We start from the raw sequence: 139,379 nt of genomic DNA, 5'->3' as shown, positions 1-139,379 counted from the left end.
TAGACTTGAGCTCCTAGTCTGGCTGCATAGCAGCCATGTCTTCACCTTTGTGCCTTAACCTGGACCACTGAACGGACCTTAGTAGAGACCTTTGCTTTGGGAGAGTGACATTCTATTTTGCATGCATAAAGATAAAATGAAAGCTTATCAATTATACTGGGCTGAATGATGTCTCCCCACTCCTAATTTCATGTCCATCTAGAAATTGTGATTGTGACCTTAGTTGGAAATAGGATCTTTGCAGATGTAGTCAAGTTAAGGAGAGGTCATACTGGATTGGGGTGGGCCTAAGCCCAGTGACTGGTGTCCCTGCACGGTGAGGGGAACTTGGACATGGAGAAGTACACACAAAGGGAATAGAGCCATATGAAGACGGAAATGGACACTGCAGTGCTGAGTCTAGAAGCCAAAGAAGGCCAAGGAGTGGCAGAAATCACCAGATGCTGGGAAGAGGCAAGAAAGGTTCTTTCTTTGTTACAGCAGCTCTAGCACATGAGTGCTCGGACTTAGGAATCCTGGGAAGCTGGCAGGCAGACACCAAAACCTTCTCCTTGCCTCAATGCTATCATTCGAGGCAGAGGGTCTCCTCAGCTTCCTGGGTGAAGGTCGCTGCTACCAGGGTGGATTTACCGGGTCTGTTGTCACCTGGCCTTTGCAAAGTGCCCACGTTTGTTTCCAGATCGTGTTGAACCGGGATTGTGGTAACCAAGTAGAGTTCATTATTGCAAACCCTTGTCAGAACAAGGTAAAGGGGCACAGGTGTGGTGAGGGATCACCGCCCCCCCCACCCCCGTCTCCAGTTTAGGGAGCCTAGTCTGTCTTAGTCTGGTGCTAACTTCAGGTTGGGGGACCTTCCCTTTCCTGGCTTCCTGGGCTTCCAGGGCCCCCAGAGCTTGTGGACACCCTGCATGTCCCTGAGCAGCAGCCAGGGGCTTCACGGGCGAGGGGCGAGGTTCCAGCTCAACAGGCGCCTGCTCCCTGCCCGGCCTCCCCCCACCCCCATGCTGCAGCAGGCGGGGCCTCGGCTCCTCCCGTGGCAGGATACCTACGCCATCTGCGTGGCTAGCAGACGCAGCATGTTCCAGGCCACCCGCCTATTCTAGAGCACTTTCGGGGATAGGGTCCAAGGTCCAAGTCCATGGCCACAGCCCCTTCTCCCAGTTCCCGCCCCCATTTCCTCTGTCCGCCTTTCTTTGGGCCCACCCCACAAGGGTCTGCACCCTCCAGCTCTCTGGCAATACGCCTCGAGAGCAGACAGGAAGGACCCTGACCTCGAGTCACTAAGAAAGACCTATTGACCCACTCTCCAGGCCAGGAGAAGTCCACTTCTGTGGAAGAGAAAGGCCCACGCTGCCCTCTTCGAGGGAGAAGTAAAAACACTTTCTATTCCTTCATGTGATGCTGAGAAGCATTTCTTGCTGAGGAAACGAAAAACAAAAACCAAACACAAGGAGTTCCCAGGGGCCGGCAGGACTCTGCTCCGCACTGGCAGCAGGCTGCCTGTGTGCCCCGGTGGCGGCCCAGCACAGAGGCCTCCTTCTGCACGTGGGGAAGTTTGGGCCCAGAAGGGGGAAGTGACTCGTCCAAGGCCACGCAGCTGACTGGTGCCAGAGGCCAGACCAGGAGCCGAGTCTCCTGATTCCAAGGCCACTTGGGGCTAACCTGGGGGTGTGAGGGCTCCAGAGGCAGGGGTCCTTAGGAAGGTCTCCCAGCATCACACAGCACACCTGTTGCTTCCAGTGGTGAGGAAGGCACTTCTGACCCCGGCCCCCTGTCGATTCCCTGGTCCAGAATGATCACGCTAGCGCCCGTTTGCACAGCGCTTTGTGACACTTTCTCACACCTGTCATCTCGTCATCTGGTGTGAGCCTGGGTTGCCTGTGAAGGTGGCAGGACTGGGAGTGCTGGGCCCCACTTTACAGATAACGACACCGGAGTTCGAGAGGTTGAGGGACTCACACAGGGTCACACATCAACTGCAGAAGGGGAATGAGAACCTAGATCTTCCCATTCGAAATTCTGGGGGAGCCTGACTGCAAGTGAGCCAGCTGGCACTGCCTGTCTCCCCTCTTCTGCTCTGCTCCCCGGGGAATGTCAGGGCCCTTCTTCTTATGCCTGCCTTCCTCCTTCTCCTTTTCCATATTCATGACATCATTCCCTCCTCCACTCCTCCCTGTCCCCTCTTCCTGGTCCTTTGCCCTTCAGGCTCTGCACTCCCACTGCCTGATGCAGGCCTGGCTCCTGAGGTAGGTGCTGGGTTGTTCGCACACATTAATCTGGGGCTTTGACTGCAAGCAAATTCCTGCAGTGGGGTAGGCTGGGGAAGGGCTCTTGAATGGGGCTCTGGACGCCCCCGGGGTTTGGGCACTTAGTTGCTTCTCCACTGCCCACCTGGACACTCTCCATGGGTGGATCTCAGTTTTTCCTTTTGCAGAATGGAGATGGCCACTCCCTACTCCTTTAGTATGCAGACTGCCAAAAAGGGGTTAAAAAATATAGCTGAGCCTAATCCTGATAGAGGCCTGGTCTGCTCATTTGCATATAAGCATCTCCTCCACCCCAGCCTGGCAATTTGCATCTCATTATCCAGGTATGTCCTTGGTGAGTTCCCCTAGGCTGCTCCTTCCCTGGTTCAGCTTTATCTCCTCTTTGGCCCTAAGCCTTTCTGCTGCCCTCCTGGCCCAGGGGTCTCTTAGCCTTACCTGCCTCTGCAATCCCAGCCGCAGGCTGTTTCCTAGGGCTTAGCTTCCCCTCTGCAGAGCATCTCCAGGCCCAGTTAGGGAAATGATGGGAGGCTGAACCAGGGCTGGTGTGTGTGTGTGTGTGTGTGTGTGTGTGTGTGTGTGTGTGTGTTTAGTGGGAGGGGCTGGGATGGCAGGAGGGGTGGCTCCCCAGCCCGTGTGTACAGGAAAGGTCCAGAATGTGTTTGCATGCACACACATACACCCTCATATACACATACACACTCACACCCCTGCACATACTCATGCACACATACATACTCATCATGTGTTTTATACATTCTCCTTGACCCCCCTGTTCCTTTGCTCCCACCCAAGGTCAATCTTGTGCAACTTCTTGTTTGCTTTAAGACAGCGCTTGATGTGCACTTTATGTGATGCTCGCAGGTAAATGGTGGCGGGGAGGGAAGAAAGGCAGAGACAGGCTTTGTGTTTTATCTGCCCCATGCCCTCTGCCCCCCAGAGTAGCCCTGCCCTTCCTGGCACTGGTGTCTTCTGGGGAAGTCAGCCCTACAGCCTGGGCAGGAATCATGGTGGCCAACTGCAAATAGAGGGGAACAGAGGGCCCTAGGGAATGAGCGACTGCCTGGAAGAGCCGGGAGAAGTTCTGTTCCCGGTCCAGACTCCTGCTCAAGGGCCTCCCTGACTGGCTGCATCAGAGAAGGCTCTGCCACGGTGCACAGATGAGGAGAGGAGACATGAGCAGGTGCTCAGTGATTACAGAGAGGTGGTGTGTGCTGGGGCAGCAGCATTGGGCGGTGGCGGGCAGTGACACCGAGTTCCATTCATTCACCCTGTGATTGCTTATAGAGCACCTACTAGGGCAGGGCCTCATGCCACGTTCATCTGTGGAAGTAGCCATGAACAAAGACTTGTGATCACTTCAGGGAGCACACAGCCTGGGGGTGACTTGGACATGTACGCAGGGTCAAGTCAGACACAGAGGGAGGGAGCAGTGCAGACCCTGGCGAGGTCGGGGTGCCCGGATATGGGCCAAACACCAGTCTAGATTTCACCAAGAAGATAGTTTTAGATAATATTGACATTTATTTATTTCTTTTTAAATATATTTTATTGGTTATGCTATCACAGTTGTCCATTTTTCTCCCCTTTATTCCCCTCTGCCCTACACACCCCTCCCACCTGCATTCCTCCCCTTTAGTTCATGTCCATGGGTCATATATATAAGTTCTTCAGCTTCTCCATTTCCCATACTGTTCTTAACCTCCCCCTGTCTATTTTCTACCTGCCATTTATGCTTCTTATTCCCTGTACTTTTTCCCCATTCTCTTCCCTCCCCCTCCCCACTGATAACCCTCCAAGTGATCTTCATTTCTGTGGTTCTGTTCCTGTTTTACTTGTTTGCTTAGTTTGTTTTTGTTTTAGATTTGGTTTTGTTAGTTGTGAGTTTGTTGTCATTTTACTGTTCATAGTTTTTTGATCTTCATCTTTTTCTTAGATAAGTCCCTTTAACATTTCATAGAATAATGGCTTGGTGATGATGAACTCCTTTAACTTGAACTTATCGGAGAAGCACTTTATCTGCTCTCCCATTCTAAATGGTAGCTTTGCTGGATAGAGTAATCTTGGGTGTAGGTCCTTGCTTTTCATTACTTGGAATACTTCTTTCCAGCCCCTTCTTGCCTGTAAGGTCTCTTTTGAGAAATCAGCTAATGGTCTTATGGGAACTCCTTTGTAGGTAAATGTCTCCTTTTCTTTTGCTGCTTTTAAGATTCTCTCCTTATCTTTAAACTTGGGTAATGTAGTTAGGATGTGCCTTGGTGTGTGCTTCCTTGGGTTAAACTTCTTTGGGACTCTCTGAGCTTCCTAGACTTCCTAGAAGTCTATTTCCTTAGCCAGATTGGGGAAGTTCTCCTTCATTATTTTTTCAAATAAGTTTTGAATTTCTTGCTCTTCTTCTGGCACCCCTATGATTTGGATATTGGAACATTTAAAGTTGTCTTGGAGGTTCCTAAGCCTCTCCTCATTTTTTAAAATGCTTGTTTCTTCATTCTGTTCTGATTGAATATGTCTTTCTTCCTTCTGCTCCAAACTGTTGATTTGAGTTCCAGTTTCCTTCCTGTTACTGTTGGTTCTCTGTGCATTTCCTTTATTTCACTTTGCATAGCCTTTACTTGTTCCTCTATTTTGTGACCATATTCAAGCATTTCTGTGAGCATCCTAATTACCAGTGTTTTGAACTCTGCATCTGATAGATTGGCTATCTTGTCACCGCTTAGTTCTATTTTTGGAGCTTTGATCTGTTCTTTCATTTGGGCCATATTTCCTTGCCTTGGCTTGCCTGTTACATTGTAAGGGGTGGAGCCTTAGGTATTTGCCAGGGCGGGGCAACCCACATTGCTGTGTCATAGCTCTGTACATGGGGTCCGAGTGGGAACAGTGGTGTTTGTTCAGCTCTCAGCCGGCTTTCAGTCACTTCCCCACCTACCCACAGGCAAATTGGGCCCCTCTGGTGCTGATTCCAGGATGGGTGGGTTTGTATACATTCTCAGGCCCTGTGGGTCTTGGCAATGAACTGTCCTGTGAGGCTGGGAGTTTCTCCCGCTGCTGCAATCCCATAGGTTTTTTCAGTCAGAGGTGTTGATGCTTTATTTCCCCCCTCTGGAACCTTGGGTTGCGATCAGTCTCGATACCCAGTTGTTCCTCCTTGTTTATCCTCACACAAATGTGGGGCCACCTGCTCAGCCAGCCACTGTCTTGCCATAAACCTCTTTATTATCTTACCGGTCTGGATAAATGTTTCTTCTTTAACTCCTTGGTTGTAGGACTTCCATACAGTTCGATTTTCTGTCAGTTCTGGTTATTTTTTGTTTGTAAATTTGTTGTTGTCCTTCTTGTGGTTGTGCAGGGAGGCAAAGTACATCTACCTACACCTCCATCTTGGCCGGAAGTAAGACAGACGTTTAAATCAGTGGACTTTGAGTAAAGTAGATTACTTTTTGCTGTGTGGTGGGCCTCATCGAATCAGTTGAAGGCCTCAAGAGAAAACAGACAGAGGTCCCTCGGAAAAGAGGAAGTTTATCCAGTAGGTAGCCTTCCAATTCAAGCTGCAATATCCACTCCTCCCTGGGTCCCCAACCCTCTGGCCCACCACACAGATTCTGGACCTGCCAGCCTCCACCACTCCATGAGCCAGTTCCTGTCTCTCTGGAGAGCACTGACGGATACAGGTTCCTATGGCAGTGCATGAGAAGGGACTGGGGGCATGGATGCCTGCCTGGAGGAGATAGGCTGGGCCGTGACACATCTTCAGCTAAGAGGGAAGGAGGTCTGAGGCAAGTGCACCGAGAGGGAAGGGGTGGTGTGGCTGGAATCATGGGAACCACGGGAACAGCCTTGACCTCTCTAACTTCAGTGTCCTCCGTCATGCAATGGTGGTGAGGTAGCCCCAGCAACCTCCTTCAGAGAGCATTGGGGGAAAGCAAATGTGATGCTGAAGGTGACCAGAAGGGTGGACAGTGAGGAGCTGAGGGTGTGCAGCTGCCTGAGGTTTTGGCAGGGCAGTGTGGAAGCAGCTGTCAGGAGGAGGCCCGGAACACACCATGCAGCAAAGCCTGGCTGAAGTGGCAAGAGGAGGCTCTTCCCTGATTTGCTGCATGGACCCTCCAGGCCTCAGTGTTCCCATCTGTCAAATGGGAATGAAGAACCCCTTAGGTTTGTCTTGAGAATCAAAGGAGAGAATGTGCTGACTGCAAATAGGTTGAAGATGAATAAAGTGCTGGGATGCAACTTGTGATGCTGTGTGATTACTGTCAGGGGTTAAGGGTAGAAGGGAAGGGAGCAGGCCAAGCCAGGGCTGGGCCAGGCGAGGGAGGCCTCCAGGATCTGATATTCCAGAAGGCTCTGACTGTGCAGTGTGTTGCTCTGTAGGGGCCTTGTTCAACTCTCCCTTGGGCAGGCCCTGGAGGTGAGAACCAGAGAGACAGGACAAGGAAGGGGTGGGGGGGGAGAGAGAGAGAGAGAGTCATTGATGTGAGGGAGAAACATAGATCGGTTTCTCATACATGCTCCGACTGGGGATTAAACCTACAACCTGGGTATGTGCCCTGACTGGGAACTGAACCCACAATCTTTCAGTCTATGGACAACACTCCAACCAACTGAGCCACACAGGCCAGGGTGGTGGCCAGGTTGAGTTTCCTGCAGGGAAAGCTGTGGCCGAGGTGACAGAGCCACACTGTCTGGGTGGGGCAAGGTCTCTCCTGCAGCATCAGCACCCCCTGGAGACTTGTCAGAGCTACAAATTCTTGCCCCACCCGGACCCCCTGAACCAGGGGGCCCAGAAAGCTGCACTTTAACCACCCTTCCAGAGCACTCTGTGGCCAGCAGCGTGTGAGGCCCACCGTGCCGTGGCCTGGACACTTGGGAAGGGCAGGAGGAGCCTTGTGGGCTGACTAGACAATTCACCCGCATAGAAACAACTCTCTCCTTCTCAGCTTCCTCCTCCACCATATGTTCCCCTCCTTCTCTGTCTCTGCTTTGGCTTGCCTTGGGGAATGGAAGCGTATTTCTAACACCTTTAAAAAAAGACTAACACGTATCTGAACCTTAGACAAGTAAGCTCAGCTGAGTCAGACACAGAGGAGGGGGGCAGTGCAGGCCCTGGTGGGTCAGGGTGCCCCGGTATAGGCCCAACACCAGCCTGGGTTTCACCAAGAGAGGAGGGGTACAAAGACTATGAGTGAGAGAAATGTAAATTTAAACACTCTTAAGGAGAAAAAAAGCCAAAATATGTGTGTGTGTATATGGAGAGAAAAAAAATGGTGCTCATCAGAATGGCAGAGACAGAAAAGTGGACCAGACAGAACTGGTGAGGGTGTGCGAAGCAGAGACCCCTCCTGAATCTCAGGTGAGCACGGGAGCTGTGTACTTATTTTGGAAAACAATCTGGAAAGTTCAGTGCTATTTATTTTCTTTAATTATTTTTATTGAACACGCCCCCCTGTAGTGCTTACCGAGTTTTAGGCACTGTTCTGGGCCGTTCACAAACGCCAGCTCACGTCATGACTAGCTTGTCTCACTGAGTACGTGTTGGTCTCACGGGCCAGCGACCCCACCACGAGGGCAGGCTCTGGAGAGAGTCCTCCGCTGCAGAGAAAGGGACATGGAGAGAGTGTGTTGGGTGTGGCAGAGGGCAGCCGAGGCCCCCTGGTGTCTGTCGGCAGCGGATGGACGAGAGGACAGCAGTGGGTGGGTCCTGAGGGGTCCTGCGAAGTGTCAGGGTCATCAGATACGGCAGCAGACAGATCCCAAACAAGCGTGTTGGCTGGAAACAGTAGAGTGTAGAGTAACGTTCATAACACAATACCATTAATGAAAATTCAAAACACATACTCACAACAATGCTCTATAATTCACAGGCACACGCGCGTACTTACAGGCTGCAGCAGACATTTCAGAGCGGGCCCCTGCGCGGTGGAGGCGGAATCGAAGTGCGCTCTGTGGAGGAGGGAGAGGAAAGCTGGACACAATTTTTATGACGAGCTGTGTGCTGAGGGGCGGCGAGCGGGGCTGTCCGAGCGGCACTCACAGGTCAGGGGAATACAGCGGCCTTTAAAGCCGAAGGAAAGCAGGCCTGAGGGCGGTGGCTGATCACGCAGGGCCTCGTGGGGGCCTGGCCAGAGTCTGGCTCTAAAATCAGTCACCTAATCTCTGTAAAATGGGAATAATAATAATAAAGGTAGTTATGATAGTCATATCACATGTCCTAAAGTGACTGGTCCATTAAAGGCATTCAGCAGTGCCCTGACTGGTGGGGCTCAGCGGGCTGGGCGTCATCCTGCAAAACAAAAGGTCGCCGGTCGCCGGGTGGATTCCTGGTCAGGGCACATGTCCGGGTGGAGGGCCAGGTCTCCAGCTGGGGTGTGCAAGAGGCAACCAATCAATGTTTCTCTTGCACATGGATGTTTCTCTCCCTCTCTTTCTCCTTCCCTTCCCCTCTCTCTAAAAATAAATAATAAAATCTAAAAAAAGAGTGGTATAATGAACCTTCCTTCCCTCACATCCAGCAGTTGTTAGCACGTGAGCAATCAGGGGCTTACTGGTAGAAGGGACTGCAGACAAGAATAACAACACCACCTTGCATTTGTATAGAATATTAGTAAGTCCTTTACACAAACACCTTCTACACACAGCATTTCATTCAGTTTGCACAACAACCACCAAGCCGACATTGCTATTCCCATTTCAGATGTGGAAACACTGAGGCTTAGTGCAGTGAAAAGACTTGTCGAGACCACTCAGCCCCGGGCATCCTGGCCCCCAGCCCAGCCCCCTTTGTTTGCCCCATGAGTGGAAGCACTGTGCACAGGGGTTGTGTGTCCCACCCCTGCCACCCATGTAGTGGGGTGGGGGGGGGTGGGTCTTGAGTGAGTCCCCCCACCTCTAAGCTTTGCCTCTAGCTGGTCCTCCAGCGGCCCCTCCTCCGCCTGGGGAGTTCCTTGCATCCACCCTGCCCTGCCCCGCCTGTCTTGGACTTCAGTGCCATCGCTCCCCAGTGTGTCCTACTTAAGGGGAAGTGGAGCAGTTTGACACAACCCAGAAAGCAGAGACAGGCAGCCCACGTTTTACCCTGCAGTCCCCCCTCCAGGGCCCAGTGCTGGCTCCCGGCTGCTGGTGGGAGAGCAGAGTCCCCAGGCGGTAGCAGTGGTGTGGGCTGGGAGAGAGGCCCCCGACCCTCTCTGGATTCTCCCTGGAGCTCCTGTGGCTGCCTGGGTGGGGGTAGAGGCTGGGAGACCCTTGAGGGGTGGGCAGAGAACAGGGAGGATTCTGCAGCTCCCTTAGGGGACACTCAGCTCCCTGTCAGCTCGAGACTAGGTTCCAGGAACAGATTCTGTCTTTTTTTAACCACCTTTCCCCCTGTGGTGACCCACTTTCATGGCTGAGGCCCCAAGGCACTCCGGCCACTTCTCAGTTGTTTTTCTGAAGGACAGGCTCCTTAGCCAGTCCTTGCTCCTATTTGTGGCTGGGAGGCTGGAGGCCAGGACACCAGCGTCTCCTGGGTAGTGAGGCCCCCCCCAGAGGCTTAGGGCCCTAGAACAAGTGCCTCAGGTTCTCCTCCTCCTGTCTGGGGCCTGGCTGGGTCTCTGAGACACATCAGAACCCCTGCTCCTGTGTTCTCAGTCCCTGGGGCCTTAGGTCAATGGGGCCTTAGGTAAGTGACTGTGAGTGGGACAGGGAGTGAGGGTCAAGGAGATGATGGTGGCAGCCAGAGACACACGGTCCAAGGGTTATTGTACATCTACATGTTGCCCCTCCCTAAACACCCAGCTCTGGGCGTGGGGGGCGGTGCTCAAGGAGCTGCAGGGGTAAGCAGGGGCTCTTTGGGTGGGCGGAGGTGGGAGTGTGCTCGTGGGAGCAGAGGCAGAGCACCCCTGTTCTGTGACTGGTGTGGACTGGGGGCACTGGCACTCAGCAGCAACAGGTCCACGGTACCGCCCTCAGGGACTTACAACACAGTTGTACACATGTGTGCGAATGCACTCGTGCACACAGGCATGCCCACACTGTCACACACATACACACACATGGAAGCCATGAAGATCAATTCAGCACGGGGCTCTGCAGCTGGAGCTGAGGTGTCCCAAGGAGAGATTAGTCCAGCTGGAACAAATGAAGAAGGTTTGGCGCTGGGAGTAGTTAGTGTTTGTATTTTGTCCTCTGTGCGGAGGGACGTGTAGGGCCTACATCCCAGATAGGGAGCAGCCTGAACAAAGGGTGGACACTCCCATGAGCCTTGTTGGCTCGGAGGATCCGTAAAAAGACCCATCTTCCCTGGATGGCAGTGTCCCCCACAGTCCTTTCCAGAGGGCACCTCTTGAGTGCCTAGAGGGGGTGGCGAAAGCAGGCAGAAGGGCCTGTTTCCAGACACAGGGAGCCTGGGAGACTCTGCGTTGTGAGAGTCATGGCACTGTGGTTGGTCCAGGAATGGGAGCTGGGTCCGAATTATCCAGTCAAGCCCAGAGGTGGTAGCAGGTGTGGGAGGGAGGCCTGGGCACTGTGGAGGCTTCTGTGGGACCAGCAGGGCCTCCGTCCTCTGGGTGCTGTGACCCCAAAACACCTCTCTCCCGCTTCCGCCCCTGCCCCATGCATGTTGGCTCCTTGTCTTTCTCCTCAGAAAAGGGACAGTGATGGCCACATCACGTTAGGTTGTTGCAGAGAGAAATGAGGAGGGCATCTCACACCCTGACGCAGGCCAGGCCTTCTGTGGGCACCTGGTGACGAAAGCGCTCCCGTTCCGGGTACCTCCTGTCATCACTGAGCCAACGCCTTTGCTTCCCTGAAGTTCAGATGGGGCCTCTGAGCAATGATCCACTCTGGGCACATCGGCAGCGTGTAGCCTCGACTGGGCATGCAGTAAGGCATCACGGTCGCCCCGCAGCAGCAGGGCCTGTGGCTTATTTGTTCTCTTAACCCCAGTGCCTAGCGCCTGCCTGGCAAGAGAGGCTCAGCACTGCTTCTGAGTGAATGAGTGAAAATGTGTAAGTGCTGTGTAAATTGGTCAGAACTTACAAATTTACTTCACACGCTTCTCCAGGGAGCAAGCCTTAGGCAAACACATAACGAAGCTGCAGAGCCTGACTTCTCGGCCACGGTCAGACGGGACCCTGGCCTGCAGGGTGGCCTGGGGTGAGGTGGGACCGTGCCTGCCAACACCCTCTCCTCTGTAGCCCCTCTGCCAGCCCACTGCCCAGGCTCCCCGGCACCACACAGGGCAGCCAGTAGCAGCAGTACCACCATCCTGCTTTCACGGGGAATTGGCACTTCCCTCCATTTAATTGCTTGGTCCTGATTATAAGATCAATCATTGTAAAGCACTCAAACTTCAAACAGGAAGGAGATATTTAACGTTTTTAACCTTGTTGGTGAAAAACTCCTTCTGCCCATCCCCACGCCCTGTGCGAGAGTGGGGGTGTGTCCTCACAGGCCCTCTTCTGGTGCAACCACTAACTGGCTTGTTTCCGGTGGAAGAGCACAGCCTGCAACTTCCTTCTGTCCCCCAACAGGGCACTGCGGGCCTTGCGGGCTGCTCTGTAGGCGGCCCCGCATTCTTTTCAGTGGCCACCTAATATTCCGTGCTGTGCGGCAGGTACCACCTACCCAACCGACCCTCCGCAGCCGGATCTCTGATTGTCCTAAACGGAAACCGCATTTTGGGGGAGGCCCGAGAGGTGAGCCCGATGCTGCGAGGATGAAGGCATAATGCCTCCAGGGTTTCAGGCGTGATGGCTCTCTTCCTTCATCCATCTCTTCCTCCTGGTACCTTTATGAGGGGGCAAAACCATCTATTCCCCCACCCCCTTCCTGTCCCCAGCTCCTCTCCTGGCGGGGGGGCATCACCGCAGGGCCCAGGCACACCCCACTCACTCTCCTCTTTTCACAGTTTGGGGCTGCCTGTCTTCCCTCACCTGGGTCTGGCTGTCCACCTGTCTGCTCAGCTTGGGGTTCAACTGTGAAGGGTCCTGATACTGACCCGGGGGTGGGGGGAGGGTGCTGGGTCATGCCGAATAGTGAGACTGGGCAAGATGGGGGAGGTGTGGGAGGTGACCGGGTTGCAGGAGTGACAGGCCCTAGATGGGCAGGTCATCCCCTCCTGGGAGAGGGACAGCCAGGGAGGTCAGAGGCTGCTGTTGGTTGTGACATTTGGGGGACTTTGGACGATGTGAATGAGTCTTCTGGTTACTATGAATATTCATCAGGACCTCTCCCTTCTGAGCCCTGGTAACTCCTACTGGCTTGCTAATGACCCTGACAGGCAAAGAGGGGATGTAGTCCTTCTTCCCCCTACCTTCCTCCAGCCCCTAGCCTTTCCCGCCCCTCCTGACCTGGGCAGCATGGCAGATGTGGGGCCAGGGAGTAAGGCCCCGGGCTCTGTGTTTGCCCCCAATTTGCAGGTTTTGGTCTGACCTGTCTGGGCCTTGGATTTCTCCCTGTCCCCCTCTTCTGTGAAAACTGTGAGCAAGGCCGTCTCTGACCGCAGCCGCCTCTAGGAAAGAGCCTGGGGCAGAAGCATGGGAGACTCACAGGGAGCTGGATGGAATCCTAGGCACTGTTTAAACAGGTGGGGAAACTCAGGCCAAAACTATAAATGGCTTGCCCAGGTCATGATGGCACTTAAGTGACGAAACCCGAGTTAAGCCCAGGCAGTCCTGCGGCTTAACCAGGAGTCTTGACACCTTACCTGCCTGCTCAGCCCCAAAGCCAGAGGGGTTCATTTGTGAGACCCCACAACCAGTGGATGCCATCTTGGAATCTTTATGTACCTAGGCCTCATCCACTTCTTCCAGGAAGGCTGCCTGGTATGCCCCAGCCCAGGGCACCTCTGCTTCCTGGACCCCTTGCCACCCTACCCGGCTAAAACCCTCACTCCACGCTTGGACAGATGTGCTGGCCAGACTGTGCATCTTTTCAGGGCATTTGGTTGCTGAACTTTGGATGGGGCTAGGCATTACACACTCAGAGATGCAGGGGGACCTCCCTCCCGAATCAGATCAGGGCTTGAGGCCTGGTTACTACGACCGTCTTATAGGGACCCACCGCTGGGAGAATGGGTGAAATCATGACTGTCCAGGTTAGGGCCTGGACACATGTGTGGATTAAGTCACGGCATGAGACGGAGAAGATAGGAATCGCAGGGGTCATCTCTAGGCCAGGGGATTTAACAACTTTTTACAAATACCAAAACTTTTTTCTAAGTGCAGTCTTACCTGAAGCCTTACAAATAAGAGACGAGAGCAGGGCTGCTGAGGTGCTGGATGAGAGGCCCAGGTCCCACGGCTAACCCCTCTTTTGTCTCCTCAGCAGCAACCTCTGAGCTCAGTCATTACACAAATGAAGAGACTGAGGCCCAAAGAGGGACAGGATTTGCTGGAAGTCGCACAGCTCTGTAGTAGCAGGAACAGAAATAGGAACTGTGTTTCAGGTGCCCCTGGGGGGCCTGCCTACCAGACCCTAAGTTTTTGAGGTGGCCCTTGGGTAAAGTCTGGGTCAGCCAGGCAAGGGGGTCTGCACTCCTCGCTATGCACCCTTGACCGCCAGGGCCTTCTGGATACAGTGGGCTGCCACTTCTGTCTCCGTCGACGTTGCTCAGGTGTGTGAGCAGAGCAGAGCAGAGCAGAGTGGAGAAGCCGGTCTGGGAGACAGTGCTGGCCTCTGGGTCTCATTTAGTTCAGGCTCAGGAATGTGGAGAGGGGGCACAGTACTGCTGGCTCTCCTCACTGAGGAAGGGGAAGGCCTGAGCACGGTCATGGAGCTGGGACCCAACCCTGCGCCCTTGTAGCCTTGGATGCGACCAATGGTGCAGCTGGAGAATGGCTGCCATCTCAGGCTGCCCGCATCAGCTGCCCCCAGGCTCCTGTGAGCGCTGACAGGCCCCGTGGCCCCACCCTGCTGTCCACGCTGCTCCCTCCCAGACTGGGACCCTTCCCTGTTGTCCTCCTTCCTTCCAGGATTTTTGGGGAATTCCATTTGAAACTTCTTCAAGGGGCCTTTGGGCACTTGATACAAATGAGTAAATAGGAAGATGTGCAACTGCCACAAAGGAGGGAGGACAAATGTCTCTCAGGGAGGGCTTCACTTCAGCTGTGCCTCTGGGGCTTGCTGAGCCCAGGGGCAGCCAGGGGCAGGTCCGCCTGGCTGGTGGGTCCAGGAGCTCTGCTTGTGCGCCTGCTTCCTGGGTTCCACTCAGTGCCTCAGCTTCCCGCAGGAACGCAGGTGGCCTTCTCACCTGCCTTCCCAGCCTTGTGAAGATGCTGAAGGCTGACATGCTATTTGTAATCATATCATGGAGTCCCAAAGGGAGCACAACAAACGTGTTTGGACCTACTGCCTGGACTCCCTGAAGCAAAGGGCAGAGTATAACTACAAGCCAAAGTGGGGGTGTCCCAACCCCAGGAGGAGCTGCCCGGATCCTGACCTAGGGTGGTGTGGAGAGGCTGCCCCAGCCAGGGGTGCAGCAGCCTCTGGAAGTGGAGGCAGGCAGAATAGATGGAGAGTCTTCCCAAGCAGACCACGATACGGGCCACACCTGGTAGCCTAAGTGGGCAGTGCTGCCAAACCCCGCTTGGCAGAGAGAGGAGTGGTCCCTATCAGTGCCCTGGGCCTTGGTGGTCAGTGGCCCCTGCGGCCCAGTGACTTTCTTGCAGCATACCTTTCCACGGTCCTCTCACTGAGTGTCTCTGAGCTCAGGCTCCTGTGCACCAGGACATGGCATTAAATGTCACCCGATGCTTGTAACTCACTACACACCTATATGACGTCATTTTGTTTCTATAGAAACTGAGTGCCTGGGACCACCTAGCTATGTGACATTGCCTGTTGTTTTCTCTCTCTGAGCCTCTGTTTATTCATCTGCAAAATGGGCAGGAGTGATGAGAGGTGGGGCCTCATTATCTCTAAGGATTTCCCAGTTCCATGCTAATGTTTCAAGTCTAAGAACCCTCACCACTTGCTGAGGTGCCCTGTCCTGCTCTGGTGGTACAGCAACTCCCCGCACACCAGATTCCAAGGCAGCCCGCCATCTCCTTTCCTCTAAGACTCTGCTGAGTTGGTGCCGGTGGCTGATCGTGATCCCTGCAGTGATGCCCCCCCACAGTTCTGTATGGCCCTTCCAGGTCACTTCCATCCTCACAGGTGGAGATGCCATGCTCTTCCATCACCCATCCATCCACTCACCCACCCACTTACCCATCCATCCACACATTCATCTACCCACCTATCTATTTGTCCGTTCATCCACCCACTCATCCATCCATCCAGCCACTCATCCATCCACCCACCCACCCATGTATCCATCCACCGTAAAAATGATTATTTGGAGAGCCCATTATGAACAAAGTGCTTTTCTAGGTGCTAGACATACAGAAATAAGGATACATAGCCCTTACATCCAGGAACTTACACAGCAGTTTGAATAGGTAATATATAGAAACTATAATACAAAGCAAAGCAGGATTTGGGAGTTAGCCCTAGATTTGATTTCTGCCTCCATCACTCACTCAATAGTTTTCTGTGTGATCTTGGGAGAGTTACTTAATTTTTCTGAATCTAGTTCTTCATTTGTAAAGTGGAGATAAGAATTCTAGGTCTGTTGAAGGTACAGACCAATCTCAACAGATGATACTCTTCTCTCTCCATGAAAGAGGTACCAAAAAAAAAAAAAAGGTTGCATGGCAACCCAGGACAGGGAGAGCTTCCTGAAGCCCCGCAGCCTCAAGGAAGGCCTCTCAGAATAACAGACATCTGGGAGGGGCACCAAAGCGAAGGGGGTTCCCATGTGACCCAAATGGTGTCGCCACACAGCGAGGAGTGAGCTTGCTCAGGGCTATGTGGGGAACACCAGTGGGAGGACCGAGCAGCACATGTGGGAGCCAGGTGGGAGAGATGTTGACTGCTAGGCCCAGGAGGGAGCACTGGTTTTGGAGTCCTCGGAGGGGTTTTCGGCAGCAGAGGAGACAGGGCCCCTTGGTCCCTAGGACAGAGCTAGGCCAGGAGCTTCCTCTGGGAGCCACAAATCAGGACCTGATGATGAGATTGTCATGGGAGGACCCCACCCAGTGTCGAAACTAGCTGAGTGACCTTGGGTGAGTCTCTTCACCTAGCTGGTCCTGATGGCTAAAGGCAGGGGCTTGGATGAAGTCATTCCTCCAGCTTTGAACTCCTTCACTGGCATCTTTTATTTAGACTCTTTCTTGCCGGTGTTTTCGGACTTTCCCCACATCCCTCTGGCTCTCCGCCCCTGTGTGCCTGAGTGGAGGGGCGGAGGGGTCACACCTCCTTCCTGGTGCTTCGCTGTGAGGAAACTACTGCCTGTGACGGTGACCCAGCTCCTGCTGCTGTCTCTGAACTGAAATGAGCACTGCCTCTCCCTCCCCCTGGGGACTGAGGAGGTGCTGGGTGGGGCCCTCACAGACCTCTATAGCCATCTGGTTGGCTCAGGGAATGCCCTGCAATGAGGCAGCTGGAGGGTGGTACCAGCTTGAAGACCCTCTGGACCCAGACAGGAGAGAGGAACTCGTTCCCGAGTGGGAGCGGTTGGTGGGTGTTTCCTGTCAGAAGCAAAGGCCCCTGCTCCTGGGGGAGGGTGGGCTGGCCTGGCAGCAGAGCCTTTGAGCTGATGTCTGGGACTGGAAAACTGCCATCGCTGCAGGGGTGGGAGGCATAGACAAGTGATGTGTACCCAGATGTCTTTTCTCCCCACCTGGACAGAGCAGGTCATGTAGCCAGAGCTAGCTTGATGTGTAAGTGTGGGAGCAATCTGCCCACGATGGGTTATTAAAAGTTACAGGGAACCCTTCCTGCCCCCCAACATCTCCCCTATTTTACCTCAAGTCCCCTATTAAAACGAACCACTCCTGGAAGAGGCCATACCTTAAAATGACATCAGTCCATACTCCCATGGGGATTTACTGGCAGTCAGCTGAGAGTTGGAGAGGTCCCAGGAGAAGGGAACCTGGATGAGGAGCGGTGAAAAAGACGGGATTGACCACACGCCATTCCCACAGCCACCAGGAACCCTCTGGGTCCAGCCAGCCTGGGGAGGCAACTAACTCGGAACTGACTCCCCTGGTGTGGGAGCAAGGGGCCATGAAGCCAGACATGTTGACCTGGATCTCGGCTAACTCTTTGCTCTCTAGCTGGGTTGCTTGAAGCAGGTAGCCTATCCTCTCCAACCCCAGTGTCTTTCTGTCAGATGCTATGTTGTGAGGAGTGAATGAGAAAACCCGGGCATTTAGGAGAGTGGCCATCACACCGTGAGTGCACAAACGCAAGAGGAATCCTGTCTCAGCCTCAGGGGTGGCCCTGGGCCCAGCCTGCATGAGGCTCCTGTTTCCTGTCTACTTATCCCTCCACTGCCCATCAGTCTATCTTTCTTACTAAGCTTCTTTTTATTGGTCCCTGTTCTTCCCTTCCATCTCCCAGCTCATCTCTCTATCTCTGGCTGCCATCATGTCCACCTCTCTTGTTCTTATCTCCTGATCTCTGTCTCCATCCCTGCCCAGGCCCTCCACCCCGATCCTCCCTCCTGATCTGGCTATCGCTTTGCCATCTGTTTGGCAGTCTCGAAAACCCTCAGTGTCTCCCGCCCATTGCGATCCCCCCTTCACCATGGCCCTACCCCAGGACTTCCCTGGCTGAGTGCCCCCACCCCATCTCCCTCTCCCTGCTCACCCTCCCAACCCATCGGGAGCCCTTTCAGAGTCTCTTCCCGGCACCCGGCACCCCATGCAGGGTGGGGTAGGGACACAGAGTGGAGCAATGCAGGCAGATGAGGGTAGAATGCAGTCTCCCCGGCGAGGGCCGGCCTGCTAATTCCCCCGCTCAGGGTGGAGGATGCAGAGGCCTCATTCAATTATGTCACATCCACTCAGCCGCTCCACCCCGATGATACAGAGCAGGCCACTTGCCCTTCCCAGCCAGGGCCTAATGGAGAGATATCTCCTTCGCCTGGCTGACCACAGGGTCCTCCTGAAACGGGGATGGGCCCTGCCTGTCTGGCCCGGGGGTTCTCAGCCTGCTGTGATTCGCTGTTCACCATAATTACACCCAACAGTTGGCCTCTGGAGTTTGTTTCTCTCACCTTAATGGCTGTGGAATTGGATCTCAGTGCCTCTCATTCCATTATTGTCCCTCCCAGCATCCCCGCCCCCTCTACTTGGCCTCAGCCAGCAGGAGCCAGGCCATCCCTGCCTCTCTGGTGAGGCGTGAGGCCCTGGAGGGAGCAGACCAGGGAGGGTCACAGATCTGGATCCGGGCCAGGCTGCTTCTCCAGTCTGACGGACGGGTACTGTGCTGGGGTTTGCTCCAGGCACGGGTCTCCATTGACAAAGGCGACACCAGGTGCTGGGAGAGTCCAGGAGAAGCCCCAGATCCAGTCCCTTTCCATACAAAGCTGGGCCCGAGGAGGGAGAGCAAAAGCCTGAAATAATGAAGGGCAGTGCCGGCCAGAAATAGAACTGCATTCAGAGAAGGGAAGATCAAATAACTGGAGATCAAACATTTACCGGGAATTTACTGGGTGGCAGGTTCTTCCATGTGCGCTGTGTCATTTCCTTCTCACCAGTCTCTGTGGAAGCATCTGTCTCCACTTTCAGGTGGGGAAGCTGAGGCCCAGAGACATGGAGAGGCTTGTCTGACTTGTAGCACCTGGTCCATGCCAGAGCCAGGGCTCGGGCCTTGGGGTCAAGTCCTTCCTTTCCTGCTGGCACTCAGTGGGTGGCTGGGCAAGGCTCTGAGGAGGGACCCAGTGGGCAGAAGGAAGGAGGAGGGTCACTTTGGTGGGGGGGACAGCTTGAGCAGATTTCAGTGGTGTGATCTCTGTGGGCACCGAGGGGGGAAGGAGAGGACTGCTACAGGGGGGTACTGTGAGGAACAAGGGTATGGGCTTGGTGAGTGGGATGGGGGCCTTGAATAACGCAGGGCAGCCTGGGACTGGGAGTTTGCTAGGGTGTCACCTTCAAGAGAATGACCAGCAGAGCACTGCAGTGGAGCGAATCGTGTCCCCACAAGTGGTATGTCCACGTCCTCATCGCGCTCCCCCACACATGTCTGGGAATTCGACCTTATTTGGAAATAGGGTCTTTGCAGATGCAATTAAGGGTTCAAAATAAGGTCATCAGGGATTCAGGATGGGCCCCATGTCCAACAATTGGTGTTCTTTCAAGAGAAAGACACAGGGATGAGACAAGGGAAGGCCATGAGAAGACAGAGGCAGGGACTGGATGGACGCTGCCACAGCCGAGGACTGCCGGGGCCCCCAGAAGCTGGGGGAGGGGAGGCAGGATTGTCCGCTGGGGCCTTGGGAGGGTGCATGGCCCTGCTAACACCTTGATTTTGTGCTCCTGGCCTCCAGACTGTGAGACAGTAAGTTTCTTTAGTTTTCTTCCACCCAGCTTGGTGTGATTTGTTACAGCAGCCACAGGAAACGAATACAGCCAGGAGTCCATCTGTCCAGCACGGGAGAGTGACGGGCAGTGAGGGCTGTTTCCCCAAGGGATTCTCCAAGGGACCCTCCCAGGGACCCCTGAATCCTAGCAGGAGCCCCTCACATGCCCCACACGCGGCTCATGGCGGCAGGACTGACCAGAGATGAGACTGCAGTCTCTGGCCTCTTATCTTTGTACAGGAGAATGCGCTGAGTCAGAGAACGAGGGGCCCCAGGTGTGGGGAGGGGCGCTTCAGGGAAGCAGTTTTAGACCAAACAGGAAGCAGGCCCTACTTCCCAGGCATGGGCGATGAGTATGATGGCTCTGTGAGGTGAGGTGTGAGGTGGTGTTAAAGGGAATGAGGGCTCTTTAGGATGAGAGTGTGGGGAAACGACACCCCCCAACCCCCACCAGAAGTCACCCCTGGAGGCCCTTTCTGAGCTGCTCCCGCCAGCGGGGATCCGCAGCGTTTCCTCTCCCACAGCAGGTTCTGGGTCCTGATTCTGAGTCAGTCCAGTGCAGCTGGCCTGGGAGAACTGTTTTTTTGTTTGTTTGTTTGTTTGTTTGTTTTTAATTTTCCAGCCCCACTCCCTCCCAGGGCCCCTGACTGATGCATGGGACCGTGTCTGCCAAACTGCTCTCCCCAGTGGCTGGGGACCCCCTTCCTTGAAGTGTCAGGGCAGCATTCAACACGATGGGCTGGAGTCACACTTCCCGAGGAGTTTGTGACAAATGGAGACATCCCATGGGGATTGATGTGGAGAGCGAGGCCTGGGGTATGTCTGAGAGTTAAGGGGATACATCTGAAAGTGCCACTTTTTAACACAGGAATTATATTGGATAGGAACACAGAGACTAAGGGCTTGAGCCACCCTTGGAAGTGCCTCCTTCCAGAGGCTGGCGAGTGGACACCTGTCCCCAGGAGAGCAGGTGGATGAGGCCACAGGGCCATCTGTTTGACCACAGGCCTCAGCACCAGGAAGGGCCCTCTCCTTCCTCCCTGCTGACGGCCCCTCTCTGTGGCTGTGGTTTTTCCTCTGTGAAGGGTGAAGTGTTTTCCAGCAGCCCTCCACCAGAGTCAGTCTCCTGCACCACAGTCTTCTCCCTGCCCCTCCCTGCCCCCCCCTCCACCCCACCCCCTGCTGCCAGTCAGTCATAGTGAGGCTCAGACCACTGTCAGGCCTAGACCATCTCCGACCTGCTTCCAGTTAATTTTTCAGGCAATACTCTCACTGAGAGCTGCCTCTGTTTCTCTGTCTATAAAATGGGGACATTTATATAACTTTGTGTGTGCAGGACTAAAGCAGAAAGGGTCTCCCTATGTCTCTCTGTCATTCCCCCTCTGGAGCTCCTTTTTTTTAAAAATTTTTATTTTATTTTATTTTTTTTTTGAGAGAGAGACAGGGGAAGTGAGGGAGAGAGAGGGAGAGAAGCATCTATGTGAAGGAGAAACATCCATTGCCTCAGTTGCCTCCTGTATGCACCCAAACTGGGATGGGGCTATGTGCCCAGCTATGTGCCCTGACTGGGAATTGAACCAGTGACCTTTCACTTTTGGAATGACACCCAACCAACTGAACCACAGCAATCAGGGCTGAAGCTCCATCTTCCTAAGGGGCCCCTTCTTTCCTCCTCAGCTGGGTGGGTGCACACCAGACGCATGCATGGGTGCATGGGTGTGCATATGTGCACCATGCTAAGCTCGTCCTGTCTGCTGGTGGGCCCCTTTGCAAGGTCACTGTCCCTCCAGTTGCAGCATGCCTTATCAAGCTTTCAGAGCAAAGAAGCTCCAGCAAGGGTTTCTGGGCTGCGTCGAGCCAGCACATCTGTCAGGCCCCCACCAGGCCCACATTATGCCCAGTGTCTTACAGCAACCTCTTACAGAGCAGTGCTGCTGGAAGGGCCAGGACCAGCCCGGGGGTTCTGGTGAGGGTGCTGCGGCGGAAAGGGGTGCAGCTGTCCAAGATCACACAGCTAAAGCTTGGCAGACCTGGAGCAGGGCCCTGGACCTATCCATACCTGCGCAGGTCCTATTTTGATGTCCCTCAGACAGGCTTGTGAAATGACATGTTTTACATGTATTTAGGGTGGGGTGGTTGGAATTGGAGCTGCCCAAGAGGAGGGGCTCCTATTCCCTGTCCATTCAGTGGAAGTGAGGATCAAGGTATCAAAGGAGCCATGTATAAAGACCCAAGTTATTGGCACCATCTTACTTCTTTTTAAAAAGATTTTATTTATTTTTAGAGAGAAGAGGAGAAAGAGAGGGAGAGAAGCATCAATGTGTGGTTGCCTCTCACGCACCTTCTACTGGGGACCTACCTTGCAACTTGGGCATGTGCTCTGACTGGGAATTGAACTGGCAACCGTTTGGTGTGCAGACTGGCACTCGATCCATTGATCCACACCAGAGTGGCTCAACTTACTTCTTTCTTCCTTATCCCACTAATGTTTTGTTTCCTTCACAGGTTCCTGCCCAGATGGCCTGCCCGTTATGCAGCCTGGTGGCACGAGAGCCCAGGCCCTCAACCCCTCCCAGTGCTCTTCCCTATGCCCCAGCTTCTTACTCAGGGCATGGTACTCTTTGCACCCCAGGGACTCCTGTATGCAGACAGGCTCAGTGACTCTGTGCTCACTCCAAGTTCCCTTCCTAGTCCCTGTTACGCCCATCTTTCCTCTTCTTCTGGCTGCTTCTCTCCAACTCCTCTTCTCTGACACCTACCTCTTAGAGCTCTCTGGACTAGAACCTTCTGTCATGTGTTTTTCTGATTTGTAAGGCTCACTCCTCAGACCTACCCTTTCCTGAATGAGGACAGCCACATCCATATTGAAGTCCCTGCCACATCACCTGTCCCTCTGTGCAGGTTCTCTGGTGCCATCTCCTCCCGCCCCCACACCTGCCCTCAGGAGGGATGTGTGGGTGTGAGGGGTCGCTGCACTTCCGACCAGTGTGTCTGCTGGCCGGCTGCTTTCTCCTGAGAGACACGATTCTTTGGCTTAAATGCAAACACCCCTGGGAGTGGCCACCCAAGAAGCCATTGCCAGTGTTGGAGCCTTGAAGGATGGGAAGGGCTTTATCAGCAAAAGGAGAGGGTGTCAGAATTTCACTGTGAGCTCAGGTCCAGTAACAAGAACATGAGCATGGGGTTTGGGAAATCTGTGGCAAGTTCTGATTGTCCCTCACAGGGGTTAGCAAACCTTTTCTGTAAAGGGCTGGATAGTACATTGTCTACTGACAGTAAGCGTCTGTGTTTAATAGTTGTGGTGGACCACATGGTCTCTGCTGCAACTGTAGCCATAGGTGACATAATGGGCCGAGTTGTGCCCCCCCAATCCATATGCTGAAGCCCTAACCCCCAGGACCCCGGAGTGGGACTGTATTTGGACATAGGGTCTTTGAAGAGGTGATCAAGGTAAGTGAGGTCACTAGGCTGGGGCCTGCCCCAATATGAAGAGTGTCCTATATAAAGAGGAGATCAAGGCACGAACACAGAGGTGAGGATGCAGGGGGAAGATCACTCTCCATGAGCCAAGGGGAGAAGCCTCAGGAGAAACCAAACCTGCTGACACCTTAGTCTTGGACTTCCAGTGTCCAGAACTCTCTGTCAGTAGATGACTGCTGTTAAAGCACCCCCCCCCTGCAGTCTGCTGTTAAGGCCCCCCAGTCTGTGATATGTAGTTATGCCAGCCCCGGCGAACTGACACAGGCAGCATGTAAACAAGCAAATGTGTCTGTGTGCCTATAAAGTTTTATTTATGAACATTAAAATTTGAATTTGTATTATTTTCACATGTCACAAAATATTATGCTTTTGATTTTTTTCTTCCTCATTTGAAAATGTGAAAACGACTCTTAAATTGTGGGTTCTACAAAAACAGGTGGCAAGCTGCCTCGGCTGCGGGCTGTAGCTGGCCAAGCGCTGGCTAAGCTCCGGGTGCCGCAGTGGTGAAGGGGAGGGGAGCTGGGGCTGGGAGGGTAAACCCAGTCTGTGCTGGTGGGCTGGACACAGTGGAAGACAGGGCCATGCAACATTTTAAAGCTGGGCAGTGACATGCATCAAACTGGATTTTCAAGGCAAGATTCATTGCCTTTGATGTGGGAGAAGGTAGAAGCTTACTAATTCTGCCTTCCTGTGGAAGCCAGAGCTTCCAGAAGTGTTATTGTGCTTGAGATTTCTGTCTCTTCTCTTCCCCCTGGAATAATTAGCCATCACACGGTGAGAATCTTGCCTCCAGGAACTGCTACCCGTCTTTTGCAAGCTGTCTTCCCCTTTAGAGCCTCTGGTCGTAGGACAATAACCACCCTTCTTCTGACTGTCTGGAAATCCGGCTTCCAGGAGTCTATGCACACGTTCCTCTGCATCCTTGTTCTCTTTCTGGGCCGTTCTGAACTCCCGGGCAGCATGTTCACTTTCTTCGAAGTTCCTGTCCATGTTCGCGTGGTTTCTCTCATTTCCCGTGCTCAGTATTTTCTTCCTGGTGGATCAGAATGAAGCTCCTGCCTTCGTTATGTTCTAAACCTCCCAGGGTGAAATTGTGAACAAGGTGATTCAAGAGGTTATGAAATGCTCTTTTTTTAAGGTTTACTTTATTGATTATGCTGTTACAGTTGTCACAAATTTTCCTCCTTTGCCCCTCTCTGCCCAGTATCCCCCTTCCCAGTATCCCCCAGCAACCCCCATGTCCATGGGTTATGCATATAAATTCTTAGGCTTCTGCATTTCCTACACTGTTCTTAACAGCCCCCTGTCTATTTTGTTCCTACCAATTATGCTTCTTATTCTCTCTGAGGAATTTTCCCTCATTTCCCCCCTTCCACCTCCCCACTGATAACCCTCCATTTCTGTGATTCTGTTCCTGTTCTAGTTGTTTGCTTTTTTTTTCAGACTCTTTATAGTTGTGAATTTTTTTGCCTTTTTAATGTTCATTGTTTTGATCTTCTTCTTAAATAAGTCTCTTTAATTCATAGAATAATGGCTTGGTGATGATGAACTCCTTTAGCTTTACCTTGTCTGGGAAGCACTTTATTTGCCCTTTTATTATGAATGATAGCTTTGCTGGTTAGAGTAATCTTGGATGTAGGTCCTTGCTTTTCATGACTTGGAATACTTCTTGCCAGTACCTTCTTGCCTGTAAAGTTTCTTTTGAGAAATCAGCTGACAGTCTTATGGGAACTCTTTCATAGGTAACTGTCTCTTTTCATTTTGCTGCTTTTAAGATTCTCTCTTTATCTTCAACCATTGGCATTTTAATTATGATGTGTCTTGGTGTGGTCCTCTTTGGGTCCAACTTGTTTGGGACTCTCTGTGCTTACTGGACTTGTATGTCTATTTCCTTCACCAAATTAAGGAAGCTTTCCTTCATTATTTTTTCAAATAAGTTTTGAATTTCTTGCTCTTCCTCTTCTCCTTCTGGCACCCCTCTGATTCAGATGTTGGTATGTTTAAAGTTATCCCAGAGGTTCCTAAGCCTATCCTCATTTTTTTTTTAATTCTTTTTTTTCTTTCTGTTCTAGTTGAATGTTTATTTCTTCCTTATGTTCCACATAGTTTACTTGAATCCCACCTTCTTTTCCTTCACTGTTGGTTCCCTGTGGATTTTTCTTCTTTTATGTTGTTGCCATACTCAGTGAGTTCTGTGAGCATCCTGATCACCAGTGTTTTGAACTCTGCATCTGATAGGTTGGTTATCTCCATTTTGTTTTGTTCTTTTTCTGAGGTTTTGTTCTGTTCTTTCATCTGGGCCATATTTCTTTGTCTCCTCAATTTAGCAGTCTCCCTGTGTTCATTTTTGTGTATTAGGTGGAGCTACTTTTACTCCTTGTCTTAGTAGTGTGGCCTATGTAGAAAAGGCACCTGTAAATTGTAGGGGGTGGAGACTTAAGTAGTTGCCAGAGTGGGGCAACCTGCTTTACCTAAAGCTTACAGTTTGGTGTGAAGGGAAGGCTGGGAAGGGAACAGCAGCACTGTGTGACTTCCGGAGGCTTGCCTGGCATCTGCACCATTTCTAGTCACTTCACCCCCTTCCTGTATGAGACTGGTGTCCTTCCAGCTGCTGCCCTAGTGGTGAAACCCAGAGTGGTTGGGTTTGCATATGTTCTAAGTCCATGTGGGTCCTTTAAGTGGCGAAACTCCAACAGTTTCTTCTGCCGCCCCAACCCCCAGTGGATTTTACAGCCAGAGGTAATGGGGATTCATCTTCCTGGTGCTGGAGCCCTCGTCTATGCAGTCTGGCCTGGGGCTGGGATCGCTTGCTCCCAAGGTATCCCTCTGGATTTTTATTACCACTCATAAATGTGGGCACATCCGATCCACCGCCACCACCTCCTGTCCATGCCACACCTCCTCTCAGCCTTGTCTCCTCAACAGCACCCTTCCCACCCATCAGGAGGAATGTGGATTCTTTACATCTTTGGTTTTGGGACTTCCATACAGCTCAATTTTCTGATGGTTCTGGGAGTTTTTTGTTTTGAGATCTGGTTTTAATTCTTTCTACAGTTGCAGAAGGAGGCAAAGCATGTCTACCTACATGTCCAGCTTGACCAGAAGTGTGGAATGCTCTGTTTTTAGCAGAGTGAGGTTATGTGTGTTTGAGTCATTGCTAATATAGATTGACACCATGCCGAGTTTATGATCTGTGTTTGGGAAGCAACATTTGTTCTGATATTGCAAAGCTATAGAAGAAGAGAGCAGCATCCAGGGCCCAGGGACACCCCCCTGCACCCCAAACCAGGCCTGTGGCACCATTTGGTACTGATCTGGTCCTGAAAGGTAGGTTGTAGGGAGAGACAGGTTGTGACCCTCCCAACATCACACAGGGAAGATGATCTGGCTCAGAAAGGAGGCAGCCTGCTCAGGGCTATGCAGCCAGTCCCGGCAAAGTCAGAAAGCAACACAGTCTGAGTGTGCTGTGTGCTCCCCATTCGCCAGCACACCTAGACCCCCTGCGGGCCTACAGGATTCCAGGTCCAGAGGCAGTGCAGACCCACCTCTCAGCAATAGGCATTCCCACCCATCTTTTCTGCCCCACTTTGCTGACCCTCCTCTCTAGACAGAAGGGCTTTCTTACGACTTCCTGTTCTCATCCTGTTTCTAGACTTTCGCTTCTGGTTGAAATGCTTTCTTCTTCCTCCCATCCTTCTATCACATCAGCATTTAAGGCCCAGCCCAGCCCTGGCTCCTCCACGAAGGCCTGCCTGCCTGCCTGGCTCCCCTTCCTCCGACTCCAGAGCTCCTGGGGTCTGGAGCCCTTGCTGTCACTAATACATATCATCTCGTTATGTCTAGTGCAGATACTCAGCACCTCATAGTTCCCTTGTTTCTGTCAAAAGATCAAGGGCAGGAGTTGAGTCTTACAGGTCTCTGTATCCTCATCACATTTAGTGGGACCTAGATGTGGACGCTACTCAGTGAGTTCTGGGGGCAGCCAGGAAAGAAGGAAGGAGGGGGGAAAGTGGAAGGGAGAGAGGGAAAAGGAGGAGTGAGGAAAGGAGGGAAGGAGGGAGGAACAGAAGGAGGGAGGGGGAGAAGGAAGAAGGCTCAGCGTTAAAAGCAAAAGTGCTGTCTCTGGGGAAGGAAATGAGTGGGGAATTGGGGGTGGGGTGTGGGCGGGCAGCCAGGGGCACGTTGGCTCTACATGGCATGGAACTAGGAAGGACCAGCTCTACTCGGGCAGTGACAGCATCTGAGGGAGTGTGTGGGGCGAAGGGAGGGCCGGAGCGGGAGGTGCCCTTCCTGCCTTCACGGCCTCTGTTGTGTTTCTCTGGGTGGTGAGTGGAGCTGGGCCGGGGTACAGGGAGAGGTGCAGGAGGTGGGTGTTGATGCTTTTGGTGACAGGAGATAAGGGAACCCATCCTAAAGAGTGTCTCTTTTTCTAGAAAGGTAGCAGTTCAGCTTTTGACTTCACTGCCTTGGGCATTTAATTAAACATCAAATGTAATTTAGGAAGGGAGTGCTGGTGGGTGTATGAACATGAGGTCCGCAAAGCCTCATCTTGGTGGGTCTCCTTGGTAGGTACCGAACTGGGGGCTTAACTGATGACTCTTTATTTGAATGCCACAGGAGAAAACATCTGATTTCCCTTCTCCCCTGGTTCCTGGTCTTGAAATAACAGTTGGAAGAGTAAAACAAGACAAAACAAATCCTTTGCGCATGTGTTATGTACAGAGAAAGAAGCAGACTTGGGACCTGGGTGATTGGAGGCCTACAGGAATATGTGTATTTGATCAACAGTTTCTCTTTCCCAAGTCTGTTTGAGGGCTAGCTATCGACCAGTGCTCTGCTCAGTGCTCAGCGGACCAGGGCCTTGATAAGGCTGTTCCTTCCCTGCCCATGTTGTGGGAGGAAAGAGGAAGAAGCCCCAACACCTGTCCCGGTGGCTGACTGCAGTCAGTCCCCAGGATTGCTGTAGGAAGGGACTCTAAGTTATACACTGTCCTTGTGCAGCTGAGGATGCTGAGGCCCAGAGAGGGAAGAGACACAGCCACAGACCGTGGTGGCAGAGCCAGAAACATGCCCAAGGCCTCTATGAATGGCTTCAGCCATCGGTCGAAGCTGTGTGCACCATGTGAAAATACTGGGGGTAACTCTGTTTCAATTCCATTCAATAAGTGTTAAATGGCTCTTGTACCACAGGCTGCAGATGGCTCAGAATCGTACTGAACACGGTTCATGGATCACCTATGTCTGTCACGGGGGGTAGGCCTTCCTTTATATGATCCAAGCAGTTTTTTCCTAAAACACGTATATGATCGCCTTCCTCCCTTGTTTGGAGCTCTGTAAAGCTTTCTTTTGACCTCCATCGCATGACAAAGAGGGCCTATGATATTCATTCCTAGCCTCCCCTGGCAGTCCCTTTCCCTCTGGTGGCTAAAGCACACTCCACTCTGCAGACACTGAACGTCCCCTGGCCTTGGGAATGACTCACTGCACAAGGGTCCCTCTGCCTGGAGTCTCAACACACTTGGCCTGGTTAGGATGGCGTTGGGCTGCAAACAGAGGACATTGGAGTCAATGGGGCTGAAGTCTATGGGCCTTATATTTCCCACATGACGAGATGCCACTCAGCAATGCTGTGAGAATTCCAAGTTCCTTCTCTGTTTCCACTCTGCCATCTTTAGCCTGCTGGCCTTATGTCCTGCTGAGCACTGACAGCCCCCAGATGGCTACAGTGACTTCAGGTATCACGTTTGCATTCGGGGTGAGAGGCAAGATGGGGACAGCAGCAAACCCACTTGTTCTCTTAGGAAACTAATTGCAGCTCCAGAACCTTCCCCAGCAGAACTCCTCCCCCTTCTCATTGGTCAGGATGGGGCTATGTGACCACTGCTCTGTAGGAGTGAGGGGAAGACCGAGAAGGCTGTGGCCAGAGGGATGAGGATTTCACGAGTGGCTAAGGGAATGGCTTGAAAACTCCCCGAGTTCCTTGGCTCAGGGTCTCCTTCCAGGGTGAGCCACACCAGCACGCTGTCTGTCATCGCTGTATTTGTCCAGAGATCAGCGCGGGGCTCACTTTAGAGCAGACCCCAGACGTTCTGTGGGCTGAGTAACTGGGTGGCTGGGGAGGAAAGAAAGGTATATACACAGAGTCGAGCACAGTTTAGGAACAAGGCAAAGTGACTCACACAATGTGGTGGCAGAGACACTCACAGAGCCCCAGATTTTTATGGGCTTCTCCGAAGTTCTCACCCTCCTTGCAGTCCGTGGGGGCCACGTGACAAGTCTTGTCCAATGGCTGGGAGGGGAAGCGACACGTCGCTCTCTGCGGCCCTCTAACTCTCTCCCCTGCCACAGACACCTGGAGCCCCTGTGTTGCCACAGCAGGCTGTGGAGTGATGAAAGCAGCCTGGATCTCTGGGCTCCTGCGTGGAGCCGACCCAGAGTGGACCTCATGTGAGTGGGAAAGGAACCGTGCTAAGCCACGGAGACGTTCTTTTTTGTTATCCCGAGTGATCCGGCCTCAGCTGTGCCGTCCATCTGCTGGCACGTGTGAACTCCTCCTATTGGGTTCTGGGTTCTGGGGAGAGAGCTCCTCGTCTCATCGCCTGTGCCAGGTGCTGGGCGGGTCTGACGGCCCTCGGCCAGCTCGTGCTTTCTGTCTCAGGCAGAGGAGGCTGCACCTCGCCCCGGTAGCCTCTCCCCAGCCTCGCTCCCGGTAGATTCCTCTGTGGGAGACGCTGGACGGATTACACGTTAGTGGCCCTACTGGGGATGGAAGGCAGTAATGTCCAATATTTTTAAAAAATTAATCCTCACCTGAGGATGTTTATTGATTTTACAGCAAGGAAGGGAGAGAGAGAGAAACATAGATCAGCTGCCTCCCATACACACCCCTCCCGGGGATCAGACCTGAAACCCGGGGGCGTGCCCTGACCGGGGATCTAACCTTCCGGTGAACAGGACAGCACTCCCACCGGCTGAGGCACCTGGCCGAGGCAAATAGCCAGTATTTTAAAAAAAGTTCTGACTGACACAGTGGGAAATATATTTTACATGCATCATTATGTAACATATATGTTTGTATGTGCGTCAGCATGCAGGGATCTATGCTGACCACTGGCAACATGTTCTGATACTTTGTATTCTATTCAGTTTCCTTAAAGAATAGTCACTTTGGCCCACTGAACTGGTGTCCATGACCCTCTAATGATACACAGTCTGCAGTTTGGAAGAAAAATCGAGTCTAGGCTGTCGTAGAGACTGGGCAGCTAGAAAATGGTGGTGAACTCTGTAGGCTGTGGATGGTCTGGGAGGGCTCCCTGTAAGAAAAGGCCCCTGGCCAGGGTCCTGAAGGACCAGGAAGGGAAGTCATGCTAGGAGAGAAGACCTTGGAGGTCTTGGAGGATGGCCTTGGAGGATAAGCCTCGATGTCTGGGGAATGGTGGCACCTACCTGCGGGGGAGTACACACAGGTAGTGGGGAGTGTGGAAACAGGTAGGGGTCATATCCAAAGTAGCTAATTCCTGAAATAGCAGGAAGAACATAGGCTGTGACCAATCAGAACAGGCATCAGCTGTGACCACCCCCACCCCCACCCAGAGCACTGGTACCAGTGTAAGCCCGAATGTCTTTCTGGAAGCAGGGTAGGCAAGGAAATGGGTTAGTTGTGAATAGGGTGGGGTGCGGGTCGAGCTGGGTAAGATGGAGTTGGATCCCAGAAGCCCCAGCAGGATAGAAAAGCATCTCTGCCTCATGCTCCTTCTAAAAGAGCAGTCGTATCGTCTTTGCGCATGATTCCAGACTCCTCAGGATTCCGAACCTCTCATTCCCAGGTGGTGATCCTGTTGGCTGGAGCCTGGGAGAGATGAAGGACCCAGCAAAGGTTGGGGCAGGCCCCACGTCAGAACCCCCGTGTGTGCTGGGGCAGACAGGCAGGCAGCGCTGGACTGGGGGCTCAGGGAGGCATTGGGAACCCGGCTGAAGACACAGCGACAAGCTGCCTTTACCACGAGTTCCCAGACCTAATAGGAAGTGTAACAGCGTGTGCCCCGCTGACCTCGAATTCTACTGTGAGCCTGTGATGAGGAGCAGTTAGAAATCACCTGGAATGAAAAACTGTTTTATGAGCATAAGTACCACTTTGGGGAAGTAAAGAAAGCGTTTTCCTCCCAACTTGCCAGAGATGGAAAATTTTTTGTTTAAATAACACAAATGTAATAGAACTGTCCAAAGTACATGATTTTGGCAGTGAAATTTGTGAGACCTAACTTGTGGTTCTCTCAGTTTTATAACACTGTAAAAATAATACATTTTTCATCAAGACAGAAATAAAAACAACAATAAAAATCGAGCATTTATTGTGTGCTGATTATGGACCAACAGGTACTTTGCATCTTATTTAATTCTCACAAACAACCTGTGCAGTGCATGCTGTTATCATCCTCATTTTGCAAAGAAAAACGGTGAGAAAGTTGGTGTAGCTCAGCCGACAAATGATGGGGGTGGGGGATTGCTCCACCTCACTGAGGGAGCTCAGAAGGCAGCCTCGGCACACCTTTCAGCCGTGCTGTGCCCAAGTCCACCAAGGCCAGGCACTAAGGAACCTGTGGGCCAGCCCCCCACCCCACCTTCTCTGAGGGCTGGCCAGCCCTCGAGGCGATCCAGGGGTGGGGGGCGGAGAACGGGGAGGGGGAGCTAGGCTGAGAATCTGCATCACTTCCCTCTGCCAGGGAAGGCATGTAGGTCTTTGCAGGTCCTCCTTGGGACTCCATCCATTCCAGGGTCCTCCCTGCCTTCCCAGATCCTCCCCCTCGAAGGCCTGCCTCAGGCACACCTTTCCCATGAACCCCATCTGCATCCCTTCGACTCAGGTGCATCTTTTCTTCTTGGCGCCGTGTTCGTGATGCTTGGCCGCCTGTGGTCCCTACTGTGAAGGGCATGCTGAGTCGATGTTACCGGTGGAGACCCGTAGCTGCTAGGACCTCTCCTGCTGGGACACACTTCCGTGTCCACCAACCCACGTGGACGTGCTTCCGCAGCCTCTGATGGACGTTGATGAGACAGGCTGGTGTAACGAGCTCGAATCTCACCCACCACGTTCTCTCTGTCTGCCCCTGGGCAAATCGCTCCGTTTTCTCAGGCTGAAAACGGGGTGGGGATAATGATACCTCAGATTGGATGTAATTTATGTAAAGCATTTGCACAGTGCCTGGCTTCACTACATGGCCCCAGGGTAGTGGAACAAACCAGGAGTCGGGAGAACCGAGTGTGTATCCTGGCTCTGTGATTGGCTGAACTTGAGTGAGTTACTTTTCCTTTCAGAGCCTGGGTTTCTCATTGGTGGCATTAGCAGCTCTGGGCAGTATCTGAGGTCTCCCCCGGTTCTGAGTTGTCTCTGACCCAGTCCCCGGGCTCCCCTACCCCCAAGGCCTGGATGAAGAGGCTCAGTAGGACTCACCTGGCTCCCAAGAGCTGCATTTCGAAGGTGCCTGCTTTTCCCAGGGACCTGGTCGGCCTCTTATTTGCAAGTGAGGAAAGTTGGGCCCTTGGCCGTCTGGGGCCTGGCTTGGAGAGGCCAGAGGGGCAGGAAGGAAAGAGAAGGGATACGGTGAACTAGGAGGCAAAGCCCTGTTGTCATCTCAGAAGTGACAGATTAAGGACGGGGGTCTGTCCTGCTGATCTCAATGTTAATTACTATAATTCTGAGAAGACTTAAGTCAAAGCCTTAGAAGTCCTCCACAGAAAACTACTTGTGCAGCGTCCGCAGCCAGGGACGTCAGCAGACTGGCTGTCGACGCCCCGTCCACTTCCCACACGGGGAGGGCGTGTTGACACATGGAGGTCCGTTGTGGCACGGGTCGCAGCCCACCGAGCCCTTTCCCACACGCCTGGCGCCCCTTTCCCTGGGGTCACATGGTGACTCAGCCACAGTCACAGTTACAAAGACAGGATGACAGCTGTTGCCTACAGGGGGGACAGTGTGGTGGGGAGAGGGGGCAGAGCTGAAGAGAAGAGATTGGGAAGAGTCAGAGACGATGACTTCGAGCGTCTCTGTGCTGGGTGGCGTGTCCATGTTACAGACACGGCAGGTCTTCTGAGGGCAGTGTGGGGGTGCCCTGCATGTGTGAGCGTGCACGTGTGCCTGTGCGCGTTTGTGTGCACGAGTGCATGTTTGTGCATGCGTGGGATCCTGACAGTGAGTGAGAGGGGAGGACACAGGTGGCAGGGCTTGGAGAAGTCTGGCTTCCGTGTACAAATCTTCCTCATTCATCAGCGATCTGGCCTGGTACCTTACTGGTTCTGGAAATGATTATGTAGTCATTTCAGTGTTGATGCTTGGCAACCATTCCAAACCAGACGACTGAAATTGATGATTTGTGAGTTCTTAGAAAAGAAAGGTGATTGCTAGAAGCCAGCATGAGTTAACTGTGGACAAAGTCTACCAACCTACCTTCTGTTTGCTTTTGCCAGGTGTTAGACTGACATTCAGTGCAAACGGGGTTTCTCTGTGTGGCCAGGGGTTGCAGGTAGGTGGGTGAGGAGTTGACCTGCTCCCAATATCGCCCATGTGCACGTGGAATTGAGGCATTATGGGATGGTCTTGTGGTCTGTCCTCTCCTTATTTCTATATTTTTATCCTGGATGTCCACAGGAGCAGAAGGGTCCCCACAGAGACTGGGAAAGGACTCTCATTCCCACAGCGATGTACTGATGGCTGTGGTCAAGGTGAGCAGGCAGGAAAGAACAGCATGGCTTCACAGGTGGAGACTCATGAGCAGAGAAGGGGCATCAGGTCTCTAGGACCCTCAGTGCAACACGGGAGGTGGGGGTCAGCTCTCTAGCGGGCCAGGGCTAACTGAGAGCCCTCGAAGACCTGGGGGAAATCTGCATACCTCCAACTGCAGGAGCACAGCATGGGTCCTGGGCAGTGTTCTGTGTTCCCTGCCACCTCAGAGAGCCATCACTGCCCAGTGAGTCAGGCAGAGAGGTCCGAGGCCAGGCCCGTGAGCAGGGCTGGCCACTGAGTTCCGCTTTCTGCATAGATCACAGCCATGCAGAGCCTCGAAAAGGGTTGACTTTTAGACAAGTGTATGCAACTCTGGTTATTCCTACAAATATTTGGGAATCCGATCTTTGGGTAAATGGCTCAAAGATATTTTAACTTGGGCATGAAAGGAAATGGTACTGCCTTTTATTCTCAGAGGTTGGTCAGTTCTTGAGCTGGCAGCCTTTGAATGAATGAAAAGAAGTGAAGCCCAGAGGATAGCTCACTTGGGTGGGCTTGCTGCTGCTGAACAGTCATCCCGAAGGGGATTGCTTAAATCTCAGCTCTCAGTCTAGAAGGGGGGGGGGACCCTGCATTATGCCATAGAATTCAGTACTAAATCATATTCAATGATTTCATCTATGACGTGGGTGAAGACACAGAGAGCAAGATTATTAAATTTTTAGATGACAGTTAGAAGGGATAATTGAGGACCAGAGAGATAGCTGAGGGTTTGAAAACATCTTGATAAGCTGAAATGATGCCTGAAACAAACGAGATGAAATTTAACAGGGACAATATTGAGCCCTATATTTAGGTAATAAAAATGAATTATGTAGGTACAGTACAGGAAGCATGACTTGGGAGAATTTTAAATTAAAACTTGGTGGCCGGGGCACTTTGAGCAGCAGATTGCCTGATGGGGGCAGCAGAGAGCAGCTGCTGCCCGGAGCTGGCCAGGGCAGGGAGCCAGCCACCCTCGTGAGGGACCCTGCCCAGGCCAGCAAGAGGAATGGAGACTCATGGGACAGGAGTGATCAGGCAGGCCCAACACGGGCAGGTGAAGACTGGTTTGTGGCACACAGGCTCCAGGTATGCAGACTGAATCCAGGTGAGGCCGGGCTCCTCACGCCTTGGGCCAGTTCTGTCCCAGGCCTGCCTGCTCTGGCAGTCCCCTCCCCAGCTGGGGTCTGCCCAGTCTCTGAGGTGCTTTTAAGTGGCCAACAGCTCAGTGGGGGAAACGATTGGAAATGATGCTTATAGAGATGGAAAGCAGATGAATGGTAGTCTGGGGTGGGGGAGGAGAGGGAGGGCAGACATGTTGGAGGAAGTAGAGGGAGAGGACGAGAGGGCAGGATGTTTTCCGAGGAGGAACAGCGCTGTGTCTTGATTGCAGTGGCAGTTACACCTGTGAGAAAGTGGCACAGAACTATAGATACATATTGTGCGTTGTCAATTTCCTGGTTTAGATCCTGTAGTATATAGTTATGTAAATTGTAACTGTGAGAAAATGGCACAGAACCATACACAGGCATTTGTACCTTGTCAATTTCCTGGTTTTGATGTTGTGGAATAGTTATGTAAATTGTAACCATTCAGGGAAACTGCATGAGGGGGCTATCAGGCCAATCCACTATTTTTTACAACTCCCTGTGAATCCGTATTTATTTTTTATGTTTAAGAAAACAAAACAAAGCAAAGCTGAGCCAGACTTGGCAATGAATGCCCTAGGGGTGGGGTGGAGGGGCAGCTCTCCATCCATTTCTTAGAAAACAACTGTTAGGATAGCCTGTGGGACCTGCCACTCTCCTGCTGCCCTGGAACCCATTCCTTTTGCATCCTCAGGTGCCAAGGAGCTGGTAACAGGTGGTTGTAGATTTTAATCTATGCTGGTAGCAACTGTCCAGGAAGGACTCTGTCCAGGGAGCAGGTGAGTGGAGGGACTTGGAGAGATTGGAAACATCAGCATGCAACAAAAACGCAACTCCAAGGCTCCAGACCAATTAGGGGAAGGAAGGAGGCTGACCACACCCCAGCTAGAGACAGACACACCTGGGAAGGAGGAGTGGAGAGGAACTGTAGGTTTCAGGTTATTTCCACTCCCAGAGGTCAGGGTTATGGACAACAGCAGGGGGCCTGTTTGGGTGCCTGTGTTCATCGGAGAAGAAAGCTGCCGGGAAGGTGGCAGTGGTGCTGGCTGGAGGGGTTGTGCCATCTGCTATGGGCCTTATGTGCTTAGCCTTCATGGAACCTGTGGGGCTCACAAGTTGTTGAACTGAGCCGGGGAGAGACTGTGGCTTGTTAATGCTGTGCCTATGTCACACCATGTGTTGGAGGATGATCAGGGAGGACAGAGGTGTGGTCCACTTATGCCCAGGACTGTCGCAGGAGCAGCACCTGCGGTTCGAGGCACCAGACCCCAGCATTGGCGGCAAGGTCAGTCTGACCTTGGCAGAAGCATGTTGCTGGGCCAGGAGGGTGTGCAGTTTGCATTTGGTGTCCCCACTCTCCTTCCTGAGCCCTGTCTCATTCCCGAAGGACTCTTTGGTCCCTGACATCCGGTAAGCTGCTGTGCACAGGTCCTGTGGGGTTCAAGCTCAAAAGCCTTTAGCATCCAGGTGGCAACATAAACTCAGACAGCGGAGAACTGGTATGGGAGGGTATTGTAGAGCCTGGGTGGGAGTGGCTCTGCACCTCAACAGAAATCATTCAGATACAAGTGGTTTAAAATGGCCGCATTTGCCAGAGAAGATGTATCTGCCCTTAGAAACTGGCGACTGCTGAGTCACTGCAGGGTCATTCTTTCCCTCTTGCCCTCAGAAGGGACCTTTCCTGGGGTGCTTCCTCCGGGTTCCTCCCACACCGATCCAGGGACTCTGAGGAAAGGGCCTGGGTGTGCGTCAAGGCCAGGTCATTAACCCTCTCCCTGTATGACTTGGGACAAATCCTTGGCCTTGCTCTGCCTTACTGTACTTGTCTGCCAAATGGGTATACTATCTCTGTCCACCTTATCCAATGAGGCGTTGTTCTGGGGGTAAAATTTCTAAAATTCATACCCTGCTTCAATCCACAGTGGATTTGAGCAGCTTCTAAAAATACCTGCACATGAAGGGATAAAAATAAATCACATGTGGAATCACTTGGCATTTGTACTGTAAACACATTTCCCTTATCGTCACTGAGAGCAGTGAGAAATTGATAATAGATGTATTATTTCCTAGACTCATTTTCAATTTAACCCTGGCCCTCAGGGCTGTAACGGAAAAGCAGGCCACTTGAAAACCTCAGACGCTGGAGCTGGCTCTGCATTGTACTTGGCCCTGAGGCTGGCTTTGCCTGAGGGCGCTTGGGGCTGGGCGCTGGTAGTGGTCAGTTCTGAGTCTCAGGTTCTTGCTGCTCTTGCAGGGTCAAGAAGGCTCTACAGCCAGCTGCGTTCTTGTAAATGCCAAGCCTCCCGAGCCTCCCTTCCGCCCCAGCCCTGGCCTTGGCTGGGTGCTCAGACGCAGAGCAGGACATGACTAGGTGCTGTCCTGTAGGGAGCGCAAGGCAGTGAGGGCCACGCACTAGCCTTAGCTGGAGGGGGGAAAGTTGATTAATCCCTTATTTCAACTCTTCACCCATAAGGTGGACATGGTAACCCTCCTCTTTCTCCCTCACAACAAGACTGGGGGTCTAAACTGAGCTCGCACTCTGGCAAGAAAAATCGCTGTGCAAATATAGAGTCTCTGTTCAGTACTGTTCCAAAGTGGTTTCAAAGATCACCGAGCTCTTAGGCTTTGGGAGCCGACAAGACCAAGAAAGAGGGTTTGCCTTTAACACTTCACCCTGCAAGTCTGCAGGGATCAGAGCTTGACAGGAGCCCGTGCCACATGGAGGAGCCCTTCCCCTGGCGGAAATGAAGCGTGGCCTCCTCTGGAGCCCGAGGGACGTCTAACACACACCCAGCACTGAGGGAGGCAGTGTGGGCTGAGAAGCAGCCAAATTCTTACGTTCAAGTCTGGGCTCCAGTGCCTCAGGGTGTGACTGTGTTTGAACACAAGGTCTTTAAAGAGGTGATTCAGTTAACACGAGGTCATCAGCGTGGATCCCGACCTGCTCTTCTAAGAGTATCTATATAAGAAGAGGAAATTTGGACGCACAGAGAGGCCCCAGACCTGCACACCCAAAGGGAAGGCCCCGTGAGGCCTCAGAGAGATGTCTGCCATCTGCAAGCCAAGGAGAGAGGCCTCAGGAGGAACCAACCCTGCCGACACCTTGACCTTGAGCTTCCAACCTCTAGCACTGGGAGAAAATGAGGTTCCGTTGTTGAAGTCGCTCAGCCTGTGGTGTTCTGTTCCGGCAGCCCGAGCCGACACGACAGATGTACTCGGGAAGTGAGACTTGCTCACCCTCTACCGCATACTCGCTGCATCGGCACCCCGCGACGCAGGAGGCACGGCCCGAGCGAGGAGGTGTGTTCCTGCTCTTGGGAAGCTTGCAGCCCGAAGCGACACTGCAGCTGCCTTCCAGGTGTGGAGACAAGACCCGCACTCAGGGAAAGGACGACAGATGTATTTATATGTGTACATGTAAAGTTTAAATTGGTCATGTTGACCACGTGGTGGAGGCTCCGAGAAAATAAAACCAAAGGGAAGTCCATGGGGGAGGTTTTGCGGTGAGGGGGCTTGACTAATCGGGCAGGGGGTGATCCGGCTGCTGTGGACATTTGTGAAGAACTCACCTGTCAGCGCTGGCTCACCTGGAAGGCGCCACTCCCTGGGGACTTCTCAGCCACCAGCCAAGACAGGCGTCCCCCCTGAGAGCCGCCACCCTCACCCTGTGGCCCGAAAGCTCCTGCTCTCCAGTGACTGGGGCTTGGCCGGCCCTTCTGTGGTTATGTGTTGCCATTTCTCCAGGCAGATGGGGACTGCTGGCTGCTCATCAAGTTAGCAATTAACAAGTAATTCATTAGACGCCTAATGAACAAATGATTAACCTGGCAAGCTGTGTCCAGCCTCTGACTAGTGGGAGAAATGGCTATTAATAAGGTCTCGAAGTGGCAGCGGTGGGCTAGCGGCTGAGGCCTGGGCTGGGCGACAGAAGACACGTCTTCTGAACCCTTGGGGGGAATCACTTTACCTCTCTAGGCTGCTCTTGGGGTGGGAGTGATAAAATCTTATTAGTAAGCAAATTAGATGTCAGAGATGGTACATGTAAATGCAAGGCCCTGGGTTACGTAAACTTCAGGGCCCCTTCCTTCTATCTTCCGGGGATGCCCCTCCCCAGGCCCACATTAAGGCATGCCAGGGCTGTCCCTGGGACCCCCTGATCGGTCAGTGCCCTGACAGCTCAGCATGCGCCCGGAGCCCGATGCACACAAAGGGCCCTGGCGTGGCAGGGCGGTGTGTGTGGTGTGTGTCTGCTCTCGTGGTGCTGACGGTGTGGTTGTGGGTATCAGACGCTCACACACAGTGAACTAACCACGGAGCACAAGGTGGTGCGTGATAGGCCAAGAGCTGTAGCGCTTCAGAGAAAGATAACTACAAGCTGGGGTGTGGGGGGCCCTGCCACAGGGCAGGGACTTGAAGCGTGACTTCATTGTGCTTTTCTGATTATGAAAATAACATGTGCTGATCCCTCCCCCCGCCACCCCAAATCTCCAGATAGAGGAAATTGGAAAAGGGGAGATAATCTGTAATCTCAGCCAGAGATAGCTGCTGTTGACATTTTTGTGTGTATCTGGGGAGGATTTTGACAGGCAGAGATGGCGGGAGGATATTCTCGGTGGAAGAAATGTCTTGGGTGAAGGCTGTGCGTGGGGGGAAGGGCAGGGGCTGCGGTGGGCCCCTTGGGGGTTAGAGTGTGGACTGAGTGGGCTGCAGTGGGGTCCTGGAGCAGAACGGAATTGGAGGCCAAGGGAGGGGAAATGGCTGGAGGAGGCAGAAGGGGCCAGACTGGTGTGGTGGAGGGGAGTGTGTGTGTGTGTGTGTGTGTGTGAGAGAGAGAGAGAGAGAGAGCGCGCATTGTGCATTGGACCAGAAGCCCCAGCCAGCAAGCCAGACACTCTGCTCTTCAATCACACACGATGCAAAGGAACTTATTGATACAGCTGTCCCACTTAGGAGAAATACTGCAAAAACCTCAGCAGGAGAAATGAAAGAACTCAAGCTATGGCAGAGTTGCCAAAGGGAGTGTGGAGCCAGAGGTCAAGGACAGGGAGGCCTCCCTCTGGTCGAGGTTGACTGGGCTGTTTCAGGGTGTCAGCAAGCCTCCTCAAGGGACAAGGGGTCTGTCCTGCTTGTCGCCAACCAGCAGGACCTCATTTCAGAGCCATGCCTCGTCCCTAGGGGATGTCTGATCCATTTTCTTTTGTCATGAAACAGCAGAAAAGTTTATAGTTGACAAAAACTCTTTTCTATAAGACAGTCTTTTGATTCAACCATTGCATGAGATAGGTATGTCTGTTCATCCTGTCCTGTAGTCAAGGGAGGGGGAGTTCACAGAGAGGAAGTGACTTCGCCAAGGCCATACAGCTGGTGACGCAGCAGGCTGAGGATCCAGATCTTGGGGTGTGAGTGTGTGTAGTCAGTTCTGCTGCCGTGGGTGGCAGTATTCCTTGGTGGTAAAGTAAATGGCTTTTGGAGATAAGATAGCTCTGCATTCAATTTTCTGCTGTTATTTTCTCACTGAAGACAACGAAGAACCTTGGACTTACCTTCATGGACTGACTGGGGCTAACAATCCCATTTACCTCCCTGGGTCATGGCGAGGCTTAAATGAAACGATACAGTGATGCAAACTTAGCACATAGTAAGTGCTCAGTGAATGTTAGCTATGATTATTACGGCTTTACCTCTGGGTTCACCTGAGTCACAGAAACAGGCTGAATTGTGTGCTTGCTCCTTGGCTCTCTGCCATGAACAGTCACTTTGGAGTCAGGAAGAGTGCGGGTTCTCCCGGGCCTCACGATGGCAAGGCTCTGAGGGCCGGAGGCAGAGTTCCCTCCAGAGCCCTCTGGTTGGCCAAACACCTGGTTTCACAGGACGTAGACTGTTCTTCTCAGGCCGCCGTGAAAAAGACACTGGTGGCCACCAGGCACCCCGTATCCTTCCCCTCACCCACTGGCCCAGTGCCGCTGGAAGACCGTGTAGCTGGTTCAGGCGAATGGGTTGTGGGGGAAAGTGACCCATCTCATTCCCGCCAGCTCCCTCTCCTCTGACCTTGGGGATGGAGATGGGGGAGTCTCTGTGCTCCGGGAGGTGGAGGGTGACAGGGTGTCAGTCAGCAGGATCCTGGGTGGCTGGCTATGCGGGGCTGCGAAGCCCCATGGAGCTTATTGCCTGAGGAAGAAGCAAACCTCTGCGGGGCAGCCCTCGGAGACTCTGCAGACCTTTCTCGCGGTCATGGAGCCTACCTAACGAGCACAACACGTTTGGGCTGACTGAGAGCTGACACGTAACATTAGTGGTGGAGCTCACACCTAGCGCCGTGCAGCTTTCCACAGTTTATTATGGAGCAGCTTCACACCTATCATCCTTTCTGATCCTCGGAACAATTACCTGTATGGGGAGTCCTGCTGCTAAGAACTCACTGTTATTTCTTTATGTAATGACTTCTCTAAAATCCCCATTTCTACACATAGCTGTTTTTCAATCAGTTGCCCGCCCCCCCGCCCCCATCCTTCCACGGCAGCTTCCTCACTTTGGTGCACTCATTTGCTCATGCATCTGTCTCCCCCACCAGGCTGGAGTGTCCTGACAAAACCATTGGTGTGAGGTGGGCAGGGCAGGCCTACTGACACCATTTCGAGGCACACCGTGAGGTTCCAGGATCAGCCCAGGGTCGCACCGGGAGGGAGGGAGGGGCAGGCCAGGAGTGAGCCCACCTCCGTAACCAGCAATCCTGGCCAGGTGCTGCACTGGCAGCTTTGAGGATCCAATGAGACCACATGGCCAGGGCACTCACTGTGCAGCAGGGGTGTCCAGCCTTTTGGCATCTCTGGGCCATGCTGGAAGAAGAAGAGTTGTCTTGGGCCACACATTAAATACATTATGACGTATAATCACAAAAAAGTCTCATAATGTTTCAAGTAAAAATTTACAATTTTGTGATGGGCCGCTTTCATAGCCATCCTGAGATGCATGTGGCTCTCGGGCCCCAGGTTGGACACCCCTGGAGTGCCTTCCACCTGTGTTTGCATCCCCTACTTCCAAAAGCCAGTACAGAGCCCCACGTGGTGGTGTCATAGCAGGGAAGGGCCAGTCCAGGCAGAGGGCCTGCTCTGCCCTGCCCTCAGCAGCAGGACAGGGCCTGGAGCATAGCAGGTCTCATGGCAGTGCCCTTGAGCAAAGGGGAAGGAGAAAACAGGTGAAGGAGGCAGGAAAGGACTCTTTAACCTGAATTGTATGGCACGGGCCTATGACGGGGGAATGTGGGGTGGGGATCATGCATGGGCTCCCTTCCTGCTTGCCCTCTGGCTACACCCCCTGGGGCCCACACGGTGACTGTCCCCTGCCCCTGTGCAAACACAGGGGCTGGGTTGGCTGCCATTTCGATATTGTGTGTGGCTGGCTCGTTCATTGTCACACTTGTGCAGCCCATTTAAGCACTCCCAGATGCTCGTTAGCAAACACAACATTGGCACCCTTCTGCACTGCTGGTTCCTTATTGGGGCTGGGGGTGGGGTCTGAGGGGAGGGCCTTTCTTGTCCTCTGAGGGCCGGGGTCCTATCCGGGAGCAGAGGGTGGAGCACCCCGAGCGGCGGTCCAGCAGGGGCTGTGAGCAGCACCTTGGGCTGAGTGGAGGAGCAGAGATCTGTTCTCATTGGCCATCAGATTCCAACAGGGGCTGATCCTTTTTCTTGACACAATAGGTCTCCTCTAACAGACCTCTTTCCTGTCCTCCTTTGGGGAGTGGGAAGGCCTCTGTTTTTGGAAAAGCCTTCTGGACACCCCCACTGGACACTCCTAACATGGCTGGGTAGCTTGACGTCAGAACATAGTGTCACTGTAGGGCTGAGTGATAGTCTCCCTGTCACCTCCCAGAACCCCCACCCTTAGACCTGGAGGGCACTGAAAATTCACCTGGCTGGCACTGCAAATGGTTAGATGGACTTGTGTGCCCAGCACAGGTGACAGGTCGGACTGCATGGAGCACGGCATCGAGAAGGCTCAGCAGCCATCAATGAACAGAACCCGCCATGGTTAGATGAGGGGAATGGCGCACGAATACCGCAGATTTGCCATCTGGGATCTTGTCTGAATCCTTTTCTCCTGGTGCCTGATTTCTACAATTAGAGAGCCACTACCTCGCATTTAAGCTTTGTCTCTCTGTTCACATTTCTTTAAAATGCATGTGTGTTGGAGAGGAGTGCCAAGAAGATACTGAAGAATACAACGATTAATTGATTGCATTGATTGCAAGCAAAAAGACCTTGATCAGTTTTGCTAGTTCTGGAAAACGCAATGCATTGGCAACTCTTAAAACCCATAGAGTATCACTTGGCTTAAGGTCAGTTTATCTGACTGCCATCCAGAGTGGCAGGTGACAGAGGAAATGGGCAAGCAGGTCGGTTTGGTGGGAGGCAGGTTTGGAAGCCAGAGGTCCCCCACCTCAAGGTGCACCCTGCACTGGGGACACAGGAGGTCAGAGGGGAGGTGCTGAGCAGCTGTGGGAGGCGTGAGACCAACTCTGCCCCTTCCTCTGTTCAGAAACTCTTTCTTGGGGAGCCTGTGTTCCTGGCACCGACACCCACAGAGGGCTGTGTCCCTGTCACCCACTTGGGGAGGGCTCAGGCTGAGGGAGAACCCAGACTGAAGCTGCTTTGTTTCTTCAGGCTAAAAACTTATTTGGGGGTCACTGGGCCAGAGTGGGGAGTGTGGGGGTTCTATGTCAACAGGTAGGAGTGAGATAGTTCATTGTGTTGATCAAGAATTTTGAGTCCTACTCCTGCCATTGTACTAAGTCTTTATAGAATTAGACTTTAAAGTGAAGAGCATGAGCCAATCTAGTTGGAATTAAATGAACTTAAATGTCAAAAAAAATCCTCTGGTCAGATTTATTAATTTTTCCCAAGGAGAACAGAATGGTAGGAAAGAGAAGCATTTCTATGTGGGTTAGTGACACCCTCGTGAGGTTGGTGACAGGGATACATGTTTGGAATCAGGTCAGCGATCTCAGCCGGAATCCCCGTGCTAAGGCGATGTCAAGTAAGAGGCATCGTCCGTTTGTTCATTCGTCCCTGCAACAAGCACTATTGCTGAGCACCCACAACGTGCCGGCCTCTGACAATAAGGGATGAGGATGACGTGGGCCCTGTCCACATAGAGCTCTGAGCCGAGGGAGGTGTACAGACAAGAGAATGAGCATTTTCAGGGGAGCATGATGCGCACTGAGCTCTGGAGGCCTCGATTCTCCCATCTGTGGAAAGGGGACGTCCCTCGTTTCCATGGACCTCACATCACTGGAGCAGCAGGAGCTGTCCCAAGCCAGAGACACTGGGTGGGGTCTGCCCGTTCCTGAGGCAGGTGGGAGGGTGGCCCGGAATCACCCTGGGGCATGGGCTACCCTGAAGCAGCAAGGCTGCCCCTTGCATCTGTAGAGTGTCTCGTACATTCCAAGGCACTGTCACCTTCAGGGGCCCATTGCTCTTCCTTTCCCTGTGAGAGGCAGGCAGGGAGGGGGTTACTGCTCCCCAGGAGCCAGGGTGACTTGTGTGGCTGAGGGCAGAGCTGGTGCTGGAACCCAAGCACATTTTGTCTGCTCATTCCATGGAGTGAGCTGGGTGGAAGATGAACTGGGGAGTTAGGATGGGGCATGGAGACAAGAGGGGACAGATTTCAATAGTATAGAAGTCCTCCCTCCCTCCTTCCTTCCTCCCTCCCTCCCTTCCTCTCTCCCTCCCTTCTTTTTTCCCTCCCTTACTCCCTTTCTTCGCCTTTCATCCTTCCCTCCTTTCTTTCCTTCCTTCCTCCCTCCCTTCTTTTGTTTGTTCTTCCTTTCAAGGAAGAGATGCTTACTGAAGGTCAACCATGTGCACTGTGCTACCCCAAGCAGTACTGACCTCTCTCTGATCTGCCAGCAAACCCAGGTCAAGGCTGGAATTTGAACCTTATCCGGTCCTCTGTCCACAGTGCCACACTTGGAGCTGAGGGTGTCGTCCCGGAGCCAAGTGGGAGAGAAGGGACCACCCCAGGGTTGGGAGGATGGCAGAGTCTTGGAGCTCCCCACTGCTATTGGCAGTGTAGACCCCTGGTGCAGTTCCCCACCCGGGAGCAGGGACTGGCCAGTTTTGGAGTAGGGAGGCAGCAGGCACCTGGACTCCTGAGAACGGCCCGTCCTGGGGTCTGCATTGCAGATGTGATGGTGTCTTCCTGGCGGTGACGGGGGCTGGAGAGTAGCAGGTTGGCAGTGCCCCTCCTGGCTTTGATGGGAGTGGCTTCTGCCTGCTCCACTAAAAGCAAACAGCATCCAGAACAGGCCTTTGTCCAGGGAGATAGAGGGCAGCAGGCTGTCCACGGGTGTGTGTAGTCTGAGGGACTCCTGGAAGACTCCTCATGCTTTCCGTCCTTGTGTGTGTGTGGGGGGGGTTGTCACGGGAGACGTAAGGAAGAGCTCAAATATCCCAGCTGTCTGGGACCGTGGAATGCAGGCCCCGGGGAGAAGCCAGCCCCCTGCCATGGGCACCGTTTCTGTGAAGGGTCTTAGTTTTCACAACTAAGACGTGTCTAAGCAAAAGCCACCTTACAAATAGGGGATGTGAAGTCAGGATGCCAGGGTTCAGGTGCTCAGTCAGTAACCTGAGAAGTCTGTGATGAAGGACGAGTCACTATAGGCCGGGACTTTAAGTTTTCTTGTCCAAAGACACCACCTTAGAGGTTGGGTGGAGGCCATGGAGCGCTGTGCCCTCCTCGCTGGCTCTTTATTACTGTGGCCCCGGAATTTTGCTTCCAGCCCCAAGAACCCACGACCACTGGAATTCTACGGTTAACAATTTCTTCCTTTGGGTGAAACATCACCCCTCCCACTGGGAGCAGCTTCGTTTCCTGCTCCGGCAGGAGAGACAGGATGGCAGGAAAGCACTCGTGAATGGGGACAGTGGGGGTGAGGAGGAACACTGTGGCTGATGGGAAAAGAAGTTCCCAAGACTTGAGGTCAGGGTGAGGGGGCTGAGCATGCAGGTAAATGTGCTCATTTGGCCCAAGTATAGCTTGGGCTCAGGGAAGGCAGGTCTGCTCAGAGGACACCTGGGTCCCCATTTTCTGTCCAGAGTCCACTTGTCAGCTGCCTTCTAGCCCCTGGAGACCGAGATGGACCCTTGAAGTGACAGTCCATCACAGACCTGGCTCCCATGTCCCAACCAAGTTGCCAGGCTTGGCTGAATAAAGACACAGTCCCTGCAGGGACCTGCTGGGGCTGAGAGCTCTTCTGGGGGCTGCTGGCAGCAGGAGCTGGCTCCCCACAGCTTGGTGGAAGCAATCACGGCCCCCCTCCCTGGATTCTGCCTTTGACCTTGGGTAACCTGGCAGACAGCCAGAGCCTGAGAACTGGGGAGGATGTGGGTGCTCAGGAGAGAGGCTGTGGGGTTGTTCCAGGCAGCTGGGGTCTGCCAAGCACAGCGCTGGCACCAGGACAGCGCTGGGGTGTGGCCGGGATGGCGCCAACACAGGTGGAATGCAGTGGGGAGGAGGCTTGACGGTGAGCTGGGACTTTAAGCTGATAGTAGCGCACCCAGAGGACAACTGCCAGCCCAGCTCCTGCTGCCACTGGGAAGTTGTGCAGGGTCAGGGGAGGAGTGGGGCTTCCCAGTTTTCTCAGGGTATCTGTGAGTTCTGGGACAAGAGGAGTTTAGAGAAACAACCCTTCCCAGGATAGAAACAAAGACAGTGCCTGAACCATTGGGTGTGGTGTCCCTCTCCCCACACTGTCCTGGGAGGAAGGAAGCAGCTGTGGCAGAGGGACACTGTGTTGGAGAGGAAAAGCCCCAGACCAAGGTGTGGGAGGCCCGCTCTGCCACTTGCTGGCTGCGCTGTGGCCTTGGCCAGCTTCAAGCCTGAGTTTGTTCACTGGGGAAGGAAGGTGAGTGTGCCCCGCCCTCCTTCCGGGATGTGGTGTGGGCTGCAGGCCTTGAGGAGCACGCGGTGAAACTGGAGGGTGCCAGATCCAGGAAGGTGGAGCCGATAGCAGCTTCCATCTTCGTTCCTGCCCACTCCTGCCCTAATGGGCTCCCTGGAGCTGGGGGCTCCCTGGCAGGGGTGGGGGGCAGCAGAGAGAGAGAGTTCTCTGAGGCCCCCAGGGGGAGCCTAAGTAAAGCCAGATTCCCACCGCCCTTGGTGCCTAGCTCTGAAGAGAATGATGAAGCAGGAGAATGCTGACCGAAATCAATTAGAGAAATCAATGCCCCTGAGTGCAGCAGTATGCATTTCTTCCCTCCTCGCCCAGTCCCACCCTCCCTGCCAGGCAACCCTGCTCACTCTTTGGGAATCCGATGGTTTAGTTAAATCTCTGCTGGTCTCTGCTCTAGCCAGGCTGGGCCTGGGGATCTGGAGTGGCCCTGGGGAGAGGGAATGTTGGGAGGGGGTCAGCCTGTCACTGGGAGGGAGGCAGGGGCTGGCACAGGGTTGGGAAAGCCCGTGGATGAGCTGGGCACTGTGGGGCTGCCCCAGGCGAGACGGGGTCTTTTCTAGGCTGTAGACTTGAACTCCGAAGATTAGGCCAAACAAGGCCCATAGGACAGATAAAAAGAAATTTCAATTCTCTTGATTTCTTAACACTGCTGCTTCACAGGGGAGGGGGAGAAAGTATTTAAGGTGTTCAGAATCGGGATGTGAAAATTTATAGAGTGAGAGCTGTCGCTTTGCTTACTTCTTCAGTCCACAGAGGTTACCAGGGTGGGACCCTGGATCCCAACTGCCAGAGTTCGAATCCTGATTCAGCCACTTAAAATATGACCTCAGGCAACTTAAATCACTTTTCTTCCTTCAGGTTTCTCATTTGTAAGTAGGGATATTAATAGTACCTACCCCATGGAGTTATTGTAAGAATTAAAGGAACATCAACATGTGTCTTGCTATAAAGTCGGCTACTTTATTTTTTTCAATGACGAAGCCTGAGAGGTCTGGGCTGATCCCCTTATCTCTGCAATTTCCGACAGCTCCCCCCCCCCCCCCCCCGCCATCCTCGGTGTGGCATCTGTCACCAGCACCTTGCTGATCCATCTTTACAGTGCCTCTGACAGCCACCTCCTTGGTCCATGCCACCGTCTCCTGTTTGGGGCCCTCATTGCCTCCCGCGGAGACTGTTACAATTGCGTCCTAACAGGTCCCTCCTCTCCGTCCTTCACCGAGTTGTCCGATCAGTCTTCCCGGAACACCATTTGAATCACGTCACTCGCCTGCTCAAAAGCCTTCAGTGGCTCCTAGGGGAGCAAGCCCAAAGCCTTCGACGCCTGTCCTCCGCTGCACATCCCAATCCCACCTTTCAGACTCCCTCCCTCCAAGCCCCGCCCACCGGTGCGCTCGGCTCCTCCCAACTCTGGACTGTTCCTCAAACCATTCTTAGCGCGGTGCATTTGTCTACACAGCCTCCTTCCCAGACTGCCCTCCTCTGTGTTCAGCCACTTTCTACCATCCTTCTGGGTCCAGCTTGGATCCTGCCCCCCTGCAAGTCCTCCTGAAACCCAGTGGCACTAACTGTTCCTTCACTCGCCCCCGTGTGCCCTGGGGTTGCTCACTCTCTTCATGGGCCCCTGACCTAATTCTGTCTGTACGCGCTCCCAGGGCATGGGCAGGCCTGCTGAAGGCGGAGGAGGGACCCTGTGCTGGTTCACTGACTGTGGAGGCCTGGGTCAGCTGCCGTCCCACAGCACCTCCGCTTGCAGGGTCCGTGGTTCCTGACCTGTCTTGGTTGGCACGTTCTTCTTTTTATTCCTGGTGGTAGTTGTTGTTTTTAATCTCTGGGGCAAGGGAACCCTGAGCCTTCCTCCCTCCATGGAAGGAAGGGAAGGGATGAGGTTTTGCGGGGAACACACAAGTCTGATCAGTGGCTATGCAGCTAATGCGTGTGCGCGTTTGCTTGTGGCCGCCGGGGTAAGGCTGCAACCTTCTCCCCTTCAGCCAGTCCTTTTCCCCTTCCTCTCTCTGCTTCTCTACAGCTTTGCCCTCCAGAGAATCCACCCCACAAGACAGGTAGGCAGGTCTAGAAAGATGAGGGAGAAGAAAGAAACTAAAGGTCTAAGTGTCCTCTTTCCTGCTCCTGCACAAGACAGCTCCTGCTCTGTGATTGGGAAGGCTGTCTTGGTGGGCGGGGCTATTGCCTGCAGGTCAGCCCTCGGCAGGCAGCCAGATGGGTCCTTGCAGGTGGTTTGAAGGTTTCCGTACCTGGGGCCTATGAAAGTGTGCAGGGCCTCAGCCAATCACGTCCTGCTCCCAGATTCTTGGGTTCACACCTGCTGGCCCTCCTTTCTCCAGTGACTCCCTCTTGCAAGGTCTCTTAGCCTCCAACCTCTGCCAAGTAGTCTGTTTCCCTCAAGCTCCCTTAGTCCTTTCTCTCTGCCTCCCGGTTGTCACTTAGGTTTTATGCCTTGTCATGGGTTCCCAATTCTTCTGGATTCAGGGGAAAGAGGGACACTTTATGAGCAACTGTCTATGAACCAGGCGTTCGACTAGCTGCTCTGTGTGCGGTGCCTTGTCTAATCTCTGCAAGGCTGGGTTTTTCTAAACCCACATTTATAGACACCTGGAGTTCAGCGAAATTAAATTGCCTATGACTAGTAGGGGTTCTTCTGTGTTTCCTCTGCAGAGCCTGGCACAGGCAGGGGTGGGGCTTGCACCGAGCAGATGCTCAGAAAATATCCGTGTGACCCTTGGACTCTGCCATATGTAAAGACAGTTCAGGTTGAGGCTGGCGTTGCTAGAGAATGAGGTGTAGTAGGACAGGCTTTCTGTAGACAGGAGGAAAGAGCAGGCCCAGGGTCAGAGTGCCCCAGAGTCACACCGAGATGGCTGTTGGTCTGGTTGGTGTTGCCGCTGTCCTTGTGGAGGCTGGGTGACCCCAAGTCCCTGAAGGGCCTCAGCCAGTCACTTCCTGCTGCTAGATACCCCCCTCCGGCCAGTGTCCCCTGCTGCTTTCTCAGCCCCTTCACTGGAAAGGGGTAGGCAGGGCAAAGCTCCCATATGTTTCAGAGGGTTTTCCTCCTTATGCCCTTCGAGGGTTAAAAGACATTTGAAGACATTCTGGGAGGAGGAAGAGGGTTGTGCAGAGCAGTATTTTTGGACCCAGGAGTAGGGCCCTTGGAAGAGGGAAGAGCTGCCTGGGATACAAAATATGGGGGAGGTGGAGGGCAGCTGGGTGGGGGAGGGGAAGAAGGAAGTGTGTACAGGACAGGCTCCAGCCTCTGGTCGAAGACTACACAGTAGCGTAGCTTCTGCCGGTTCTGATTCTTTCACCTGCACTCTTCTGAACTTTCTTAGCCGTTTCCTTCAGTCACTCAATGTCTGGAAAGAAGCCAGGAGACCTGTCAGATGTGGACTCATTTCCTAGAACCGCAGAGGAACGACGGAAGGGCAGCCGGAAGGGGGTTGTCCCCAGCTCCAATCCCCGTGCCCTCTTGGCCTAGTTCCATCACTGGTGGGCTAGGGTGGTGTTCTCCGAGGACGCCATTCAATGCCCTGGGACAGAGGAGAGCCACGCCCCAGGATGCGCCAAATGAGAAGAGGCATTAGGAAGAAACCCGCTCTCTGTGCTTGCAAGCCTGGAGAAGCCGTGTTCCCGCCTAAATCCGCAAGATGGAAGTTGCTCCCTCTAGCTTTTCCACTAGCGAAGGCTGCTGGCTTCGTGAGTGACCCCTCCCTCCACACCCAGGTCGATTTCTAGCATTTACTCTTTGACACAGTCTTTTTCATTTAAAAATGCATCTTAACAGGCACCATCAACTACACCTTAGATCGAGCGCAGGTCCGTTTTGGGTAGGATGGAAAGTTTATGAGGCACTGCGCTTACCCCACCACAGCATACAGGGTGCGTGCGGAGCTGCAGGCAGGAATATGTGCGCCAGAGCCGAGGGATGCAGGCGGCGCTAACGTAGTAAGGATGTGTCAGGAGGGAGCGTGAAACTGGGGTGCCTGGCGCGCGTGGGTGTGTGCACCCGTGTGTCTACAACCCCACCGCCTCGCCCTTCTTGCTAGAATGTGTCCAAAAACCTCACCTCTCCTTCAGCCCTTTCCCAGCCAGACGCTTCCTTTTTGGTGTTTTTACGCGTTTATTGTGAATTCCGTGACTAAAACACGCCGGTAAGCCCATCGACATATGGATCAATCGCCCCCATCCCGGTTGGGGGAAGGGGACCCCGCCCGGCGCCTAGGAGCCGGGGAACAGCCGGCTGCCTTGAGAGAGCCACCCCAGGGTTCTCCAGCTTGGCGCTGAGTCCTGGCTTGGGCGGTCTCGGGGGCTCCTGCCGGGGTGGGGCGCCAGCCCCCGCCTAACCTCTTCCGCGCAGTTCAGGCAGGTTTGCGGGCCGCGGAGGCAGCGGCGAGGGCGCGCGTGCTTGGCAGCCTTCTGCCCGCGCGGGGGAGGACAAACAGTAAGGAAGGGGTCTCAAAGGGCTGAAACCATGGGTGTGCGAGGGGCGAGCGCGCCGCGGGCGTGCGGGGAAAGTTCTGGAGCTCCGTGTGGCGATCACACGTGTATGCGTGCGAGGGGTTAGACCCGAGCCGGCTGGCTGCGCTGGGACGCTGGCAGCCTGCGCCCGAGGGGGTCCTTTTCTTCCTCGGCGCCTTCGGGGGGACGCTGGACTTCGATTTTCCTGCCAAGGACGCCTCCTCCCGCGGAGGGTGCTGCCCTTTCCCAAGACTCCGACCACCAAGATGGGGTTTTTCTAGCGCCCCTCCCCCAGCCGCTAGGATGGCTCCGATGCCGTACACTCCACGCCTTTTGGCCTCCGCTCAGCCTGCTAGGGCGCCCCAGACTCGGTGGCTGAGGGGGCGGGGCAGGGGCAATAGGGGTTGGAAGGCTCAGCCTGTCGACGGAGGGTGGGGGGCATAGCGGGGGAAGGAGGCTTCATGGGGTTTGCTCCACAGCCGGAGGAACCGGTCCCTTTCCGGCCCAGGCAGCCGGTCAGTCTGAGGAAGGGCTGGCGGCTGAGCTCTCCTCTCGGCCAGCGCTCCCCGGCGCCACCGCCGCTGCAGAGTGTCGCTACTCCGCCGCGCGCCCGCGCCCCGTGCGGCCGGCCGCCTGGGAGCCGAAGCACCGAGCCCGGGGCGGAGGAGAGGGGCGCGGGCGCGAGAGCCGCGGCGAGGGAGCTGCGAAGGGGGAAGGGGGCGGGCGGAGGGAGGAGCGGGAGAGAGGGAGAGGGGAGGGAGAGAATCGAGCGAGGGAGAGCTGGGGAGAGCGAGCAAAGAGCGAGAGCCAAGAGAGGAGCGAGTGGTGGAGGGAGGAAGACGGACGCGCGCCGAGAACGGGTACCGGAATTCCATCAGAAAAAAGTGAGCCGGCCAAGGGGTAGCGGGAGAAGGTTTTTTGAAATTTTCCTTCGTCTTGGAGCGAAAGAAGCGACTCCGGTCTCTCGTCCCTCCAAGCTCCCGCTGGATTGTTTCCTGGCGCTTTCCCCCCCGTCTGTGGATTGCTTTCCTACTTGCGTTTTTTTCTGACCCCGACCCTCACTGCTTTCTTCCAACCCTCCACCCTCCAGTCGCCTTTCCCACCTCCCCAGGCCCCTCCAGAGGAGTGCAGGGGACCGGACCCGCGGGGACCGGAGACTCCCGGACCAGCGGAGGAACGGCAGAGCCCAGGACCGCTGTCGGCTGGGAAGCAGACATCCACAGATACACCCGCCTATTTGATCTGAGTGGGCCGGGGGGCGTCGAGAGGCGCCCACCGCCCTCCTTCCCCCACCCCCGCCAGCCGGAGGCGAGAATAGCAGGACTCAGGATCTTCCTCGGGTGGACTAGCTGGGATCTCCGCATTGGATTTGGGGTTGATTGTCACTGCTTGGCTATTATTACTGTTTTTATTATTTTTTTACCCTAAGAAGAAAGACAAAAAACCAAAACTGTGGGATTTATTAACATGATCTTGGCAAACGCCTTCTGCTTCTTCTTCTTTCTAGGTGAGTACCTGCGGGCGGCGGGGGCAGCGGGTCTGGCTGAGCCAAGGGGCGGGGAGGGGGGCCGCACGGGCGGCGCGTTCGGCGCGTTCGGGTGCCTGCGAGCAGCCGGGGACACTGGGGGTGAGCAGAGCGCCGGGGAGACCGGCTGGGCAGCCCGCGGAAGAGCGCGCCTCGGAGTGAGCCAGCCTGGGCGCTGCCAGCCGAGCGGGGCCCGGCGCGAGCCGAGGCTGTCTGGTTACCGAGCGGGAAGGGGGTGTTGGGAAGGAGACTTATTAGAACACCCAAGCCATCCCCGCACACACGCGTGCACACACACGCACGCTCGCCACTCACACACAATAATAGCACTCATTTCCCTAAAGATAATGGGTTTAAACTGCAGCAACTTAAGAAAAAAAAAATCCAACTCTTGATCTGGAAGAGGGGAGGGGGGAGAAAGGCTCAGCGCTGGGAGAGAAATATCCATTCCCATCTTTGTGGGCTCCGGAGTGGATTGTGGTGGAGGGCTCGGGTTTTTCCAGAAGCTCCTTGTTGGACAATTTTTTGGGGGGAGCGCTGGCAGGCATCCCCCACCACCAACCAACCTCTGGAAAATGCAGTTTCCAACTCCCTGAACCCCTTCCCACAGCTCCACTACCTGGAATGCTTTTCAAGTTTCTCCCCACCCTTTGCCTTCCCTGCTACCCAGGACCAGCCTGATGGGTGGTTGGGAGTGAGGGGCTGTGAACAGTTTTCACCGCTTGTCCTTCCTCACCGCTGGGGGCTGAGACCCTGTAGCTAGCTGGTGGGAAAAGAAGGTAAGGAGGCCAAAGTTTGCTTCCTTGGGTGAGGGGGAGGAGAGAGGGGTAATAATAACATGAGATCCAAGCAAAGACCACTCCTCATTCTGTAAGCCCCCTCTCTCAAGGGCAGGCAGGAGGGGCTGCCTGGTGCCCCTGATCCTGGGCAGGCTCCTTCCCACTCACACTTTCATGCTACGTGACATCTCAGCTGCTTGGGAAGTGGGTATAGAGAGAGCATTCTGGGGGTGGAGGGGAGGGAAAGATGGCTTTTTGCAAAACTGTGCTGACTGGGAGTCCCAAGCAGGGCTTGCTGTCCCAGAGCAGGTACTCTGGAGAGGAAGCTGGTGACATGCGTGTGTGTGTGTGTATGTGTGTGACACATCTGCTTCAGTGTGAGTGTTATTCCTGCCCCCTGGCCTGCTGTGCAGCTGGTGGTGAACCAAGCTGCCCAGCTGGGTCATGAGTGCAGCCTGTTCTTCCTGAAGGAGGAGAGAGGGGAGGCCAGGGGAGGTAGGTGCTGGTCTCAGAAAGATGTGGGTGGTCTGGGTGCCCCCTGACTAGGACGGGGAGTTCAGTCAGGGTTGGCCCTGGGCCCTTTGTCCGCCTCCTCTTCTTTCCCTTCCCCCAACACGAGTTCCTCAGGGGGCTCAACCCTGCTCTAGGGTGTGGCCTTCACTGTCCCACTGCCCACAGCCAGGGCAGGAGGGGCTGAGGTGGGTGCTCTGGGCCTGCTGAGGCTCTGTAGCCCTGCCCTGCAGCCCTCTCCAAGTGGACTCTCATTCTGAAGGGGCCGTTATAAAACCTGACCTTTTCTCCCACTGGTTTGAAAACCCAGCTTTCTGGGGCCAGGAAGAAAAGAAAACTGTATTTTGTGGACGAGCAGTCAGGTTGCACCTGCTGGGCTGCATGCCCTCCAGGCTGCCAGGGCTCCCAGGCGTGGGTACCCTCTGAGGTCCTGGAGCGGAGGAGAGCAATATGGGGCCCAGCCAGTCACCTGCAGGCCCAGTCCCCCATGCTGCAAGCTGAGGGCTGCGGAGTTGACTCAGTTCTCACGGTGAAGGTGTGGGGGTGTGGGTATGAGAGGGTGTGCTAGTCAGAGATGCCCACCCTGGCATCTGCGACCCTGGAGGCTGAGGAGTGGGAGGAGGGGGTGAGAGCAGTGGGGGAAAGCAGGGGCAGCAGCCCTTCAGCTCCCTTCCCAGGAGACACCCCTTTCCAAAGCTGGGTGAGAGGTTAACTGAGTGACCATTGAAAAGCTCTGGGTTAGGCCAACCAAGAAGGAAGGGGTGGCTTGGTGTTAAGGAAACTTCAGCCCCAGGGCCCCTTTCCTGGCAAGGAGCCCACAGTTGGGAGTTGGTTGGAAATTCCACTTGGGGGAGAGGTTTTGTTGGAGCTTTAGTTGGGGCCACGGTGAGGCATGTTCCCAGAGCAGGGCTTTCAGCGTGCTGCTCCCAAGGTTCCGAGGGAGGCCTGGAGGTGGGGAGGCCTTGCTGGCCCAGCCATCCTGCCCTCCAGTGTGGGCATGCCCAGGGAGACAATGAGATGGGGAAAGCCACCTAGGGGGATCTGGTCACAGGACCAACTTGCACTGGCATCTCAGCTCTGGTGGGGACCCTCGATGCTGGGGAATGGCTGTAGCTCTGTGGGGTCACTCAGTCCCCAGTGTCTCCAGAAGCTGTTCCACGTGTCTTTCCTGGGTGGATCTGAGTTTCCCCCTGACCTCGAACTCAGAAATGCCAGCGGGATGCCTTCTGACTGTTATTCTCCTGGAGTTCTTGGCCCTGAGTTGCCGTGATTCCTTCCTCTGGCAGGACTTGTTTGCTTCTGGGGGTCATGATGTCAACTGGGAGAGTCAGGGACAGACAGCAGGTGGGCAGTTCGGAGAGAGGACACCCCGTCTTCTGCTGAGGGAACCCTGCCTGGTCGTGTGCTAGCTGGCAGCATGGGGGATGCCCTAGCTTTCGGCACAAGAGCCGGGATTCTGTAAGGATCATCCCTGGGGCTCCAGATCCCACCTGTAGGGCTGGCAGAGTGAGTGTCCTTCTTGCCCCAGTCCACTGGGCCAATGTCCTGATCATCTAGCCTACGGAGGGTATCTCCTTCTCAGTCCACCCCGGATATAGTCGAGGTGGGAGGGGAGAAGCCTGCGAGGATACTGGGGTGATCAAAGTCAGTGGAAGGCCAAGGGCTGGTTTGGTCTTCAGCACCAGCTGGCTGGCTGACTAGGTGGGGGCAGCAGGTGCAAGTGAGGCCAGGTCAGCTCAGCTGCTCCTGGGTGGCCCAGATGCACTGAGTCCTGCTCAGGGACCTAGGAATTTGCTGAAGCTGGGAAATAAGCAGATGCCCCACTGCCCACGCCGACACTTCCATTCTGGTTTCTTCTCTGGCCTGTCTCTGCCTGGCCACAGCCCTCAGCTCTTCCTGTCCTGAGGCAGAAGTATGGTCAGCGGGCAAAGGAAGTGTCAGTCGCTCTTGCCCTGGAGGCCTTCTCCACTCCAGGTCCACCCCTTGCTCCTCTTTGTCGGTTGGGTTCGTGGGTAGGCCTGGTCCCTCTAGGAACTAATCCTTTCCCCTCCTAGGCTCTGCCAGGAGGGCCCGGCTCTCGGTGCAGCGCTCTGCCTCTAGGTGTCGCTGTCTCCCTGCGGTAGCTGCCCCCTGCGCAGGGCCTCCTGGGGGGGAGGGAGGGAGACCTGGCCCTGCTGGGTAGAGATGGGGGGATGCTTGGGGGTTATGAGAAGGGGACTTCTGGTCTAGGATCATGTTACGTTTTGGGGCAGGATGGAATGGAGGAAGACTCCCAGATCACTCCTCGGGGCTTGGAGCAAGCAGTCTTGGCTCTGGGCCATGGTAGGGGCTTTTTCTGGGGCAGGATCTGGAGTGAGGGGTATGGGAAGGACAGGGAGACCAGGATGATGTCTGATGGATGAAACCACTTTGGGAACTTCATTCTGAAAGGTTCGGGTGGGCCTTTCCCTGCCTTCACCTCTGGATCTTCTCCCCTGATGCCCTCCCACCTGAGGACGGGGGGTTCGGACCCTCTGGGGCGATGGGTAGAAGGGGGGACATCAGACTCCTGTCTGTTCACTTTTGGAGAAGCCGGGGTCCCTGTGTGAGATGAGGGCCCAGGAGGGATGCTCTCACCCTTTTGAAATGGACTTCTTATTTGGCTTTTGGGAAGAAGAAAAGAAAGAAGGGACAGAGGGGGAGAGGCTTTCAAAGGAGCACGGGAGGAGGGGGAAAGAAAGAGAAAAAGAAATAGGAGGAGAGAGAGAGACAGACAGACAGACAAAGAAAAGAAAAAGAGGAAGCAGCTTGCGTAAGCCGTTCCCTCGGTGGGCTGAGGCGGAGACTGCCCCTGCGAGGCGCGGTCTCAGGTCTCAGCCACTGTGAGCCTGGGCTGGGCGAGGGCTGGGGCCCGGCACACCTCCGACCTCAGGGTCCAGCTTGTCTCCCAGTCTTCTCTCTCTTTCTTAAAAATGTTTTCTTTATCGTTCAATTACAGAACTCAGAATGGATAGGCTAGGGATCTGAGGAGCCTTGTCAGCCTATGTGCTACCCTGAGGTGTTATCTTCCTTCTTCGGGCCTCAGTTTCCCCAGGGCAAAATCTTGGGGCTGGACTCAGTGGTGTCTAATGTCCTAACAGGCTGTGAAAGTTAAATGACTTCCTGCCGCTTTCCAGGGTTTAACTAGTGCTTTGGTGGCCCTTTGTCTGGAACCAAAGCTGAGAGGGGACCAAGGGGGTATGAATGTGATCCCTGCCCCGCACACCCCAGCAGCTCCTGCAGCCCCCAGCTCTCTGCTGAGGCTGTCACATTCTTCTGTGGCCTCCTGGCTTCAACAGTTTGTGGTCTTGCTCGAGGGCCTCCTGGCTGGGCCCGGTGCTGAGGGGTGATAAGGTGGGCCCAGAGAGAACCTGATAGAGCCAGAGCAGAAGGGCAGCTTGAGTCCTCTTTGATGTTTGAGGAGGGATGTTGGTGTCTTGGGACCAGCAGCCCTTCCTCCGACCTGCTCTGTTGGGGAGGTGCCATGGGGTAGGATTTGATGTGCTTTGGAGTAAAGGGGTGTGAGGTTCCAGGAACGCCCACCCCTCAGCCCAGCATGTGTGTGGGAGACTGTGGGGGCCCTCACTCATGCTTGTCTTCCCTCCTCACCACCCAGACGAGACCCTCCGCTCTTTGGCCAGCCCTTCCTCCCTGCAGGGCCCCGAGCTGCACAGCTGGCGCCCCCCAGTGGACTGTGTCCGGGCCAATGAGCTGTGTGCGGCGGAATCCAACTGCAGCTCCCGCTACCGCACGCTCCGGCAGTGCCTGGCGGGCCGGGACCGGAACACCATGCTGGCCAACAAGGAGTGCCAGGCAGCCCTGGAGGTCCTGCAGGAGAGCCCCCTGTATGACTGTCGCTGCAAGCGGGGCATGAAGAAGGAGCTGCAGTGCCTGCAGATCTACTGGAGCATCCACCTGGGGCTGACCGAGGGTAAGCCTGGCGGGGATGGTGGTGGGTGGTGGTGGTGGTGGTGAGGGGTGTGGGCAGGTGCAGGTTCAAGGGAGGACTCAGCAATGGAGTGAACTGGCCAACTCTCTATCCTTCCCTGCTGGGGGGAAACGGGAACCCAGACGAAGTAGCCTCCTGATCTAGGAGGAGAGAAGGCTCCATGGAGTAAGGCTGGAGCCATGTCGGGGAGGGGGGGACAGGAAGTAAACCGGGGGCAGGAGGACCTATGATTGTATGAAGTGGTCACAGGAGAAGGTGATCCAAGAGTCCCAGGCAGATGGAGAAGCCAGGCCAGAGGAGAGAGAAGGGCTGGCTGTGTGAATGCAGAGCTGAGCTTCAAGCTCACAAGTCCTGCCACTCCCGCCACCTGGATGCCGAGTGAGGGCCGGCCCCTGTGGCTGGCCTGGGCACCATCTACAGGGCTTGGAGTGGCATGAGGGCAGCAGGTCCATATCCCTTAACAGCCTACCCCCAAGTCCCAAGGCAGAGCCTGTCACCGCCACCCCCACAAGATACTACCTCCCCCATATCCCCCTGCAGACTGGAGTGTGGACACTTTGCATATATTGTAGGAGGGTTGCTGCCTGGGTCAGACGTTCATTTGTTAATTCAGCAGCTGTTTATCGAGAGCTTACTGTCTGTTAGGCATTGTGGGAACAGTTGAGGACAGGCTGTGGCAGCCTCTGCCTTCATGGAGCTCATACTCTGGAGCTGCAAACATGTGAAGGCATTCTGTCATTTGGGGGTGTGAGTGCTGTGGTAGAACTGAGGAGGGGCGTCTAACTCCTTGCTACAAAATTTTGAGAGACTTCATGGAAGAGGCAGCCTCCCAGCTGAGACTAAAGAGTGAGCTGCAGTTATGTGGTGAAGGGCCCTGGGAAGAGTTTGAGAGGTGCAAGGTGGGCCAGGCAGAGGCCTGTGTGGGGGAGAGCCGAAATCGCATGTGGGCCCGCAGGTGACTCCGTATGTAGAGGGGGCATTGGAAGTGGGCGGGGGTGAGGAGAGGCAGGGGCACGAGGTCTGGGGGCAGCAGGGCGCTTGAACAGTGTTCAGTGACACCGACCTTGAGCTCTGCTTCAGGACAGCATCCCTGTGGTTCAGGAAGCGAGCAGATGGGAGACTGGAAGGCACCGTGTGACACAGGCCAGGTGTCAAGGTGACTGACCCAGCACAGGGGCAGGAGAGGGGGAGGATCTAAGAGCCCTTCGGGAGGGAGAACCCACAGGTCTTGGTGAAGGGAGTGGAGTCAAGGAGGGCACCCAGTTTCTGTCTTGGGAGCTTGGATGGGTGGTTGGTTCAGTCACAAACAGCAAAGGTTTTGAGTTGGGGGAGGGCAGGGGGATGTTGAATGCTTTCGGGGGTCTGTGCTGCTCATTGGCCATGCCCCGCAGACAGCTGGGTGTGCAGCGCTGCGGCTCAGCTGACAGAGGCTTAGGGGTTGCTCTCAGCTCATGGGTGGGAACCTGCAAGGGAGTGGGCCATTGCTGAGGGAGGAGCGTGGGGACAGACCCCAAGATCTGTGACATTTAAAGATGTGGCAAGGAGGATGGTGGGAGTCGGGCTGCAAAGGTAACCGAGGAGGCTCGGGGAGAGGCCAGGGCAGCAGGAGACCAGGGCCGGAGCTTACCCTCAGGAGTAAGGAGTGTCCAGTGTCCAGTGTCCAGTGCTGCAGGTCCAGCTGGAGAGGGTGGAAAAGGGTCCTCGATGCCCTGGGGTGAGTTTCTTAGGTGGTTGCTGGGGGTCGAAGCTTGGGTAGGGAATGAATAGGAGCCAGGGAGCAGAGAGTAATGGGCGTGGACAGCAGCCTCCAGAACTTTGGTGTGAAGAGGGGAGAAGAACAAAGGATGACTTAAAAAAAAAGATGTGAGAAGGTTGAGCATCTTAAATTCCAACGCAGGACAGTAATGATGGAGGTGCTGAGGTGAAGGAGAGAGGGGTGCTCTGTGGACAGTGCCTGGGAGAGGGGAGGGGTGGGTCCAGGGCCCCTCAGGGCAGAGGAGCAATCCCCACTCCGGATGCTGGAAGCAAGGAGGAGATGGATCAGGTGTGGAGGCTGGATAGAGAGGCGTTCCTGACCGCTGGCCAAGATGGTTCAGCTCTGCCCCAAATAAAGGAAAAAGCTGTGCATATATTTATTAATAGAATTACCACCATTAATAACAAAGGGATTCTGCATGAGTCAGGTAGTCGCCCATTTCTAGCGATCTCAAGTTCTCGAGCTGGAAGTGAGCAGAGAGAGGGGCCCAGGCACCGCGTTCCTGTGAGAGCCCCAGGCCGACTCTGGGCAGAGAAGACTGACGTCCCTGATCCAATGAGCCGGGCTGTTTGGTTTCTGGCTTTCTTTCCCCTGGCCTTCCATTTCAGCCCAAGGGAAACTGTGCAGCAGGTTGGGGTGGCTGTGCTGGAACGTGCATGGGGGAAGGGACAGAAGTGCCAGCCAGATGAGCTGGTGGGCTGCCGGGAACCTTCCCACCTGAGGGGCTCCCTCTGACGTTGCCGATGTTGCTGACGTTGCCCAGGGCCTCCTGACTGGTGCTGGGCAGTGAGGTGCTTGAGGGATGACAATACACATAACGTGTGTTCGTGTTGCCGGCTGCCCTGTGGCTTCCAGGTCCCTGAGACCCAGGAATGCCTGGCAGGAGATGTCTGGGTCCCAAATCTTGAACTGCTTTATCGGTTCATTTACTCATCAAACATCTGCTAAGCACCTACTGTGTGCTGCAGATGGTGATGGCGTAAAAAAGCAACGGTTGCTCCCTGTGCCAGCCAGTGTACAAGCTGGGAGACCTTTCCCCTGGGCTCACTCTAGAAAAGCAGAGCCCTGGGTCTTGCGGGCCAGAGTAGTTTCTGCAGAGAGCTGATAGCCTGGAGGCCTTTGAATAGCAGGTAATGTTCTGTGAGTAAGAGGATCTACCCAACAGTTAAGTGTTCCTGGCGTGGGGGACGTGGTCCCCCAGCACTTCTCCCGGTTCCCAACAACATCTAATAACGGGGCTCGGGCCCTGGGGTGGGTGGCAGGATTGGCCTCTGCTGGTGGTGAGATGCCCCTGGAGACTGGGTCCCACTGTGTCCTTCTGCCTGAGGCTGAAGCCCTCAGCGAGTGGAGGTGGTGGTGGCAGGACTGTGGTGGTGGCAGGACTGTGGCCCCTCCTGAGTGCCTGGACAGTCCCAGCTGCAAGGACCTGGAGCCGTTCAGTCCCATGCCCATTCTGGTGGGGAAGCAGATGTGCAGGGAGGAGGGGTAGTGTCTCTGGGCACATAGCAGGTTCATGGCATGGCCCTGATGCCTTACCCAGCCCCTTCCTCTTCCCTGGGGAGGTCCTGGGGCCTTGAGTCCCCCTGGCACCTCCACCTTCTGTGTCACCTCCACTGTCACCACTGGTATTTATAGGGTGGAGCTGTTGCTCTTGGCTGCACGGGGCACTTGAGACCAGGCTTTTTGTCTTTCTTGAAGGTGACAGTGAGGTTTGAAGTCACTCTGGTCCTTCAGATGTGAAAAGCAAAGGCTTCTCCCAATAGTCCTCTCCCAGGTCATGGCTTAGCTACCTGGTGTCCTGACTTGGCTTCGGTCTGGCTGCCGAGGAGCCCGAGTAGCCAGGCCTTGGGTTTCTACTGGTGACTTCTTCTTTTTTAAAAAATTACTTTGTTGTTGTTCAGCTACAGTTGTCTGCATTTTGCCCCCACCACTGCTCCCCTCAGCCAAACCCACTTCCCTCCCTTGCTTCCAACCCTCCCCCTTGGTTTTGTCCATGTGTCCTTTATAGTAGGGTGGGGTATAGTATAGTATAGAAGGGTGGGGCCAGAAGTGAAGAGGAATAGTAGTTCCTGAAAACCCTTTCCCCCACTGTTCCCTCCCCACTCCTCTCTGGTTAGATTTGTTCTTAATTTCAATGTTTCTGGTTATATTTTGTTTGCTTTTTTCTTTTGTTGATTATGTTCCAATGGAAGGTGAGCTCATATGGTACTTGTCCCTCACTGTCTGGCTTATTTCACTTAGCATAGTGCTCTCCAGTTCCATCCATGCTGTCGCAAAGGGTAGGAGCTCCTTCTTTCTGCTGTGTAGAATTCCATTGTGTAAATGTACCATAGTTTTTTGATCCACTCATTTATTGAATTCTGATGACCTAAATTGGGTGGACCTCTCCCAACCAGTCCTGGGAGGGTTATTTCCCCCAGAGACACCCTAGTCAATCACACTGGCTGATGTGTACCCAGGGGCGGAGCTGCACCAGGTACAGTCATGACGGACAGGCCCTGTGCTGGGCGAGCAGTCCAGTGGGCAGAGGCCGCTCCTGTGAGGACTTAGACCTCTGCGGTACTTGTCTCTCAGAGCACTTTGGTTTCAACGACACTGTGTTTTTGGAGACCGCATTCATGACGATTAGGTACTTGGATCCTGACACCAGCTACCTGGGTCTGAAGCCTGGCTCTGCCACTTACCAGCTGTGTGGCCTTGGGCAAGTTACTTAGTGTCTCTGTGCCACAGTTCCCTGTCAGTAAAACAGGGAGGCTAAGAGTGCCAGCCTTGTAGGTAAGTGAAGAGGAGTAAATGAGTTAGTGTGCCTAAAGCACTTTCAGTAGTGCTGGCCCATGGAAAGCACAGTATAATATCGTAATTTCACACAGTTTAATTTCAAAAAATACTTGTACACTCTTATGTTACTTGGCCTCAACCACTGGCACTGGCTGACAACCTCACCACGGAGTTTCCCCAGGGCTGGTGGGCAGCGGGGAGGACACAGACCACAGGAAGGTGGGGTCGGAGCCTGGCCTGAAGGGGAGAGTAACATCCAGTTCAGGTCAAATGGCAAATGCCAGGTGGGCATCCACGTTGCAGAGGCTGTGTGCTGGGCGCTGCTGGGTGCTGCAGGGCCCAACGGCCGCTCCTGGGAGGTGGAGCGAAGGGTGGGGCCGTTTCCATAGGGCCATGCACTTCTCGCATCATCTGGGGTCTGCACCCTTTTCTGGGGGTCTGCCAGTTTAGCAGACAGGAAGCTTTGCCCCATGCACCAGCAGGGGACTGGTTCTGTCTCTAATCCTAGCCTCTGGGTTACCTCATGGACCAGCTGACTGAGCTCCTCACAGGGATTCCCAGGTGCCACGTCTGGGTGGCTGGCACTCTCTTGCAGGTGGCCCCCGTGGGTGCCGCCTGCACGGGGTTCCCTTAGGAAGGAGGTGCCTGCCCACAGTCTGGGCCCCGGGTGGGTGGGAGCTCACTGTGTGAGGCTGTGGGTCATTATTGTGTCCCCACCCCCACTTCATATGGACAGCCTGAGAGATTACTTATTGACTTCTTACTGTGAAGTCTTAAGAGGATGGTTCCTTTCCTGCAGGGTGTCTGCAGAGGGGGCGAGAGTCTGATGAGGTGGTGGGGGGACTCTGGGGCCATTTCTCTCCCATTGTTCCCTTGCTTTCCCTTTCCCTGAGCCTCTGATGTGCCCATGGTCTGAGAAGCCAGCAGGTGGTGGGACAGATAGGGAGACAGTATGGGAGGGGTCAGGCTGACAGGCCCCTTGGCCCTCCAGCCAGATTCTTCTGGTGTCATGATAGGAAGCAAACAGGGATCTTCTGTCCCCTCCAGGGGCCTGGGCAGGGTCAGCCTGGTGCGGTGGGAGAGAGCACGGGAGTGAGGGCCGGGGCACCATGTCCAGCTGCAGCTTGGCCGTGAGCAGCTGTATCATCTCAGGTGGGTCACCTCACCTCTCTGGGCCACTTGCAAGCCCTGTATTATGAAGTGAGGATGTGTTGTGATATTGTGCTGGAGGATGGGACCTGGCCTTCCCCGGGCTGTCATGGTGCCACCTCCCCTCCTTCCCACGAGCATTGGGAAGTCCTTAGAATAGGGCAGGTCAGGCCAGGAGGTCATGGCTGAGTTCCTCGGCCATCTGACCTGCTCTGGGGGACCTTCTACTCTGGCTGGAGTGAATAACTTGTCCATGTGACATGCCAATGCTCACTTTCAGGAAGGGGCACTTGTGCCTGATGATGCTCTCTTTTCCAGGGGAGGAGTTTTACGAGGCCTCGCCCTATGAGCCGGTCACCTCCCGCCTCTCGGACATCTTCAGGCTTGCTTCAATCTTCTCAGGTGAGCAGGTGTGGGCTGGGCTCTCGGTTCTCCCCTGGGCCTATGGGGCAGATGGAGCCCTGGCCTTGGCTCAGGGGCGCCGATCCTCAGGTCAGCAGATGCTCACCTGCGTGTGCAGTGAAACATTTATGGGGACTGCCTGGCACTCGCCCGCTGGGCAGCGGGGCTTGAATCTGAATCCTGATGTCGCTCTCCTGTTCTGTTGCCTGTCTCCCCATGGGTCTTTCTTTCCAGACCCCCAGCTTTTCTGTTCCAGCTGTTCAGGCTCTTTGTGCCTCAGTTTCCTCAGCTGTGCAACGGAGAACACAGCTGCCCTGTGGGTTGTCTTGAGGTCTGAGTGAGCCAGTGGGTATTGAGGGCCCCACCTGCTGCGGTGGCGTCCAGGACATGCCAGTCACCAGATCTGCTTGGCTTCCTTCTGCCCTGAGGGCTCTGCTCCTTGCACCCCCAGCCCCTCTGCCTGCCTCAGACAGGGGGAAGGCCAAGGTTGAACTATAGTTTTGCTTGTCCTGGTCTGTGTGTAGGAGCCCACTGGGTTTTTTGGTTCTTTGTTTTCTCTGCCGTCTGGGGAACCAGTGGGTCCCGCGCAGGGTGCCCCTGCTTAGGCCCTGGGGGGTCTTGGAAATGCTCTGTGGGGGCTGGCGGTGAACTCTTCCTGGAGCCGCCGCTGGTGCCAAAGGTGGCAGGGTCAGGGTGGGCTTGCTCCCTGGGATCCCTGCGTACAAAGCCCCAGGTTTCCAGCTGGTTCGTGGCAGGATGTGAAGCCCTTTGAAGTCTCTTTCACTTTAAACGAGGGTTTCTCAGCAGCACTGCTGCTGACACTTTGGCCTGGGTACGTCTCCTGGGAGAACAGCCCACCCTGTGCATTGTAGGATGTTGAGCAGCATCCTACAAGTCTGGGGACTTGATGCCAGTAGCGCCCCTTCCCCAAGCTGTGACTACCCCAGATGTCTTCAGACAGCACCTTGGGGCACACAAGCTGCCAGAGGGGAAGCTCTGAACTGTGACTGAAAGACTCCAGTGAGCCCCTGAGCCCTTTCAAATGAAGACTTCTCTAGCACAAGGCCGCCCAAACTTTCTTTCCCCTTTATTACCCCCTAAGGAGAAAAATATATCTAACTAGTGAAATACTGTCTTGGTCTACACAGTTCTGGAGGCTGGGAGTTCAAGTTCAAGGTCCAGCAGGGTTTGGTTTCTGGTGAGAGCTCTCTCTCTGACTTACAGATGGCTACCTTCTCACTGAGTCCTCACAGGGTGGGGTGGGGCTGGAGAGTTGGGGAGTGTGGAGGGGGACGGGGAAGGGGGAGAGAATGAGAGTGAAAGAGCGAGCTCTTGTAAGGCCACAGTCCTATCTTATTAGAGCCCCGTCCTCATAGCCTCCTTTCACCTTAATTCCTTCCTGAAAGCCCTCTCTCCAAATACAGTCATACTGAGGGCTATAGCTCTTCCAGGGGTATGATTTAGTCCATAGCAAAAGTCAAGAAGTAAAATTTTATCAGGGTTGGGTTTTGGAGGGCCACAGCCACTGTAATATCTACTTTTTTTTTCCCCAAATGGAGGCCCAGCTTTTGTTCCCGTGAGGGCATCACTGTCCTCCTGGTGGACAGGCACCCATTTCCAGCCCACCAGTGGCTCAGGTACCAGCCCCCACCCCAGCACCACTGTGCGGGAGGGGGCCTTTGGGATTAACTCCCCGAAGGTTGAAGGTCAGGACTCCCCACTTCAGTTGCGCCCCTGCTGCTTCCCTGGCTCACGTGAAGTGTCTTCCTAGCAGAAAATCGTAATGGACTTGACACTCTGTGGGACAAGGATGTTTCGACAAGATAAATGAGGAAATGACTGGGTCTGCACTCGCTGGGCCAGCTCCTCTACCTGCTGCCCAGACCCACTGGGCCTGCCCGGCCCTGGGTGCCGGGGCCCCGGGGACTGCTCCCTGCTGTGAAGGCAGGGCTTCGGGGTCCCTGACTGCTGCCTCCTCATCATGCCCATTGGCCCTGTTGCACCCACAGCAGCCCTGGAGTGGGTGCCCGGGCACCGGCTCTGCCTGGGGAAACCTGACCGCGCAGTTGGTGAGGAGGCCCTGGCCTGGCTACCAGGAAACCAAGTGGGCCAGGGTGGGCTCAGCAGAGAGGAGGCTGGTGGGGAGCCATGGAGCCTGGTTCCAGGGCCTTCTCTGCCCCCAGTCAGCTGGAGGGCGTGGGCCGGTCACCTCCTGCTCCGGACTCACATTTTCTTCCTGCAGAAAGGAGGCGGGCACTGGGAGCCGTGCCCCCCAGCCTGTCCTCGCCAGAGCGCCCAGGCGATGGCAGCAGTGCCGTGTGGCGCACTGCGATGAGCAGAGCAGCTTGGAGCTCAGGTGGTGGCCAGCGCCCGCCAGGCTGCCCTGCCAGCTGAGGGCTGGCTGTCTGGGCACACATGTCTTCTGCTGGGAGCTTGCTGGTGGGAAGGCCTGGCCTGGGTGACCCAAGATCTTGGACTCTGCTTTGGGGAGGTAAGCCTGCTGCCCTGTGGGGCTGTGTGGAGCCCCTCCCACTTCCACACACCCACATCTGGTGGCATGCTGCCTCCCCCACCTAGGTGGCCCTCAGCTGGGCCTCAGGGACTCCGAGAAGGGTGCTGCTGAACCCTTCTGTGTGGGGCTCAGTTGCTATTTTCTCTTTGGTGTCTGAGATTTCGGGGCCCAGTGCAAAGCGTCTGGAATGTGTGATCTCTTTATCTCTTGCTTTCTCTCTCTGGTGGGGTTCTGTTGGCCAGGAAAGCCACCAGGGTTCCCCAACGCTCTGATGCCAGAGGCCCTGGGGCAGGGGTGAGCCCTCCCCTGCTTGCTGCCTAGTTCAGACACAAGCCTTGGGCTCAGTGACTGGCTCTGGGATTTCTGGTGTCGTCAGTCCCGAGTCCAAGGCCAGGAGGAGAGCAGTGTGGCTCTGCCTAGAACCAGGATAACAGTGAGGTTGGAGGCATCCAGTGTCTTGCCTGAGCCTTACAGACGGGAGAGGAGGTTTTGTGGAGAAGAAATGAGGTTTGTCCTATTCCTAGCAATTCAAGCTGCCCTTGGAAACATGAAATGGAGAGTTTTGTGCACCTGTCACCCTTGGCATGTGGGAAGAGTGTGAACCACCTGGTGCTGTGTTTGAATCTTGATGTGCCCGCTTAGGGTTGTGTGACTTGGGGCTGCGTTGCAGCCTTTTGGAGCTGTGGTGCCCGTGTTTGTCCTGTGGGAGTGTGATACCTGCTAACGCGGCTGATGAGGAGGATTTACCGAGAGTGACAGGGAGAGTGACCGGGAGTTATCTCTCTGCTGACGCTGCCCAGGCGAGGGGTGATGCAGAGACGACGGAGCTCCAGCCGTGCCCCTCCGTCCCCAAGTCTCTGTGACCGTGTGAATGCTGAACCCCAGCTGCTTTCTTCCGGGGAGGCCAGAGGGGATGGACTAAGGTGGAGAGGAGAGAGAAAGGCTTCTCAGGGAAGAAGAGATGGTCCAGGCAGGAAGACGTCGAGGGCCGGCCATGTGGACAGTGAGGGGAGCAGAGGAGCCCGTCCACCTGCAGGGAGGCCTTCAAAATGAGGACCGAGGGTGGTGGCTGTCCTCACAGCCGTGGGCCGTGCCTCAGGGACAGGGGGAAGTGGCAGGCAGGCGGCCTGCGTGCGGTTGGGGAGGGGCAGGCATCTGCAGGGCCTGGCTTCCCCTGCAAGCTCTTCCGGACGTGTGGACATGCAGTGTGTCCAGGCGGATGTGTCGGTCTTCTCTGTAGCCGGAAGGGGACTAGCGACCATCTAGGCCCACCCTTTCCCCTGACGGAAAAGGAAACTGAGGCCCAGAGAGAAGGGACAGCCGGAGACCGAGGTTCTAACCCTGGCTCTGCTTTTGCCCAGCGTGACCCCATAGCTGTCGCCCCTCCGTGGCCTCTATGCAGTGCTGTGACTGCGTGTGGAGCATGGTGGTGAGAGGCTGGGCCCTGGTGCTTTCCGGGGGCTGAGGAAGAAGAGGTGGGCCGCGTCCATTTCAGGTGGCCGGCAAACCTCTGTACTCTGCCACCTTGCCTGGACAGAGCCGGGAGAGGCCCAGGCATGTTCTTGTTGGAGACTCTGGCGGGAGGGAGCCCTACCTCTGCCGCGAAGCCCCCTGCGTAGGGCCTGAGAGGGGACCCGCACCCTGCTCCTGGGTGCCGTCGCACTCTGTCTCTTATCGGGGCCTGCCCTCACCTGATGGGGTCGTGGGCGCTGGTCTCTGCATCAGTGCTGCGCTACTAGGGCGCCCCGCCCCCCGGAGCATCCTGGGAGAGTGGGTGGGTGTGGGCTCTGAGCCCCCTGCCCTAGTTTTGAATCCTGGCCTTGACCTACGAGCCGGGCCACACAGGGTGGGTCACTTGACCTCTCCGAGTTTCCTGTTTCTCACCTGTACTGTCATCGCAGGATCTGTGTCTGCGATGACAGGCGCGCAGCTCCTCCCAAGGTGCCGGAGGAGTCCGGGACCCGAGATGGCAGTGGCGTGGTGGCTTTGCCGGGGGTTGGAGGGCGGTAATGGTTTAGTGCGAGGTGTTAGACCTGCACAGGAAAGGCGACGAGGAGGCCCGGGCCAGCCTGAGGTGCCTGTGGGAGCTGCGCTGAGGAGTCCTGAGGTTCGGGAGGGACCCGGCCAGGCGCTCACAGGGCTGGTGGTGGGGCTGGGCACCTGGGAGGCGCACGGTCGGTCAGTCCAGTGGATGTCAGGGCAGTGCTCAGGGCGTTCCACAGGAGACACCACTTTAAGTTGAATCGGACCCACGTCCTCACTGTCAAGTGGGGCTGGCAGATACCCACTCGGTGGTTTATTATCGGTGGCAGTCCAGGGGAGGCTGTGCCTGGCGGCACCTGGGAAATCAAGAAGGTCCTGGAGGAGGAGAGTGGGGCCTGGGTCTGATGTTTTGGTGGTGTCACCGCATGGAGGCCTGGATGGGCTTAGGGTGTTGAAGGAACCACACGTCTTGTGACCTGTGTGGGCTCCAAAGACACCAGATAGAGACCCTTGTGGCGGGTGGGAGATGGACCCTCTGGGATCTTGTCCCTGGGGATGGCTGCCCAGAGCTTATCCGGAGGATGGAGCTCAGGGTGACTGCTTGGCTGGAGCGCTGGACTCCCTTGGGAGGAGCTGAGGTGCCCTTGGGCAGGGGAGGGCTTCAGTCCCCCAGGAAGGCTGCCTCAGTGGCCTTGGTGGGGATGGCTGGGAAAGGTCAGGTCTTGCTCAGCTCTGCTGGGTGCCTAGGGGTCCCCTGCCTTCTCTGCTGTCCTGGGGGAGTGCCTTTGAGCCTTTGAGCCCCAAGCCCCTCCTCCCCTTGGGTTGCTGAGCAACCCCTTGAAGTTCAGTGGGGTGGCTGGTGCCCCTGGGAGATTCCTTTCCGAGGCAGCCCCCTGCAGGAGGGGCTGGGGGCTGGGGATGGAGGGCTTTGGAGCAAGTGAAGGAACTGGCCATGCCTCTCCCTGTCTCCCCACCTCTCTGTGCATGGTGGTTCCAGCAGCAAACTGCTTATCCTCAGGTTGTCTCCTGGAGCCAGTGCTGGAGCGTGTTATTTAAATTTCAAAGTCACGTTCTTCTAACAGCTGTCAGAGGCTGAGTGTCAACAGAAACTGGGCTTTAGCTGCAGCGCTGTCACCTCTCACACCTCCCCTTTCAGAGAATACGTCCGATGGCCAAGGAGAGGGTATGGGGTGGGGCAGAGGACTCTGGGGCAGGGAGAAGGAGGGTGTCTGTGTGGAAGGGCCAGGGACCAGTGGCTCGCCCAGCTCGTCAGCAGCTGGGACTGACTGGGAGGAGCCCAGTTTCCTGACCACGGGGGCTGAGACATCTGGGGAGACTGGAGAAGCCTGCATTGCCCCTGTGTGCCGTCATTGCCCTCCTTTTGTGTCATTCCCCTCCCACATCAGTGGCAGGACCTCAGGCTCCTGTCTGTGGGTGGCAGGATTTGCTCCTCCTAAGGTGTGAGCAGAGCTTTGATGAGTTCATGTCCAATTACCTTCATGTATAAGAAAGAAACTGCTATGAAAAAAAAAGGGAGAGAACAAAATGGAACCCCAAGTAAGACTTTTTAAGGGTAGAATTTCAGCTGTCATGGTTGGGGCGAGGTGTTTTGGGGGAAGGTATCTTTTGGTGCCTTTCAGATAACATCTCCTAGGGGTGCCTGCCTGCTTGCTCCCCATCAGACAGGCTGGGCCAGCGGCGGGTTGCGGGGTGTGCTGAGTGGGCTCTTCCTGCTCTCAGGAGCTCCTGATGCGGCTCTGCAGGGCCTGTGCCCCGGAGCATGCTACTGGCTTAGCCGTGAACTAGATCCACCGTAGTTATCCAGACAGGAGGCAGGGTATAAATGACAGTCTTGGGGATGCCCCTCCTCCACATCTGCCAACATAACGCCAGGGTGGATATAGCGAGGAATGTGTCTAAGGGAGGTCAGAGGGTGTGTAGGTGTGTGCTTGGTACACGCTTTGGTAGTGTGTGCGTGGAGGTGGTGTGTGTGGCTGTGTGTGTGTTGGGATGGTGTATGTGGAGTGGTGTGTGTGGTTTTGTGTGTGTTGGCATGGTGTGTGTGGTTTTGTGTGTTGGGATGATGTGTGTGATTTTGTGTGTGTTGGGATGGTGTGTGTGGTTGTGTGTGTATGTGGTGGTGGTGGTATGTGGAATGGTGTGTGTGGTTGTGTGGGGGTTGTGGTGTAGGTGTAGGGTGCGTGTGGTGCGTGTATGTGTGGTGAAGGGTGTCTGGCGGTGGCCCTTCTGCGTGTGGATAGGGAAGGGCGGGGGCAGGAGGGAGAAGAACTGAGTGGGACAGGGTTGAGGGGCCATGGCCCTTCCCCTGGGGGACAGCTGCTGCGCTCAGCCCCTCGCTCACCTCTGAGGGACGCCCGGGAGCAGGGGTCAGGGATGAGTCCTGAAGGGTGTTCGAAGGTCGGAAGGCCATCTGCACCTGGTCCACAGAAACTGAGTGCTCTGAACCTGTGTATGTGTGCTTAGGGACTTCCTGCAGTCTGAGGACATGCCACTGACCTCTGAACCTGAGGTCCCCACTCTGCAGGAGTAGTGTGGGCGTGCCTGCACCCCCACGTCTTCCCTGGGTGCCCCTTGCATGCCTCAAGCCGACATAGGTGTGAGGACACACCCAGAACCAGGCAGAGCAGTCTGTCGCACTCATGGAATTTGTGTTCGATTAGCCGGAGACTGGGATGGACAGACAACAGGCTGACGGACAGCAACATGATGTGACACAGTGATGACTGGTGCTCCTCTAGATTGGGGAGGCCAAACTAGAACTCCTGGGCAGGATCCAGCCACGGGGAGGTCTGGGGAGTGGCAGAGGGGATGGCAGGGAAAGGCCCACAGGCGGGGACATGTGGGCGGTGGGCAGGGCTTAAGGCAGATGAGTGGCTGGGGCCCAGGGCATGAGGCGGGGCCTTGGTTTGGGAGGTGGGCACAGAGGCAGGAGGGGCTGGATCGTGGATCGTGGATCGTGGGCCGGTACCGCAAGCAAGTGACAGAGTTCGGATTTCACTCTAAGAGCAATGAGGGACCTTTGGAGGACTTGGACACTTGAGCAGCACAGTACGATTTGTGAACTTGAACAGATTGCACTTGCACCGTGGGAGAGGTGGGGCGGGCATGGCAGGATTGGCTGCGAGGGAGGGCAGTTAGTGCTGTTGCTGTGGCCACATTCCAGGACAGTGGGGGGACAGAGAGAAGGCTCGGGCCTGGGTCTGTTGTGGGGCAGAGCTGGGACGAGGTGGACTGGAGGTAGGACAGCTGACAGTTTAGGCTCGAGCAGCGACACTGCCGTACACTGGGAAGGAGACAACAAGAGAAGGAGCAGAGACCCAGAGTGCTCTTGGCATGTCAGGGTGGAGGTGCTGGGTAGCCGGCAGCTGGCCACAAGCCTGGAGGTCGGAGAGGTCAGGGGTGGGGTATGGGCCGTGTGGTCAGCACATAGATGGTGTGTAGACCACAGAGCCACGAGGTCACCTAGGGAGTGCGCAGATGGGTGGGGTGCTGGGGCTCTCTGCGCAAGGGAGGCCAAGACCAGGGCTAGTGAGGAGAGGGAAACCAAGTCAAGGGTGCCGGCGGGGTCGGGGGCAGAGCAGCACGGGTCTCCGGACAGAGGGGAGGGCAGCTGTGCCTGTGCAGCCCCAGAGGTCAGGTAGGAGAACTGTAGAGCAACCCCTGGATTTGGCGTCATGTGGGTCCCAGACAACCATGGTGGGAGTGCCCCCCGTGGGGCGGTGGGTTGGAACTTGATCTGTGTGGCATGGAGGAGAGAAGTTGAGGCAAGGAGGTGAAAACAGCAACCATAGGTGGCTCTTTGGAATTTCTCTGGGGAGGGGACAGTGAAATGGGGGTGGGGGCCCCAGGAAGGCTTTGCTTTTTTCTGTGTATTCGGAGATGGGCAGTGATGGCGGCTGGCCGGGGGGGGCTGTTGGGGATGACCCACTGGAGGGGGAAAGGGGAAGGGGCAGAGAGAGGCGGATTTCAGGACTGATGTCTCTGAAAAGGAGGCGGGGGAGGGGGGCCCCACCAAGCACCTGGGCAGGAGCCCAGCCTCCCCAGGAACAGAGGAGGCAGCACAGAGGGTGGGAGCTCCTGGAGGGCGGGGAAGGAGGCCATCAGGCTGGGTGTGCGGTCCTTCCCAAGGGCAGGCCGTGGGGACGGCGGGGCAGGGGCCACGGTCCCGAGGAGTTGTAAGGCAGTGGCTGGTGGCAGGACCCCCACCCGCTCTGGGCCCAGAGGTCGGCTGTTTGTGAGCTGCCCAGGGGGTCCCTGCTTTTAAACTCAGTTTGGTAAATGACCAAATCGCCAATTTTAGCAAACTTACTGATTTACTAAATTACTAAAAGTCTGCTCTTTCTTGTTATTTTTAAAGCTTTTAGAAGTTTCCATGGAATTGGGTTTCATGGCTTCTGAGGGTTTTCACAAATGATCTGCAAGGCTGCTCTCAGGTGTGCTGAGTTGGGGGTCTGAGGGCCGTGGCTGGTGTGGACCCTTCGCGGTGGGAACAGCGGGTCCCTCTCAGGAACGAAGCGGAGCTCTCGGTGGCACCACCCACTCGGGCCTGTCCGTCCGCATGGAGAGAAGATGGGGGTGACGGGCTCGGGGTCACGCGGCGCGAGTGCCTTGGTTTGGTTTGAATTGTTATACACACAGAATTGAAGGTGATACACCTTTGTGGGAATGGTGTGAAAATGGTAAAAATCCTAAATGTTAAAAAAGTAATCCACCGAAACTATATTTGAAAGGACACAGAGCCCTCAAAAGTGGCCGAAGAAGTCCCTTCAGATGTGGAATAATGAAATTTTAATCGCTAAACACACAGTTCAGACAAATAGGCTTTTTGAAGAATGAAAGGAATTCTGACAGTGGTTAAAATGTGAGAAGTTAGAAAATGATATTCAAAACTAATTGATTTTCAATGAATTTGCCGTTCGTCAGGACGATGGACTTTTGGTGGGTTGGCCTGCTTCCGAAATGCAGCTGCTCCCGCGTGTCTGGGGTGGCTGGTGCGGTGTGGGGCTGGGGGTCGGGGAAGGTTCCAAAGGAAGCGGGCAGGCACAGGAGCCTGGGCCACACCGGGTCAAACACAGCAGCAGGGGATGAGGGCCAGGGTCCCACGGGGTCCCTGTGTCTTGACCCAGAGGTGGCAGGTGAGGCATGCTGGCGCTGGCTGCTCACCTCTAGGGAAACTGAGGCACCGCTCGATGCCCAGGCTCCTGGCCAGCCAAGGTGAGAAAGGCCCCCTCTCTTAGGCTTCCTGGATGAGCAGAGGGAGTGATAACGGCTGCCCCTTGTTCACAATGGGGAGGTGGGGGACCTTTTATCTTTTGGGGTGTGGTATGCGAGGGTTGGAGCAATCGGCACACAGTACAGCCCTGTGCTAGCAGGGCCCTGTGCACACCAAGAGATGCAGGGGAGGACCTTCCACCGGGAGACTAGCTCTTCACCTGGCGTCTGTAGCTGCCGGGCTGTGGCCTGGAAACTGTGAGCCTTTTTGCCTGCATTTTCCAGTGTGGTCTTTAGTGTGGCCATCCCGTGTGTCAGCCGGGTGGGGGTGTAGCCCCATTTTGCAGACGAGGAAAACGAGGCTCAAAGAGGTTGCGTGCCTGTGCGTGTTTGCTTCGCCTGTTGGCAGCGCAGCCAGGTTCTTTGCCTCTCAGACCCCTGCTGGGCTGGAGTCCCTGATATAATCATAGCCCACCCCCAAGAATGCAGCAGGGATTCTTGGGAAGCCAGGTCAGCGAGCCTCCAGCCAAGGCATTTGCTACTTGATTCTACTGTTGGCCCTAGAATATAAGTGACAGGAGGGTGGGAGTGTGGGTGGCTCCGTTCATTTCTCCAGCATGTAGAGGGTGCTCAGGACGCCATGCTGTGACAATCCTGGGCTCGGGTGGCCCCGTGAGGGCAGGAGGTGCCATGGTGTTGGTGGGGGCCTTGGCAGCCCACTAGGGAAGGTGGGCCCCTCGCTCTCCATCCCCAGCCTCTGCCTCCCGGCCAGGCCTGTGACAGTCCGCTCAGCCTGCAGACCCCATGGTGGACTGCACCTCTGCTCGCCCTCTCGACCTTGTTATTTGCACTCAGTGGGCCACCCTCCTTTTTGAAGTTTGTCTTGGTTTTCATGATACCGTGTTTCCTGCTTTCCACTGCTTCATGGTCCACTCCTTGCCGTCTCCACTAAGTGGTGGCACCCGGAGTCTGTCTCTGCCACCTCATTTAGTTAGGTGGCTTTAAAGAGCCTCCAATCACTTAGGCTCAGTCAGTGTCTGTAGCTCAGCCCTCTCCCCTGACCTCCAGGCTCATTTGTCCTTCTGCCTTTTCAGCATCTCCACTCGGATACCTAATGGGCGTCTCAGACTTCAGTCGGAGCAGAGTTATCCACTTAGCTTGCCCTTCCTTCTCCCCAGGTCTTCCTGCCACACAAGACGGGTCCATTGTGCTGGCGCTCAGGCTGGAGACCGGGCGCTTTCCTTTGTGTTCTCTCTTCTCATTCAGCGCATCACCCACCCAGGGGCTTTATCTCTAAATACAGGGTGGGGCAAAAACAGGCTTCCATTTGTTCATTAGGAAAATAATACGGTAGTTATTAAGTAACAATACAAGAACACACTCTGTGTTTGGTGTACTCCCAGCTGGGAACCTGCTTCTGCCCCACCCTGTGTGTGCAGCAGGGTCTCGGTTTGGGTCCTCTGTACAGTCACCACGGCACTGAGCCCCCACCGGCTGCCCCGGCCACTGCAGCAGTCCACAGCCGGTTTCCTCTGTAGCCTGGACCCCCCACGTGTCCTCTGTCTTCCGGACGTGGACCAAAGTCAATGAGGTCAGCAGAGTCCCCTCCTTAAAACCCTCTAGGAGCTTCACAGATTGGAATACAGCTCTGAAGTTCTCACCCTGCCCTGCAGGGTCCCCTGTCATCTTCCCCAACTGTCCCTCCTCTCCCTTTTGCTCCATCCAGGATGCTCCAGCCACCTCACCCTTCCTTCTGCCTGTGAACATGCCAGGCTCCTGGCTGTCTCAGGACTTTCGCACCTGCTCTTCCTGTTGCTTGGGAGTTTCCGACCTGGGATGCTTTGCATCTTCCATCCCTGCTTGCTGTTCTGCCTCAACTTGGATGTCACCTTCTGAGACAGGCCTTCTTCCCTCATCCGCCCAGTCATTCTCTTCTGAGTTCCCTGTTTTATTTTCTTCATAGCACTCACCACACTTTAAATTACCTTCTTCATTTATGTGTTCAGTCCGTCTTCTTCTGCGAATAAAAGTCCCTGGAGAGCGGGGACTCTGTCTTTGTGGTTCACAGCTGGATTTCTAGGGCATGTAGTCAGTTCAGGAAGACTTTTGCTGACTGACAGCCGTTTGATTGGCTGCTGATCGACAGGGGTATGGGTGCCGTGCATGGAGGAGGTGGGCGTAGTTGTGTGTGTGTGTGTGTGTGTGTGTGTGTGTGTTGCTGTGTGGATATTGGCTGTGTTTGCACAGGGCCAGGCTAGATGTTTCTTAGCTGCTTGTAGAGATAGGGTGGGACTCGGAGCATTCTCCGTGCAGCGGCAGAGTCTTGCACGTGTGTGTGTGTGTGGGGGGGTGTTGTGTGGGCAGGCAGGAGAGTCACAAAATGTAGGAGATTACAGAGTTCCAGGTGAAGAAATGAGACCCAGAGCAGGTCTGGCTTTGTCTGGGGTTCACACAGCTCGGAGAGGCACAGACGGAATTGGGGCCCAGGTCTCTGACCCACACTGTAGTAGAGGAGCTGCTGAGCATGGCCCCGGAGCCCAGGGTGGGCTTGGGGTGGGCATTGGGGCTAGAAATGGGGTTAAGGGCAAGGGACCAGGCTGGCAGGTTCCCGGAAACTCGGAAGGGGAGCTGAAACACCAGGTCCCATCAGCTTGGAAGGGTCGCAGGTACCATTGCTGCTTCTGTAGGGAGAGGCCTGCTGGTTGGAAAGTCACCTCGATGCCCCTCTCGGTTGGGTGGGGGCATGCTCTGGTGACAACACCGGCCACAAGCCGCCTTCCTCGGAGGGTTCGCCTTCCTGCAAAGTTGTGTGCTGGGTGTGGGGTGTGCCTGTTTGGGGGCTGCACCACGGGCAGCTCAGCCTGTCCGCTGAGTCTCTGGTCCTCCTCCTTTGGAGGGCAGCCTCCAGATGGTGGGGGGCTGGGGAACCCGGGTTCCTGTGTGCCAGCTGGGAGCTCCTGACGTGGGGGCTGGGGTGGGGCCTGGCACCTGTGTGCGATAGGCAGCTCCAGCGCGTCACAGCGCACTGACTTTGCGAGCCCCGACTCTACCCCAGGCACTTCCCTTCAAGGGCACACACACCGCGCCTGGGAGGGGCTGTGAGCACGGGAGTGAGTGTTCGTGTTTTAACAGCAGCGCATTTAAACATATACCAGAAAAATTCAGAACTAATGTACACCTTATCATTTAGGACAAATCTAGGTGGGTATTGAAAAATTTAGAGTGAGTCAAATGAAGAAATTTAATATTTCATTTAATTTAAGAGGGAAGGGATTTAAACAGGAAAATAATTAAATGTAAGGGAGCAGTGGTACTGGAAACACAGCCAAAATGACATAGGCGGTACCCAGGGGACTGAAGCTCTACATGCGTCTAACAAATACCTCGAGGGTGTTCAGTTTGAAGTTGGAGGGACAGGAGGTTATTGGCTCAGGGCAGCACCCCAGGAGGGAAGGGGGTGGGCAGGGCTGGACTGGAGTGAGGCATCCCCTTTGTAGTTGTTGTCTGTCATCCCCACTCAGCCCACACCAAGGGAGGGGTGGGGGTGTGGTGGTGTGGTGGTGAAGAAGCCAGAATGTGACCCGAGGGGCTGGAGCTGGTAGGTTTGGGAATGAGCCAGGCCTGGTTAAATCCAGCCTCACTCTCCTGGGGCAGCTGTTAACATTTGCTCCTTGGCAGAGTTGACCATTGGGCTCTTGTCAGCATGCCTGGAGACCCCTGTGGACAGGAAGGCGGAGTCCAGGAGTGGGTCTGTCCAGGCCTGGGATGCATTTGTGGCTCCGGAGCCCCTGGCAGTTTCCTGTGTGGTCTCATCTCTCTGTGCAGGGAGTGGGGTGGGAGTGTGTGTGTGCTTTTTAGACATCCTAGTGTAGGGGCTGGGGCCCACCCTGGGCGAGGCTGCTGTTTGGAGTCCAGTACCTCCTCTGCGCTCCCTGGTGGGGCCTCTTGAAGAGGAAAACAAAGCCCCGTGTGGGTGGAGAGTCTCTGCTGGCCCCGCCCACACCTCCTCACTCATAACAGCCTGAGGCAAGGCCAGCTCCTGGCCCCACGGTGGAGTGGGGCCAGTCATCGGGCACCTGTACCCACTCTGGGAGGATCAGAAAGGACATCTTCCTGGTAACTAGGCAATCACGAGGACTATTACCACATTTTTTCTTGTATTTTTTTCCTAGGAAATTTACCAAGTTTTGGCCCAGGGGTTGACATCTGCCGTCCCCTAGCAAAAGCTCTCCCTGTTCAGGCCCCAAATGGAAGCCGCCAAGGCTATAATTACACCGGCATTAGCTCAGAAACACGCTGAGAGGAGCAGGACAGAGCACCTGGGGAACCTAAAAGTGGCCGCAGGCCAAAATGAGCTGCCGTTCCATTCTCGGTCGCCGCCCAGCCCCTCTCTGGCGCCTGTTTCGTCCTTGCTCTCCTCTGCCTCGACCGAGGCTGCTGTGCCCTTCCCTTCGGCCAGCGACCTGACAGGTGCACTGACCATGAAAGAACCACCTGGCTGGTCACAGGGAGCCCCCCTGGAGGCCGTGCTTCCAGAATGGCACTTGTGTAGACAGCATCCTCCGATTCTTGCCTGGCCGAGGGCAGAGTGCTGTGGTAGCAGCTCAGGAAGCTGCTGGGGGGGAGGCGCGGGCTGGCCGTGTCTGGCAGGTGTCTGTATCCAGCGAGCTGTCATTCAGCCTGCAGAGTCACCTCTGCAGGGCCCTCTTCCGGTCTCTGTCTCCAGGCGCAGGGCTGCTGTCGACCCCTGCCCTGCTGTCGGTTCCATCTGCCTGGGACTCTTCTGCTGCTTGCCCTCCCCAACCTCTCTGACGCTGTCGGGGCAGGCTGTGCTTGTCCCTGCTCCCCCAGCACCCCGACTTCCCTGTGCACACACTGTTTCTTTGTCCCCAGCTGTGTCTCTGTGGACATGTCTGCACAGAGTAAGCCTCAGTGAAAATGTGCTGATCAAATGCGTAGGAAAACAAACCTCGATTTCCTTTCTGCCTTAATTCTCCTTTTGTTTTTACAAGAAGGGAGGGAGTTTGCCCTTTCTGCCTTTGTAGGGCTGTTGTCGGTGAGGCAGGGTGTTGGGGTGACAGCTCGGTCTCCATCGATTGGCCCCCAACTTTCACTTCTGAGCATCCTGGGCTGGGCTCCACATTGATACTTGGTCAGACATGGTCTTGTGTGGACCACTGGCACCGGCCCCCTGTCAGCCTGGCTTCCTTCGTGACGTTAACCAACGCTTCTTGGGCATTTATTATGAACTAGATACTGTTCTAAGTAGATTTATTCTTTTATTCATCAAACACTTATTCAGCATGCAGTGTGCATCCGGCCCTGGGAAGTATGGATGCAGCATAGTGAATGCAACCAGCAAAGCCCCTGCCTTCCCCGGGCTTATATTTTGACACACACAGACAGATGAGTCAGTAAGTGTGTGCTGTGGCAGATGGCGATACGTGCCATGGGAAATACAGAGCAGAGTAGGGGTCCTGACATGTTACTATGATTAGGGTGGTCGGGAAGGACTCCCAGATAAAGTAACATTTGAGCACAGACCTTAAAGAAGTGAGGAATGGAGAGATGTGGGTGTGGGGGTGGGGGAGAGCTTCCAGGCAGAGAAGCAGCAGGCGCAAAGGCCTTGTGGTCAGGGCACGTTCCGGGAGGACCAAGGGGACCGGCGTGTCTGGAATGGAGTGAGTGTGCAGGGTAGGAGAAGAGGTCTCGCAGAGCGCTGCCGGCTAACAGAAATATGGGGGCGGGGGCAGAGTAGGTCACAGTTTATTCCTGTGTCATCCTTTACTAATTACTGTATCACTTTCCATATGAACGGCTGTCAACCTGCTTTTGCCCCACTCTGAATAATATGTCACACATGTAATTCTAAATTTTCTAGTAGTCATATTAAAAAAGTAAAAAGAAACAAATGAAGTTAATTTTTTAAATCCTTACCTGAGAATATGTTTATTGATTTTAGAGAGAGAGGAAGGGGGAGACAGAGGGGAAGAGAAACATCGATGTGAGAGAGAGACATCGGTCGTCTGCCTCCCATGTGCCCCGTGACTGGGGATTGAACCCGCAGCCGTTGGGTGCACAGGAGGGCGCTCCACCTGGGCTGAGCCTCCCAGCCAGGCCACAAGTGAAATTAACTGTAATAATACATTTGTTTAACATGGTATCTCCAAAATACCACTTCCACATGTCATCAAAGTAAAATATTATTATTGAAATGCTTTTCTTGTTAAGTAAAGGAAAAATCAGGTGTCTATTTTCATAATCTGGTATGGAGACTGCGTTTCAAGCCGGCTGCAGTTCGAGCTCAGGGGCACGTGATGACGGGTATTGGGCAGCACAGGCATGGAGGCATGGGCCTCGCAACGAGATGGGAGGCCTCTGGAGGCTGCTGGGCCCAGGATCCTCACCCCTTGGCCTTAGGTTCTGGAAGGTTCGTGTCACCTGTGGTGAGAGAGTTGGTCCGAGGCGAAGGGCAGGTTCAGGGCAGAGCAGCTAGCCCCGGCTGGGGGGCCCTGCCAGCATGCAGTGGCAGGCTGGGACCGAGATGGTAGCGGTGGCTGCACTGGGGATGTGTTTAGAAGGCAGAACTGCCAGGGTTTTCTGACATGGTGTGTAACTGAGAGAGGGGTCCAGGAAGCACCTACGTTTTCGGCCTGAGCTTTGGAGGGGTGCACCTATTTTCAAAGGGGCGAGGGAGACCGGGAGTGGAAGCAGCCTTGGGGGGACATGTGAGGGTTGGTTTGGGGCATGTTGGGTTTGGGATGTGAGGTCAGCCTTGGAGGCGGGGCTAGCAAGCAGGCGGGTGGACTTACGGATCTGTGTTCAGTGGGGAGGGCTGGTTGGAGATGTAAATTTGGGAGTCACTGCTGGCAGTTAAGGCCAAGAGGTGACCTGAGGGCTCTGGGGAGTGGGTGCATGTAGGGAAGGGGGCTCAGCCCTGGCACAGCAGCCGAGGAGGGGCACACAGGGAAGCAGCAAGAGGATCGGCAGCCCCGAGGAGAGGAGTAGAGCGAGCGACCGGCTGTGTCTCACGTGCCACTGGGTTCCTGGCCACTGACAGGGGCGGGGGGCAAACACCAGGCTGCAGTGGGTGATGTCCTCGCTTACAGGGACGTCCTGGCAGACAAGGAGAGAGAAAATGAGAGATCTTCATGCTCACAGAACGCTGTGAGGCAGGGACTCTTGAACACAGAGAAACTGAGGCAAAGGCAGGTTCACTTGCCCGAGGCCTCACAGCAGATAAGGAGCAGGGCCAGAAGGGGACAGGTGGCTCAGTGCTGGAGCTCTTTGTCTGCACCATTCTGCTGTTCTGCCTCCTGGTGTCCTGGCTGGATTTGTGAGCTCTCGGGAATGAGAGCCCCTCTTACGCTTCTGCACCTTACGTGGCATGGGGCAGGGAGAGGGCCATGCCAAGGTGGGATGTGGCAGACCTTTCGTGACCAGAGATCAGAAAACCAGGACCTGTGCTGGCAGGTCTCAGGCTCCGGGCTGGCCATGGGAGGGAGCGCGGTGTCGGGGTGCCTCAGCCAGGTCCTTCCCACCACCCTGCAGGGCCCCGAATGGAGGGGGTGGTACTTGGTCAGCCGTGAAAAGCACTTGCTGGTGGATGGAGAATGAATGAACCTACGGCCCATCCTGAAGCCTAAGCCAGAGGCTTGCTTGGGCACAGCGTGGCGCTGGTGGGGCACGGGCTCCTCCTCTGCTTTGCCACCAGCGTGCTGGGTGACCTCGGGCAAGCTCTCCGTGCACTCAGCGCCATGGTGTCCTTGCCCATGGGTGAGGTGGTCGCCCATCCACTCATACTGCCATGTTGTGAGGGGGCACATGCAGATGGGGCTCCTGCCTCCCTCCTCCATCTGTCAGCAGGTGGATGGGAGGTGCCTTGGGGTGGGAGCTGGCCGGCAGTGGGGGCCTGGGTGGTCTCTGTGCTGGGTGTTCCCCTCGTGGGACCTTGACAATCCCTGGGAACTCTGCTTTGCGCCCACAGCAGTGGCGTGAAACCTGCAGCTGTGGTACTAGCTGCGGCACGCCTGTGCTGTGGCTGGCGATGTGCTCGCCCCACAGAGCCCAGGGCTCGCCTTCAGCCTGCCCCTCTCAGGGCCAAGCTCCCCTCCCAGAGCTTTCTGTTAGTGGCAGTGGCATCCCCGCCCTGCCCCCCGTGCCCGTGCGTGGGGCCGCTTTGAGCTGTGTGCCAGCATTTCCGGGGGCCTGGTGGTGGTGGGCGAGGGGAGTGGCGGTGGTGCTGCTGTGGCTCCTGCAGGGGAACTGTTCCTCCCTAACTGCCAGCAGTGTCCCTGCCGGAAGCTCACGCGTGCTGCGCTGGTGCCCAGGCCTGGCCCCGTCTGGGCTTAGCTGCCCCCAGCTGTGTGGCCGTGAGCCAGCCGCTCTGTTTCCACGTTTCCCACGTGTGCGAGCAGAGCCATGAACCCTGGTTGCTTGCCTTTTCTGCTTGCGATAAGTCTTAATAAGGCTCTGGAAGGACAGCTGTCATGGCAGCCGCCCACTGGACGTGTGCACTCCCTGACCCGTCATGGGCCTGGACATCCACTCACTCAACCCTCGCCGCCACCTGAGGAGGGAGGGCCTGTTAAATGACCCCATTTCACAGACAGGAAGCTGAGGCAGAGCAGAGGGAATGCTGGGAGGTGTCCCAGCGAGTAGGCGGCGTGTCGTCCCCCTGCCTGTGCAGGCCTCTGACCTCTCTTGCCCTCTCCGTCCAGGGACCGGGGCGGACCCGGCGGTCAGCGCCAGGAGCAACCACTGCCTAGATGCTGCCAAGGCCTGCAACCTGAACGAAAACTGCAAGAAGCTGCGCTCCTCGTACATCTCCATCTGCAACCGTGAGATCTCGTCCGCCGAGCGCTGCAACCGCCGCAAGTGCCACAAGGCCCTGCGCCAGTTCTTTGACCGGGTGCCCAGCGAGTACACCTACCGCATGCTCTTCTGCTCCTGCCAGGACCAGGCGTGTGCCGAGCGCCGCCGGCAGACCATCCTGCCCAGCTGCTCCTACGAGGACAAGGAGAAGCTGAACTGCCTGGACCTGCGCGGCCTGTGCCGGACCGACCACCTGTGCCGGTAAGAGTGTCGGCCACCAGGCACCGCAGGGTGCCTCTCTCCGTGGCATCCCCGGGGCTGCTGGGGGACGATCCTGGGCCCAGCGAAGAGGATGACTTGGATGTGTGCAGAGAGAGCCGCCCGGCCTCCTTCCCGCCCTCCCGTCCTTCCTGCAGCACAGGCTAATTGTTTGCCTGCCCTGTGCCCAGCCTCATGCTGAGCACCATGGGGAAACCAAGACAAAAACCTAAGGAATTATTTACTTAAATTTACTCAATTTTAATCTTTACCTGAGAATATGTTTATTGATTTTAGAGAAAGAGAAAGGAAGGTGGAGAGAGAGAAAGAGAGAGAGAGATTGAGTGAGAGAGAAACATTAATTGGTTGCCTCCTGTACACACCTAGACCAGGAGTCAAACCCACAACCTAGGTATGTGCCCTGACCGGGAATTGAACCTGCAACTTGCTACATGAGATGGCACTCCAACCAACTGGGCCACTTGTCCAGGGCAGGAGCTTATAATTTAAATCATGGACTGCTAGAGCAAGGAAAAGGAAGTGGCCTTCAGTGAATTTAGCTCCATCTCCAAAGGATATCCCCCCACCCCAATATCCCCAGGAGGTTCTGGCTCTCATAAGGCACAGAGGCAGGCCCTTCTGCATTAAGAGCTGAGCCCCTACCGGGTGCTGGGCTGGAACACGGGTCTGCAGTCGGACCCGTGCTATGGGAGTCGGCCAAGCTATGGGCTTGATATCCAGACTTTTCCACTACTATCTGTGCCACTTGGAGCAAGGTTTATAAATGTCCCAAATCTTCGTGAAACAAGAGTGAAAACATCCATGTCTCAGGGTCACTGTGACGACACAGTGCATGCCCAAATCTCAGCACAGGGCCTGGTGAGTAGCATGGATTTTAAAAGTGCAGCCTAATTATTAGGAGGGTTTTATTTTGTTTGTTTGTTTTTATGGTGAGTTGAAATTTGCCTCTTTGTAGTTGTCTTGCTTTTCCTGTTTGTTGCAAAACATTTATGGAGCCCCTCTCACATCCAGGGCGGGGTCCGAGGCCCGGGAGTGCAGAGGTGAACACGATGCTCTCGGAGGAGCATATGGTCCAGGAAGGAAGCCATGAGAGCCTTGATCCCAGTGCAGTGGGACAGGGGCCGAGGGTGCCCTGAGGAAAGAGCACAGGGGAGGGGCATGCGTCTTAGCCTGGGGCTCCAGAGGATGGGTCTTGAGCTGAATCTCTGAAAATGAGAGGGAGAAAGGCAGGGAGTAAGTCAGCTGGAGAGCATATGCAAAGGCTGGTGGGTAGGTGAGAACCTGGACAGGTGGTGGGCACGTATGGAGTGTGGGCCATGAGGCAGGGGGCCAGGCAGGGCTGCTTGGAAACAGGGCTCATGGAGATGCAGAAAGAGCGCTTACTGCACAGCAGACACCGGTCTGTCATGTGGTTTACCTCCTTCGGTCCTTGCAGTGAGACTGCGTGGGAGGTAGGCACTGTTACCGTCCTGGATGCCAAGTGAGGAAGCAGAGACATGGACAGCAAGCTGCCTTGGGGCCCACGGCTTGTGCTCCCCAGAGCCGGGGTCCGGTCCAAGCTGCCTTCGCCCCAGGCTAGTGTACCGTGCTGGAGTGAGTGCTGTGGGGATGGGGAGAAGTGTGTCATTTCAGAGGTGACTGGTGGGTGGACCCGACAGGCCTGGGTGTCGGGTCGAAGTCCCCGGAGACAAAGCCATGTCTGTTTCCTTACTCTACCCCTCATCCTGCTCACGAAGCTGGTGAGTGCGCCATGGGCATCTCTTGAATGGATAAGTGGCCAGCAACCGCTGAGTTTCCTGGTTGAACAACAACAGGGGTGATGGAGCCCTTCAGTGTGTGGGGGGTTGGGGAGTGGGAGTGCCTGGGGAACCGTGTCGTTGGTCCCCGTGGCGATGTCTGGGGGCACTGGGACTTATGGGCCTGGAGCTCAGTGTCAGGGCCACAGTGGAGAGGAGGGTCGGGACCCGCTGGGCACCTCGCTCGTGATGGAAACCACAGCTGTGACTGAGCTGTTGCCAGGGCGTTGGTGGAGCCCACAGGGGTTCTATGCAGGGGACGCCTGCACATTTGGGCACTGCAGTGTTTAGGAGGTAAGAAAAGCTGGTGGTGTGAAGCAGAACTCAGCTGGGAACACCGAGTGCTAGGGGAGGGGCAGAGGAGGAGGAGCCTGCAACAGGGAGGCTGGGGGCGGGGCTCAAGGACAACCAAGGGGAGCAGGCCAGAATCCAGAAGAGAAGGGGTTCCCTAGGGAGGGAGTGGGTGGTATGTCAGTGAGTGTGTACATGTGTGAGTGTGTACATGTGTGAGTGTGTACATGGGAGAGTGTGAGGGAGCTTTGAGTGTATGAAAGCGTATAGGTGTGAGTTTGTAGATATGTGTGAGTGAGAGGGTATGAAAGTGAGTGTGTGTGCAAGTGTGTGCATTCCTCTCTCTCTCCTCTCTTCCTTCCTGCAAGTGGTGTGGCAGGTGTGAGGGCGGAGCCTGCATTTAGGATGAGGCTGATAGGGCCTGGGGGTCTGTGACATCACAGCTAAGTGTCCTTTGGGGACTCTGCCTGTAACACAGAGCGGAGGCTTGGGCTGTCGGGGGAGAGGTGCTCTGTGTGGAAACAGAGGCTGGGGGTGGTGGGGTGGAGGCGGTTGCCATGGTGGCCCCGGAGCCGGGAGACCTGTCTTCTCTGCTCGCCTGCCCCGTCTCTCAGGCGGTCCTTGCTGGACCATTTTACTCTCCGTGACCTCGGTTTCATCACTGGTCATGCAGGGATGCTCACACATCTCCAAGGAGCTTTCCGGGCCTGGGGCTCTGTGTCTGCGGAAGCAGCTTTGCACTCTGCCTTCGCCCCCTGCGCCTCCATGAGAGACTGTGCCCCTGGAGACGGGGGTTCTTGGTACACGAGGAAGTGAGATGGCGTGGGCTTGAGGAGAGGAGCTGACTTCTTGCCATGGGCTTGCAGGCCTGGCTCACTGACCCACGGACGCTGGGGGGATCCATGGAGGAGACGGGGAGGGGGAGGGTGGCTGGAGAGGGAGGGGCCTCTGGAGAACAGGCTATTGCCTACTGAGCCCCTGGAAGAGGTGTGCTCCCTTCCCTTCCAGGGCTTCTGGACGCCCCCGCCCCTGCCCGTGGGCACCACGGGGCGGGGGGAACCTTTACTGTGGAGACAGGAGAGCCCAGTGCCACGGTGTTCGGAGCATGAACTGGGGACCCTTAAGCCTTCCTTTCCTTGGACGCTCGAAGGACAAAGCTGGCCTTGGGGTCTTGACCGGGGTTAAGGCGGGAGAGCCTGTCTGGGCTGACTCGTTGGAAGTGAGGTCCTCGGGCCTCTCCCAGACTGCACCCCACGCTCCAGCACTGCAGTGCCCACTCCTGTGTGGTCCCCCTACCTTCTGCACAGGACATTGGCCTCGCTGAGCCCAGGCTTCTGGGTTCTTGGAGACCAGCTAGGCCAGAGTCCACCTCAGTGGGCACTAGATGAAAGCGAGGCTGTGGACATACTGTTGGCACCCCCAGCGGGGGCCCTGGACCCCTCCCCCCCCGTGATATTTGGCAGACCCCCCTTGTGCTGTCTCATGAGATGTCATTGACGACAGAGTGTTGGTGTTTGAAGTCTTTGGTTACGCGAGGATGTCTCCTTGCTGGGGCCCCCCAGTTATTGCAAGCCCTTCCAAATCTCCCGCTTTGGACCAGCAACAGTCTGGGGCGAGAGTGGAAAGTCCTGCTCGAGCCGTGGTTCCTGCTGGTGGTGAAGGTGCCGGAGCCTGGGAGCCCGAGCTCTGCCTTTCACCGCGTCTGGTTCCCAGCCCACCGGCTGGCAGGGCTGTGGGTGTGAGACCGGGAGAGGGTTTTCCTTTAAAAAGTTATGATACGGAGTCGGGAAAGCCCGGAGGAGCTCTTGGAATGAATCCCTGGGATTTGGCTGGATTCTCTCGCCCCAGCCCTGCACTGGGCTAGGACCTGCTTCTATTTTTTCCTTGGTTTCTCCCGTCTCAGCTTACACTCATTGCAAGGATGAGTGTGGAGGTCCCAATCGTGTGTGTGTGTGTGTGTGTGTGTGTGTGTGTGTGTGTGGTGGGACTGTGGGAAAGAGAGTTCTGTTGTCCTGTAAACTCTGGCCCTTCCAGGCCTCCCGTGGAAGAGGCCCTCTGAAGTGCCCTGTTCCATTGTCTGCCGAGAGGATATAAATAACTCGGTGCTGGCCCCATGCCATGCCCTCGGCTGCGATGTAGCCTCTGGGTGCTGAGAATGTGTATTAATAGGTTCTAGCCTGGGGATCCCCTGGCTGCCTGGACCCCTTTGTGCAGTGGACACTGTCCTTGTCCCAAGGGATTGTGGAGCAGGCAGAAGGCTGGGGTCCCCGCCCCGTGGCTCTCTGCAGGGAACAGGAGTGAACTCCTGCACAAGCCCCCTCTAGCCAGCTGGGGCGTGTCTGGTGTCTGTCGGGTGTCTGGTGAGCGTGGGCAGATGGGTCTGGGAGGGATTCCTGGCTCCTTGGGCTGTCCCTCAGCTTCTTTTGGACTCGATGGACTCTGTTGGCTGATGTTCTCAGCAGGTTATCTCTGAACAGCAGCAAACAATGGTCTCCATAGTGGTAGGTGGGCTGCGGGGCTTCCGAGCCTTCACTCTGGGTAAAGAGGGTCTCGCCCTGCTGGCATCCAGCCAGTGGTTCCTGGGGCAGGCGGTTTCCTGCCCTGGAGGGGTGAGGGACTTGAGGCCCTTCCTTTACTCACTTATCGGCTGTTTGGACATCCACTCTGGGCCACGCCTTCTGTTGGAATTGGAGAGTTATGGGGTCGGTGGAGGTCCTGGCCACAGGGCACTCCCAGTCTCGCGACAGGACACTGTTCACTGCCTCTGCAGGGGGAGTGGAGCCACTCAGCACACGGGATGACAGGGTTTCTCCTCAGGGTTTCCTGAAATCCCAGTTCTGCTTTGCCACCCACCGTGTTCCCTGGGTCACTCTGGTGGCGCAGGGGAGCACCCCCTTCTTGGGGGAGAGGAGCCTCTCACAGCCTCCTTGTGCACCCCAAGACCAGAGCTGGGCCAGGAGTGCCCCGGGGGAATGAAGCCACCTGCTTCCCGAGGAAGCCCTGAGCAGCGCGGTTGCCAGTGGAGGGGCACTCTGTAGGTGGGTGGTGGGGGACGTGGGGTCCTCGGCCCTGCTGGAAACCCCAAGACTGGTCTTCCTTGTGGGCACCCCACGCTGCCTCCTGCTGCTGGCTCCCCTCCACAGGGTTCTCGCTCGCCCTTGAGCTCGGCCAAGGTACACAAAGGGGACTCCTCTTGGAACTTCCTGTGGCGAGTTGAGAGCAGCCTGGAATGTTGAACATTTCTTTACTAAAGGCCCGGGAAAATAAACAGAGAAGCTGCTGCCTAGGTGTCTAGTGTGTAAGACCCATCTTCTGCTCTGGCCACATCAGCAGAGCTGGGCAGAGAGTGTCTTTAACCTTGACCATTCAGGCGGCTCTCTGGGTGTCTGGGCTCCACAGAGCTCACGCCCCACAAAGATGAGGTGCACTCCCTTGTGAAGTTCTGTGTGACAGCCTGCTCGCCGGGGTGAGCGGCAGGAGGAGGACGACTGGCCTGGATGGAGAGATGCCACCGAGGTGGAAATAATCAGAATCTGAGTCGGTGAGGCTTGTCCCGGCCTGAGCAGGTTTTGCATCACCTGCAGGTGTTGAGTGTGGCATTTGCTTGCATGATGGCAGGGCACACTCAGCTACCCTGAGCTCGCTCCGTTTACTGGCTCCTTGATCATTTCTGTTTCCACTCACTGCCTCGGGCCCTCTCTTTTGCTGGCCTCTTAGTCTGCTTGGCTGCTGTAACAGATGCTTGTAGGCCGGGTTCTAAACAGCAGACATTCCTTTCTGACGGTCCTGCAGGCTGGAGGCCCAAGGTCAGGGTGCTGGCAGGTGGGGGTCTTGGTGAGGGTGCTCTTCACGTGGCCGTTCTTGGTGGGGGCATGCAGGGAGAGAGATTTGGCATTGCTTCCTCTTTTCTAAGGCATCTGATTCCGTCACGGGGGCTCCACCCTCCCCCTCAAAGGCTCCACCTCCAAACACCGTGACACTGGGGATTCGGGCTTCAGCTCGTCAACCTGGGGGGTGGGGCACAGCCTTTTTGTCCATGGAACTGAGACTTATGCTTCGTTCAACGCCTGATTTGTCCTGAGCCCTGTCTCAGCCACACCGTCCGCTCAAGCTTTCTCGAGCTTGTCTGTGTCCTTCCTGTGGCACTGATTGTGTGACTTCCCTTCAGTACTTCGTTTCTCTTCCCTAGTAGGTCTCTGACATCCTTAGTACCCTTATGTTATGTTACCAGTATGTCAGTTTACTCATTTGACAAACAGTCGTTGCGTGTTAGGTGCCATGCTTGACACCAGGCATTTACTGGAGAACTCAGTAGAGCTGGCCCTGGCCGCCTTACCGTCTCGAGGAGGAGAGAGACAACAATCAGGTGAGGAGACAAGTCTAGGAGTAACATTTTTGAAATGAGTAGGCGGATGGAGAAATGGAGAAAATGGGGGAAGGAGGGGAGGCCTACTTCAAAAAGGGCGGTTGGGAAAATTTTACCTGCGGAGTTGACATTTGAACTGAGACCTGAAGAATGAGGAGCCAGAAGGGAGGCAGAGGGGAGAAAGAGCGTTTCAGGCAGAGGGCAGGGGACCTGCGGACCTGTGGAGGAGGGCGGGACTTGGCGTTGCGGAGGGCGCTAGGGAGGGGGTGCAGGGGGCTGGGCGCCAGGCAGGGCCAGGTCACACAGGGCCTTGCAGGCCCCAGCGAGGGGTTTGGGTTTGTTCTCAGGACAGTTAGAAGGGAGCTCCTAGAGCCAAGTAGTGGCATTATTAAAATCGTGATATAAAAAGATGGCTCTGGCTACCGTGCGGAGAGTTAAGGGAGGAGGCGAGTGTGACCTCAGGGAGGGGGGGAGGAGGTTATTTTGATAACCTTTGATCAGAGAAGAGGGCAGCGCGGGCCAGGGGGCGGCCCTGTGGAGAGAGATAAGTGGGTAAAGTTGAGGTATTTTGGAGATGGATGTGATGTAGCTTGATGTGTGAGCGAGGGAGGTGGGGGATCTCAAGGGTAACTCACAGGCTTCTGGCTTGAGTAGCTTGGTGGTGGTGGGGCCATTTTTCTGAGTTGGTGAAGGCTTGGTGGGGTGGGGGGAGGGAAATTAGGAATTCCACTTTAAACCTGGAGGTTTTGAGATGCCTTCGGGATGTTCTCATCTGAGGTTGACTGGAGTGGTACGTTTTGGGTGTCATGGGTGAGCTCATGGTGTTTGAGGCTTGGGGAGTGGCAGGATCTCCTAGGGAGAGGCTGGCACCCAAGGGCGCACTGAGGATGCGCCCGGCCCCCGGATGTGCCCAGTGAGAGTTTGGGGGTGTTACTGTGGTGCCTCGGGAGCCAGAGGGATTTTTGAAGAAGAAAGTATGGGCAGCTCTGCCGGATGCTGCCCAGCGAGCCAGAAGGACGCGAGTGACCACAGGGCTTGGGAAGGTGGTGCGCATCGGTGGCCCCTTCCACAGCGGTTTGGGTGACGTAGTGATTACTGAAACCTGATCAGAGCTCCAGAAATGTTTGGGAGTTGGTCGGAGCTTCCTGGGGAAAATCCTCAGGGAAAGGGATCTTTCCCACGTGGAGAAGTCGCTCTCCTGTCCCTTCCACAGATAAAAGGCCGAGGGGAACTCAACGTGAGCTTGGTTTGGGGGGCTCACTGCCATTGTGGACAGTCCTGGGTGTGCCACCATGGTGCTCCGCAGCTCCTTGCCCACACCTTGACCTGGGTCAGTCTGAGGTCCTGAGGCTCCAGCCTTGGGGGCATCCCTGGTGTGGGCCACATGCTCCTGATGGTCTTCCATGGTGACCCATACACTGCAATGGGACAGGGACCCCAAACGTCCCCACCTCCCATGTCCCTGGGCTCTGGGAGCCATCGGGCAGTTGCCACTGACTAGCCACAGCCAGAAGAGCCCCCCTGACTAGTGGGAAGAGCTCTTCTCTCCTCCCCATGCCCTTCTGAGCAGCCTGGACGGCCCCCTCCCAGAGGGGACAGCCTGCCCCTCCAGGACAGCCTTGCTGTTCTGCCTGGAGATGAGGGGCACTGGAGAGGGGCCCAGGGCCACCTGAGCTTCCTCTCCTTGGCGGTTCAGGGGTGGGATGTGGAGGCCAGGGAGGATGTGCTCTCTGCCTTCCTGGGGCCTTGTCCACAGCGGGGAGGCAGCTTGTTCCTTCCCCTCTTCATAAGTGGCAAAGCCTGGTGTCCCAGAGCCAGCCTCCCTCCCACCCTCAGCCCCACCACGCCGTCCCCCCTCAGGGCCCTTCTGGGCTGTCTGGAAGCTTAGGAGACCTGCAGGCAGCTCTGTTCTCCCAGGTCTCTGAGGCAGGCAAGCTCACCAGACCAGCACTGGCACCCTCCCTCCTTGGGTGGGCCGGGATGTTGAGTTGTACACAAAGACATTGCTCCTCGTGTCCAGCGGGAGGGAAATTTTGGAAGGGCTGCTCACACCCAGCCTGGACCACGGTCATTGCTTTAGTGTGTTAAGTGTCCTTCTGAGCGTGCAGTGCCTCCCTCCCTGGGTCCACTGGGGGTGCTGTCTGGGCACCACGACCTGCCCAAGGAAAGATACCCCCAGATGTCTTTGTCAGAAGTGTGTGAAGAGGCTGGAGTCCCAGTCCTGGCTTCAGGTCCTCGCCTCCACAGCTGCGTGAGCTCGGGAGGTCCTTTCACATAGCAGTGCCTCTGTGCACCTTGTCTGAACAAGGACAGGAACCAGGTACCCCTTTCTCCAGGAGTGTCACGGAGCCCCACTTCTGTAGGCCTGCCCTCAGTGGCCCACAGGCTTGCTTGGGCCAGGAGGTGGAGGCCTGCCCTGAGGTTGGCGGGGGCGGGGCAAGCAGCTCAGCTTGGGATCGTGGGGCTGAACTGGGAGCCGGCCCTTGCAGAGGATGTATGTTGAAAGAGGGGCCCGAGGGAGGGGAGAACCAGCACCTGAAACCCTTACACAGTTTGTGGGAGGTCTGATTTTCTCGGGAAGACAATGGGGACCCGCAAAGTATTTGAAGCAAGAGAAAGACTGGATCCGTTGGGTGCTTTGGAAAGACCCCTTGGGCTGCTGCGTGCACGTGGTCAGGGGAGAGCCAGGCTGGAGTCGTGGAGTCCTGCTGGGGACCCGCTGTGGCTGGGGTTTGGGGGGGTCCTGGTCTGAAACACCACTGCAGAGACCTTCAGAGAGAGACTAGCCCCTAGCACTTACTGGGAGTGTTCCGTGAGGGTGGGGAGAAGCCCAGGCTGATGCCAAGGTCTCTGGCCCTGTGGCCTTGACGTGAGAGGCGGGAAGAGGAAGAGGAGGTCTGAGCACTAGAGGGAAGATGTTTGGTTTTCGAACCTGTTGTTTGAAAGCCTTTGGAACGTGTGAGGGGAAATGTCAGCAAAGTGTTTGTGTGGGCATTCCAGAGAGAGGCGGGGCTGAAGACAGCGATTATGGGATTAAGTACAAGGACGCAGGACGGGCAGAGAGCCTGGGGCTGGCCCCCAGACACGGGGTAATCAGTGCTTCCTTCAGAGCGCTTCCAAGCTCGTTTGGGAAGCCGAGGCTTGCTGGTGTGGACATGCTGGGCACGCAGCGCAGGCCCTCCTTGACTGAGTGTTGTAAGGATTAAAGTGCTGGCTGTGGGCATTCTGGGTGGGGCGGGGGTGGGGTGGGGGCGGATGGCTGGCAGAGCCGCAGGGGGTGCTGGGGAGACAAGGTCCGTCCCATCCCGCAGCTGGGGCTGGGGGAGGGGAGGACGCCCAGGGGGGAGAGCCCTCTGGGAGAGGGGATAGGAGGGGAAGCAGGACTGGGCATGGCCTGTCCCAGGCAGGGGGTGATACCCTGCTTGAGGAAAAAGGTACCAGAGAAAGGGAGGGAGGGAGGGAGAGGGAGGGGTTGGGGTTGAGATGCTCTGGGAGACTCGGAGCAGACAGGGTCCCCTGCTATGGTGTCCCACCTGTCAGTCCCCCACCCCAGCAAGCTGGGGTTTCTCTAAACGTGTTGCTCAGGAAGAGGAAAAATGGAGTCAGGTGGACAGAGTCTTGGGTAGAAGTTACGCTAAATCCTAACACTACTGTGGCTGCCATATTGCCTCTGTCTGTAATTGACTCATCTTGCTGGAGACGGGAATGAGTTACCTTGGCACTAGGGAGTTCCCCATCCTCCGAGGCATCGAGCAGAGGCCGGAGGCCCCTTGCCAGGCCTCATATTAGCGTCAGGTTGGTGACCTTTTTAGGGCCCTTCAGAGCAGGTGTTATGTGGACCTCCTGTTTCGGGGTGAAGTGAAGGGAATGGATTAGTGACCCAGGAGGTGGGCTCTCCTCCTTCCCCTCCCCTCCTCTCCCCTCCTCTCCCCTCCCTGACACCCCCCATGCCTTCTCCTTTTCTCTTTTTTTCCCTGTCAAAATGAAATTCACTTTACCAATGATAAAAACTGTAGGTACGCACTGTGCAACGCCACTCAGACCAGGCTGGACGGGATACTGAAGAAAAGAGAGACCATTCGCAACCCCAACACCCCCGAAACAAGCCGGGGCTAACATTTGGAGGATGTGTGTAACCTGTAGATGTTTTAAATGCACGGATTTTCACAAAAATGATGCAGCGCGGTCCATGCTGTTTTGTAAGGCATTTTTCATCTCCAGGTACATTGTTACCACTTCAGTCTCTGTGAGCTTCCCCGTGTGGGGGGCGTTCCTGGGCTGTGAGGCCGTCTGGTTTTCCCTGGTTTGTACCCGTCCCCGTGGGCGACATGCACATGTCTTCGTACACGTTCGCTCACTCTGAGCACTCGAGCGGCTCGTGTCTGGACGGAAGCCTGACCGATGGTGGGGACAGCACATAGAGGCCCTGGAGGGAAGGGGCCACTCAGGCAACGAGACCCTCAGCGAGCCTGCAGCCCCTCCTTGTGAGCTGCCTCCAGGTGGGGTGGGGGCTGGGGTGGGGTGCACAGTTTTCTTGGTACTTTCCGCTGGTGGGTTTGGGCTGTTCTCAGCCGGGCTGGGCCACTGGGAGAGTGGGCCTGATTCCTCTAACGTCTACGGCAGTGCAGGGCGAGAACCTCCCCAGAGCCGGCGGATTTCAGAGTGGACTGTGGGAGGCCTCCTTAGCAGCTGTCCACAGACCAGGAAGGTGATGCCCAACGCGGAAGATTGGGTTGGACTATGTGTTGGCGTCACTAAGATGGAAGCTGGTGCCAACGCTGGGAGCTGGCCGTGGGTGCGGTGGAGAGAGCTGGGGGCTGAGCCTGGAAGGGTGGGGTGTGCAGCGCTCACTCCACGTGGCTGTCCGAAGGGTTTGTTTCTCTGGGGGAGTGTTAAGCAAATCAAGCAAGGATCGTGGTCTGCTGCTCACTGCCCCTCCTCTAGTTCCAGCAGGGGCGGGTAGAAAGCCCTGCGACATCAACTGGCAGCTACCAAGTGGTAACCAGTGAGCTCAGAAGACTCGGGGGCTGCGTGAGTTCGTCAGCTGCTCATGGGTGGGGTGTAGAGCTGTGCTTGGAGGACCCGTGGGCTCATGTCCCCCAAGGTAGATTGGGCAAGAAGAAAGTGGGACAGGTGGACAGGTCCGGGGACCTGGTAGAGGGGGCCTCAGAGAGAGAACCAATCAGAGCACCTGCATGAGGCCTGAAGGTGGGGAAGGGCCAGCCTTTGAGATCCCTGCCCACGTGCCTGGACAGCCCCCTTTCCCTGTGCTGCCTGAGGGCCTCGGACCCTGTGTCCCCGTGTGCCTCAGGCTGAGGGTGGGGAGGATGTGCTGTCTGGAAAAGGGGTGGCTGTGGGCAGAGCCGGGTACCGCTGTGTCTGAGAATGTGCCCGGTCAGAGCCCCGAGGGCCTGAGGGCTCACTTGGAAGCAGCGCTGGGGCAGATCGGGAAGCTCATCCGAACAACATTCCATTGTCCAGATGAAGACGCTGAGGCCCAGAGGCCTGAGGTTATCTGCCCAAAGCCACACAACTAGGGAGTGGCAGGACCCAGGCGGAAGGCCAGGCCTTAACGCCCTGGGCTGTGTCCTGTCTGAGAGGCAGCTTGGCCTGGTGGAGGCGACCTGGGCAGAGAGTTAAAACCAGGGTCCCAGGCTTGGGACATGGGACATCTCTGAGCCATTTAGAACAATGGCAGAGTCAAATCTGCCCTGTCTACTTCATGGTACTGTTGCAGGAAGTGTGAGAAGATCTGTGAACGCTGCAAAGCCTTTGCCCCCGGCACCCCTCCTTCCTGCATTCAAAAGGGTGATGTCCCCGGCAGAGGGCTGGCCTGTGGACCTGTGGTGGGCAGCCGCCCCGCCGGGGGATGGGCAGAAGATCAGGGGAGGCCTGGTGCTTGAGTGGTGCAGAGCCCAGGGATGGCTTCTGGCTTCTGGCTGTGGACAGAAGGTCTAAGACCAGCTGGATCAGAGGCTCGACCAGACTTCTGCTTCCTCTCTTCCTTTCCAGCCCTTTCCGTGGGGCCTGACAGTCCCAAGCTCCTGCTGTCCTGCCAGGAGCCAGCCGGTCCATGAGTAGGAAGGGCTGGGGGCCGGGGTGTCCATCACAGGCTCCCCAGCCTGGAGTCCCCTCTCTCACCCCCTTTCTCCATTAGGGCTCATGCCTGCATTGCTGGGGTCCCTCCCCCCTCCCCTGCCTCCCTTTGGATCTACCTCCCAAAGGTCAATGGCAGAAAGGAGGTGGGAGAAACAGAAATGATGATGACTTTGATTTTTTCCTTCTGCTGGAGCCTGGGGAGGGTGGTTGTTTTGCTTCCTGGACCTCAGCGAAGAATTCTCTGCCAGACAATCATCTCGGCACTTTCACTGCTTTCTGAGGCTCTGCTAACTGCACAGGGTCGGCTATTAAATGGTCATCAAACCTCAGCCTCTATCCCATCAATAGTCATAAAGTTGGGGAGATAAAAGCCATCAGTTTTCCATTATAGCTGAAAGCAATACTGTGGATAGCTATTTTCTGAATGCTGCAGATAGATGTATTTTAACTAGATCAGGGTTTCCAGGGGCCCCAGCTCAGCCGTGGGCCCTGCTGGGCCTGCGCTCACATGCCAGGTGGTGACAGTGGAGGAGGGCCAGGCTCTCGCTCCCTCTGCCTGCTTTCCCCGCAGAGCATCGGAAGGGCAGCTCCTCAGAGTGGAGTGCACGTGGAGGCTGCTAGTGGGACTGGGGGCTTTGACCTTTGTTCTAACCAGAGACCGTGGCTAAGTGCCAGCATTGTAATCTGCTCATTCTAATAAAAAGGACTCTCCTCCCTGATCTCGGGCTGCGGGCAGGCCAGGGGCTGGGCCTGGGTATGTACTTGGAGACTTGAGGGGTGCCTGGGCCTCTGCCACTGCCTCCGAGAGAGCTGGGAGGCAGATGTGGAATGTGGGAGGGTGGCCACTCCCAATACGCAGTCCCTGCAGCTTCTCACAGACGAGCAGGCCGCTTGGGAGTGGGGTTTGCATCAGCTCAGCTCGCAGTGAGCAGCGGTCACATGAGTCCTCAGAATGAACTTGAATAAGCTGTCACACTCAGGACCCTCCTGCCTCTGGTTCCAGAAGGATCTGGGTCTGAGCTGCCTCCCCTGGACCTCTGTCTGCAGCCCCTGCCTGGGCACTCCTTCCTGGCGCCCGAGCCCAAGCCTCTCTGGATGTGTCACTTGCCTCCGCTTCTCCTGCCCCTGGGATCTTCAGGGACAGGTCCACTGCCTGGAATGGAGAGTGCCCATTCGTCGGAGAAGGCCTACCTGCTTCATGGTTAGCACCTCTCCGAAGCCTCTGTGTCTTCCAGGAAGCCATGCTATGCGCCCTGCTCCCCAGCCCCGCTGTGCCCCAGCCCCTGTTGGAGCTGTTTGTAGGATGACTGCACTCTGGAGTGTGTGGACTTGACTCTACAGCACTCTGGGGTCAGATCACATTTCCTGAGTTTTCTGAACCAGTCACTGGTTTGCTCTTCCTCCCTGGCTAGCAGGAAGTGCCTCCCCTGTGGGTGGCCTGCAGGGTGGTCCAGGCTGTCAGCAGGCGGGCTGGCTGGGGTAGGGCTCCTTCTCTGACAGCCTCACTCTGGGGCTGGGGCCTTCAACTTCTTTGGTGCACCCCTGTGCCCTTGCTGTAGTGAACCCCACTGAGCCCAGGCTTGCCCAGCAAGAGCCCTCAGGTGGTGGGGCTCCTGTTCAGCAGCTTGAGGGGCCCAGGTTTTGTCTGGCCAGGGGAGTGGCTTTCTCTCTGCCCCATGGCCTTCTCCACCCTCTTCTCCAGGCCCTGGGCGTCTCTAGCTCTTGGCTGGCCTTCATCAGGCTTCTGAAAATAAAGCTTTTTAAAAAAAATTATTGAATTTTTTTTAGAGAGATAGAGAGAAACATTGATTGGTTGTTGCACTTATTTATGCATTCATTGATTAACTTTTGTATGTGCCTTAGGGAATCAAACCTGCAACCTTGCTCTAACCAATGATGCTCTAACCAACTAACTGATGAGCTACTCCGCAAGGACTGAAAATACAGCCTCTTCTTAGCGGCAGGGACACCCAGGCCTCCTGGCCTCAAAATCATGCCAGTGGTCTAGAAAGGACACACCGGGGGTGCGGGAGGGGAGAGGAAGAAAAAGGTCTTCTCACTGTTTCATTCCTTTTCGCCCTGCACCTCGGGGCAGGCGGGACACAGCGGTCTCCTCGCCCAGTTGACCCCCCACAGCCCGCCTCCTGGTTCTCTCTGTCACACTGAGAGAACCAGGCCTGAGAACCAGGCTTGGTCCCTCACCCCCTCCCAGAGCCCAGGCCTGACAGGAGGTGGGGCGCAATTGATCCTCATGGAGTTCCTGAGTGCTCTGTCTTCCTGAGAAGGTACCATAACCTTCCCCTGATGACATAGGTGGTGCCGGCCACACCTTCCAGTGTCACCGACTCACAGAGGACTGTTTGTCCCCCACTAAACAACCCCTCATTATAACTAACACCTAATCAGAGACCCTGAGTTTGGGGCCATTGTGGTTTGCTGTCCCAGGGTCTCTGGCTGCTCCCCTGCGTCTGCTGTCACTTCCTGCTAAGGGCTCGTCTGCCCTGAGAGGGTCCTTCCTTCTGTCTTGCCTCCTGCTCTCTTTCGCTGGTTTCCGTGGGGAGAGGCAGTGCCTGCGTGGTGGAACCGGGCGCGCGCTCTGAGCCACCAGACTTGAGGTGAGGAGATGAAAGGTTTCATTCAGGGCGGGGGGGGGGGGGGGGGAGGGAAACACCTGTTTTAGGAACCAACTTTGTACTCTGTGCAGGCGGCTTCCCCACTTGGCAGGCTGCTGGCGCGCGGCCTCCGGAAGTGCTCTTCCGGAGCACTTTCGGATAAGGATACAGGAACTTTGTTTTCTATGTAAAACATTGTGACCGGATCCTCATGGTTCTCAGTTTCCCTGGTGACTTTAGGTCACAACGGTGTTACCCCCCACGGGCAGGGATTCAGTGAAGGTGGTTTTGGTCTCGGGGGTGGGTGTTCTCGCCCTGGAGCTGTCACTCATCACTGCGTGACACTGAGCAGCACCCAGTGGGGGATGGGACAGGGATGGGGACCCGCAGCAGCGGCACCATGAGGAACAGGTAGAAATCACACACACCGAGGCTTCTCTTCAAATACAGGGGCGGGCAGGCTGGGGTTGCGTCAGCAGCTCGAGGGGAGGAATGATCCCTGGGCTGGGATACCTGGGTCCTGCCCCAAAGTGGTTCCCATCTCTCTGGGAAACCTCAGAGCACTCTTGGGGTTCATCCTCTGCCTGAAAACAAAGGGGCTGAATGAAGTGGTACTTACCTCAACTTCCGTGTCTTATAAGCTATGACCTGCCTTACTTTTGGGACTTGGGGCAGGGGAGTGGGGAGGATGTGGTCCGAGGAGAACCATGGGCTCAGGGCATTAACAAAGTTCCTGCCACCCAGCCAGGTGGAAGAGCGAGGCCTCTGTGCTTCGTCTTAGGATTCCGTAAGTCTACGTGAGAAGATGTGGGTGTGTGTAGTTTGTGGGTGCTGCACTGCACGCATACTTATGGCTGAGTGAGGTGTGGGGGTCAGAGAGATTCCAAAGAGCCATGGTATGTGGATGGTCCCGAGTGGCTGAGCTGTTAGGAGGGGCTTGCAGGTGGCATGGATGTGCCAGCTCCCCCACCCCCTCCCTCCCTCTGGCATGCAGACAGGAGCTGGGCAGGTTGTGGGTGACCCACTCCCCTCTGGGCAGCAGCTGGACCACAACTCAAAGAGTTCTGCAGACACCTTTACTATTCCCCACCCCCACCCAGAGAGGATCTAGGGGTGTACTTGGCTCGTAGCCCCCTGGGTTCTCTGGAGGTGGGGTTGGTGTGCAATAGCTCATCTCTCACGCATCCTGGCCACTGCACCTCTGACTCAAGGTTTCCGAGGTCTGGCAGCAGGTCCGTGGGCCCTGGGATGCTTCTGTGTGGTATTGGGGCTTCCCAGGCCCAGAAACACAGGGGCCAGGCAGGCCAGGGAGAGACGTAGCCTCCTAATGGCTGTGGTCAGAAGAGCAGAAATGAGGGAGTCATTCCTTGGTGACTGTCACTCCAGGTCACCGAGCCCCTTGGGAGTGGCAGTGGGGGGAGGGGAGACAGTGTGTGTTCTTCGGGGGATGAGTGTGCGCTCACACAGGGCTGCTGGAGTGAGTGCATGTGTGTGTAGCAGTGCAGGAGGGGTGCTCGATGTGAGGGTCCTGCGTGCTGTCTGTAGATTTGGTCAGCGTGCCCCGCCCATGTGTCTGAGCTGTAGGTGCTGCATCTGCAGAGGAACTGCCTTCTCTTTTAGTGGCGACGACTGCAGGCCCTGCACAGCTGAAAAAGGGGAAGCCTGGGAGTGGAAGGGAGGGCCTTGTCCCTGGGGACCCTCTCCCCTGGGGACCCTCTCCCCTGGGGATCTGGCCACCACCCCTGCTTGCAGGCCTATAAGGGCAGCACGGCCCTGCTCCCTCTAAGCTTGGTAGGAGTGTCTCTCCCTTTTCTCGTACCTCTGGGGTCAGGGGAAACAGAAGCAGATGAGCCCAGGGAAGAGCCCTCCCGGCTGGCTGCCCCCAGGCCCAGTGTGTGCTCTGGAGCTGCAGCCCTGTCTTGCCTCACACTGTGACGCCACTGGGGCCTGCTGGGCACAGACCTGAGTCCCTGAACATCTGCTCTCGGACCCCAGAGAGTGAGCTGCCGGGGGGTGCCTGACCCACCCCGTCGCTGGCACTGGGAATGCCACCCTCTCAGGAGGCAGGCTTGCCCCAGAGGATGTGGCCTTCCACGGCAGGTGATACTGACGGAGCTCTCCTGAGCTGGGCACCGTGTCACCGTTAGGAACGTTCAGGCCTGACCCCACCTGCTCTTACAGCACGCTAAGGCAGCACCGTCGTTACTTCTCTGTGTTCAGATGAGGACACTGAGATCCAGGTGGGTTGAGTGACTTGCCCCAGACCACCCGGCTGCTGAGGGGCAGCAGGTCCTGCAGCAGCCACCACGCAGGCTGAGTTTACCCTGTCACTCTGCCTCGTCTCCCTGCTGCGGCTCCACCAGCTGCGGGGCTTGGGACACTCCGATCCAGGTCCCTGCTCACACCGACTGAAACAGAGCACCTGGGTCTGGGGCCCAGGAATCCAGTTTCCCCAGCTCCCCGGAGTGATGGCAGTGGGGGTGGAACACCGGGAGGTACTCAGCACACCCACCTGGCCCTGGGGCCAGGGCCGGGGCCAGTGGAACGTGCAGCCTGACATATGAGGTCGCTTCCTAGACCCACCTGTGAGGAGGACTTTGTGTGCTGGTGTCTCCCCTTCTCCTCGTTCTCTGGGGTCTTTCTAATCAGAGAGGGAGTGTGCAGGGCTGGAGAGTGGCCCAGATTTATCTGCTGTTCACTTGTGTGGAACATCCAAACACTTTTGTTTTAATATCCAGCTGGCATTTGTACTATTAAAATGACCCCTGCTTATTTATCCTCTGGAAACAATCAGTATTTGCTGTGAGTCTGGACAGTTGTTGGAAATGGGACATCAGTGTGGAGAGACCCCAGTGGTGTGTGCGGGGCAGATGGAGGGGCCTGGCCACCCTGGAGACAGAGTTAAAAGCAGCTGTGGCTATGCAGGGAGGGGCAGTGCTCCTGTGCAGCCCTGGCTGACCCTGAGGCAGCACCTTGCCAGGTGCAGCATCCTGCCGGGCCCCTCTAACCCCCTGCTGGGGGGGCACACCTGGCCCTGGGCGACCCAGGAGTCGTCTGGGGCCTGAGGAAGTGAGGCAAAGACCCCACAGCTGTCCTGCCTTGACCCATCCCGGCCCTGGTCCTGGTCCTGGTCCTGGTCCTGGTCCTGGGTAGGAGTTGTTCCCCTACGGCTGTCACTGTGTCCTGTAGGTCCTGGGGACCATCAGGTGGAGGGGTCCTAATCCTCTCCACTAGGGCAGACTGGAGGACCTACCCAGAGAAGGCCCTGCCTGTCTCCCATGGGGACCTAGGCCCAGCCACAGGTGGGCAGCAGAGACAGAGACCCTGGGGAGGGAAAACCTGCTTTTGGTAGAGTGGCTGTCCCAGCTGGACACACGGAGGGTCTCAGCCTGCATCTGAGCCCAGCTAGGGTGGGGTGGAGGTGGGATGAGGGCAAGTGCCTGCTCTTCGGGAAGACTGTGTGTGCCTGTGAGCGGGCTAAACAGTGTCCTGCCCGGAACCACAGACTGTGGCCTGTTTGAATAGGATCTTTGCAGATGTAGTTAGTGAGACGAGGTTATACTGGAGTAGGGTGGGTCCTGAACCCAAGGACCCATGTCTTTACCACATGGGGACAACAAACATGGAGACACAGGGAGAGAAGGCTGTGTGGAGGCGGAGGCAGAGCCTGCAGAGATGTAGCTGTGAGCCCGAGACTGCCAAGGACTGTTGGGGACCGGCTGTGCAGAGAGGCTGGGATGGGTCCCCAGTCCCTTTGGAGGGAGCTTGGCTCAGCCAACGCCGGGGCTCTGCCTTCTAGCCTTCAGAATGCGAGAGAATGAATTTCTACTGTTTTTTCATTGTGGTAGCCTTAGGACACTAATACACTGAGGAGAGTCCCCACACTTCCCAGGGGGTTCAGCAGCCAGAACAGGGGGGTCTTGCTGCTGTCGCTGTCACCCCAAGGCTGGCTGGCTCTGCAAAGTTTAGGATGGGTAATACCCTGGAGAGGCAGGTAGGAGGGGCTCAGATGTGCAGGTTCTGCACAGGAAAGGCTGGGAGAGGCTGGGGGCTTCCCGAGAAATGGGAGAGAGAGGGATGGGGGTGCCAGGGCTTTCGGGGAAAGGATGGGATGGGGTGTGTGTTCTGGACCAGGGAGGGCTGTGGTTTCCCAGGGGGAGGGAAGAGCTGGAGGAAGGCCTTGACTCTGAGGGCAGAGACCAAGCTGGACAGTAGGCTTGAGAGGGGCCGGCCTTCCTCATGCCTGAAAAGCCCAGCGTCCTCTGGGTGGAGCCTGGACGTCATTCTGCAGGGGAATACGGACAGAGCATGTTCAAGGTCAGACAGCCCTGACTCTGCCCCCATGACTGTCACCCCACCTTGGGCCTCTCTTGGATGCTGCAGCCCCCATCAAACCTCAGAGGGTGATGCCCGTTGCACATGGGAACAGTGGCGCCCAAACCTGTCCATACTTGTTAGAGGATGTGTGGCCTTGGGCCAGCGCCACACGCAGGCCTGGGCTCAAGCCCCAGCCCAGCACTGCCCAGGCCTTCTGCGGTCGTAATCCTCTCTTCATGCCTCAGTTTCCTTCTGTAGAGAGTGGGGGACTTCGTGGCACTTGTCTCAGGGTGTCCGTGAGGATTAAACACAGTAATGCTTTTAGATGTGCTTGGGGACACCTGGTAAACTCTCAAAATCATTAGCTCTTGTTATTTAGTATTGGTTTGACAGGTCAGTACATGCAAAGGCAGGACTGAAGGCACATGCGTGTAGAAACATGAACGACACACAGTACCAGTTTCCACCATACAGGGTTCAGAGCCCCCAGTGGCTTTCCCTGCCCTGGGCTGGGCTGTGGGCTTCTGTGAAGGGTGCCCACCCCAGTCCCTACCCCCTTGCATCTCAGCCTTCCCCCTCTCCTGTTGCTGGCAGCCGCCACTCCTTTCCTCATAGAAGGAGCGCGGCTCTGGGTTTGGCTGCTCGGCAGGAGCGGGACTGGCACGGCCCAGCTCCGAGGTCTCAGTTCTGGGAGGTACTGGCCATCCCTAGGGAGGACCAGGCCTTGACTTCTCAGCCTCTGCACTGGCTGGCTCTGCTCTGAAGGGGGGCGCTGGGGTGGCATGCTGTTCCCTCTCTCGCCTTTGCTGTCCCCTCTGCCCCTTCAGAGCAGGAGGGGTCAGAAGGGTGGGTTTGGCGAAGGCCTGCTGTATGGGGCTGAGTGGGACCGAGTCCTCCCCGGGAGGCTGGCGTTGTATATGGCCGTGACTCGGCCACTGTAGTCCCATCCGGACATTGACTGCGCCTCACCCCGTGAGGTGACATTCCATATGCTGTCTGTGTTTGAGCGCAGGGTGGGGCAGGGGCCAAGGATGCTGTTGCATCTTATGCCAACTCCTGAATGCCCCTTGGGGTACAATTATTTTGTATTTCATTTACATTCTGTTCTGTGCACATGGACTCCTCTTGTCATGGGGTCCTGGACACCCTCGTTAGAGTGAGCCCTCACACCTTGCAGACACTTCACTTCAGGTCTCCAGCCACCAGATCCCGGCTTGCCCTTCCCAGGTTGCTTCCTGGTTCGGGAGGGCTCTGTTTTGAGGCCTCCAGACAGCATGTTGACTGCTGTGTGATTTGCAGACTTGCCACCGCAGAGGGCTGTGTCCACTGGGTGTTCAAAGACAACCCTGCCATCGGCTGTACAACTGGTCTACCTTCCTCACCACCACAGGCTCAGACGCCAAAGCTCAGCCAGTGTGCCCCGTGCCAGTGCAGCAGCAGGTGGTACTCTGTCTTTCCCACGAACACCAATATGTCCACCACCAGCAGAATGCAGATGAAATTCAGGTTGCCGGTAAGGGCATCCAGTGCATGTCCACTAGGCCAAGGGGCAGTAAGAAGGAGCGCTACAGAACACCCGGACCCCTGGGAAGACCGTCTGTTCACGGGGTTACCTTCCAGTGCAGGTAGGACTGCTCCTGGGGTTCGGGCATCAGATGTCAGCAGTCTGACAGGCTTTTCTCCCTTCAGGCTCTGGGCTTCTTGGGCTGTGTCTGCTGTGGCTCTCTGTGAGTAGACCTTGACTGCTCATGGGCACTCTTGTTTCCCAGTGGGTCTGGGCCAAGGTTGGCAGCTGTCCACCCTGTATGCCACCAGCCTGCCTTTCCTGCCCTGTCCAACTCCCTGCACTGGGCCTTGCATGGTCAGCTGCTGAGTGGTTCCTCCTTGGCTGAGCTGTTAGGTGCTGTCTCCTGCCGTGTGCCCCAGAGGTACCGCAGAAGAGGGACTGAGGGCCTGGAGTTTGTTTTACAGGAAGTGTGGGACACCCAGTGGTGTGACGGCGGACTCGCCTGCTAGCCTACTGGGCAGGGGGCCTACCTTCCACTTCAAATTCCCTTGGGGAGCTTAGAGCTTTTTCCCAGTGGATCCAGGGAGCCCTTATCCCCCCCGCCTCTAGAGAGAATGGAGGCCAGGGTGGACTGTGTCTCAGTCCATTCAGGCTTCTGTGATAGAACACCAGGGACTGGGTGGCTCGCAAACAACAGAAATACGTTTCGTACCATCCGGTGGCTGGAAGCCCAGGATGAAGGTGCGGGCACACTCACCGCCTTCCTGGTTCACAGGCGGCCGTCTTTCTGCTGTTCCCTCACGTGGTGGGCAGGGGAGGGAGCTCCGAGGGGGCTCTTTTCTAAGCACCCTAATCCCATCATGAGAACTCCACGCTCATGACCTGATCACCTTCTAACACCTCCACGTTGGGGATCAAGTTTCGATAGGAATTCTGAGGGGACAAGTTCAGTCCACAGCAAACCCCTCTGTGGGCAGGGGCTTCCTTCTGCACGAGCCAGAGGCAGGGGCCCCGGACAGGCTTCTGCCCTTTGCACCCAGACTCGGGGGCATCGGTCTAGGTTCTGGCTCAAGAACCTACTATTTCTGCTTCCCGTGGCTGCACCGTTGGCCATGATGGTCTTCCCTCTCTCCCTGGGTCTGCCCGCACCGTGTCTCAGTTTACACTCAGGATCCTCTCCCCTCTGCACTTGTACTCCTTGGCAGAGCCCCGCCAGATGTGTGTGAGAGACTTAGTAGAAACAGTGAAGAACTTTACCGGGCCTCGGAATCTGCTCGTGCTAAGATAAGTGCATTCAAACGCTTGACGAACTAGAGTCTTTTCACTCCCGTGTGTTGGGCAGGAGTCACCGTCTTTTTCCTGCCCTGGAGGAATGGTCTACCTGCACACTTCAGCGTCTCCTCGGTTGAAGCCAGAGGCTCTAGTTCAAATCCTCAGAAGCTCCAGGTTCTGAGGTTTCATTGATTTATAGCAGAGGTTTTCAGAGGGCTAACGACTGATCCACTAGGGCCCACTGACCAGCTGCTCTCCCTGGGTGGGTGGCCATGTCCCCTCTGATTTCTGCCCAGCCCACTGCCCGTGGGAGGCGCTGGTGGAAGCTGACACTTTGCAGGACTGTAGCTTTGCGTGCTCAGCTCTGGTGCAGCACCAGGCGTGGCCCCCGGCCCTCTGGTTCCCAAGGGATGCCTGAAGTTGTTGCTTGTGTTGGAGCTGGAGAGTAGAAACAGGGAGAACCCTGGCAGGATTCGGGACTGGGGTGGGGGCAGGGCCTGTGCTTGGAGGGCCTGATGACTCTTTACCCGAGAAGCTGTGTGGCCTTGTGTCTGTCAGGGTGGCAGGGCCTTCGCGCGGTCGGTCACGTGTGGGCACACCCATCAGCGAGCGTCCTGTTTGCAGGTGAGACCGCAGCCTGGGCTCTCTCCTTCCTGGACGCTGTTTCCGTGTACTTGACCTTTGCTGACAGGTTGGAACCCCCCAGTTTATAGATTTTACTGTTTTAAAGCCCTTTTTGTGAAACACTAACCTCAGCGAAGGGGAAAGAAGGAAGAAGAAAAAAGCTGAGCTCAGCAGCTGCAGTTTGCTATATTTTTCATCTTGCCTCAGCAAGTTGGGGCCACCAATAATCTGGTCTTATGTGCCCCGGTGATGCTGCCGCTTACGACTTCACTCTCCTAATGGAGCCGGCACTGCTCCCCATCCCTGCCCTGCCCACTCAGGTGCCAGGGCCGGGGCCAGGGCAGGGTCTGCACGGGAGGTGGAAGCACAGAGGGAGCACTGGTCAGCAGGGGTGGGTCATTAATTTTGGAATGGTTTCTGGAATCAGCTAAATATTTCCTTTTAACCAGTTTCCCCAGCTTCACAGCCTTTGTTAGTTCAGGAAAAATGTCATCTATAATGGATGTTGCCTTGATGAATCGCTGCAGAGAAGCACAGTGTTCTCATTAGTCTATATAATGAGAAAGACTCCTGGCGGTCGCGCTGCTGCCCGGATATTTGATGGGGGGGATATTTGTCTGCTCGGTCTGTCCTTTCCAGAAGGCCTGGATAGAGGACGGGGTTGGAGGTGGGGGTGGGCCGAGGGTGTGTTTGCCTGGTGCTCTCTGAGGGCAGACCCCAGCCACACCTGGTCCTCTCTGCTGCCCAGGGGCTCCGGGGTGCGGTGAGCAGGCTCCTCCCCTGCTCCACCACCAGCCTGCTGTCCCTGCTCTGGCTCCCTGTGCTGGGAGCTGGTCCGTCCAGTCAGCTGAAGAGGAGAATTTGATTGTAATAGTCCTGCCTCATTCTCACTCTTTTATTCCTGAGGAGAAGAAGAATAAACGTGGAGACAGTGAATTCTGTTTTCCAAAAGTGCTTTTGCATGTGTGAGTTCACTGGTTCTGTGGCTTCCTTCTGCGAGCTCCTGTGCAGGCGTCGGCGCCAGCGCCTGGCGCTGACGGGTGCGCGTTTCCAGGGCAGCCAGCACTTTGAGTTTTGACCCGAGGGCTCCACTATCGCCAACCCCCTCTGCTCTCTGCCTGGTTGAGAATGGACAGTTTACCCAGCCTTCTCCGCAGGGGCCCATTGGGTTTCTTCTGTAGGTTCTCAAGGCACTTCTTCATCTTAAGTGTGGTGCTTAAGGATGTGTGTTAATTCTTGCAGGCCCCTGGGGCCTCCTTGAGTGAATGGCTGTTACCAGAGATAGCAGAGATACTTTTCCAAGTTCTCAACAGCCACCAGGCAGATCGGAGGAGGGGAGGAACACAAAGGGCACTGGGGTGGGGGAGTGGGGAGGCTGGGCTCTCTCGGTGCCAGGTTAATGCAACATTGATACATTTTGCTGTCTTCCAGCTGGAAGCCTGCTTGTAATTTTCATGGGGAGGTGTTAGGACAGTCCTTAATTCTCTTCCTGCTTAGAGGAAAGTCTTTGTGCCTTCAGATGTAGTCCCCATTCATTCATCTGACTGTCTGTTCATCTGTCCATCCATCCATCTACCCAGACACTCATCCAGCCACCCACCCACTCACCTGCCCATCCGTTCTTTCCTCCATCTCTCCCGTTCTCCTTCTACCGAGCAGCTGCCGAGTTGTGTGTGGTGTCAGACACTGCTCTGGGCACTGAACACTACTGTGAGCAAAGTGACTTCTGTTCTGAACAGTGGTGTCTCTCAGTTGTGAGGAGCAGAGATGAAAAAATACAAGTTACGATATGGATAGTGGTGCAGGCGCAGTCACTGGAGTCTGTGAAACACGCTCTGCGTGGGGGCAGGGCATTGGGGGCAGAAGGGCTGGCACTGGCAGTGGGTTTGGAATGGTGACCTGGGAGAGGTGTCGAAGAGGAGTTGGTTGGGGGCAGAAATTCCTGGCAGTAGCTCCAAGCAACAAGGAATGTGTGTGGTTGATATTTCTGCAGGATTTGGGTGGGAGGGATGGGGGAGTGTGAGGGTGAGTGAGGCGGCAGAGATCAGCAGGGAGCCAATGGCAGGTGGGGTCCGGGCAGGGGGGGCGCTGCAGTCACCAAACAGCGTGTGGGCGGGGCCCTGGGTGCCCTGTAGGGCTCTGGGCCGCTCTTGCCAGAGACCACCAGACAGCTGTTGTGGATGGGCATGTGTGTAGAGGACGAGGACTGCATTTTGTCCTGTATAATGCTCACTTTTTGCCCCAATTTTTGAGGGAAAATAAGGATACCCATTATACATGGGTGGTACTAATTCCATAACCATGTAAATGCCTTTAATTCTTTTATTTAATGCTCAAGTGTTAAAAGTGTAACTCTAGAAAGCAACAATGGTATCTGTATGCAAAATAATACCCCGGAATACGGTAACAGGTTTTGTTTTGAAATATAAATAAATAAATAAATAAATAAATAATTGAATGACAGAATTAAAATGAAAAATATTTTTCTGAAAACTTGGGCCCCAAACGTGGGTATGCACACTGTACACGGAAGCCCATTATACAGGGCAGAACACCGTGATGTGCCCAGGGCCGTGGCTGGCAGCCACACGGCCGGGTGTGAACGGGGAGGCTCCGAGGCTGGGACTTCACCCCTGGTCCCTGGGCCTCTCTTGCTGGTCTGCCGTGCGAGCCAAGTATCCACCTCGGATCCCCCCACCCCTGCCCCCTTGCGTGTTGGGTTGAGGAAATGTGACTTGGTGTGAGAGCGTGCCTGAATCTCAGTAACAAATTGCTGTGGAATAATAGGGTTTGGAAGGATTGCGAAGGCTGAGAAGCATTCTTCCCTAGGGGCTGGCAGGAGGGGCGGTGCTGGAAATAACAAAGGTGGGGAGGGAACTGGGTCTTGGAGTGGGAGGTCCTGGGCATCAGAACGGGGAGGAGGAGGTCAGAACAGCTAGACCCCAGAGCAGGAAAACGGAGCTAATGAGAGCCCAGGTGTCAGAGTTTCGGGACTAATTACTGGGGTTAGGAAGACCAGGGAGAGGCCGACCACTGGCAGCCCGGACCTTGCCGCCCCTTGGCCACCGCAGGACCACCTGCTGCCCTGACTTGAGGTGGTGGACTGGGAGCTCTTTGCTCTGCAGCAGCAGGGAGGGGGCGGTGGGGAGGGGAGAGGGAAGAAACCTAACCCCATGCCACCAGCCACCGTATCAGCATTCAGAGAAAGTTGAAAGAAATCTTTCAGCCGGCTGGCTACCTAGCTCAAGGCTAACCACACTCTTAACACAATAATAAGTCAATCCTTACTGAATAATTAAATAGAGAGCTTTCATAAGTATTGACTTAATGTGACAGCAAGTCTATAGTGACTTGGGGTTTGCTTATGTAAACACAGTCTCTTGTTCGGCTTACTTAGCAGTTCAATGAAACAGAACAGTCCTTCAATTAAAATCAAATGATGCATACATTTAATTCTTTTCTCCTCTTACCAGGTAATAATAGGTTTGGAACATAGGTGAAGGGATGGGGAGAAATGGAGAAAAGGGTCCCTGCCTGCACGTCTGGGTTTTCAGAGGACTCGAGGGAGTGTCCCCAGTGCTGGCGTCCAGCAGAAGGAAGTCGCCTTGGTTGCCACCCATGGGCCCTGGTGGGGGTCCTTGTGGGGGGGCCCCAGTGGGCGGGTCCCGGGTCCTGAGGTTGACTTCTGCCCCATCCAGACCCTCCTGATCCTCTCTCAAAGCAGCCTTGGGTTTGCCACTGTGGTCGGTGTGTCGGACTCTTAATGGGGCCTGGGTCTGATGGATGGCTCTGGGCAGTTGGGGTCCAGTGGTCAAACCGCAGCCCTGAAGGTCATTTTCTATGGGCATTCTCATGGCCCCTCTCGAGGAGGGGTGCTGGTGAGCTCTTGACTGGATGGAAAAGAGGGGGACAAAGGGGAAGGAGGCACCCACTGGTTCCCTTGGATGATGACAGAGAAGAACCTCCCTGGTTTTGTGGCCACAACGCTGGGATGGGGGGGCAGTGGTGGGCTGGGAAGGAGATGGCGGGGCAGGGACAGGGGCAGTGTGGTGGCCAGGGAAGCCCCTGGCTCTGGAGCTGAGTCTTCTGGCCCTGCTGCTGCGATGTGCATTGCAGTGAGTTAGTGACCTTCCCCAGGCCTCTGCTTCCCTGTCTGTAAAACAGGGCAGTGATGCCAACTTCAGAGACCGGCTGTCAGAGCAAAACTCGGTGATGTCGGGGAAGCACTTTGTGAGACTCTGTGTAAGTGCAGGAGGTGCTTGTTCACAGATCAGACATGGTGCGTCCCCTTGTCCTGAAGAGAGAGAGCCTGTGCCTTTCGCACGGAGTTCCACGCTCAGGATGCTTAGCGGTGCCCCCTCCCCCAGTGACAGAGGCCGTGGGTGATGGTGGTTCCGTGCATTTGCTCACTGGACATCTCTCGTTCAGTCCTCGCCACAGCTGTGTGAGCTAAGTGCTGTTGCTGCCTCCATTTTGCAGATGAGCCACAAGGGCCGGAGAGCTTTACTGACCTGCCTAAGGTCAGCTAGTGAGTAGCTGAGCGACAATTTGAACCCAGTCAGTGTGATGCGATGCCAGACTAGCCCTTACGACCGGGTGTGCTTCTGTGGAGGGGTGGGGGGATGGTGGTCCTCCAGGAATTCAGGGTCTCCTGCGAGTGGAGATCAAACTCTTCTACAGGTAGCAAGCAGCCTGACCTGAAGTTTTAGTCAAGTCCACGGGCTCAAGTGCAAGGCAGAAGGGCTCAGGCTGCCTTTCCCAGTATGGCATCAAGCCCTGCCTCCCGCCTGCCAGCTCCCAGGAGCCGGAGCTGCCCCAGATGAGAGCCTGTTCTCTGGGCGGGCAGCCTGCCTCTCAGAGCCTCTTCGCCTCAGTGGACAGAGAGGGTGTTGAATTTGCTGGTGCTTCTGGAACCAGTAACATTTTCTCTAACTGAAGGCTTTCAAACATCAGTGTTTATAACTGAACAGGGCCTGTTCAGTTAAACTTAAAGAAAAAACTATAGTCTTGAAGCAGCTTTATTAGACGAGAACGTAATGGGCAGCGCATTGCAGTAGCATCTCTCCCTCCCCCCTTCCCTGGTCTGTGACTGGGTGCAGAAACTGCACGGTCTCCTGCTTTGATCTCAGCGTGGTTTCACGTTTGAGTTCCCACATCGGCACCGTCTGCATCCTTGTCACTTTTAACAGCGATGTAGCTTTCTGTGGCTTATCTGAGCCGTCCCTCTCTAGTTGAGCTGGGTAAGGAACCCGAGGCTGGGTGCGTCTTCCTTCCCGAATTTTACCATCATTTATTTTCCAAGTTGCTCCACGGAAGCACCCTCACACTTCTGGCTCTTCCACGTGGTGGGCCAGACCCGTTCTGGGTTTGGGCGTTGGTCTGTCTGTGCCCTGTCTGGTGCGCACCTTTTCTGGCTGCTTTGAACTTGGACAGAGAAGATCGTATCTGGTCAGAGAGCGAAGCTAAATCGTAGTAATTTTTTTCTGTTTTAAGTGACAGAGACCCAATTAGCTTAAGAACAATTAAAAAGGAATTCATTGGTTCCCAATAAAACATAGAAAGGGCAGGAGAGTGTTCCAGCATGGATGGAGAGCATTATGCTAAGTGAAATAAGCCAGTCAGAGAAGGACAAATACCATATGATTTCACTCATATGTGGGATCTAATGAACAAACTGAATGAACAAGGGAACTGGGGACAGACTCATAGCTGGAGAGCAGGATGGCAGCTAGTGGGGGTGGAGGGATTGAGCAGAAAGGAAAAAGGACTCACGGACATGGGCAACAGTGTGGCGATTGCTGGGGAGAGGGGGTATAAGGGGACTAAATGGTAATGGAAATAATATAATAAAGATTAAATAAAATAAGTAAATAATAAAAAAGGAATTTATTGGTTCCCAATAAAATATAGAAAGGGGCAGGTGATCATTCCAAGGACTCAAATACAAACAGGTCTCTTCTCTCATCTTGTTTCTGCTTTTCTCCAGTTTAGCTCCTTATTTTGATTGTTCCCTGAGGCTGGGACGACGGCCCCAGTCTCTGTGGGCTCACATCGATGGTGTCTCATAACCAGAAAGGAGAGGAATGTTCCCCCATGTCCGCTCTGTTAGCAAGGCCTCAGGGAGCACCCTGTTGGGCCTGGCTTGTGTTACCTCCTGGTCCCTGGACCAGTCAGTGTGGCCAGGGAAGACACCATGTGGTTGGCTCTGCCAGGGTCGTGTGTCCTTCTGCAGCCCAGGAGGGTAGAGTGACATGGTTGACAGCCTGGCTGGAGCAGGACAAGCTCAGCCCAGCTCCAGGGGAGCAGCGCTTCTGGGCAGAAAGAGGAGGTACCAGTGCACGCTTTCAGAATGCCTGGGAGGAAAGGAGGCCCCAGTGTTAGGCAGCAGGTGGTGGCAGTGTCCTAGACCGGCAGGAAGGGCTGGAGGAGCAGGCTGTCCACGGCGAGCCCCAGAGTTGCCACAGTGCGGCCCTGTGGGCGAAATCCACTTTCCCCTTTCTCAGTGTCACATAACATTGAACCCGCTGAATGAGGCCCCGCACTGTTGGAGGGGGCCCCAGAAAGCCATTCCAGAGGCACATGAGCCCACTGAAACCATTTTCTCTGCATTCCCATAAATGGTCTGTGAAGCCCATTAGGAGTGATTTGCTCTTCCTGGGAACCCTTTTTTGCCTCTGTGAAATGTCGGCTTGTGTGAGGCAGTGCTGGTGGCTGCCTGTGAGCCTTGGGAGCCGTGGTGGCTCATGGCTGCAGAGCCGGAGAAGAGACCCTGTCCTCACTGGTGGGGGCCTGTCCACGGTGTGCTGCCCGCAGGTGCGTACACGTGTGTCCTGCCTCTGGAGCCACCCTGTCCGAACTGTGAAGTCTGTCTGCTTTATGGGGTTGCTCAGAAACTTAAATCAGAGAACAGTGTTTGGCACATAGTAGGTACTCAGAAAGCACGAGCTTCCTTTCCTCTTTCTCCACTTCTCCAACCAGTAGAAACCTATTGGTTTCCTAAAAAATGGGAACTTTGGGAAGTTGATAATAATTTCAGACCAAAAAGCTGCATCCTGGCCAGCACTGGAATGTTTGGGGGTTTTGTGGGAGCAATTCACCCCAATTTTATATGGGGCCAGACAGGTTTGAGAGAGTGTATGTGTTTGGGAAGGTGTTTACACCCCGGATCAGGCAGTGTCTCCTTGACAGGTGGTGCCTATACTTTCCCTTGACTGCAGCCGAAATGCGGAACCGAGAGGCACGTGTCCGAGTGTGGCTGTGTCTGTGGGGGTGGGGGGTGTGCGTGTAAACGTGTGTGCTCTTTGCCACTAGACCAGGAGCTGTGGCCTGAGGCATTGCCTCCTCGTTGCCCGGAGGGCTGGTGAAAGTGAGGATTGCTGGGCCCCACCCCAAGGTGTCAGATCTGCCGGGTCTGGGCTGGGGCCTGGGAACTGGCGTTCCTGCCAAGGCCCCAGCTGAAGCTGATGCTTTGGTCTTCGGACCGAACTTTGAGAACTACTGACCTGGAGGAAGCCCACATGCCCCCACCTGGCCTGGATGACCTCTGCTTGGGAGGGCCGGTCTTCACACGGGCACTCACCTTTGCAGGAGCCTGTCTGCCCTTCCCACTGAGTTGCTGGGTCTCACAAGTAAGAATCCAGGAGACCCAGTTCAATGTGGTTAATAGAAGTGTGTTTCAAGTATGGCACAGGACGCGCTTATACTAAAACAGTGTATTAGTGCTTATCTGAAATTCAAATTAAATGGATGTCCTGTATTTAATCTGGCCACTGTTTAATCAGACGGGGTCGAGTGTCTGTGTCCTCCCCTCCCGCTGCTTCCCTGTGACTGGGGAGGCTGCAGCTGCTGGTGAAATGAGCCCAATGATGGTTTCGGGTTTTGGACGGGTCTGCCCACTGCCCCGAGCTCATCTGGTCATTTTCAGTTGATCTCAGCAGGATGGGCTTGGCTTGTGTTCACGTTGGTTCTCTTGCTGGACCACTGTTTTTCTCTTCTTTTTGCTTCTCTCTCTCGCTCTTCCCCCCACCCCCGCCCCCACCCTCCCATGCTCTCCTCTATGCCATCTCTCTTATGGGGGCTATTAAAGGAAGAAATTTCCAGTGTGATGGGCCTGATCCAGAAAAGTCTGTCCTGGCAGTGAGAACAGAATCAAAGAGACAGGTGGCCTGGGGGCACCTGCAGGGAAGAGCAGCATCTGGCCCAGAGGTGGCACGAGATCCCCAGCTGGTTCGCCGCACACTGTGTAAAGGATAACATTGGCCTTGGAGACTGCACCTGCCAGGGCTGCTGTGGGAGTGGTCCCATGGCTGGTATGTGTCGTGGCTGGAGTCGGGTGTGTCATGGGCTTGGTGCAGACAGAAGGCTCCGGCCACCGTGAACCGCAGTGTGCCTCGAGGAGCGGAGAGGACCTGCGCCACCAGAGGCCTCTTGGAGACTTGGATGGGACAGCCTCATAAACGGCTCCGTTTGTCCCTCTCGCCTGCCAAGGCTGCCGTGACACTGAGAATGGAGGAACAGAAGGCTGAGTGGCTTCCCCTCCCTTCCGCCTTCCCCTCCAGCCATCTGCCGGCCTCGGGCCTTCTTCCTCCCTGGCTGGCACTCTGGATAGAGCGCGGGCCTGCTCTTGAGGAAGGAGGCCACAGACTTGGGGGGAGCAAGCTGGCTCTGCCCTGCTAGTTGCCCTGGGGTCTGGCAAAGGGGGCCCGTGCCCCACCTCCTCTGTCCTCAGCGTGGCATGGAAAGTGATCCTGGGGTAGGAAGGGCATCGTCCCCCTGGGGTCCAGCGGGGTGACTCTGGAGCCTGGTGGTGAGGGAGGGGGGAGGGAGCGCTCTCCCTGGTGTGTTCATGTTGCCTGCCTGGGACCCAGGTTTGCCTTGGTGGGGCGAGCAGATGTTTTTTCCTTCTTTCAGACACAGGGACAGCTGTCCCGTTTGTGCTTGCCAGTGGCAGGCACAGTGCTGGGGACGGGACGTGTTGGTAGAGAGGGAAGATAGGGAGGACGGATGCTGCTTCTCTGTGCCCACCCTTCTCGTGTCCCCTGTAAGGGAGGCAGGCAGGCAGGCTCGCCCCAGTCAGTAACTGGGGACATGGAGGACAGGTCACATCACAGGCAAGGGCTGGACAGAGCATGGCTTCGTGACAGCCCCCTCTCTGGCAGCAATGGGGTTGCCCCTCCCTCCTCACTGAGGGCCCCGCCTGCGTGGGGTGTCCTCTGCCTCTGCTCCCTGGCTTGCTTCCTTGACGACCCCCTCTTCTCTGACCAAGGCACTGTCCCTCTTTGTGGTCTGTTGTGGCCTCCTCATTCATTCTTTTGCTCCTTCAGCCTGGGGGCCTGGTGACATTTTGAGAGGCCTCGTGGGTGGTGCAGCCAGGCAGGACCCCAGGGTTCCCAGGGGCAGGGACTAGAGCACTGACTTTGCAGAAGGGACGTGAGGTTGGTGTGCCAGGCGGGAGTGGGGCCGTCTGGAGGCTTGCACACCCGCTGGTGGTGTGCTGGGTGGACAGTGCGCTCCTGCAGGACCGTGGCCTGGTGGCTCTCTGCATTCTGCCCTGTCCCTATTAGCTGGGATTCCTTCCTGGCACCGCAGTGACCCACATGCCATTCCCATCCTCAGCCTCTCAGTCTCGAGGCAGGGCTTAGTACAGTCCGGAGGAAGGGACCTACCGCCTGGTCCAGACCCGAGGGGCTTCAATGCAGAGGTCAGCAGAGCCCGCCCCGGGGAACATTGGTGAGACCCAGCAGTTAAGTGTCCGTGCAGTGAAGTGTGGGGTTGCCTGGTGCGGGCACCGTCTGTAGTGGGCATACGGAGGTGGGGAAATCCATGAGGTGGTGGTCTGTGGGGAGGTCATCTCAGGGCAGGACGGCAGGCAGGCCTGTGGAGGCAGCAGGGGTAAGCGGGCCCTGTGCGTGGTCAAATGGCATCGGAATGGCGCCTGTGTCTTGGCTAAGAGGTGGTGTTCAGAGCCTCCTCCGCAGCAGGAGATGGGAACTTGAGGCTCCGCTGTCCTGCAGCTCTCACACCTTGCAGGAGCTCAGCTATGGCTCCAGGCTGCCCACCTGTGGTCCCCCTCAGTGCTGGGGCCTGACCCCCCTCCCTCCTTCTGGAGGGAGATGTTTGGCCAACTCCAACAGTGTGGCCTCTGAGGGTGCTGTGAGAGTTTCCTGTGGCTGCAGCAGCCGAGTGCCACAAACTGGGAGCCCTGAAGCAGAGGTGTGTGTCCTCCCAGCCCCAGAGCCCGGAGGTCTGGCATTGGGTGTCCTCAGGAGCATCTGTCCCATGCCTTTCTCTCCACTTTTGGGGTCTCGGCAGCCCTTGGTGTTGCTGAGCTGTGGGTACATCCCTGCAACCGTGGCCTCTGTCTCCACATGCTGTGACCCGTGTCTCTGCGCCTCTTCTTACAAGCACACCAGTTGCTACACTGAGCCCGCCCTGCTCCGCTGTTACTCCTGCCACACCTTGGTCACACCTGCGAATAACTTATTTCCAAGGAGGGTCTAGTCACTGGCACCGGGGATAGGACAATAGCATGTCTTTTTTGGGGGTGACACAATTCAACCCACAACAGGTGCTTAGAGACTGTGTTTGCCTCCAGATCCCCTGAGCCTGTCGACGTCTCCATCCCCCCCCCTACCCCCCGGGTCTCCAAAGGCCCAGGCTATGGCCGAGGCCGTCCCCTCCCCACCCCCAGCACCTGGCCTCATTCTTGGGGCTGCAGAGTGGGACCGACAGACGCTGGTCCCCCTACTCCAGAGGAAGTCTTACTATATCAGGGCTGGAGGCCTGGTTGGAAAAGCTGCTTTTCCGCATTTATGGGCAGGGCGGCGGGGGAGGTAACCACAGGTCCCGTTTACTGTCCTGGGAGAGACACAGTATGTTTGCAGCGAGGCAGGATGCGGGCTCCAGAAGACCTGGAGGGCTTTGGCATAGGAGCGGTGGGACCTGCCTGTAGGGGCGTCTGCTTGGTGCCGGAGGCCTGGGACGCCGTCCTGCCTCCGCTGTGCCGCACCTGGGGACCTGGGGTGCGTTACTGAGCTTCTTGGAGGCTCAGCTTCCTCCTCTGTAACAGAGACATTCATAACAGTGGCTTGCCGGGCCGCACAGGGTTTTTGTGAGGATTCAGTGATAAAAGGTGGCTGTGTGCATGCAGTTATGAGACCGTGTCACCAGTGCCAACAGAGGGATGGGTGGTGGCCAGTTACAGTGCCAGGAGAAGAAGAGGCTGATTCTGCTTGGTGGGATCTGGAAGCTGGTGGTTTGGGGTAGGGGGCGCTTTGCTCTGGTTCGGTGAGGGAGAGATAGGCTGGGGATGCCCTCAGGGTGTCTCACTGTAGGGCACTCGTACCACCTGGGGCAGGCTCTGTGGACCTCAGGTGCACGAGGACAGGGTTCACGTGCCCCTTCTGCAGGTGGGTAGAGTGGTGTGTGGAAGGATTCGGGCAGGTCACCAGGAGTGCGGCCAAGCTGAAAGCGGTGCCCGGCTTTCCTGCCTAGGCCCTGCGTGCTCTGTCCCTCTGGCTGAGTGACCCACCCAGTGTAGACTGTGCTTGGACCGCAGCCCATGCCCAGGAGTCCTGTCCCCTAGGAGCGCCCAGCCTGAGCCCCCACAGCTCGGTGCTTCTCCTCTCCCTTCTCCCTCGCTTCCTCCACCCCAGGAAGCTGGGGGAGGATTCCTCTACCGCAGAGGACGTGGGAAGGCGGCCACACTAATCTGTCCTCTCCACGGGTCTTTTCTCAACACCAGGTCCCGGCTGGCGGACTTCCACACCAACTGTCGTGCTTCCTACCAGACGCTCACCAGCTGCCCAGCCGACAATTACCAGGCGTGCCTAGGTGCCTATACTGGCATGATCGGTAAGCCACCCTGCGTGCCCAGGCTCACAGTGGCTGCCGCCTGTCCCCGTCTCAGCGAGCAGGGGCCAAGGCCTAGTGGTGGGCCAGGGGGCAGACAGCGTGAGCTTGCCTTTCTCTGTGGCAGGTTCAGATAGAGCTGCTGTGGGAAACTGGAGGAGAGGGTGGCTCTTCATCATGGAGGGCAGGGGGCAGGGACCTTACAAAGCTTTTGAAAAAAGAAAAACGAGTAGCACTGACTGCAAGTTGGGCCCTCCAGGAGCTGCACTAAGCAGTTCACATGATAGCAGTTGCTAGGGAGGTTTTGGGGCGTCCATTCCACAGACAGGGAAACTGAGGTTTAGAGAAGCAGAGTGACTGGCCCAGGCTGGCCCAGCTCGTGAATATCGGCACTGGGGTCCAAGTCCAGGATCGAGCCTCGTTGCACTCACTGCAGAACACTCTCTGCTGGGTGGCCCGGGGGGAAGCAAGGGCTGTGCTCTGGGAGGCTGGCTGGGGGGTCTTGTCGGCCACCTCAGTCTTTCTGCCCCTGCTGACCCCTTGGTTCCCTGGGACAGTCACACTCAGAGCTTGGGTTGTGAGTTGGGACATCTGGGTGTTTGGGGGTGGGGGGGAGAGGGAGGGAGGGAGGGAGGCACCCCAAGTCTGTGGTGCCTGGGGTCTGGGGGCCCAAAGAGAAGGTCTCACTGCTCCCCTCTTCTTTGCCCCTCTTCCCCCGGTTCAGGGTTTGACATGATGCCGAACTATGTGGACTCCAGCCCCACAGGCATCGTGGTGTCCCCCTGGTGCAGCTGTCGTGGGAGCGGGAACATGGAGGAGGAGTGTGAGAAGTTCCTCAGGGACTTCACCGAGAACACCTGCCTTCGTAAGTACCGCAGTGCTACTGCACCCCAGGAGCCCCTCCCAGCCCCCCTTTCTCAGAGGCTCCCTGGAGGTGGCCGGAGCTGGTCCTTCTTCTCCTGGGACCGCCAGGAGCTGGGTGTGGCCTGTGGAGACCTCGGTTCCAGCTCCTGGAGAGTCACACCAGAGCTATCAGTGGGCCAGCCTGTTTTCCATGGGAGGCCTCACGCCTGTGTCAAGTCAAGGTTGAAGGTTTCTGGTCTGTTACTCGGACAGCTGCAGACTGGCTCCTTTGGGGACAGCCCTGTGGTAAGGATCTCGCTGTCTGTCACTTCTCCTTTTAAGGATCATGTTTAAGGGCCCCACCAGAATCAGTGACTTTTTTTCCAAGTCACCAAACTCCTAATCCAAAGGGTAGAGAGCAGGGTGAGCTGTGGGCTCCGTCTGCCTCCACCTCTTCAGACGGGCCCCTTTGCTGTGCATACCCTCTTCCCTCCCTCTGTTCTTCCCTCTGTCCGCCGGTCCGTGCTCTTTGCTGCAGGGCACCGGGCATTCAGAGACACAAGTCACCGTGCCTGTCTTGTACAGCTTGCAGCCCGACCCAGGCCCTGGTGGTCCCAGTCTGGGGTGAACCTGCGGGGTAAGGGCCATCGCAGGGGCCAGGGCGGGATGCCCAGCTCAGCTGCAGCAGGCAGCCCCTGCAGGCTTCTCAGAGGCTGACCCGTTGAGGGGGGAAGGCATCCGTCAGCTGGAGAGGCAGGAGGGCAGAGTGAGCTGCGAGAACTGCAGGCCGCTGAGCCCTGCTACAGAGCACAGGGGCACCGGCAGTTGTCTGGATGGGAGGAGTGTCCTCCCCCTGAAGGGGGTCCGGTGGTCCCTGCACGTGTCAGGGTGGTGGTGTGGGCCACTGTGGGGGTCAGCACTGGGTGCTGGGTGCAGATCTGCATTTCTGATGGCTCACTGTCTGGCCTAGTGTGGAGGGGTGGGGTGGGGTATGGTTCTGGCCGGTGACACACAGAGGGCGCACTCAGGGGAGTAGTGGCCGTCCTGGGAGAGGACGTCCTGCTGTGAACCCGAGCAGTGTGAGGGAGGTGGAGGGGAGAGCTGGAGGGGAGAGGTCTTCAGGAGGTGGGCTGGAATGATGGCAGGTGGGTGCTAGGGAGGTGCACTGGGGCACCTGGGCAGGGAGAGGAAACCTTCATGGCTGGAAACCCAGGGAAGATGGTGTCGAAAGGGATGGAGTGGTGCCTGCTCAGGTGGAGACGTGATGAGTTTGAGGACGTGGAGGCGGTAATTTCCTCAGGCATTTGGTTATACAGCCACATCTTGGGGACTGAGTTTTGTCCAGGAGGCTCCATTGATGTAGTCCTCAGTGAGTTGGTGCCACTAACGGGCTGGGAGCCATGGAGGCCACAGGGAGGAGGGCTGCGTCTGGGGTCTGTGGGTGCCAGCGGCGGGGACCCAGAGGCAGCTGAGTGGCGAAGGAGCCAGGAGAACCTGTGCCCGGGGACTGAGGGTGGGGGGCTTCTGAAGCGCGTGTGGTCTGCAGCCCTCGACGCCACTGAGCAGGGGGTGCTGGCTGCCCTGGGCGTGGTCCGTCCTTCTTACCAGGCTTCCCACACTCCCAGCACCCTCCTCTCCTTATCACCTACATTTCCTTCTGTTCGCGTCTCTTGTCTTTTTCAACCGCTCTCTTGCCGCTCCCTCCTGTGCACGTGAGGCCCTGTATCTGAAGGAGAGCCTCAGCACACTTCAGTCTGGACAGCTGCACTCTGTACGGGCAGGGCGCCCAGGGCTGAGGTGGGGAGGGCAGAAGTGGCGGGGGTGGCCCCTGATTCCTCTGTATCAGCCTGTCTCGCCCCCCGCAGGGAACGCCATCCAGGCCTTCGGCAACGGCACAGATGTGAACCTGTCTCCTAAAAACCCCTCGTTCCCAGCCACGCAGGCCCCGAGGGTGGAGAAAACGCCTTCTTTGCCTGACGATCTCAGCGACAGCACCGGCCTGGGGACCAGCATCATCACCACCTGCACGTCGGTCCAGGTGAGGGGGCGCAGCTTCGCAGCTGGGAAATGAGCCAGGGCAGGCCGAGGGCCCAGAGAAGCACATGATGTCAGAGGTGGGTGTGGGAAGTTAGCAAGCGGGGCTGTGCAGGATCCTCCCTTTGGTCAGGGGCCCAAGAGGCTGGGAGGAGCCGGTGGGGGCTAGTTTCCCACGTGTTCATTCTGAGGCATTCGCCTTGTGAGTGTCCAGCTCCTGCTCTGTGATGGGCTTGTGCTAGGTAGCATGGGGTACAGGAGGAATGGAATGGTCGCCGTGCATTAGCCACCTGCTGCTTCCCAGGTGTGTGCCAGTGGACTCTACCTACTTCATTCGATTCTCTCACAGTGAGGTGCCGGCGTCCCTATTTTACACACGGGACCTGACCCAGAAGGCCCAGGCAGCCTGCCCCAGGTGTCCCAGCTAGCTAGAGGCGGCAGCAGATCCCACCTGCCTCTGACTCTGAGCCCACGGTGACCGTTCCTGTGTTCCTCCACCCGACGTGTGTTATGCACTCGGTGTGGGATGCTAGGGAGGTGTTGGTGAAAGAGTGTGCCACAGCCTGGGTTCTGTGGTCCTTGTGGTGTCGTCCGAGGTCGGGCTGTTGCACGAGCAAGAGGCGTGGACTGTGGCCAGTGCCACGACGGGACGCAGCGGCACCGTGGGGGCAGGTCACAGGGCTTCCCACTCAGGCTTTCCCTCTGCCGACCCGCCCTCCGGCCTCCCGCAGGAGCTACAGTGCATTCTTGGCTTAGGAGGCTGGTTCTAGTCGAAACACACTTGCACACTCAGTGACACACACTCACATACACGCACACCCACTCTCACACCCACACCTGGAACGAAGAGTTTGAAATGGGGCTGAATGCAGACTTTCAGGGGCACAGCGGAGGGAGGGACAGGGCGGTGGTGGGTGGTGTGGTGCAGGGGAGGCTCCAGGCAGGAGGCAGGACGGGACTGTCCCAGAAGGTGGTGGCAGGTGCGGGGTTGGGAGCACAGCCTGAGCGTAGGTGTGTGACACAAGGGGCACAAGGCCTGAAAGTGTGTCAGGCAGTGAAGACACCCATCTGAATGGTACGTGGGCCTGTAGGACCCACCATGGGTGCACACTCGATGTATAGGTTCAGTCGTGCTGGAGGAGTGGGTTCCGGAGGACTGGTGCAGTGTGAGGCTAGCTGACGGTGTTCCATTCTGTGCTGGACGTTCGCTGAGGGAGCAAGCATGGGACCCTCGCTGTTCCACCTGTCTCTCTCTCTCTCTCTTTCTCTCTCTCTCGCGTGCGCGCGCGCGCACACACACACACACACACACGGAGAGCAGTAAAGTTCAGGGATATCGCTTGTGCTGAGTATTTCGCAGCGAACACATGTATCCGGTTGTCAGGATGTATGGCTGAAATACACAGGGGTGGGCGAAAGCAGGTTTGCCGCTGTGAGCGTGTGAAACAGTTTATTCTTGAGTCATTTATTAATTATAATGTTTTCCAAACAAACACCTGTAAACCTATCTTTGCCCCACCCTATATGCAACTTCTGATGATCCATTATAATCTCAGTCAAGTTGGGAAGAGAAACCCGTGTCAGGGTGGGCAGGGCCGGGCGTGGCAGAGGCGTTCAGGTCCCCGGGCACCCGCTGCACCACGGGGCCGGGGACTGGTGCCGTGCTGATGGCGAAGCCCACCCCTTCCCGCCTCCTGGCCTCCATGTGGGCTCACGTCAGACTCAGCAGGTGCTCTCCCCTGTCCCCCGCCCCCGTCAGGTCTCCCCTCCTGATTTGGGCTGAGGTGGCTATGCCACCCTTGGGTAGGTCCTAATTACACCGAGCATGCTTGAGCGGTGGCCAGCGGGGGCCCGGAGGCCTGCCGCACAGACAGCCACCAGCTCAATTTCATGCTAGAGCGGCGGGCAGCTTGGGCAGGCAGCTTGGCCGGTCAGGGCTGTGCCACCTGTCGGGAGGCCGTGCTCTGGCGTGGCCCACATGTCCCTCCAACCCCATCAGCCTCCCAGTGTCGCCCTCCCTCCCCCACCCTGTCGAGGTGGGCTCACTCCAGGAAATGCTGACTCAGCAGGCGGCTCTCGCTGTGACCCACTGAGGGTGTACAAAGGTCAAAGCCATGGCCTCCTGCCCTCTGCAGCCCCTTTAGTGTCTGAGGACTCTGACTCCTTTTGCCCCATTTTACGTTAGAAGTCTGCTGAGTTGTTTCCTGGTTCCTGTTCACCTCGGCCTGATTATCTGCAGCCCCCGCTTCTGGGGGTCCCAGTGGAGGTCATGCCCGGTCCGTACATGTGGTCATGGACGTGACGTGCCTGGTAGGCTGAGGAACATGATGGTTGGTGTCATGAGTCCCAGGAGCTGGGCCGGGGAGGCTTCCTGCAGGGGCGCCCCAAGGCCTGGCCCCCGAGACCCTCCACTCAGGGTCTGTTGGTCCGTGTCTCTGGGCAGGACAGGTGGGGACAGCCAACCCAGGCAGAGAGGGAGAGATGCAGACCTTCAGAGGTTTCAGTGGTGGTCTTTTATTTTCTTAAACTCTCACCTGAGGAGAGATGAGTATTTATTGATTTTAGAGAGAGAGGAATGGGCGGAGGGAGAGAGAAACGTGGACGTGAGAGAGAAACATTGATCGGCTGCCCCCACACAGGCCCCACCTAGGGATCGTGCCCTGCTCTGACCTGGCATCACACCCGCAACCCTTTGGTGCACAGGATGACACTCCAACCACCTGAGCCACCTGGCCAGTGCCTCAATGACAGTCTTTTTAACGAGCACCTCCTGCTGCATGCCAGGTGTGGGGTGCAGGTGAATGGCGCCCTCGCCTTGGTAGGAAGCTGTGTGGGTGGTGTGTCCCCTCTGCAGCCCGCATCCCCTCCCTCAGCCTCCTGGTGTGGAGGACTCCATGGTGGCCGCTGTGGGGTCCTAGCAGGACAACAACCATGGCTACAGAGGTGTCCCGGGGGGAGGGCAGAGACAGGAGGCTGAGGCCAGGGTGGCAGGGAGTGAAGGAGGCCGTGCCCCTTCCCCACAGACACCTCCATCCTCCTCCCCACTCACAGACCTGGGCCCTTGGAGAACCCTTAGGGACCCTTCAGTGACCCAGAGATGGCAGTCCCTTGGGGACCTCATGAGTGGGTGGGCGTCAGGGCCAGATGGTACTCTGAGACCTCCCTCTTAAACCCCGAAGGACGGGAGCCCAGTGAGGACAGTAAACTGTACCCAGCCCTGAGCTCCGGGGCAGTTTCCTCCTGGCTGCACTGTGCTGCCTGCTCCCCCCACTCCCCCCACTCCCCCCTGCTCACCTCCCCCTCCCCTGCCCCTGCCCCCCCCAGGGACTCTTGGGCAGAGGGGCTTTGCTCTTGGACTGGAAGAACTCTGAACCTCACGAGGGCCTGCTGAGCAGACCATGTGGTGCCCATGGAGGGGCCGGGAGCCAGGGCCCGAGTTGGCCCTGTCATGGGGCATCCCGGTGCTGTCTCCAGCCCTGCCACGCTTCGCTTCCACTCCCGCTGTGCCCTGACTGGGCAGCCCTGCCCAGCGGGACTCCGTGACAGAGTCTGCAGCATGGCCTATCTCCCCTCTGCGCACACACACACACACACACACAGTGCGAACTTCCCCGACGGCAGGGAATCTGCAGGGGATGGATGGCCAGTCTTGTGCCCTCATCCAAGGCCCTTGGTTCTGAAGCCCAGCAAGGCCATCCCATGGTGCAGGCCCACAGGCCGGCCGAGCGTGCACCGGCCAGTCCCTCCGAGCATGGTGCTCTCCTTCCCTTCTCCTTTTCCCTTCCTCACCTGGGTGTCACCCCACAGGGTGGTCTCCCTCATCTGCCCAGGGAGAGCTGCCTTCTGCTTACTCCGGCTCCCGCTTTGCCTCATTGGGGCCCCATCACCATGCGTTCTGCTCATGCTCCCAGGCGAGCGTCCCTGGAGGACCGGCTGCATCTCACCCGCTGTGTGGCCCTGGGTGACCGAGTGCTCGCCGTGGAGCAGCGCTCCACACAAGGAGAGAAGGAACCCAGAGTCCCCAGTCCCTTTGCTCTGCTGGAACTCCCCACTCTCCTGTCTAGAAAACGGTCTGTTTATGGTTCACAGGCAGCTCCTGATCCACTTTCCTCCCTCTCGTGATGCCCTCTGTGTGTCGTGAGTGTATGGGGGGAAGTCTTCTGTTGAGAATGCAGGAAGATCAGGCAGAAGGCCCCTGAGTCATCTGAAGGCCCTGGCCCAGGGCGGTGCACTGGGGATGGGGGAAGGCTGGCGTGGGTTAGCGCCTCCCCGGCCCTGGTCTGTCCCCAGTGGCCTCGGCACTCCCTGTGCATTGCTCTGGGTCAGTCTCGCTCTTCCCTGTGCTAAGGGGCCCCAGTGACACAATCTCCTTTGCTTTCTGTCTCCACCGGCCAGTTTCTGCTCCTACCCTCTATACTGCCCACACGTGTGAAGGAATGAAAAACGTGTTTGGAGGGGTTGCCACTGCCCCTCCCAGCACACACCTGCATGGGCTCAGCAACTAGCAGCCGCCTACCCCCATTTCCTCCTCACTCCAACTATTCCCCGACGGGTCTCTTTCCTTGTGCACAGGCCCGTGGATGTCAGGGTGGGGTCTCTGTCCTGTGTCTGTGTGTCTGTTAGGCACACATTTCTGATTTAGATGTATGGCTTGTTCCAAAGCTTTGAGAGAGACTTGTGCACATTCCTCGTTTTCTTCCCTCCTTCCAGCTCTCCCTCATAGCCATTCATTTATTCCTCCATCTGTGCATTCATGCATTTATTCAACACAACTTCCTTCTGCGTGCCACTAGATTCCAGGCACTGAGGCTGACAAGCTTACTTGGCCAGTACCTCGGTCCTATACTGGCAGGGTGGACATGCTCAGATAACCAGGGGGAGGAAGTGATTGGCACACAAAAAAGGCTGGTCCCATGCTGTGGGATCCAGCGCAGGGAGGGCTTGTCTGGGCTGGCAGCAGAAGCAAAGGTACACCCACTGCTAGGCCTGGTGGAAAGGGAGAGCTGGCCACATGGAGATGTGGGAGTGGGCTGGAGAGGGGGAGGGTGCCCTAGGCAGAGGGGCAAGTGGAACCAAGACAGGGAGTCAGGACAGCCTGGGATGGAGTAGGGGGTGTGTGGGCCAGCTCTGGACAGCTGCCCTTTCGGATAAACTACGTTTTATTGGAACAACACCACACCCTGATGTTCACACACTGTTGTGCACATGGCAGACAGGCGTCTAGTGCCGGCTCCCTGCGCAGCGATGTTCGCTGCTCCAGGTCTGGGGACCGCAGTTGCTGCGTCTGGGCCAGAGCACGGAGTGCTGACCTGGAGGGAGGGGTGGGGTGAAGCCTGCTGAGCAGGTTGAGGTGGTGAGTGTTGAGGGGCCACGGAAGGCTTCTGAACAGGGAGTGTTGCAACAAGATGGAGAACTGTGATTTAGGAAGACATCTGACAGCTGGTGGAGACTGGCTGGCAGGGGAGAGAGACTGGTGGGGTGCTGTCTGAGATCTTGGCGATGGTAAGAAAAGGAGTTGAACTAGGGGAGTGGGAGGGAGGAGCTGTGAGCTATTGGGGGTGGGTGCGTACAGCAGGGAGGTGACTGAGGGCACTGAGGTTTGGAGATGGGGCCTGGGCTCCAGCAGCACAGATGCAGGACAGAGCCACAGTGCCTGGGCTCCAGCAGCCTCAAATTAAGTCCTCGAATTAAATGATGGACCTTCTTTCTCTCTGTGCCCCACCCCTCCCATGTGCCACTTCCAGGAAAGGACATTGATGGGCAGACACTAGCACCATTCTGTGTGCCCAGGACTGGGGAAGGGGCCTTGGGTTTGCCATGGGAGAGGTTATGGCAGCCTGGGCACAGGTCTGCTGCCTGTTTCCTGGAAGCCAGGTGGTGTCCACCTGTGGCAGACTCTTCCTGTCTTTGCTTTCTGAGCTGCTGGGGTGGAGAAGAGGGCGGGAGGCCAGGGGCTTGCCTTCCTGCCCTCTTCCCTGGCCCTCCCTGCTCTCCTCCTAGGCCTGGCCCTAGGGGACCAAACTAAGCTCGCTCGGCGTCACGCCCTGTGGAATTAAGGAGGCCTTACATTTGTGCAGAGTTGTGCTGTGCCGCGTGAACTCCCGTGCATCGTCACGTGGGTCAGTGAAGTACATTTGTCAGTCCCTATTTTACAGATGAGGAAACTGAGGCTCCAGTGGATGGAGGGACTTGTCTCGGGTCGTTGGCTGAAACAGACTGGAGCCCAGGGCTCTGGCCTCTCAGGCCTTCCTTCCTTCCTTCCTTGGGTCAAGGGGTGACCCTGTGGGGGTGTGGGGTTGGTGGTCACCAAGGGTTAGGCCCTTACAGCTACAAGAACAGGCTGGGGCGGGGGGGTCTGAGGACAACATCTGTGCACTAGACCGCATAGCTCTAGAGGGAAGAACTTTGGGACAGCCCAGACGCCTCCGAGTCACTGCCTTCGGCACGGCAGTGTGTGGCCCTCAGCCCTGAGGCCCGCAGGATGAGGTATTGCTGGTGCGCGAGACTTCCTGCGAGGGCTGTGGAAAGTGCATCCATGATGGGGCACTGATGGGGTGTGTGGGGGGGCTCCTGTGCCTGGTCTTCATAGAGGCCAGTGCTTTCCCCTCCCCAAGTCCCCGTGGCCCTGGTCAGAGACCACAACGGCCCTGGGCTCCCTCGGGGCTGGCCCAGGGCGGTGTGTGCTTTCTCATTGTAGTGTGGGTCGGAGGAGAGGGTGAAGGGGTCCTCGTCCAGTCCTTCTCCTCCTCCTGTGTTCCCTGCCCCTCCCCTCTTCTTCCCCCTCTACTCCCTCCCCTGCCTCTTCCTATCACCCTTTGTCCCCTCTCCCACCCCCCTCGCTTCCTCCCTGCCTCCTCCCGGTCTCTATGGGAGCAGCTTTTCCCTTTTCTCCCTGCTCCTCCCTTTCTTTTCTTTGCTCTCTTTGCCTCTTTCCTCCTCTCCTGCCCTTTCCCTCTCTGACAGCTGGCAGCGTTCCCTCACTGCCCCCTCCCACCAGGAGCCTGTCAAGTTCCACTGGCTCTGACCTGCATGACCCAGCCACAGGACGGGCTGCTCCCGTGTCCACACCAGGTGTCCTGTCCCAGTCTGGCTGAGCCCACGGCCCCGTTCTCCCATGGGCTGCTCTGGGGACCTGACCTGGGTGCTGCCCTCCAGAGCCCTCAGCGTCAGGGACCCTGAGCCCCTGACGGCTGGCGGTGGGTCACAGAAGGGGGTGTGGCCAGGCGTCTGATGGAGCTGTTTCCTCAGACTGTATTTATTTTACACAGTAGGCTATTTATTAAAACAATTCTGTGCCTGACTCCCGTATATTAAACAAAGTGGAGCTGCATCGGTGAGCTGGGGCTGAGGACTTCGGTCCAGCTGGCTGACCACACAGGCTTGGGGTTTAGTGAGTGCGGTGGGGGGGTGGCTGCAGGAAGGAGACTCACCTGCCACCCAGGGACCAGGAGGGCAGGAAAGGAGGCCAGGAAAAATAGGTGCTGGGCTGGGTAGCCCAGAGCTGGACAGGCCGCAGACAGCACAGGTGGGGACTGGCGGGCTGGGAGCTGCCCAGGGAAGCGACCAAGTGAGGGTGAAGGTTGGAGGCAGTCTGACGATGGTGGCCGCACAGTCCCTGGGGGGGGTGCGTGTGTCCTTCTGGCAGCGGCCTCCCACGGCCCTGGCTGGGGCTGCCCTTGGTCCTGGGTGGTAGAATCCAGCCCGCGGGGCCAGAGGCCTGGGGGCACACACCCTTTTCCATGGGTACAGGTTGGTGGCTTGGCTGGGCCAGGTCTTGGCACCTGGGGTCACTGGTGATGTGGTCTTGGGCAGGATCCCCCAGGTCTGGTCCCTAGTTCCAGTGGGGACTCCTCATCACTGTGGTCACATCGCCATCTGCAGTGACCCTGCCCTTGGCTGGACCTCCGAGTGACAGCTGTGGCTTTGTTTGGCTGACCAGATGCCCTGGGTGGTAGATTGCCTGTGATGTCCCCGGGATTACTGATACGTCTGGCTAAGAGCTGTGATGGAAGTGTGATTTCATGGGCTTCCTGGTTGCTTCTGGGGGCCAGAGAGTCCCCACAGTTGCCTTAAGAACCAAGCCATTTGAAGCCAGGATGGAAACAGCACATCGCCCAGCTGGTTCCTGTGGATCCCTGCTGTGATGATGATAACAGAGTTCTCTGCTCCTGCATCCAGGCGCTCACACCTGGGGTGCAGAACCCCGAATCATCACCACGCCAGCTTCCCCTTCTCATTCCTCTCCCTGACCACAGACCTGCAGGTGCCACACACCTGTTTAGGTGGAAAGGGTAGCACTCGGCACTGTGGCCAGATGTCCGCCTAATGTGCAGTGGTGGCAAACATCACCAATCAGTCACAGCTCTCTTCCCCATGAACCCAAATGAGGACTCGTGGTCTCCCTAGAGCTGGCGGTCAGATGCCAATTCTGACCCATGACATTCATTCATTCATTCATTCTTCCATGTATGTAATACGACATTTACTCAGCTGCTGTTATGGACCAGACACTGGCCAGTGTGAGGAGAGCAAGGCCGGGTCTCTGCCTCATTGAGAAGAGCTCTGGGTGTGGGAGAGAGACCTGTGAGCAGCTGATCACTTGAATCACCTGTAGGACAGAGAGCACAGTTAGAGCTCTCTCCTTCAGGAGTGTGGAGGATGCCAGGGCGAGGCTTGTGGGAGGGGCCCATGCTTTGCATGTGTGCCTTGTGCCTCCTGAGCCCACAGTGGTGGGCAAGGCCCTGGACTGTGGGGCCTCATCTGAGTGATGGGACAGAGCTCGACCGCAGACCCAGCCCGTCCTTACCAGTGCCTTCTCTCCCACAGGAGCAGGGGCTGAAGGCCAATGGCTCCAAAGAGCTGAGCATGTGCTTCACAGAGGTGAGTGGGGGCAGAGTGCAGTGTTGTAGGGGACTGGCCACAGGGGGCTCTTTCTGGGTGAGCCTCAGACTCAGAGCTCTCAGACCCCATCATGGGCTGGGCCAGCTGAGCTCCTGGTCTGCCTGCACCTCAGTGGGCACGCGCTCAGCTGCCAAGGATGGGGGCTGGTGCAGAGGCTGTGGCCAGGGTCCTTGGCTGTCTCTTTGGGAGAGGCACGAGTGGCTGCTCTGAGTGGGGGCCTTCCCAAGCCTCCCCGATTCCTTACAACAGACATCTACGGTCTGTCTGCAACTTAGATGAGGAGAAAGGCCATGTCAGATTCCACAGGAGGAGGAGAGCATAGTCAGAGACAGGCAGGGCACGCTTCATGGAGGAGGAGGGGTTCGGGAAGGAACGGGAAGAGCAGAGCCACTCACGCCTCTCCCCTCAGCAAGGTCCTTGTGGCCCCTGGGAGCTGCTTCTCCTTGAGATCTTTATACCACCCCTCTCCCCTGGCCTGTGTCTGCGGGCCTTCTTCTTCATGGGGCAGTGTCACCCAGGTTGTTCTGGGGACCGTGGCCCTGTGTTCCCCAGCTGGAGGGCTCAGCCCAGCTCCTGGAAGCCTGGCTCCGCCTCCAGGCAAGAGTGCAAAGGCGGGTCCCCTGGCTGGGCTGGGAGGGCAGGGGCTCGGGGAGGCCTTTCCTCTGTGGGCTCCCAGCCCTGCTGACTCAAGTGGTTGGTTTGTCTTTCACGGTCTCTTTTTGCTTCTGTCTCCCCTTCTGCCGTGGCCTCAGCTCACCACCAACATCATCCCAGGGAGTAACAAGGTGATCAGACCCAACTCAGGCCCCTGCAGAGCCAGACCATCGGCTGCCTTGACCGCTGCCTCCTTCCTGGTGTTGAAGATGGCCTTGTAGGCTCTGTGCGCTGCGTCTGGAGATTTCCGAAAGCTTTGTGGACAAGGGCACCCGCCTGATGAAATGAAAACACACAAACACACACACACACACACACACACACACACATACACACTTTGCAAAATTTTTTCCCACCTTGTCTCTGAATCTGTCTACTCCCAGGTTTCCTCTCTGGAGAAGTTTTTCTAAACCAAACAGACAGCAGGTGGGCAGCCTGAGAGCTGCCCGGAGGTGCCCTGGTAGGGGCGCCCTGGCACCGAGGAGGGCACGAGGGTCTAGCCGTGCCCTGCACTTTCTCCTGGCCTTTTCTTCTCTGGACCCTGTTGCTGGAAGATACCAAGATGGGACCCCTGCAGCCTGAGGGACTGGTGGCCATCCCTGCCTGATGTGGCCAGGGCAGGGTGGTGGCTGCTGCTCTTCTCAAGTTGCCCACTCTGGGGACTTGCAGGGGCTGGCAGGGGCGTCAGGTGGCAGAGCATCAAGGCTGGTCCCTGGGGTCCAGCTAGGCATTTGTAGCATCTCCACTTGGCTTCAAGGGTGGCGTTTATTTTGGCCCCACCCCCCGTGGGCTTGGTGGGTCTGCTTCTGACTTGTGGAGGGCTGTGACACGGAGGTGCCCCTCCCCCAACTGTAGCATGGGGGGCTGGGCCACTCACCCCACCTGGGAGAGCCTCTGGGGTGGGGGGGCAAAGCTTGGGTACCATCTCAAGGCTGCTGCCTCCTCCTTGGTGGCAGGAAGTTCGAAATCAAAGAGAAACGATTCTTGGTGGGTCTCTCTCTGGAGAGAGGGGCTGCTGAGAGGGGCAGAAAAGACCACGGGGTCGCCCCCTGCCCCGAGCTCTGGTCTCTGCAGCTCTCTCCTCCCTCCCGCCTTGTCTTTCTTCATTTCTGAGACGCACATCAACTGTATGTACGTGATGTCTTTCCCTGCTCAACATATATGTATATACACATCATATACATATACTGTGTGGTTTCCCCTTTTTTCCTTTTTTTAAGAAACAAACCTATCAAAATAATACCCCAGCAGATGAGCGAAATGTATTATTGTAAAGTTTATTTTTTTTATAACATTGTCTATGATGGGATCAAAGGAAGTGGACTCCCTGTGTCCCTGCCCGCCGGCTGCTGGGCTGGGGAGGGGCTCCTGCTCGTGCTCACGCCGGCCCAGGCCCCAATAAACGTCCTCAGAAGCAGCCTGTCTCCTGCCTCGCTCCGGTGTGCCTTGCCCGGCTCGGTTTCTGGCCCCGTCCGCACCTCGGCTGCTTCCCTGGGGCTCCCGATGGGCCATCCACCCTGAGCTCAGTGTGGGTGCTGAGGCCCCATTAGGAGACGGCGGCACACGCGGTGGGTCTGAGGGTGTCGAGCCTGCTGGGCCACGCACCTGGCGGTCCCACCTCCCCTTCCCGGTCAGCGCCAGCTCCCTGTCGGGGTGGGCCCCAGTCCGGAAGGGAACGCAGGTGGCTGTGAGGATGGAGGTGGGGGCAGCACTTGATGTTACACTTCAGGTATGTTTGTGTCTCGGGGCTGCCTGGGTGGCCCACAGGTGGCCCTGCTAGTCTAACGTTGAGGGGGCTGGTGTCTCCCCACTGAGACTCCCAGTTTATTTAAGGTGTGTTACTGTGAAGGCAGGGACCTGGGCCCTTGAGTCCCACCAGGGAAGGGTGACAACTGTGGTTCACCCCTTCTTCTTGTTTTCTCCACTTAGCACCCACCTCCACCAGACATGCACCTGCCATGCTCTCCTGGAGTCTCCCAGGAGAGGACCAGGAGGGTGCTACTAGCTGAGTGTGTGCATGTATGTGCAGGTGTGTGTTCATGTGTGTGTGTGAGCACACAGGGCAGAGGGAGGGGGAAGATAGCCAGGTGAAGGGATGGTGCCACTGTCACCATCGGAGATGGGATGCCATTTTCCACTGTCCCCACCCTAGGTCCCTCTGGGTGGCTCTTGTTTCTGGTCACATGCGCCATGTCCACGGTGGTGGCCCCGGTGGTGTACTGTGTTCTGGCCCCTGTGCAGAGGGACGGTGAGCCAGCCATCGTCCCCACATCTTCCCCATCACCGCTGGCTTAACTGTGTGTAGAGGCGGCTGTGGGGGCCACTTGGGATCCATGTTTTTTGCCAACAGCAAAGTCTGGTTAACTTAAAGGCTTGGGGCAGGCGAAGCGGCTCACAGCATCGGTGGGAAGTAGGAGACCACGGAGGCCAGGACAGGGCCAAAGGCCATTTGAAGGGCTAGACGGCAGGATCTACGGGGCCCGCACACTGCCGTCTGTGACGAATGACTGCTGACTGTCACCCAGCTGGCTGCATTGGGACCCTGCGCCTCCCTCCCGCCATTTTGGGAAGCGATGATACATCACGTCTGGCACCCCCGGTGGGAAATAAGCCCTTGGACTGCATAATAGGGAAGAGGAAATTTCCCAAGAAGAAATGGAGGTGCCACGAGGAAGGGAAGAATGGATTCTGGACAGCTTTACTCCGCCTTAAAACATCTCCCAGGCATCATGTGGCTAAAGTTTCACCATTAAATATTCATTCCTTTGGTGGAGATGACTCCTGTTCTCTGTGATCCTCTGAAGATGTGTCAATAAAACTGGGAAGAATAAAATGTTAGTATTTTAGTGTCAATTAGCTTAAACAGTTTGAATGAGTCTTGGTAACCTGAAGACATTTGGGCCAAGACACTGAGATTGGGCCTGGGGGGCAGATGAGGGGACAGGGACAGGAGAGAAGTCGGGAGACCGGTGGGGGCTGCCAGACGTAGGTCTTGAATTATCTGTCTTTTGGGAGAGTTTACCCCAGCGTCGTCAGTTTGTGCATTGAACTCTGCCGCCAGCCCCCTGGGGACCCGAGATCTGGGACACGCACTGTCTGCAAGCCCGTGCCACCCAGCATTTTCTAGGCTCCAGTGCCTTGTCAAGTTGGAGCCGCATAGGAATGTCACTCCCCTCGCCGGGAAAGCTTCCAGCCTGGGGTGTGTTTGCTCAGCCGAGAACATCAGCCTGCCACCCTCCTTTCAATGCAGCTGAGCCCCCTGTGGCTGTGGATCCCAGGAGGCAGGTTCAGGAGCTCGGGATTTGGCACCCAGCGAGCCTCGCCCTGGTGCTGTGCTGACGGGGTTGGGGGCTGTACAGCTGGCCTTGTTCAAAGACCAGATGGGGTTACGTTCTCGTTTCCTGTATCTCTGCCTCTGTCTTTATGACCTGCTTGGCAACACAGGTTTCTCGGGACAGCCCAGCCCTGCCCTGATTTGATCCTTAGGCCCCAGCTGGGCCCTGTTCTCTCCACCAGGCTGTCTAGATCCCATGCAGCTCTGGGCCTGCCCGGGTGGTGGCCAGCTGCCTGCCGCCTGGCTCCTGTTCACAGCCCACCTGCTCACAGAGATGCCCACCTGGAGCCCCAGTGCCGCTTAGTGCTGGTCCTCGGCCCCAGGGTCTAATGGTCCACGCATTTAACCATGTGCCAACAGGCTGTGTGCCTGTGTGTGTGCACGCACAGCCCCCGTCCCTGTCAGCTCTGTCCCGCTGACCACCCGATGCCCGTATAAGACACACTTTCCCTGACTCACATGATGGCCAAGCCCCTGTATGGCCTTCTGGCTAGAGAAATTCTTTGCCAGCCTCTTCTAATCCGTGATGTGAATTTAAATTGGGCCTCCTCCAAGTGGGCTAGGATGCAGGGGGATAAATTAACTGGTCATGCACCCTGGGATAATAAAGTGAACGTGTTCATAGCCGGTTGCCCACTCTTTTAAGTTTCAGTGGGAGGTAGATATTTGTCTTTTAAAAGGGGGCTAGATTTTTTTATTTTTTTTTTTTTTAGGAAAAACTAGTCATTTGGTGCCAAACGTGGAAAATAGGTTTGGTAACATTCTTCGTGGTCAGTTGAAGTGGTGGAGAGGCTGGTGGTTTCTAGCCACCAGTTCGACCTTGGTTAGCTTGCCCACAAAATTATATTGGCTGATAATTAAGGTCCTTCTAAACTCTGAACGTGCTCCAGAGGGCAGGAGAAGGGAGGGAAGGGCAGAGACACAGGCGGCACAGGCCACGTCCAGTGGTTTCCTGCCTGGCGCCCCCACCGGTCTGGATGGTGGCCTCCATCTGCCCGGCTGGCCACTTGGAATCTTTACGTTTTGCTGTGTTTCCTAGAAACCCGGCCTCGCCACGTCATCGCACACCTCCTATGTTAGATCGACTGAACGGACTGACCGGGCGTTGGAACTGTCACCACGACACTGTTCACAAACTTGGCGGCACAGGCTGCCCTGTAACACGTTGTTGCCTGCCACACTCTACCTCCAGAGTGAATCATTTATTTTTTGTGCTGTGCTTTTTGGAACTGAAAAGGGGGAGTGAACATTTTAGAACGGTTTTCATAGCATTACTGAAAACCAAGACCAGGTGTAGATGGTTTAAAATAGGTAGATTTAAGATTTAACTAACGCTTCCATCATGCTCACCCTGTGTCAGGCATTGTTTCGAATTGCATGGGTATTAACTCCTTTCATCTGCCCTGGGGTGTGGTCAGGCTGGCTCTGTGTCCTCATTCCACAGAAGGACAGACTGAGGCACCAAGATGGTACAGAGGGCAGGTGGTGGTGCTTAGGCGCAAGCCCAGGTGGGCTGACTTGTGGTCTGCGCTTTAACTGCTGCGCCAGGCTGCCAGCCTGCCGCTGCCACATTGCACCCTGCCCGATGGCTGTCCCCCCAGGGCTCCAGTTAATCTGGGCTTCTCTGCTTCCATCTCATCTCCCTCCCCAGCTTATGGGGCAAATGGTGAGGGAATTCTGTAAACTAGTTCATTAAATCAAGTGTGGTATGGACTCAAGAAGGGGGAAAAGTGCCAGGAAGATGCTGCCCCAGCTGTGGCCCCAGCCCCAGGCCTTTCTGGTGGAGCAGTGGGGGCCAGGAGCGAGCATTCCACCTTGGTGTCTGCCATCCAGCTCTGGGGTGGACAGTGACCACACAGGGAATGGCTTTGCCCGGAAGATGGCATCTCTAGGAAGGGGCTGGCCAGCTGGGAACCTGCTTGCCTGACTCAGGATTGCTCTTGCCTTGGGGGCACCTTGGTGACGAGGAAATCAGATACACTGGGGGCAGACAGACCTGGGTTTGAACTCCAAATCCCTCATTGACCGACTGGGTGACCACATCTAGCCTGGACTTTGGGGTTCCCATCTGTAAATGAGGATGGTGGTCACTGCCTTTTGGGACCACTGTTGAGATTAAATGGGATACCTGAAGTGTCCAGCCTGCCGAGCCCTTCCCTTCGCCGTCTGGGTGTGCTGCCCTGTGCCTCTGTGGATTCTCGGGGCCTGCCTGGCTGGCCAGGGGTCCTGCTCCTGGCAGTGGGAGGAGCTGTGTAGGTTCCATCCTCAGAGCTTCTCTCTCCCTCCTCCCCTTGTGCCCTCGGAGCTTTCATGGGTTCCCTGTGGCAGACACAAGCCTGTGACTGTCACCAGGCCCTGGGCTGTGCTCTTGGAAGCAGTGCCAAATGGAGCTGAGAGGGCAGGACAGGTGAGGAGAAAGCAAAAGGGGACCTCCTCATATTTGTACACTGCAGTTGATCTGCATGCCACTGGGAACAGTGGCTATGGAACATCCTGGTGTCATGTTCCCCCAAGTCCCTTTGATTGGCCACCTGCTCTCCACTCATGAAAACAGTGAGGGCACTGGTTCAAAGCCCTGAACAGAAAGCACTGAAAGCTGGGAGCAGGGGCAGTGTTAACACCATCAGGAGGTAGGATGGTGTGGGTCCCTGTGGGGCTAAGGCCAGACCAGAGTGGCTTAGCACCCATAGGATCTGAGGAACTTTGTCCAGGGAGGGAGTCTCAGGCCCCCCAAACTAGCTTTTGAGAATGAGTTCAGAGTCACCTCAATGCTTTCTGAGCAGAACCACCATCTCTCCCCTGTGACTTCCCTGCAGAAAAAGGCGGGCAATAAGCTGAGCATCGGATGATGGGTCCACGAAGTCTGGGGAATACCCGAAAGAATGTCAGGGCATCTGGGTTCAAACTCTGGCTTGGCCATCCATCAGCTTGTGACAGCAGCAAAGTCACCAAAGTCCTGTGAGCCTTGGAAAGTTTGCTTTGGATCACTTTGCCACCCCTGCTCTAGATGATCTCTGAGACTGAGCCCTCAATCTCAAAGCACAGTCTGGCCACAGCGCTTTGGCGGTGCTGATGGACGATGGGGCTGAAGTCGCCAGTAGGTTGGAAGGAGAGAGAGAGAGCAGTCACCACTCTGATGAGTGAAGTGAACTTGCAGATGAGTTGGTGGGAGAGAGCCAGGAGGAAAGGCCCTATGTTTGGAGAGAAACCAGGTAGCCTGTGTGCCACACACACACACACAGGTATGGCCTGGAGCTCGGGGGCTGTGTGTGGACTGTGAAGCTGTGCTCTACGTAGGGGCTTCAGGCCAGGAGGGCAAGTGGGGCTGAAGTTCAACTGCACCCACCTATGGCCTTCGCCCTGTGGAGGGACCATTGTTCCCTGGTCTGCATGAAGGCGTCTTCGAGTGTTGGAGCAGGACCTGTGGCTGAGGGCATGGGGCTGGGGGAAGAAGGACCACTGCCCGCAAAGAGAAGGCTGAGGTGCGGCAGCAGAGCCCCTGAGAGCCCCTGGATGGCTGTCAGCACGTTGCTTAACCAAGCTGGGCCCCTCGGCCCTCGTCTAAAGAGAGAAGGCTAAGAGGTGCTGCTCTCCCAGGTGCCAGTCAATAGTGGGATTCCGCAACACTATGACTGCCAGCTACTTCTGAACTCACCAGCCTGGCACAGAATACCTGGGAAGGAGATGGAATTCTTTTCTCTCAATAAACTCTGCTACCCTGCTTGGCTGCTCTAATTTTTCAGCAAGCGTCCTGTGCAGAGCTGTGGACTGCTGCTGTGGGCTCGTCCTGCGCTTGGCTTGTGGTGGTGCCCCTCACGTGCTGCCCCTGCCTACTTCTGCCGAGACAGCATTTCCTGGAGAGTCAACGCCGGCCAGGCCACATGGAGCAGTGACTGGCCCAGTCCTGACCGCCCTCCCTGGGGAGGCCACTCTCCGCTTACACCCTTGACCTGGTCACTGCTCATGAGCCTCCTAAACTTGGACCACCTAGAGCAGAAGTGACTGATTCTCCTCTAGCTTCTCTGCAGGAGTTTGCCCAATGGCCATGGCCATCGAGACCCTGGCTTCTGGGAGAAATTCTTCTCAACTTTTCCTGGGCCTGCACAGTGCACTGCTCCTCCCCTCCCCCACCCGCACACCCACCCAGCAGGTCGACAACTTCAAGTAAAGGCCACAGCTGTCACCCTGCTCCACTTAAAACCAGAGTCCAGCCTCACTGGCCAAACAAATCCTTGTGGGATGACACTTCTGGCCCAGGCCATCCTTCACTTTCATCCTCAGTGGAAGATGAAAGGCCTTTTTTTCAGGGCTCTGGCAACCTGAAATCACTCTTCTGGGTTTTAAAGCTGGGTGAGTGTGAGGCCACACTGAACCAAAGGACTCACCCTAATATTCCAGGAAGGGTGTTTATAACGTTTCTACCAGGGGGCTGTAGACATAAATGTTTTTTTTTTTTTTTGTTTTGTTTTTTGAATGGAGAAGACTTAACTGTATTGATGATTGGAAATGGCCCAGAAGTGCTATAATTCTGGGTGATACGAGTAGCCTCTTGCCAGACCCACAGACTTGCCCAAACCCATGCGCCTCACTATCTGGTCCAGGGCAGCTGCATAAGGGGCAGGTCCGGGGCAGTCTGAGAGTGTTTGTGCAAGCAGCCATGCTACGGGGACCATGCTTGGGAAGGGAGCTGAGGACCACGCTACTCGTTGGCAGGACGTGTTCATACCACCCAACCGCTGTCCTCAGTCTGCCTGGGCCAGCTGCTGGGGCTGTCTTCCCCGTGCACGGTGGGTGGGTGCAGTTCAACCTGGGCATCTCCCTGTGGATTGGAGAGTCCACAGCTTTAGCATGAAATGTGACGGTGGCAGGAGAGGGTGAGGACTTCAGGTACCACCTCCCGAATAATTGTGACTGGTCATGTGGTTGATTTCCAGGGGAAGATTGGTACTCCCAGGAGTACCCCCTCAGGACCTGTCCATCCTCTTGGGAACTCTGATGCTCACCCCTGGGGGTTGCTTTTGTCGATTGAGGATTGTTAGTGCTAACTCGAAGTCCCCACTTCAGGGTGCTGTGAGGGAAACTTAGTGCCAGCAGCTTCCAAGCATGGAACAACTTGATGGTGCTACAGCAAGGCTGTGAGGACAGCACAGCACAGCCATGAGGGGGCCCCCAGGGCCAGGCAGTCCCCTGTTCAGTTGGGACCCTGTTCTGCTGGTCTGCTCCTCTCTGCTCTGGTCTTTGGTAGAAAGTGTGATCCCCAAGCCAGAAGGGAGCTGACGTGTATAGACAGAAATCCCTGCCCAAGGTCCTTAATTGGCCCATCGTCATGCAAATGAGGATGCCAAATCCTCACAGTTTGATTGGTCCAAAGGCATTCTCCTGATTGGTCAGAATAGAGCAGCTTTAATTGGAGAGCTGCATAGCTGTGATTGGATGGGGAAAGGCTCAGTCCTACTTGTTGGGATAGGACTCCAGAAACTCCTTTTCAAGGGCTCAGCAGGCAGACACCCGGTGCAGGTGGGCGGCTTAGCTTTACAGAGGCTTCACCCCTCGGATCCTGTCTGAACTACTCTTTGAATGTGTCGTTTTCATGAGACAAAAAATGGCTGCTGCACTCTGTGTTTTTTTGTTCATTTTTTTTTTTTTAAATTTGAGCCCAGTTAGCCACTAGGAGCCCTCCTTGGTAGGTGTTTTTTCTTTTTCTTCAGGGTTCACAGTAGGAAATATAAAGCCAAA

The 139,379-nt window shown here is 56.2% G+C and overlaps 1 protein-coding gene across 5 annotated transcripts; it reads left to right on the top strand.

Moving 5' to 3' along the window:
* The first annotated feature begins 34,892 nt into the window (after positions 1–34,892).
* GFRA2 (GDNF family receptor alpha 2) lies at positions 34,893–133,142 on the top strand. 5 transcript variants are annotated; one of them, XM_045853517.1, is made up of 10 exons: positions 34,893–34,975; positions 52,548–52,964; positions 57,906–58,220; positions 64,240–64,323; positions 82,771–83,125; positions 117,771–117,880; positions 118,602–118,742; positions 120,586–120,758; positions 129,581–129,634; positions 130,408–133,142. In XM_045853517.1, the coding sequence occupies exons 2-10, from the start codon at positions 52,925–52,927 to the stop codon at positions 130,528–130,530; spliced, it is 1,395 nt and encodes a 464-aa protein (XP_045709473.1). In that variant the 5' UTR covers positions 34,893–34,975; positions 52,548–52,924; the 3' UTR covers positions 130,531–133,142. The 5 variants fall into 5 exon arrangements, with proteins under 5 accessions (XP_045709473.1, XP_045709475.1, XP_045709477.1 ...); XM_045853519.1 differs by lacking the exon at positions 34,893–34,975 and adding an exon at positions 51,425–51,440; XM_045853516.1 differs by lacking the exon at positions 34,893–34,975 and adding an exon at positions 52,217–52,341 and having other exon boundaries at positions 52,569–52,964.
* Positions 133,143–139,379: the final 6,237 nt, after the last annotated feature.

The sequence above is a fragment of the Phyllostomus hastatus genome, unplaced genomic scaffold, assembly GCF_019186645.2.
Source record: "Phyllostomus hastatus isolate PE091 unplaced genomic scaffold, TTU_PhHast_1.1 phas_contig_98, whole genome shotgun sequence".
Classification (NCBI taxonomy): domain Eukaryota; kingdom Metazoa; phylum Chordata; class Mammalia; order Chiroptera; family Phyllostomidae; genus Phyllostomus; species Phyllostomus hastatus.
This window is presented reverse-complemented; position numbering and strand designations above follow the sequence as displayed.

Bases quoted from the DNA above. Each gene is read 5' to 3' on its own strand.
- GFRA2 (XM_045853517.1), top strand. From the start codon at position 52,925: ATGATCTTGGCAAACGCCTTCTGCTTCTTCTTCTTTCTAG. The intron at 118,743-120,585 runs GTAAGTACCGCA...CGCCCCCCGCAG, and splicing joins CACCGAGAACACCTGCCTTC to GGAACGCCATCCAGGCCTTC. The intron at 120,759-129,580 runs GTGAGGGGGCGC...TCTCTCCCACAG, and splicing joins CCACCTGCACGTCGGTCCAG to GAGCAGGGGCTGAAGGCCAA.